At 42.7% G+C, this 144179-nt stretch overlaps 3 protein-coding genes across 6 annotated transcripts; all 3 read right to left on the reverse strand.

Annotated features, from left to right (window-relative positions):
* Positions 1-9194: 9194 nt before the first annotated feature.
* On the reverse strand, positions 9195-35341 carry LOC132407104 (carboxypeptidase B-like). The gene is made up of 11 exons (XM_059993401.1): positions 35218-35341; positions 34302-34377; positions 34088-34212; positions 32350-32452; positions 28702-28803; positions 25115-25219; positions 24911-25021; positions 23079-23169; positions 19732-19931; positions 12739-12823; positions 9195-12164 (listed from the first exon to the last, which is right to left on the reverse strand). The coding sequence occupies exons 1-11, from the start codon at positions 35286-35288 to the stop codon at positions 11977-11979; spliced, it is 1257 nt and encodes a 418-aa protein (XP_059849384.1). The 5' UTR covers positions 35289-35341; the 3' UTR covers positions 9195-11976.
* A 10245-nt stretch (positions 35342-45586) lies between these two features.
* Positions 45587-61786, reverse strand: LOC132407137 (carboxypeptidase B-like). The gene is made up of 9 exons (XM_059993435.1): positions 61687-61786; positions 61442-61544; positions 59339-59440; positions 58606-58710; positions 55871-55981; positions 50551-50641; positions 49208-49416; positions 47862-47940; positions 45587-45774 (listed from the first exon to the last, which is right to left on the reverse strand). The coding sequence occupies exons 2-9, from the start codon at positions 61517-61519 to the stop codon at positions 45587-45589; spliced, it is 963 nt and encodes a 320-aa protein (XP_059849418.1). The 5' UTR covers positions 61520-61544; positions 61687-61786.
* A 13127-nt stretch (positions 61787-74913) lies between these two features.
* Positions 74914-116673, reverse strand: agtr1a (angiotensin II receptor, type 1a). 4 transcript variants are annotated; one of them, XM_059993412.1, is made up of 2 exons: positions 116133-116673; positions 74914-78409 (listed from the first exon to the last, which is right to left on the reverse strand). In XM_059993412.1, exon 2 carries the CDS (start codon positions 78389-78391, stop codon positions 77261-77263), a length of 1131 nt encoding a protein of 376 aa, XP_059849395.1. In that variant the 5' UTR covers positions 78392-78409; positions 116133-116673; the 3' UTR covers positions 74914-77260. The 4 variants fall into 4 exon arrangements, with proteins under 4 accessions (XP_059849395.1, XP_059849410.1, XP_059849388.1 ...); XM_059993427.1 differs by having other exon boundaries at positions 74914-78432; positions 116133-116390; XM_059993405.1 differs by lacking the exon at positions 116133-116673 and adding an exon at positions 98999-99022.
* Between the last annotated feature and the right edge of the window lie 27506 nt (positions 116674-144179).

The raw sequence follows: 144179 nt of genomic DNA on the forward strand, positions 1-144179 counted from the left end.
TTATAATAATCTGAGTCATAGAGATCCTTTGTCTCAGACTGAAGGAACAACAGAACTCACACAGCACAACTTGCCCAGTTGTCCGTCCACTCTGGCCTGATCACTGGGGATGGGGAAGTGCATCCTGCTCCATCTGAACTGGAATTAATACAAGGATGAAGTTGGTCCTTAACCACTAGCGTTGAATGACCATCAGTTATACACATCTCCCAAAGCTTAGTCCATTCAGTCTGTTCAAAATGAATGGACCAATCAGATATTCAGATTGAGTGCTATGACAATTAAGACAATATTCCACTGGACACCCTGTTAAGACAATAACTACAAGGTTTTAGGAACAGAATTAGTCCATTCAACCCATTAACTCTATTCCACTATAATAAATGGCCCTTCATTTCCTTTTATGCAGTCTTTAACTTCGAGTACAGTACTCGATCATCTTTGTGATGTATCTATCCTGCGCCTTCTGAATTGCCCCCAGAAACTTCAGCCATTGCTGGTCTGTTGTCAGTTGGCTACAATCCAGAGCTTGTGTGTAACTCTCATCAAGAACCTTTTACTCTTGCAGTTTCTTTTTATTTATTGATTTTTTAATGCATTTATACAATTACTACATCAAAAGCCCAACAGCAAAATGAAGATTAGTACGGTGAAAGATAAACATACAATAATATAATTCAAAGCAATGTTGAAAAAGAACCCAAAATAAAATAATCTCGCCATGGATCCCAACATGTTGACTTTTTCAATCTGGCTGGCACTTAACTCTCCATCTGAATATCTAAGGAGCCAAAAATCTTTAGAAATAAAAATTGGAGTAGTTGGAAATAAGTATAAAAATTTAAGAATGATATACATTTTAATAACATTAACATGACCTACCAGAGACATAAATAAGGGTGACCATTGTGACAAACTCTGTTTTGTCGAGTTCAAAAGATTAGCAAAATTTTCACGAATAAGATCCTTGAAATTCCTTGTAACTGTAATACTAAGGTAAGTAAATTGATTATTAACTACTTTAAAAGGGAGGTCACGAAATACTAATGCTTGTGCTTCTTTATTAATTGGAAAATGTTCACTCTTGTGTAGATTGAGTTTATAGCCAGAAAGCTGGCTGAATTGAGCAAGAATTAAAAACATTTGGGTTAAGCAAGTGGACGGATTTGATAGAAAAAGTAATAAATCGTTGGCATAAAGAGAAACTTTATGCTCAACAGCACCCCCCTCCAGATCCCTGTCAGTTCAGGACAACTTTGAAATGCAATTGCCAGTGGCTCTATAGCCGAATCAAAAAGGAAGGGACTTAAAGGGCATCCTTGATGGGTGCCACGTTTAAGGCTAAAAGACTTGAATTGCCGAGAGTTAGTCAAAACAGAAGCGGAGGGACATAGGTATAACAATTTAATCCAAGAAATAAAACTTTGACCGAGATCAAATTTTTCTAAAACCGCAAAAAGGTAATTCCACTCTACATGATCAAACGCTTCCTCCTCAGCAAGAGAAATAACACATTCAGGAGTTCCAATTGGAGGTGAATATAAAATATTAAATAAACTGTATATTAAAAAAGGAAAATGATTTTTAATAAAACCGGTTTGGTCATCAGAAATAATAAAAAGGTATAATATTTTCCAATCTGTGGGCCAAAACTTTGCCCAAAATTTTAACATCAATATTTAACAAAGAAATCCATCTATAGGAGGAACACTCTGTTGGATCTTTAATTTTTTTTAGCTAAAAGAATAATACATGCCTCATTAAATGATGGTGGCAATTTACCATGTTTAAACAAATCAGATAGAACTGAAAGTAACTGAGATGAAAGAAGATAAAAGCAGCTCTTACTTTCAAGAAGTTGACGTTCAACTGGTTTGAGTGGAGAGGTCAAATTTAGTTTGATGTTCTACTTGCTTCTGGTACAATTCAGGATTTTTAGTCTGAGCATATAGTTGGTCTAGTACTTTAATCTGACCGATCAAATCTAATCGCTCTAAATGGGTCTTTCTTTTGAGATTCGCTGTATATGAAATTATTTGACCCCTCAGATATGCTTTCATAGCATCCCAGACAATCTGGGATGAAATTTCAGATGACGTATTGGTGTCTAGGAAAAAAGTTATCTGATCCTTCATAAATTTAACAAAGTCAGATTAAAACGGCAATGTTTGTTCATTTGAGGAAGACCGGGAAAATTTAAAGACAAAGCAATTGGAACAATTGTCTATAACATGATTCGAGATCAATATGCTCTGATAATCACAAGAGTGAAGAAATGAAATAAGCTGATTATCAATTAAAAATAATCAATTCTAGTAAAAGTATGGGTGGACATGTGAAAAAAAGGAATAATCTCTCTCAGTAGGATAAAAAAAACACCAACATAGTTAGAAAGGAAAGAATGAATAGCTAAAGCAGATTTAGTAGGTAATCTAGGAACAGAGGACAATCGATCTAAAGCTGGATCAAACCAACAGTTAAAGTCGCCGCCCAGTATAAGAGAATATAAATTCAGATCAGGTAATAAGGAAAAAAAAATGTTCAGAAAAGTTCACATCATCCGAATTGGGAGCATACAAATTAGCTAATACTACCTTAGTGTTATATAATTTGCCAGAAACAGTAATAAAATGACCATTTGTATTAGATATCTTACTGTGGAGCTCGATAGAAACCTCCCCCCACCCCCGGCTTTGGCTGGGAAGGAGGAATGGAAATGCTTGCAGATGCATTCAGTTTCTTAACTGAACCCACAAGGATTCTACGTCTGCCAATCCTATGTCACTAATGATTTGATTTAACTTTTTACCACCCACACCCTCCGCCTACCTGCCTTTCCTTTGGATATAATCTCCTGTCCATCTCCCTAGGTACTAAGTCTCCTCTCACTATCACTCTGCCTTTCTTTACCCTTCCCTGCTGAGCCTCATAGCCGGCCACAGTGCCACTGGCCTGGCTGCTGCTGCTGTGCTCTGATAGGTTATTACCCCCAGCTGTATCTGAAGGGAATGCTGAGTGGAATGGCTGCTGTGGAACCTTGCACTGACTGCTTCCTCCTCTTACTTCTCCTGGTGTCCTTTCATCTACTATTTGAAGCCTACACTGTGAGTGATCATCTCTTGTGTATGAGGTTTTCACCCTCCTGGACGATCCTGAATACATCCAACTCCAGGTATCGTCTTTTAACCTTGTCAGTCAGGAGCTGCAGTTGGATGCACTTCCTGCAGATGTGGTCATCTGGGAAACTGTTAGGTACCTTGAAATCTCACATCTCACAGGAAAAACATTCAACTGTCTTAACTATTATCCTGCCTACACTTGTTATACCTTTTAGTTCTCAAGTTTAAGCTCTAGCTTGTGCCTGTTCTTGCCTAAGCCTGTTGAACCAAAGCCTGACCACGCTAACACTGTCCACTCCAGCAATAACTGCTCTGCTTTCACCTAGCTTCTTTTTAATTTCCCTGCCGAGTGCCTAAGAGATAATTATGATTACAACCCGCCAAGCATTTCTGAAAGGCCCTGAGCTCTTTTTAAACCCCATGCTGGCTCACCAATGAATGATTTAATTGTTAAAATTCAGTTAAACTTTAGTCTTGATTATCAGAGCCACCAACATCAGTCAAACACAGAATCCAGCAAAGACAAGTCAAAGTTGGGGTTTATTGTCACAAATGCAAGTCTGCATGTGTGCCATGAAATAGCTACAAGAATGCTTTTCATTGCAGCATTCACAAGAAAAAGATAAATTAAATATTATACAGTCCACAAATATTAAAAATACACACAATTTTTACAAGAAAGACCATATATGGAATAAAAAAATAAACAAGTCCATTTTAGTGCAAGGTGTTCATAATGTTGATAAACTGTAGTGATTGGGGTTTAGTCAGTTGGTTCGAGCATCGAATGGTTGTAGGAAAGTAGCTGTACTTGAACCTGAAGGAACATAAACAGAATGCTGGAGGATCTCAGCAGGTCAGGCTGCCTCTATGGAGGGAAAAGAACAGTCAACGTTTCAGGCTGAGACCCTTCAGCAGGACTGGAAAGAACGAGGGCACAAACTAGAATAAAAGGGTAGGGAGAGAGAGGAACACAAGCTGGCAAGTTATAGGTGAGTCCAGGTGAGAAGGGGAAGTAAGAGAGGGGAGAAGTGGAAATGATGTGAGAAGCTGAGAGGTATTAGATGGGAGAGGCAAGGGACTGAACAAGAAGGAATCTGATAGGAGAGGACAGGGGGCAATGTAATAAAGGGAAGGATGTGGGGAATCATGGGGAGGATGGTGTGGGTGATGGGCAAGACATGAGGGCAAAAAAGGGGAATGAGTAGGGTTGAAGAAGCCAGAGAAATAAGGGGAAACAGATGGTGTGTGGGTGACAGAGGGGAGTGGTTATTGGAAATCAGAGAAGTCGATGTGGTTATTGTCAAGTGGAGACTATCAAGAATATGAGGTGCTGTTTCTCTAATCTGTGTCTAGCCTCAATTTGGCATTAGAGGGGCCGTGGCCAAACATGTGGGAATGGGAATTGGAGTTAAAATGGCTGAACAGTGGGAGATCTTGCTGTTATGGTGGATAGAGAGAAGGTGCTCAGCAAAGTGGTTCCCTAATCTGTTTCAGGTTTCACCAGGAGAACGGGATGCAAAAACCAGATGTTTGAACTTGGTGGTGTGTGACTTCAGGCTTCTGTACCTGCCAAAGTCATGCCCAGTGGTAACTGTGAGAGGATGGTGTGTGCTAACTGGAGGGCAGCTTTGATGGTAGATGTTGCCTTTCTGAGATAGTGACTTCTGTAGATACTACCGATGGTGGGTAGGAATATGCCTGTGATAGTTTGGGAAGAGTCCACTACACTCCCCACATTCTTCTGTTCACTTGAGATGCTGTACCAAACCATGAAGCTTTCAACAGTACATCTGTAGAGGTTTGTCAGAGCATTCAGTGATAAGATGGACATCATTAATCTCTTATGAAAGCAAAGACACTGGCGTGCTTTTTTATGATTACATCTATGTGCACAGGCCATGCCCACAGGAATGGCCCTCTGCTTAAATGTCCTTTTTGCCTAAATGCCCAAGATGATGCCCAAGTTGGAGTAATACATGAATACGAATGAGGAAGAAAACTTACTGGATCGCCTTATGCTGGGCATCTCTGGAAAACCAGCTTGTAGCCCCTTGCTAACAGCCCCTTGATTCCGGGGTGATAAACCCACCTTTCTCCGGCTTTGTACATCTAGGGTGTATGCAACTTTGGTCCTGCCAAATCCACGAGTTTGGGATGTCTCGCCCACCCCAAACCGGTTTGTGTGAATGCTGTGTGATTTACTACCACTGGTGAGAAATAACAGATCGTACACTGCATACCATTAAAAATATATTTAAGAATGTTAACTCAAGCAAACAGTTATTAAATGAACAAAAGAAACAAAGAACAAAAAGGGCCAGTTATTCTTAAACAGTCAAATGTGCACTTGAGTTGGAGCTCATCTTGAACTCGTCTGTCAGTCACGCGCTGGACCGTCGGTCTGCGTGAAAGCGCACACCACCTTCCGAATATCAGCCAACATCCATCTTGAACAAACGGTATCCCTTGGGAGTATTGGTTCTTCCTTTTTGAAGCCATTCTTTTGCACAAAGCATCTTGTGCAACGAGGATTGCATCCTCAGCCTCTTTCCCCCGCATCTTCTTGCAGCTCCTGCCAACAGAGACCGCTCTGCCTGTATCCTCTACAGCCTCCAACCAAATCTACCACCCTGATTGGCTGACGCCACATTCCTAAGTTGAATAACAAAACTTCTTATCTCAGCTCAACCCAAACAGGCTGAGACTACTCTTACAAACAAAAATCTAAAATGAAATACCGACTGTATAGCAGTGAAAATCTTAAGCAGGGTGTTGCATTATTTAATACATCTCAGTTACGTTAACTCTGGAAAAATGGTACTGTGGATCCAGTAGCAGAGTCATATGGAATTAAATGAGTTAAACTTGAACACAGGAGATTCTGCAGATGAACTCAATAGGTCAGCCAGCATCTGTGGAAGGGAATCAACAGTGACCATGTCAGGATGAGAGTCTTCATCAGGACCTTGATTTAGGTAGTTACATGACAGCAGTCCCGAACAAAAGCATGCTCACAGAGGATGCATGAGAAACAGATTGTTAGATTGAAAAGAAAGGTATTCATGGTTTTATGATTGATTGGCGACCATCATCCTTAACCAAGTGCACAAAATATTTCTGGAACCAACATCAAACATGTCAAAGTATCACAGTGAATTTGTTAGGAAGTACATTTCCATTTATTTATGAGAAATTTGTTATCTTATAACATACTGGGTGAGAGTCTCATTAAGTATGGCATGCTGCTGCGCACAAGTAGACGATCTGAGAATGATCACGTCTAGATAACCATCCTGCTGCGGAAAAATTTGAGGTTGTAAGGATGCTAAAATACTTCCTGAACCATATCCTCAGCAATCTGCACTCCATCTAAATACAACAGCCAAGTGACAACTGAAGTGACTAATAGACAAGAAATGCTAAACTCCTTTAACTTCTCAACTGTCAATATTATTATGGATGTTTCTTTGGATCTGATTCTGTATTGAACCCAAATTACTTTCGGTGAAAGGAGATGAGGAAAACGAAAGTTTCCAAACTTGTGCTATCATGTGTGGGGTCAGTGGTTGCTCAGTCATTAAATACGTTCAAAAGTGATTGATGTTAGGGGGCTCCTCAGGATGGAAAAATTGAAGAAAAGGAGAAGTACCAGTCCTCCTATTGAGGACTCCATTTACAAGTGAGGTTCTATGTGCAGAGGATGTGTGACATTTCAGTTGTGGCATGCTTTCTGGGTGCTGGAAGCTTGCCACACTTAAGGGCTGCCCACCACAATCCTCAATAGTTTGATTTGACACAAATGACACATTTCACTGTAGGTTTCAATGTGCATGAAGCAAATAAAGCTTTTCTCTTTACACTTTAACCAATGTTTTCAATAAGATAGAACTTTACACCTTGCTAATCTCCAAAGATTCAACATACTGTATATAAAAAAAAAACACAGAACTGGCTGTGCAAGAACCATGTTAACTTCTCAGAGAAATATAATTGCAAATTCTCCAAAAGATGGCATGATTCCGATTTTTCTTATTTTAGATGGTAGAAGATTACAGCTCAGTTTAGGCCCTTTGGTCCATAATATTGTGCTAACCATTTAATTTAACTTTAGATCAATCTAATCCTACATAATCCTTCAGTTTTCTTTCATCCATGAACCCAAGAGTTTCTAAAATTCCCCTAATGTATGTAATCAACTACCTTAATTCCTTCATTTAAATTCTCATGAGGAAAACCTGCATTTATTGCACATTCCAATTGCTCCTGAGAATCAGAATTAGACTTACTAACACTGACATTTATCATAAAATGTTGTGTTTTGTAGCAGTTGAAAAGTGCAAGACATTTAAAAATTGCTATAAATTAGAACTAAATAAATAAATAAATAAATAATACAAAAGAGGAAAAATGATGTAGGGTTCATGGACCGTTCAAAAACCTGAGGTGAAAAAGCTATTCCTGAATCACTGAGTGTGCCTTTGGGCTCCTATATCTCTTCCTTAATGGTAATAATGAAAGGAAAGCATATTCCCAGATGGCGAGTGTCCCTAGTGAAGGATAGGGCTTCTCGAGACACCACCTCCTCAGTGGTGGGCAGGGTTGTGCCTGTGATGGAGCTCCCTGAGTCTACATCCCTTATATAACCTCTTGTGATCGTGTGCATTGGAGTCTCCATGCCAGGCAGGATGCAACCTGTCAGAATGCTCGATACTGCACAACTATCAAAAGTGAGCAATATTATTGAAGTGCCGCAGTCCAGAGGTAATGACGTGATTGATCAGCACCCTAGACTATTCTAGAGGGCAATTAAATCATAGCTTCAGTTTTGAAGTTGCACAAAGGACAGACTAGGTAAATATGGCAAACTTCGTCCCCAAACGTTACTGGACCAAATGTTGACAAACAGTTGCAGCAGAGTGTACTATCTACAAGATGCACTGCAATGACACACCAAAGTTCCTGAGGCAGCACCTTCCAGACCCACGACAACTACCATCTAGAACGACGAGAACAGCAGATACCTGGGAACACCACCACTTGGAAATCCACCTCAAGTCACTCACCATCCTGAGTTGGAAACATTATCACTGTTCCTTCATTGTCGCTGGGTCAAAATCATGGATTTCCCTCCCTAACAGCACTGTGGGTGTACCTACACCTCAGGGTCTGTAGCAGTTCAAGAAGACAGCTCATCACCACCTTCTCAAGGGCAACTAGGAATGGGCGGTAAATGCTGGTTGAGCTGGCAATACTCACGTGTGCTTTCACAACAATCTAGTAGTTTTGTGGCCATCGTTACTATCTGCTGTTTTTCCAAATTTCAAACTAATAAATACATTTAACTTCCACAAGGCTGTAGCTGGATTTGAGTTCAAGTCCCTGGATCATTAGCACAGGCCTTTGGATTGATTATTTGCATGGTATTCTGATTGATTTATCTATCTATTTATTTAAATTTATTTTTTAATGAAGTTCATCATCAAAAAACATTTCCATAAGTTGTATTTCGGATACTATACATATATATCATATAGTCATATTTGCCACAAATCTCCACTTAATATTTATCTGATGTATACACTTATAGAAAAGAGAGGAAAGAAAGAACTAGCAAAAGGAGAAAACTATGTACAAGTAGGGAGTGATTTCTTTTTACAACATATTCATTGATTAATTGGTGCATTACAAATGTTTACTAAACTAATTTGTGAGGTCCTGGTGATCTATTGAAGCTGTGACCATTTTCCTATTCGCCAAGTACAATGTACTACTCACTCATCCTGATTTCTCAATAAGTCAAGACAGAAAAGAAAACATCTCTTTACGTGTTTCAGTACCTTTAGAAGTTCACAGCTATCAAAAGTAGATTTGTTTCTTGTATTGCATAAAGTTCAAGGTCAAGTGTCTCAAACAAGAGAAAATCTGCAGATGCTGGAAATCCAAGCAACACACACAAAATGCTGGAGGAACTCAGCAGGCCAGGCAGCATCTATGGAAAAAGTACAGCTGACATTTCTGGCTGAGACTGTTTGATCAAGTGTCTCAATATTTTATTAAATACTGTTGGTTTACAGTGCATAGTTGCTCTTGAGATATAATTAATTGAAAGAGTACCCCAATAAATGAATTAAAAAAAACAAGATAGATTAACAAATTCTGTATACTAGATAAATGCAGGTAGTTTGCTGTAAGAATGGACATAATTTCTTATTGTTAAGTAGATTATTTTATTACAGCACTTAAATGGTCCCACAATATACATGATAACATAATCATTCTTAAAAGAAATACCTTTCCCACAATGAAAGCAAATTGATGCAGTAGGTTTTTTGACACTGATGAAGGGTGTTTACTCCTAGCAGTGTATCAAAGTTTCAAAGTACATTTATTATCAAAGTATGTGCACATTGTACTACCTTGAGATTTGTCTCCTTACAGGCAGCCATGAAACAAAGACACCCAAAAAAAGAACCCATACATATATATAAAGAAGACTATCTAACACTCAATGTGTAGAGAATGAAAACCACATTATTCCCATAAAAAAGAACCCATAAAAAATAAAATAACCCATAAAAAGATCACTGAATACCCAATGTGCAATGTAAAAATATCATCGTGCAAACAGTAATCGCAAGCAAATAGTGTTTCTGAACTGAAGTCCATAAGAGGGACCCATTGTTCAGTGTAGAGTCCAGTAAATGCTGTGGAGCAGTGAACTGAACCAGCCCCCGCCTCGTCTCTGGCCCCTACACCTTGACCTTTTCAATCTGGCCCGGCGCTTAACTCTCTGAAACCTGAGTCCTGGTTGGAGACCTGTTATTGACAAGTGTGTTGTAACCTGTGTACTTGTTACATGGAAGAGGGCTGAAGACTGACTGAAGTATCTTTGGGCATGTAGGATCAGCTTGAGGGTTGGATCTCAAATTGGAAACTCCACCTTCTACAGTGCAAACTTGTTGAATACACAACAGGTTGTAAACCAGTGATAAGTAAGGAAAAAAGTATTTGCTTGGGAATAGAATATGCAGTCATGGAAGTGGATTTTTGTCCCTTTCCTCTATCCATTAGGTGAAGTTAACTGCTGCGTAGAGAATCTGGATGAAGAAATCCAGAACCCAATATCTCCAGGTCCTAATCTACTTCCTATGTATTGTTGACTGTTATCATACATATAATTGAGTATGAAAGAATTGAGACTGTTATCTTTCCCAGAGCAACAACCCTGTGGAAAATGTTAAGTTTGTGTTATTTGAGAATTGACGGTGTACTCTTGGAATTACACAATTTTCTGATAAATTAAGACCATTCAAACCGTCCAACTTTTGTCACATCTCTGAATGAACTGCCAGCTAATCATCTCTCCTGGCTTTCACCAATAAGTCTGCAAATCCTTTCAAAGCTAAGATTAAGTCATATTTGAAAGATAACATAGGGCGTGCTTTCATTGGAACCAAAAATGGCTAATATAAGAGGAGATAGTTTTAAGGCGATTGGAGGAAAGTCTGGGGGGTGGGTGGGTGGGGTGATAACAGAGGTACGTTTTTTTGCACAGAAAGTGGTGGGTGTGTGGACTGCCCTGCCATGGGTGGTAGTAGAGACAGATTCATTAGGAGCATTTAAGAATCTCTTCAACAGGCATACAAATGGTAGAAAAATGGAGGGCTACATAGAAAGGAAGGGCAAGATTAGGTCAGCACAACATCATGGGCTGAAGAGTCTGTACTGTGCTACAGCCTTTTATGGGCTGTATTCTGTGTTCTAATTCCATCACGTGTGGGAAAGAAGATCTTTACCAGATCAGCAAATGGAAGGAAATTCCTACTCAGATATAATATGTTTCAAGCTATTTGACATTAGAGAACAAATTGGAATATATGCATTTGAAGCTCTGATTGACAGTATGCACCCACATATCAAGGAGAATGAAATGACAGGGTATGGCATATTTCTTGTATACAAGCTATAGATATAATCACAGTCAATATGAATTCAATTTTCAAAATTATTGCAGCTTTCTCAGCTATTGTAAATTCACCAATGTTTTTCAGATGTATGGAATCAACATTAGGGCTAAGATACAGAGGATTAAACTCAACATAAGTATGAATGCCAGTGAATCACACATGCGGTGCATGCTTAGTTCCATTTTCTTTATGCTGTGTGGCTTTCTTCCCCTCATGAGCTTGATATAGAAATAGAGAGAAAGATGGGTTTCCTGTGGAAGCAAGGCAGGTCTTTGCACAAATAAGAAGGTAGGGTAGAGGCTGTGAGGCCTATGGAGGCTGGGAATAGGTAGAGGGTAAGGGATACCACCAAGAGGAAAGGCCAATCTTTCATTGATAAGAGAGAAATGAAGGGTAAAGAGCTTAGGAAAACTCAGCACTGAGTTTGGTGACAAAGGGGTTGTAAAATTGATGGGTTTGGGAATGAATGTTCTAACTGGATAATGAAGGACTAGAGAAGTAAAGGAGCAAGGTGGGGGGGGGGGGTTGGGAGCATGAGTAGTGGAGCAAGAAATAGAAATGCAACCTCATGTTGGGAGAATTATCCTACAAACTCCACTCCTCTACGTTATGTCCATCACCTCCTTCTGAATGGAAAGAAGTGGAGAGAAAATCAGAGGGAGGAGAAAGAGAAGAAACAGAAAGAAAAATAACGGAAAGAGAATGAGGAACAATAAGAAATGGGCAACAGGGAAACAGAAGAAATCTCATAAGAGAGAAATTGACCAGAAGATCTCTGAACTCCACTTCATATACAAAAACAAATATACACTGATACATTCCAAGCAATAGAAATGTACATATGCAATACTTCCAAGAATCAAAAATTACTCATTCACCAAGGAAGATTAATATGGATGCCTGAGAACATAAGAGGTGATGTAGTTGATTGCCAACATGGTCTCTTCACAGGTTGGCTTGATCTGGGACTCAGGCAATAAGAAACCATACTGACCCAAGTCGCGGAGTTCAAAGGTAAATGAGTATTTAATTCCAATGTCATAGGCCCAGTCATCCGAACCTCCAGCTGATGGATCTGGAGAGGGATAGAACAGAACTGTAGAATGGTTGTAACAGAGGGAGGCATTTCTGTTCCTTTAGTCTGTACCAGGCCAATATAAAGAGCAAAAGAGCTAGTCCTCTGCCAGCTATCTAAGTTCCTGCAAATTCTTTCCTTTCAGATACTTAACCAGCTGCTGCTCCACAATAGCTTCTAAGATGTTTTATAAAGATCACTTCTGTTTTGTGAGACATGCATTGGGAAATCTGTGAGAGTAGACAGTTTGTTCATGTTGGAACCTGATCCAATATTCCTTAAAATCAAATATTAGAGAGCAAAGCATGATTTTGTCTTCATTGGACATCTTTGACTATCAGATAGAATTACAAACTCCTTCTGCTGCTTCCTCTGTTGGACAAGGGTTGATATGAATGTATGGAGACCTTCCTCATTTCTTTTCCTACTGTCTTATATCTCACTATGATATGGTGATCAGGTTTGCAACTTTTTTCTGGGTAAGTGTTTATTGGATTAATGAAACAAGCATAGCTCCTGTTTCTGAGCAGTAAACAATGGCTTTAGACAGGCATGAACAATTACTGTCACTTACATATCGTGAGTGAACCTGGACCGTAGGTATATCGAGTTCCATAAAGGCTCCTCAAGACCATAACTGCATTCCGGGCAATGAAATTCTAATAAACAATCACAGAACCATAAAGAGTTAGCAGCAAAATCTCATACAGAAAGTTTCACTTTGATCATTAAAGTTGAGGAAAGTTGTATGTAGAACAACATAGTAGCTGTTGATTCAGTCCAACTGGTCCAAGCCAATGTTTGCATCACCTCTCACAATGTTCTCAATTAAATGTACTAGCATTTATTCCTTTCCTTTTCCTCTCTTATGCAAGCTGCCTTAAATGCTATGTGCCTCCTTTGGTAGTCGATTCCACCTCTTTATCCATCACCAAATATGGAAATTTCTCCTAATTTGCTTATTGGATTTACTAACAACCAATTTATATACTCCAAGGAGTATTGTACTGTGGAAATCATATTGAAATGATGGCTGGTATGATGGTTGGATTGGTGCCATGGTAACTGGCCTGATGACTATGAGGGAAGAAGATTTAGATACTGCTACATTTAGAGAGACATAAAAAGGTCCAACCACTAAAAAGCCATGGTCAAGAAAGCTCATCAGCACCTCTACTTCCTCAGGCGGCGGAAGAAATTTGGCTTGTCCCAGTCGACCCTCACCAACTTGTATTAATGCACCATAGAAAGCAAGTTATCCAGATGCATCATTGGTTGGCATGGCAACTGCACTTGTTGAGACCGTCACAAACTGCCACGAGTTGTGGACACAGTTCATCACATCATGAAAACTAGCCCCCCCCCCCCCCCCACCCTTAGACTCTGTTTACGCATCTTGTTGCCTTGGTAAAACAGTCAATGTAATCTAATATCCCACACACTCCAGACATTCTCTCTTCTCATCCGTCCCACCAGGCTGAAGATACAAAAGCCTGAAACCACACACTGCCAGGCTCAGAACAGCTGCTTTCCTGCTGTTATAACACTACTGAATGGTCCCCTTGTAAGATAAGTTGGCTTCTAAACCTCACTATCTACCTCATTTTTCACCCTTGTACCTTATTACCTGCCTGCACTGCACTTTTTCTATAACAGTAACACTTTACTCTGCATTCTGTTACTGATTTTCCTTTGTATGAATTGATGAAATGATCTGTATGGATGGTATGCTAAACAAAGGTTTTCACTGTACCTTGGTACATGTGACAATAGTTAAACAATTCATTAATTTAAACATTACCTTTTGGTTTTCTTACTTACTTATTATGAACAAAGAACAATTATGACATTCAAGGAGAACATTCAGCCCATCAGAACCATGCTAGCACCCAGCAGAGCAAACACATTAATCCTGTTTCCTGTTTCCTTATTCCCATGTAGCCCTGGAACTCTTTCTTCCTTACCTATACTAAGAGGAAGTATACTGTGGCCAATTCACCTAGCAGCATCTCACTGAGTTAGTCATAGCGCACTACAGCTCAGAAACAGGTGCTTCAGCCCATCCAGTTCATGCTGATCTAATCTTCTGCCTAGTCCCATCAACCTACCATCTAGACCATATCCCTCCATACCCCTCCCATCAATGTACCTATCCAAAATTCTTGCAGATGTTGCAATCTAACCCACATCCACCGCTTCCGCTGGCAGCTCTTTCCAGACTCGCACCACTCTCTGAGTGAGGGAAGTCCCCTTCAGGGTGTGTGAGGGATCCAATGTACTGAATTCGAAGCTCACAAGTCTTGGGGAGAATGTGCAAATCCCACACTAATGACAGGACTGAAGGCAAGTCCTTGGGGTGTGAAGCAGAAGCCCTAACTCTGATAGCCCCTTGGACGTGTACATATTTTTACCATGTGCATGAGGATGGAGAGTATATTGACTGGCTGCAGCACAGCCTGGTATGGAAACACTAATACCCTCAAAAAGGAAAATCCAACAAAAAGTAGTGGATACGGCCCAGTCCATCATGGCTAGAGCCCACCTCACCATTGAGCACAAATGCACGAAACACTGTCATAGGAAAGCAGCATCCATCATTAGGAACCCCCACCATCCTGGACATGTTCCCTTCTCACTGCTAATATCAGAAAGAAGTTACAGGTACCTCAAAACTCACACCACTAGGCTCAGGAAGTTATTACCCATCAACCATTAGGCTCTTGAACCAAGGGGGATAACTTCACTCAACTTCACTTGCCCCCCCCAATGAAATGTTCCCACAACCTTTGTTCACATTTACAAGGATTCCTTGTCTCATGTTCTTGATATTTATTGCTTATTTATTTTTTATTATTTCTTTGGTTTTGCATTTGCACAGTTTGTTGCCTGTGGCACACTGGTTGATGCCTAAGTTGGTGTGGGCTATCATTGAGTCTGTTATGGTTATTATTCTATGGATTTATTGAATATGCCTCAAGGCAATGAATTTCAGGGTTGTATGGGGTGACATATATGTCATCATCACTATTATGTGCCAAGTAGTATGATGTGGGTCATCATGGTCTCCTGATCATGATTGTTCTTGACAAATTTTTCTACAGAAATGATTTTCCATTGCCTTTTTCTGGGCAGTGTCTTTACAAGATGGGTGACCCCAGCCATAATTAATACTCTTCAGAGATTGTCTACCTGGCATCAGTGGTCGCATAACCAGGAATTGTGATATGCACCAGCTGTTCATATGACCCTCCACCATCGGCTTCTGTGGCTTCACGTGACCCTGATCGCGTGGGTGGGGGGACTGGTAGTCTAAGCAGGTGCTACACGTTGCCCAAGAGTACATCTCCATCCCACCACTCAGACACATAAGTAGTTTGAAAATAAATGTACTTTAAACTATGAATGTTGGGGGCATGTAATCAATTTAACTGACAACCTGTATTCTAGCTCTCTCAACTAAAAAATTACTCTGAGGTTTAGCAGTGACAGAGTAATTGATGATTTCAGGAGGGTTAGATCTATCCTTCTGAGGATGTGATACACAGAGTGGATGTACTGTGACTTGAAGGATCTTTGATATAGTTCCTTCAGATAAATAGTGCTGGAATTTGGATTGGTTTATTATGGTTACATGTGCCAAGGTACGTGCAAGACAAGTGAAAACTTGCATAATTTTCGTACAGATCAAATCATTACACAGTACATTGAGGTAGATCACGGTAAAACCACAACAATACAGAATAAAACGTTAGCAAGTACAGAATCTGAATCAGAATCAGGTTTATTATCACCCGCATGTGATGTGAAATTTGTTAACTCAGCAGCAGCAGTTCAAATCTAGCAGAGAGAAAAAAAAATCAAACGTAATAATAAATAAACAAATACATCAATAATGTCTCTTGAATAGATTTTTAAAAATGTGCAAAAACAGAAATACTGTATATTAAACAAAAGTGAGGTAATGTCCAAAGCTTCAATGTCCATTTAGGAATCTGGTGGCAGAGGGGAAGAAGCTGTTCCTGAATCGCTAAGTGTGTGCCTTCAGGCTTCTGTACCTCCTACCTGATGGTAACCGTGAGAAAAGGGTGTACCCTGGTCTTTAACAATGGATGCTGCCTTTCTGAGACACCACTCCCTAAAGATGTCCTGCCTACTTTTTAGGCAAGTGGCCAAGATGGAACTGACTAGATTTACAACCTTCTGCAGCTTCCTTCGGTCCTGTGCAGACAGGATACCAGACAGTGATGCAGCCTGTCAGAATTCTCTTGATCACATATACAACAAAACATTGAAACATACAGTGAAATGTGTCATTTGGACCCATGGCTAAAACAGAGCTGCTCGCTAGACTCGCGCTGCTTCCGATGCCAACATAGCATGTCGACGTCTTACTAACTCTAACTCCAACCATGGGTCTTTGGAATGTGTGAGGAAACCCACACGGTTACAGGGAAAATATATAAACTCAGTGGCGGAATTGAATCCAGGTCGCTGACGTTGTAACAGCGTTACGCTAACCACTGTGCTACCGTGTTTCCCATACTAATCAGTTAAATATTTGAGGGAGATAATCTAAATGTTGATTCATTCACTGGTTGTAGGCATCGTTGGTTAGGTCAGGATTTGTTGTCCATCCTGGACTTGGTGAATTCAGAGCCAATCAAGAAGTTTGCAGTTAAGAGTAAACCACCATAAATCTGAATCCCATGGGCCAGAACATATGTGGATGCTACAAACTGGCATTTTTTGTACTATCCCAGTATTTTATTATGTACTCTCTCAGTAACTGTAACACTTTATTCTCCATTTAGTTATTATTTACCCTTTGTACTGCCTCAGTGCATCAAACAAATCTGAATGGATGGCATGCAAAACAATATTTTTCACTGTACCCTGGTCCATGTGACATAATAACCAATTTACTAATATAATTTTTCTTGAATTTCCAGATTTTATTTGATTGCATTTAAATTTCCCAGCTGCTGGGGTGGGATTCAAACTGAGTGGCTCAGATCACTAATCCAGGAGCACAAACCAGGTGCTTTGTCTTTGGTTGCCAGCTTGCTCAATGCAAACAGCATCTGATGATTTCTTGTGTGGTAACAGCAGAGGGGAGCAGAGAGCCTCAGCGCTGGGCTGGACAGGGGCTGGAGATATGGCTAATGTGATGAATTTAGTAAACGTACATGACATGAGGACATGAGGAAAGCAATGCAGCAGCTGGGGAAAGATTCAGATCTGTAATCTGTTGATCAATAAAACATGTTGGACAATAACTCTAGGGAGGGGAGCAAATCAATTTATAGGGAGTAGATGAAAATATGAGGAGGTTATTACTTGTAACACGTAGTTCTGGAGACTCAGCTTATACGGCTTGAAATAGAATCTCCAATAATCTATCCAAGTCAGGTGCTGACACCCAGACACTCGACACTGGCCTGCACTTTGACCTCGGACTTTCCAGCTTCCCTTTGTTGAGTGTGGGGGCCCTGAGTTGGAAACCTACACACCCATTTTGAGCCAGGGCCTGGAAGTTATCAGGATCGGAAGAGGCTGCAGAGGATTGCGGACTGAAACTGCCACATCCTGGGCACAAACTCCACAAAATCGAGGACACTTTCAAAAGGCAGTGCCTCAAGAAGGCGGCATCCATCATTAAGAACTTTCACTATTCAGGACATTCCCTGTTCTAAACGCTACCATCAGAGACAAGGCACAGGAAAACTAGGAACCATACTCAAGGTTTCAAGTACAGCTTTTTCCCTCTGCCATCAGATTTGTGACTGGCTCATGAAGACCACCTTACTATTCAGTTTTTGCAGTATTTGGATGGCTATATTCGTTGGCAGGGTGGAGATATGTATCCACCAAAGGAGGTATAAAGCGCTCCTTCCTTCTGTTAACCTGCAGGTCACCCTTGGGTGAGGTGTAGAACCTACTTAGTCCTCTGACCAGGGTCACATGAAGCCATGGGAGCCTGTGATGGAAGTTCGTATGAGCAGGTGGTCACAAGTCCTGGGTATGCAACCACTAACACCAGGCAGAAAACCTCTGATAACGGCTAGGGTCAGCCGTATTGTAAACGCACTGCACAGAGGAAGGCAATGGCAAGCTACTTCTGTAGAAAACTTTGCCAAGAACCATCATGGTCATGGTAAGTGCTTTTTGTGTATTGCCAGAGGGTGGGGATAGAGGCTGAAACCTCAGGGAAATTTAAGAGACCCTGAGATACTGTAGGCACATGGAAGAAAGAGGAATGGAGGGTTATATGCTGTGTAAGGGGAAAGAGTTAGATTGATCGTGGAGTAGGTTAAAAGGTTGGCATAATGTTGTGGGTCGAAGAGCTGTTACTGTCCTGTTCTGTGTTCTAAAAACAATTCCTCATGAGTACCTGCTATGGCCCTATTGCATCAGCAACAGTGATAACAATGATTCTCAAATGTTTCTGTGGTTCATCCGTGCATCTCACCAGGGATCCTGCACCATTCACATTCTCAGCAACCCCATAGACTGTCCAGAGGCTTTCATTTATTTACACACTGGCAAAACCAGCACATTGTCAACTCCTATCAGTCCCTGATGGTTAAGAGAGATGCATACTGGCCATCTGGAGTCAGACCAGGCAAGGATTTCAGGTGACAGGTTCCTTCTTCCTTCAGATGGGCACGTTTACTTTTCTCTCCTGTCCCGTCAGGTAGAAGATAGATAAATTTGAAAGCATGTACTACCAGGCACAAAGGCAGCTTCTGTCCCATGGTTACCAGACTCTTCATTGGACTTCTTGCACAAAAAAGTAGATTCTTGATTTCATAATACATCTTACATTTTATTGCTTACTTGCACTGCTCTTTTACAGTAGCTTTTACACATTATTCTCCATTGTTTCTTTTACCTTGTTCTAGCTAAGTGCACTAATAATTTGATCTGTACGAACAGTATGCAAGATAGCTTTTCACTGCATGTGACAGTGATAAACTGATACCAATACCAACGCACAGCAGTCAAATGGCTTCCCGATCAAAACTAAACAAGACAAGGGCTTGTCAGCATTTTGGGTCACAGCCCTGCATCTCAACAGTTCTGATGTTGGACTTTGATCCAAAACATCAACAATCCCTATGCTTCCACAGACCCAGCGGATAGTTGCTCAGGGTTTCATCATCTGCTATCTCTTATGTCTCCAACACTGGGCCCTTGTGTAAATTTGAACGTTCGTTCTCCAGTTGCCAGAGTGGGATTGGATGGCTCTGGGTGAGTGGTCTACATTCAATCCATTGCACTTCTAGGCACCTGTCTCATGGCGGAGGCTCTTACCTCATGAACAGTTTCATTGGAGATACATGACTCAAGAAATGATTAACCACAGCTCAAGGTAGCTGCTCCCACCTTGAGTAGAATTAAAATGATCAGCTTGCATCAGAGCTGAAGATGATGCATGCACGTTGTTCCTTCAAGAAAACACACAGAGCCATCCTTCCTATGGTTACCTCATTGTCATATTGTTAACCAACAGCAACGTCGCAGTACTGAGATATCTCACTTAATGATAACTGACACTGGCACCTACCAATTCCTTGTAGTCTGGAGCCAATGAGTACGTGTAGGAATACGGAAAGAGACACATCTGAGAGTACGAGTGCATTGTGATGTAAGCCTTGATCCCTTTGTATTTACGGATGGCATTAGCCACAGCCCTGACTTCCCGCTCAGACTCAACATGGGATCCACAGTAAGTCTCATCACATGGGTTCCTTGAGGCACCAATGGCTGCAGGTAAAAATTGAAGAGGTAGCATTTACATAGCGATTTCCACAACCCAAAGCATTTTACTGCCAGTTCAACATTTTTGAAACAGAGTTATTGTTGCCTTGTGAAATATATGCAATCTGTAGTGGTAGTTAATAGTGTTATTCCTATGATTCTCAGTTAGCTACTCCCACATGGGAGGAGTTCACAAACTGTACAAGCTGGGTTATCAATAATGTTCAGTCGAATATACTCGGTCGAATATCCTGCATGCTGGTGTCCTGGTGTGCTCTATCCAGTTACCTGGAACCAACATACAGGATAAAGGAGATGAAGGAGGGGTGGATCATTCCTGAGCCAGATAGTATTACACTCATTAAAATCTCATTGCTATATGACTCTAATACATTGAAGGCTTGATTAGTGATCAGCATTGCTGTGAGCAACTGAATGGCTTCTTCAAACAATTACAGGGCCTGAGATGGCAGAAACCCAAACCTCCCCGAAGAACTCTGGCAATTAATTCTCACTGTCAAAATCATTTTCTCTTGCCCCATACTGCTCCTGATGAAAGACAAGGTATATTCTTTTTCCTTTTGAATAATTAATTTCATTTAAAAACTCATTTGACTTCTGTGAATGGATTAAGACGTAAATGTTGATTAAAATGAAGTTAATTACGAGTAAAGAACAACACAAACAAAATACTGGAGGAAACTCAGCGGACCGGGCAACATCTATTGAAGGGAATAAACAGTCGACATTTTGGGCCGGGACAATTCATCAGGACACAGATGCTGCCTGACCCATTGAGTTTCTCCAGCATTTTGAGTATGTTGCTCTCGATTTCCAGCATCTGCAGAATCACGTGTGTTAATAATTAAAAACACACCGGAAACTAAGACAAGTAGCAATGGCTGTTGAAAAGGCAACAGGCCAGCTACTGCATAAGTAGCGACTGCTTCGTCAGCAATCGATGCTGAGTCCAGTGGCAGAGTAATAGTTCCATTTTCCCAGCAGCTGATCACCAGACCACTCTATTCTACACCACCACAATGTGACAGATGCAGAGGCTGGAATGCATTGACATGCACATGAGGCTCTCCAAAGCAAGACCTGCTGTGTTTTGCATTTTCCTGTTGTGGGGTCATGAGCATTCACCTGAGGAAGTGGACAGCTCCTCGATCAGAAGAAGTGTCACCTCCAGCACAGCTGGCCTGGATGTGACCCTCCTCCTTCCCTTTCTCCATGGTTTACTCTCCTCTTCTATCAGGCTCCTTCTTCTTCAGCCATTTGCCTTGGCCATGTCACCTTCCAGCTTTTCACCCCTCTGCCACCCACCTTCCTCCCCCTCACCTGACATCCCCTATCACCTGCCAGCTTGTACGCCTTCCCCTCCCCCACCTTCTTATTCAGGTGTTTCTTCCCTTCCTTTCCAGTCCCGATGAAGCGTCTTGGCTAGAAATATAGACTTCTACGTAATTCTTTTCCATTGATTCTGTCTGACCTGCTGAATTCCTCCAACATTTTGTGCGTGTTGCTCTGGACTTCCAGCTTCTGCAGAATCTCTTGTGTTTCTGGATGTTATCCTGGAGCTTAAGGTCAAGCCTGAACTGACACTCAAACTGATAGCCATCATAATGTTGCTCAAGCTCCTGGAATCACTGTCAGTTCTCTGTGATTGTCCTATGACAGGCGTTTCTCCTCCACATGTATTAAAGGGTTCTTGTTATTTGCCACTGGCTCTCTGCTAGCCTACATGATGGACTGACTGGCAAGCTGCTTGCCCCACACCCATTCTCCACCGTCTTGATGCCTATATTATGCTACTGATGCAGGCAATGCATGTCTGAGAGCTTCTTTAGTTAGCTTCCCATTTCGTGCTCTTTGAAACTTTTCACATCTTGTCTTTACAGAACTCATCCACACCCACACAAGTTGTCTGTCAATGCCCCTGTGATACTTATTGAGAGAAAGATGAGTTTTTCTCCAGGTTGATTTTCTTTTTGAAATCTCTCCGTATTGCTCTCTACTCCAGCTGACATCTAATCATATGCTGTGTGTCCTTCTCTCCATCACCCTCTACCACATCCTTTTCCTCTCTCCTCAATTATGACCAAGACTAACCAATGCTGGGCCTCGTCATCATTTTGGATCAAAAGCCTGCTTCTCAACAGTTCCAATGTTGGATTTTGACCCCAAATGTCACCAATACCTTTGCTTCCGCAGACCTTGAGTTGATCCAGCAGATAGTTGCTCAGGACTTCAGCATCTGCTGTCTCTTGTGTCTCCAGGACTTGGTCCTTGTGTAAATTTGAACATTTCCATAATTACTTGCCCTCAATCATTTCCTGTCCTTTTTCTTCTTTTCCACATCCACTCCCACCCCATTTCCTTTTGCCTTTTCTCTATTTCCCTTCCCCCCTTTCCCCTAGAAGAGAAACAGGTTCTTCGATGCAGACGAAGGTGCCTGCATGAGCTAGTCCCTTTTGTCTGTGTTGGTCCATAACAAACCAGTGGTTTGCAACCTGGGGTCCATGGACCCCTCAGTTAATGGCAAGGCTCCATGGCATAAAAAAGGATGGGAGGCTATGCCTTTTCTATGCCCTCCTGAATTTGTACGCTTTCAACCTTCCTCACTCCAGAGAAAAAGCCGCAGATCATCTGGACTTAATCATAACTCAATCCCTCCAACCCCAGTCCCCACCTCTCTCAAATATGATATAGGAGCAGAATGAAGCCATTTGGCCCATCAAGTCTGCTCTGCCATTTCTTCATGGCTGATCCAATTTTCCTCTCAGCCCCAATCTCCTGCCTTCTCCCCATATCCCTTCATGTCCTGACCTATCAAGAATCTAGCAAACTTTGCCTTAAATATACATAAGGCTTGACCTCTACAGCTGCCTGTGGCAAAGAATTCCACAGATTCACCACTCTCTGGCTAAAGAAATTCCTCCTCATCTCCATTCCAAAAGGATGCCCTTCTATTCTGAGGTTGTGTCCAGTGGTCTTAGGAGCAGGCCTTGTGGACGGGAATTGCTTCCTACAGATAATGCGTCTTACAACATGGCTTGCTTAATACTACTGATGAATTAGCTTTCTTTCCTTCTGTTTTAACAAGTGCTCCCACCTTGCTTACAGAGTGTTGGTTTAAAGGCACAAACTCACAGCACCACTTGGCATCGAAGTTTCTGTTGGGATCAGTGCCCACACAGGTAGTGCCAGGATTCCTGGAGCGTGTCTTCCTCCACAATCGATCCTGTGGGAAGCAAACAGCAATAAACAACAGCAACCTGTATTTCAAATTAGCCTCGCAACACGTCCCAAAAGTATTTTCTTGGAACGACAGACAAAGGAAGTTTGACAACGGATCACACAGGGAGAGGATAAAAGTGATAAATGAAATCCCTGTGACCATGTGGGTTTCCTCCAGGTGCTCTGCCTTCCTCCCACATTCCAAAGGTGTATGGTTAAGCTTAGTAAGTTGTGCACGTGCTATGCTGGCAGCGATGCTTGCAGGTTGCCCAGCACAATCTTTGCTGATTTGATTTGACACAAGGGATGCTTCAATGTACGTGTGACAAATAAATCTAATCTTCCCTTTTCCTCATAACTACTTTTTATAAAGTGATCTTCACAAGGATAGAAACATAGGAGGGAGTTTGGTGATTAGGGCAAATTGAAGGTGTGGCTAGATTGGAGAAGCAACAGAAATGATAAGGAGCAACACCTTATATTCCTTCTGGGTAGCTGCCAACCTGATGGCATGAACATCGAGTTTTCCTTCCAGTTAAAAAATCCCCCCCCCCTTCTATTCCCCACTCTGGCCTCTTACTCTTCTCAACTGCCTATCACCTCCCCCTGGTTCCTCTCCTTCTTCCCTTTCTCCTATGGTCTGCTCTCCTCTCCTGTCAGATTCCTTCTTCTCCAGCCCTTTATATTTCCTGTCACCTTCTGGCTATTGTGTTGTCTTCCTCCTTCCTTTTCAGCTCTAGATAAAAGGTCTTGGCCTGATGCTTTGGATTTCCAGCATCTGCAGACTTCCTCGCATTTATGAGATGATCAAATGGCCAGGAAAGGAGGAATATAGATATCTATGAGCTTTGGAGGAATTTTTTAAGACAGGTAGAGTGAGGCTAGAGAGAGGTATGAAAACAAGGATAGTTTTTATTTAATGAAAGAATTGACTGGCCAGCAGCACAGAAGTGTTGGGTGAATTGGACTTGATGTGTTTTGGGACATGGCAGCAGAGACTGGGGTAACCTCGTAATGATGATTAGAACACAGGAGGCCTGCTAAATGGAAATACGTTTGCCATTATTTACATCTGTAGAGACATGCACAAGATACAGGGCTAATCTGGGCAATTTCTGAAGAAAGAAAGTACGGCTTAAAGTATTGGTGAGAGGCTCCTCAGGAGAATGGAAATGCGAGCATAATCAAAGAAGATTTCATTCAGATCAGGCCTGAAATATAAAATAGTTTTACATTTCCAGCTCAGCATAGACCTATTCTACATTTCCTTGATTTTCAGAATAAATGGTTTTTTGTTCTTTTACTTTTTTAGGGTAGTTCAGTGAGCTGCTGCCTCATAATTCCAGTGACCCAGGGTCAACCCAAATCTTGGGCGCTGTCTCCTATGTGGAGCTTGAATGCCGACTCCCTTCCCCTTTCCTCTCTCTCCTCCCTCTCTTCCCCTTCCCTCTCTCTTCTCCCTCCCTTCCATTTCCCTATCTTTCCTTCCTCCCTTCCCTTCTACTTCCTCTCTCTCTCTCCCACTCCCTCCCTCTAGCATTCCTAACAGAGAGTTGTAGATCTTTGGAATTTGGCCCATTGAGTCTGTTCCTCCATTCAATCATGACTGATCCTTTTTCCCCCTCCATCTTTCTATTCTTTGCCTCAAGGAGTTTCAGTGACTATTTCCCCCTTCTCCTAGCAGGATCGCAACACTGTTATATTGTAAATTACTCTGGATCATGAAAAGAGGCTCTGATACCTACCTTGGTCCAAGTGTAAACATAACCATCTACATTGACAACAGGAACAATCAGGAAATCCAATTTATTGAGAAGGGTGTCCATGGTACAATTTCTTCCAAAAGATTGAACAGCCTGTGGAAACGTAAACTTATTAAATGATATGTTCCTCAATCTTGACTAAAAAAAAGAGCTTCATGAAATAAGCTCCAGAATTGGTCCACTGACCTCCATCACAAACCACTGGCAAAAGGCAGGTGAAATCCACTCGCGGGCGTGGATCCCACAGTCCATGAAGATGGCAGGTTTCGCTGTATGTGTTCTTTTGCCGACCTTCAGTGAGAGATTGACAGACATGGTCAATAAAAAGGGGAAATCTTGCATTTACATGGTACCTTTGGACATCTTCTTCAAGTTGTCCAGAGATATTTTATCTTTGAGGGTGAAGTCACTGTTGAAGGGTTGGGCAAAGTTCCCTCTAAAGTGTGCACGCACACACATCTTTTGCTACTCATACACAAAGGTATTTAAACTGCACACCAGAGTTTGTCACCCCGTACCTTGTTGGCACATTTCACGATAGTACACAATTACATTTCCTTTTCCAGTTTCTGATGCATACGGTGTCGACAACATGGAGTTTGTGATGATCTGTCTGCAGATTTTAGAACTGGCTTATTTATACCGTTTTTATTGAAGAAATTATTGGTTCACGATATCAACTTTGAAAGAAGCAATGGGCATGAAATTCAAAAGAACTGTTAGTTCATTTAAAGTGGAATGGCCAGGAACATGCACCTATGAGATATATTTAGGTGCAATACAGAAACTGGTGATACCTGTAAGTATTGTCTTTTTTAACAATGAACAACTAACTGGATTGGTACTTTATTATCCTTATTATGCTTCAGGTTTACTTCCCCTTAAATATTCAGAGCACACATGTTGTTGTCACTGGGCAAAAAACTGCCCAGCACAAGAGTTTTGCACACACTGGTCATTACAAATTGGAGGGAACATTGGCATTGGAAAGATTGTTGTGTACCCTGTACAAGATGCATCATGGTTGTTTGCCAAGGTTACTCTGGCCACAACTTCCAAATCCACAACCTCTCCTTGAAAAGGTAATAAAGAGCAGCAGAGGCACAGGAAGATCTATGTGAGGTGCTACATTTTGGTAGAACTAATCAAAATAGGACATACATGGTAAATGGTAGGGCATTGAGGAATGCAGTAGAACAGAGTGATCTAGGAATAATGGTGCATAGTTCCCTGAAGCTGGAATCTCATGTGGATTGGGTGGTGAAGAAAGCTTTTGGTATGCTGGCCTTTATAAATCAGAGCATTGAGTATAGGAGTTGGGATGTAATGTTAAAATTGTGCTCGATAGAACTCTTTAGAAAAGCATATAATTCAGATAATGGTAGTAGAGTCATTTCAAGCATGTATAAGGGGTTGTCAAATCTTAAAACACATTCAACTTCATACATTAAAACAAAATGGGAGAAGGAAGGAGGGATAAATATATCTGAGGATGAATGGACAACAATATGGAGATATCAATGGAAGTGTACCAGTTCACAGAAATGGAGGGAGTTTGGATTGAAAAACTTGATAAGATATTACACCCTCTCAGAAATCCCATTATGATAGTAACCTCCCTGTTTGCTGGAGAAATTGTGGAAATCAAAATGCAAATCATTATCATATTTTTTGGGACTGCCTTGTTATCAAAAACTATTGGAGGGGGATACACAATGCCCTACAAGACATCTTTAAATGTAAAATACCCTCAGAGAGTAAGACCATATATTTTCGATATATACCTCAAGAATGGTTGAAAAGAGATAAATATTTAATGAATATACTGTTGGTGGCTGGTAAAAAGACTCTTACTAGGAAATGGTTATCACAGGAGAGCCCAACTTTAAATAGATGGATGGAAATTACAAAGGACATTTACAAAATGGAGAAGATAACAGCATCTGTTAATCATAAGCTGGAACAATTTGATTCATACTGGGAAAAATGGTTTAACTACATAATGCCTCATAGGCCTGATTTTATTCTCATAAATCAATGAATCTGTTGTAAAAAAAAGATCACTCCCTCCTTGTACATAATTCTTTCCTTTTGCTTGTTTTTTCTTCCACTCTTTTCTATAAGTGTGTACCTCAGATAAATACTATGTGGAGATTTGTGATATATATGATTATATGATATATATGTACAATGTCTGAAATACATCTTATGGAAATGTTTGTTTGATGATGAACTTCAATAAAAAAACTACAAAAAAAAGTTTAAAAAAATTGTACAAGGCATTGGTGAGGCTAAATTTGGAGTATTGTGTACAGTTCTGGTCACTGAATTATAGGAAAGATGTCAACAAAATAGAGAGAGGACAGAGAAGATTTACTAGAATGTTAACTGGGTTTCAGCACCTAAGTTACTGGGAAAGGTTGAACAAGTTAGGTCTTTATTCTTTGGAGCATAGAAGGTTGAGGGTGGACTTAATAGAGGTATTTAAAATTATGAGGGGGATAGATAAAGTTGATGTGGATAGGCTTTTTCCATTGAGAATAGGCTATGAGTTGAGAATTAGGGGGCAAAAGTTTAGGGGTAACACGAGGGGGGAATTTCTTTACTCAGAGAGTGATAGCTGTGTAGAACGAGCTTCCGGTAGAAGTGGCAGAGGCAGGTTTGATATTGTCAATTAAAGTATAATTGGATAGATATATAGACAGGAAAGGAATGGAGGGTTATGGGCTGAGTACGGGTCGGTGGGATTAGGTTTGAAACAGACTAGAAGGGCCGAGATGGCCTGTTTCCGTGCTGTAATTGTTATATGGTTATATCTCAACCTACAGGTTCCCCTTCATATCACACACCATGATGACTGGAAATACATCATCATCATCTTTCATCATTGGTATCCCCTACTCAACCGTACGGTGGGAGTACTTTCCATCAGAAGGACAGCAGCAGTTCCAGGAGGGGACTGACCACTGCTTCGCGAGGGTAAAAGGGGATGGACAATAACAACTGAGCTTGCCTGCAATGCCCAGACACTGAAAGTGAATTTAAAAAAAAGTAAACCATTTATGCACAGCATGCTTAGGCAATGTTGTTAGAAGAAAAAAATAAACAGTGCTGCAGCAATTCCTTTGCAGCTCTACAAATACTGTCATGGAGACTTCTATGCTCATCGAAAGAAAAATAAAGCCTTCATTTGACATTTTGTACAAAAACTAGTATTTGTATAGTACAGAATACTTCAGTATTTCTATAGATAATGATTAGCTTTAGTTGTCACATGTACATCGAAACATACAATGAAATGAGTTGTTTGTATAGTCCAAGAATGTGCGGGGGGGGGGGGGGGGGTCAGGCTGCTACCAACACCAACATAGCATTCCCAAAACTCATTAACCCAAACTGCAAATCTTTAAAACATGGCTGGAAGCTGACGGACCCAAAGGAAACCCACATTACTCAGGGAGTGCATACAGACTCCTTACAGACAGTGGTGGGGATTGAAACACCATTTTCCAGTCGCTGGTACTGTAAACCATTATGCTAACTGCTTTGCTACCACGCCCCCAATTCCCAGCCTGTGTTTCAGGAGAAGTACACGCATTCAGTTTCCTGACTCAGAATACCACGGCTGACGCTACTGTACTCGAATGCTGCATTAACAAAACTCTCTGACAACCAAGCAATGTCACGCAAAGCTTAAAGGATCTGGCACTTTCTCTAGAGTTGGCTGGAGGGATAAAGAACTCTCATATTAATAATTCAATAAGCAAATTTACCCGGAGGATATAGATATTGCGATACTCATAGCTCTTTCCAATTCTGAACAGAGAAATCAGTCTTGGGTTTTCATTTGTGATTTTCTTCATCCAGGATTCAATCTACAATAGAGAATACAGATGATTGTTCCTGTTCTCAATGTAGGTGGTTATGTCTACAGATGGACCAAAGCAGGCATCAGAGCCTCTTTTCCATGATTCAGAGTAACTTATAATGTGATAGTGTTGTGATCTTGCTAGGAGTAGAAAAAATACATTCATACAGTGTACATACTTTGGTTATAAATGTATCTTGAACTTTGAGAATTAGCTATGAGCTCATCTTTAATGTTAAGACTTTTGAATTTGATAATAAATCTTATCAGTCTTCAGAAATGTTTTAAAAGTTCCTAGACTTTTCAAAATTTGTTATTTTTCATGTTACCATCATCTCAATACAACAGATATGTATATAATATGATTAATTTATGTTTTTTTCTTTTAACTGATAATCTAAAAAAATCTCCTGATGGCTATTCTAAGTATTGTTTTCCAAAATGTATTCTTCAATAGAATTCCACATTAGCAGTAAACGTTAACCATGTATCATTTACTGTACATTCTTAATCAGTTTGCTTCAAGAGTGTCTCCTGAGTCTTTCAAGATGCTTACTGATTCTACATGTCTGGGGATCTAAGGGGTACAGATATGGTTAATCCATGCAGGAGATTCCCCATCAGGGAGGGATAGACACAGACTGGAGGTCAGAGGTTTAAGGTGAACGGTGATGAGTCTGCATATCGACAGCAGGTGGACCAACTGGCGCTCTGGTGCAGTCGGAACTATCTGGAGCTGAACACGCTCAAGACAAAGGAGATGATAGTGGATTTCAGGAGACATCTCCCTGTTATGTCCCCCCTCACAGTCCTCGGCAGCCCTGTGTCCACCGTGGAGAACTTCAGGTTCCTGGGAACCACCATCTCTCAGGATCTGATGTGGGAGCAGAACGTCAGCTCCATCCTGAAGAAGGCCCAGCAGCGGATGTACTTCCTGCGGCTCTTGAGGAAATATGGTCTGCCTCAGGAATTGCTGCTGCAGTTCTACACTGCAGTCATTGAGTCTGTCCTGTGCACCTCCATCACTGTGTGGTTTGGAGCCGCCACCAAGCAGGATAGAACCAGACTACAGCGCACAGTGAGGACTGCCGAGTGCATCATTGGAGCCTCCCTGCCCTTTATTGTGGACCTGTACTCTTCCAGGTTAAAGAAGAGGGCGGGGAACATCATAAAGGACTCCTTCCATCCTGCGCATGGACTGTTTGAACTGCTTCCGTCTGGTAGGCGCTTCAGATCCCTCCAGACTAAGACTAATAGGCACTGGAGAAGTTTTTTCCCTACTGTGGTCACTTTGCTGAACAGTTAACTGCCGGTTAACTGTTACTTGGATTGCACTACTTGTATGTATAATCTATATTTTCATTTATATTTATCATTATTATTGTTATGAGCAGAGAGACAACATCTGCCGGAAGTAAATTCCTTGTATGTGTACAGGTACTTGGCGATTAAAGTCTGATTCTGATTCTGAAATTCTTTCCTCAGTTGGTGGTACAAGTTTAGAACAGGCTGGAAGTGGATGTGGCGGATGTGAGTTCAAGTGTAGCACTTAAGAGAAGTTTGGATGTCTACATAGATGAAAGAGGTATGGAGGGCTATGACCTGGGTGCAGGCAGATGGAACTAAGTAGAATATTGGACTGATATGTAATAGATGTCTGGTTCAGTCCTGTATAACTTTATAAGGACTGGCCCAGTATTTGTCTGCCATTGAGAACTCATTTTGCTCAGGAGTCTTTCCAATCAACATCTTAGCAAGTTACTGGTGCCCACTTTAGTTAGCTCTTAAGTTGATATAGTCTGTACCTGTTTAGAGCCTTGTAAATGGAGACAGTGGATGCCAAAATCTGTCCCGTAAGTTTCCCTGGTCACTGGAAGCTGTCTTTACAGACTCACAAGGATGAGACACAAGGAAGTGCAGACATTGGAATGTGGGGCAACACATTCATAAGCTGCCGTATGAACTCAGTGGCTTGAGCAGCACCCAAACAAGGTAAAGGAATTGCCCATTCTTTATCCCTGACCCTGGGTTTGGACAGAAAACACCAAAAATTCCTTTCCACTTATACATACTTGTCAACTCATCCAGCTGCACCCAGACAATAGCCCTCCATATCCCTCTCATCCAGCAGGTTGTTTGTTGCCCCAAACTCAAAAGCTTACTTCACCATGACCATAGTCCAAATATCTATTAACCTTAACAGAGGAACATATAGAAGATATTGATTGACAAGCACCAAAGGTCCTTAATTCTAATGTCCTGAATGGTCAGTCCTTTATCTTGAGATTCTTCCCTGGTTCTGTACTCTGTAGCAAGAGGAAACAACTACCTGAGGAGCCACAGCCCAAGGTTCAACAACAGCTTCTCCTCCACTGCCATCTGGTATGTGAAAAACCCTAATCCTACATCAGATTATACATTTAGTGGGCACTTTATTAGGTACAACTATTTATTGAATAAAAATGTAAATAATACTGAGAACGCAAGCATGAGGAAATCTGCAGATGCTGGAAATTCAAGCAACACACACACAGAATATTTGTGTGTGTTGCAATAATACTGAGAATATGAGTTGTAGAGTCCTAGAAAGGAGTTCATAGGTAGTGAAAGCAGTTTGGAGCTGAGGTGAGTGAAGTCATCTGTTGGTTCTATGATCACTCATGTCTGTCAGAATAATGGGAAACCCACCCATTGCAACAAAGACAAGCCATAGATTAAATTAGCACAGCAAGCCCCAATTTGATGCACATTGAGAAGAAAAATGACAACAAGAAATATTAACAAATGATGCCATTTCCTGGATCTTCAGGGTTGGAGCCACAAAAATCTACATTCAATGGCCACTCTGTTATGTACACCTGCTTATTAATGCAAATACCTAATCAGCCAATCACATGGAAGCAACTCGAGGCATACAAGCACGCAGGCATGGTCAAGAGGTTCACTTGCTGCTCAGACCAAATGCCAAAATGGCGAAGATCTAAGTGACTTTGACCATGGAAAGATGGCTGGTGCCAGAAGGTGTAGTTTATCTCAGCAGCTGCTGACCTCCTGGGATTTTCACACACAAGGGTCTCTAGAGGTTACAGAGCAAGATATGTGAAACAAATATTACCCAATGAATGGCAGTTCTGTGGAGAAGAATACCTTATTTAATGAATGAGATCAGAGGAAAATGGCTAGATTAGTTCAAGCTTACAGGAAGGTGACAGTGTCTCAAATAACCCCATGTTACAACAGTTATGGGCAGAAGAGCATCTCTGAATGTACAATACTTCAAAATTTGAAGTGGATGGACTAGAGCAGCAGAAGTCCATGAACGTACACAAAGAAGCAACTTTATTATGGTTCAGGAGAGACCTAATAAAATGGCTACTGAATGTATAACTGAGACTTCAGGAATGATTGGCACTTAAAAATATGCTAATAGATGGGTCTGGTTAGTAGCACTGAACGAGAAAAATTATGTGAATCATAATTTACTTTGTGCATCTCTTCAGAATGACTTTACTTTTGTTATAGTTTAGTATTTTTCTCTTCATCATGCATTTACCTCAATCCATTGATGATATTTTTCATAATTGTAGTTGGTAGAATTGTTATCCTTTTGGTCAAACTGGTTTTCCATCAGTGTCTTCATGTCATCAATTAAAACACTGTGTGAAAGAAGATCAGGAGACACTATGTGTGCATCCTGAAGATTAGTGGATAGTGGTTCTCTTATGTTTTGTAACTTAAAAACATTAAACTAATTTAAAGGAAGCCACGGGAGTCTGAAATGCAGGTCTAACTTTCAGTTTACTTTAAACGAGGTACGTACGTATCATATATGCAATTAACATGTTTATGTAAACCGGTAATTAATTATTTAAATGAACAAAAATGCTTAATCAACCTATATATATATATACAGAATACTCAAATATTATTGAAATATTAAATACACAACAGGTTCTACTGGCTTCGCCCCAAATTAACCAAACCAGTGTGAAAGAGGGAGGAATTTCAGGGGCACATCATACCAAGGACAATTGGATTTACCCAGTCATTAATGTTAAATTTAAAGAAAATCATATGAAAGACTAATTCAACTATGCACCACCATTAATGATCACTGATTAATCAGGATTATATATTAACACAAATAAATCAGAATTGATTAGTAATTATTCAGGAGTAGTCACCTAATTAATCATGAATAAAACAGGATATAAAGAGCAATTGATCATCAAGCTCACTCCATACAGCTCATAGAACTAATCTCGGCTTCCTCTTAAGCTCAATGGTACTAAAAGACACCTTTTAAAACTTTAATTGCTCTAAGATACTGAAATACTAACATAGTAACAAATATATTTTGAACCAATTTATGTTTATTTCAAATGCAGATAGTTATGGGGACTTAAATACTCTTGTGAAATTTATCTATTTGCTTACTTGCTTATTGATTGATTGATTGAGTTATTGATACAGCCCTTCCAGCCCATGAGCCTACGCTGCTCAATTGCATCCAGATGACCAATTAACCTACAAACTCATACATCTTTGCAATGTGGGAGGAAACTGAAGCATCCAGAGGAAATCCACATGGTCACAGGGAAAACATACAAACTCTTCACAGACCGTCGGGAATTGAATCCAAGTCATTGGCATTGTTAGAGTGCTATGGTATCTGCTACATTTACTGTGGCCCCCCTAGATATTAATGGAATTTTTAAATTCCGTTTTCAATAGTGTTAGTTAAACTATAACTGGTTTTCATGAGCAAAGACGGTCTTTCTATGGATGAAAACCCAAAATTCTTTTAACACTTTCTACAATTATGTTGGTCAAGGAGAGAAAAAAATCTAGAAGAATCTGAAGGGAAATGTAAAATATAAGAAGTAGGCTATTTAGCCTATTAAAACTGTCTCTCCATTCCATAATATATTTTACCCAAGTGTCAATTTTCTGTACCAAACCCATAGGTCTTGGGTCCCTTTAAACCCAACCATACAGTACCTCTGCACTGATCCTCCACAACACACTGGATGGAGAATTCCACAGATTCATTACCCTATGCATTGAACAGAATTCTTCTCATGTTAATTCCAAATGGCCAACCCCATACTTTGAGACTATGACCCCTGTTTCTAGAGACTTTGCCAAAGAAAACACCATCTTTACATCTACCGTGTCTAACTTGGAGGAAAACAAATTATCTTTGCGATTTAGTGCAATTTCAACCACTATTGGTAACTGCTAGTGAGGTACAGATTGTGCCCAAAGTTGATGCATGATCCGAAACTAACTCATATTTCAGTCCAATCTCCTCCAGCCGAAACTGGGTTTCAGAAACAGAGGCTGCAGGGACCCTCAAATCCACACTCCTGTTAGTGGTTACCAGCTCGAGAGAAGATGGCTGCCAGAAATCCATCTGTGGGCACATCAAGGACATAATTAATCATTCAGTTCCACCAAAAGTTACTGACCACCATCTTGTTAAGCAGCAATGGAACATCATACCTTTAATGCAGGAGCCACATCCCTTAAAAACTGCAGGTGCTGTTCATTCTCTGGTTTCAGACGCAACACTTTATCCCTTTAACAAGAGTTAAATGTAAGCTTTACATCAATACTTCTGTAATACAGTGACTAATATTTATATTAATCCTTTAACCAAGGTAATATTTCATGCTGCCATGGGGCAAAATCAGATTTTATTGATATTGAGCTAAAGGAGTGGAGGTTTTAAAAAGATTGTTCAAAAAGGTATGCACAAGCTGTTCCCTGGTAATGAAGGGATTTCATTTGTGTAGACATCCTTAAATTGAGTTGACCCATAAGTTGGAAAATGCACACATTTCACTTGATATGGCAACTGTACCTCCACAATATTGTAACAAATGACATCAAAAACGCAAAACACACCCAAAATGTTGGAGGAATTCAACAGGCTAGGCAGCACCTACGGAAAAGAGTAAACAGTCGACATTGTGGGCCAAGGCCCTTCTTCAGTCCATTTTGTGTGTATTGCTTTGATTTCCAGCATCTGCAGATTCTCTCTTGTTTGTGATTCAAAAATGAACAGTTACTGAAAGTGGAGAGAGAAAGACAGAAAACTTCTGCTATTTCAATTTCCTAACCATATCCAATCACATTCATATGCTGGGATATCCTTCAGTTGCACTTTCATAACCTGGAGTTGTCTAGGGTTAAGAAATATCTTAAAGGGGGAAAAGAAAGCCAGGAGCTTAGGGAAGCCTTTTAAGGTTTTGAGACCTGGATGGCTGTTGCCAGTTGTGAAGTAGAGGAAAGGATGAAAAGCTAGAAGTGGAAGAATACAGACTGCTAAATACATTGTATGGACAAAAGTGAATGAGACCATGGAAGAAATTGAACAAGAGAAGAAAAGAAGTATGAATTTAGTGTCTCTCCTTACCTGGCATATTGGTTATCAGGAACTCTGCCTATAACAGCTGCAACAAAGCCGAGAAGCAACAGTCCTTTCATTGTGTTCCTTGGACTATAAGGAATGTGTAGTCGGATCAGGTACTTGGCACAGTCTCTGGAGCAAATACACAACCAGTATCTGTGATGTTGCATTCTTAATTGGCACATGAAATACATCATGTCATATCTTTGGCAGCATTCTTCTGAAGAGCTGTTTCCCCTCTGGTTCATTATCTGAAAGGCCTGTCAATCCAAAACTAAATATAGCCATTTACATTCCGTTCCGTAACTAGTATCTTGCTGCTCCCTCAAGTCTATCTTATAGATTACGTGCATCTTGAGATTCCAAGGCATCCTATACCAATTATGAGCATCATAAATAACAGCAAGGTTTCACTCCCAGATGACCTTTTATGCTAGCTTTGACCGACAGAACAAGGAGACACCTTCACAAACCTGCACGGTCCCTGTCAACTCTATGGTTTAAGTTTGAGCTAATGTGCTAACATGAGAGCATCCTTCAGTAGGGTGAACCCACAAAAAGCATCTAACCAAGACAGTGTAGCTGACTGTATTGAAAAACTATGCTATTTAACTGGGTGGAGTATTTAACCATATCACCAAATAACAATTACAGCATGGAAACAGGTCATCTTGGCCCTTCTAGTCCATGCTGAACGCTTACTCTCACCTAGTCCCACCTATTTTCACTCAGCCCATAACTCTCCATTCCTTCCCTGTCCATATACCTGTTGAATTTTTTTAAATGACAATTTACTGACATCTTTAATGTCGCACTTTGTCAAACTGAGGTACCCACCTCCTTTAAACAGGCTTCAAATACACTGGTGTCCAAGAAGAACATGGTAATCTGCCTCAATGACCATCATCCGGGAGCACTTACATTCACTGTGCTGAAATTCTTTGAGAGCTTGGTGATGAAGCATATCTTAGAGAGACTTGGATCTACTCCAATTTGCCTACTGTCACAACAGGTCAACAGTAGATGCCATTGCATTGGCTCTTCACTCAGCTCTGAAACATCTAGACAATGAAGATCCATATGTTAGACTGCTTTTCATTGACTACAGCTCAGTGTTCAGCACTAAACAATAAGCTCATAGACCTAGTCCTCAGTGAAAACGGATCCTTGAGTTCCTCACTTTGCAGATGCCAGTCAGTACGGATTGGCAACAACATCTCTTCTACAATCACCATCATACAGCTGCACCACAAGGTTGCATGCTTAGACACCTGCTCTACCTGCTTTATACCTATGATTGTGTGTCAAAGTACAGCTCCAATTCCATATTTAAATTTGCAAATGACACCACTGTTGTTGTCCAAATCAAAGGTAGTGACGATTTGGCATATCGGGGGAATGAAATTCAGATTAAAAGGTGCCATAACAAGAGCCTTTCACTCATCATTAGCAAAACCACAGAGTTGACTGTTGACTACAGGAAGAAGAAGCTGGAGATCCATGAGCATGTCCTCATTAGAGATGGAAAGGGTCAATAGCTTTAAATTCCTTGGTATTACCATATCAGAGGATCAGCACTTACCAGCCATCACATAGCAGACATGGAAATGCCTCGACTTTTTTTTTATATAAGTTTGCTAGATTCAGCATGTCATTAAAACTCTGACAAACATCCATAGATACACAGCGGAGAGAATCCTGACTGCTTGGAGAGCATCATGGTCTGGTATGGAAATACCAGTGCCCAGGAACTAGAAGTCTACAGAAAGTAGTGAATACAGCCCAGTACATTGCAGGCAAAGCTCTCCCTAACATTGAGCATATTTACAAAAATACTACCAGAAAAAGCAGCATCCATCATTAGGACCCTGCTCTCTTCACATTACTACCATTAAGAGGAGTGGAGATACATCTCTATCAAAGGAAGAATCAGGAACTTCTCTCCACTAGTCTTCAGGTCACCCTTGGGAAGGCATAGCATTTGCTTAGACACCAGCCAGGGATCCGTGAAGCCATAGGAACAGGTGGTGGACGGTCGTATGAGCTGCATATCAAAATTGCTGGTTATGTGAGCACTCATGCCAAACAAACAATCTCTGAAGTGTATTGATAATGGCTGGGGTCACCCATCTTATAAAGACACCATCGAGTAGAAGGCAATGACAAGCCACTTTTGTAGAAAAATTTGCCTAGAACAATCATGGTCATGGATAGAACATGATCACCTTCACCATAAATCATGGCACATAATAATGATGATATTGACCATTGAAGCCTTAGATGCCACATCGGCAGTTTCAGGAACAGTTATTACCCTACAATCATCAGGCTCCTGAACTAGCTTGGATAACTTCACTGACCTCAATGCAGAGTTGACTCCATAACTTACAAACTCACATTCAAGGACTCTACAGTTCATTTTATAAATAGTATTTATTTACTTTTTAAATTTTTCAGTTTGTTTTCTTTTGCATATTAATTTTTTGTCAGTCTCTGTTATTTATAGCTTTCATAAATTCAATGATATTTCTTTACTTTCTTGTAAGTGCCTGCAAGAAAATAAGTTTCAGGATAGCAGATGGTAATATATGTATTTTGATAACAAATTTACTTTGAACTTTGTACCCATTTTTTGCAGCAATTAATGATTCTTCTAATTTGCCAGTAAATTTGATTGTAAGCTCCATTGAACCCCGCCATAGCTTCAAGTGAGATGAGAATGGATTAAGGAGGACCTGAGAGTCAAAAGTTTTACCCAGACATTGGTGGGTACAGGGATGACCTGCCAGAGTAGGTAGTCGAGGCATGTGCAATTTGTTTGTTTGTTATGTGATGTGGTCGTTCAGTGACCATGACTTTTCTTGGCAAATTTTTCTACAGAATTGGTTTGCCATTGCCTCCTCCTGGTCAGTGTCTTTACAAGACAGTTGACCACAGCCATTACCAATACTCTTCAGAGATAGTCCGCCTGGATTCAGTGGTCACATAACCAGTAAGCACCAGCTGCTCATACAACCATCCACCAGCTGCTCCGATGGCTTCATGTGACCCTATCAGTGGATGAAGCAGGTACTACACCTTCCTTGGGAGAGTCATAATTACAACACTTAAAAGTTGTTTAAAAGGTTCTTGGGTGGCAAAGGCTTAGAGGGATATGGGCCTAACACAGTCAAATGGGATTAGCTCAGCAAGGCACATTCGTCAGCATGGATTAATTGGAACAAAGGGTCTATTGCCTTGTTGTATAACTCCATGACAACGATGTGGAGGAAGTTACTCTCACAAGATTGAAGAAGTATCTAGACTCAAGGCACAGTAGATTATGGCCAAATACTGGTAAATGGTTTAGCATACTGTAAATCGGTACTTCGTGATTAGCAAGGATATGAAGGAAAACAGAATGGACAAATATTAAGAAAGTTGTAAAGAGAGATGACACTCTCCCTTAGATCTTATTTAACATCTCATTGGAACCTTTTCTGCCTCTTATTTTTACCCTTAAAGAGTGGAAGAAGAGTACAATAGAAGAAAACCCAATTAGATACATGCCACTAGCTTTTGACAACGACGTGTCCATCCTGAGAGACTGCTCTGACAGACTGGTCAGAAACATTAATATGCTAACAGCTTTCTGTAAAGCAGCTGCACTGGAAGTCAATGTCAAAAAGAGCAAGGGATTTCTCCTTCTTTGTTAAAGTAAGACTTGCGTGTACAACCTGATTAAGAGCATACATTTTTTAAGGAGGTTATCAAATAACCACCATGTGACAAGAAAAATAATTTGGGCTGACCTTTGGTGCAGGATCTCTGCTGGAAACTGGAGATCAAAATTAGAGGTGTGGTTTGTGAAACTTGGAAGAGTTAAGCTCAAACCAATTCAGAAAGTCAAACCCCTGAGAGTTTGCCACCAAGAGAATACTTCAAACGTTGTGCTATACATTTCTATAGCTTTATGACTGTATATTTGGCAATCAAAACTGGCACACAGCCAAGCTGTTAAGCTGGAAGTGTCAGGAGGAAGGCGCCCTTTACAACATAAAGGATGGTGATTGGACTTTGGCAAACTTCCATGTGAAAACATATGCTATGGGAAGATAAATTCGACACTGTTCCTGTAAATTCTGTTAAAATGCCAAATTTATATTGTTCTATGGGTCAAGTCAAATGCTTATATTTCAATTATCTACAGAAAATTGAAGATGAAGATTTGATACTTGCTGATAATAATTTGTTGATTAAAGTTAATTAAAATCTGACAGTGATGACTTAACAACAATCTCTTACTCAATGTCAGCAAGATCAAGGAGCTGAATATTGACTTCAGGAGGAGGAAACCAGAGGTTAATGAGACAGTTCTCATCAGAGGATCAGAAGTGGAGAGCATCAGCAACTTTGAATACCTCAGTGTTATTATTTTGGAAGACCTGCCCTTGTCCCACCATTTAAGTGCAATTTACAAGAAAGCACGACAGCGCCTCTACTTCCATAGGAGTTTGTGAAGACTTGGCATGACATCTAAACTTTCAACCAACTTTTATAGATGTGTAGTGGAGAGTATATTGACTATGGATGCATTAAGGGCATTGGTATGGATGCACCAATACCCTTGAATGGAAAATCTTATTAAAATTTTTGGGTATGGTCCAGTCCATCATGGTAAAGCCCTCCCTACCATTCAGCACATTTACATGAAATGTTATCGCAGGAAGGCAGCATCCATTGTCAGGGGCCCACACCACATAGGACATGGTCTCTTCTCACTGCTACCATCAGGAAGAAGGTACAGGAATCTCAGGACTCACACCATCAGTTTCAGACTCAGTTTTTACCCCTCAGCCAACAAGCTCCCAAACCAGAGGGATAACTTCACTTGCCCCATCACTGAAATATTCCCACAATCTATGAACTCACTTTCAAAAACTGTTTATCTCAGATTCTCAATATTTATTGCTTATTTATTTATTATTATTTATTTTCTTTTGTGTTTGCACAGTTTGTTGTCTTTTGCACACTGGTCAAACACCCAAGCTGGTGTTGTTTTTCACTGATTCTGTTATGGTTACTATTCTATTATAGGATTTATTGTGTATGCCCGCAAGAAAATTAATCTCAAGGTTGTGCTTGGTGACATATACATACCTTGATAATAAAATTTCTTTGAACTTTAAATTATTGTCCAGAACTCCTGCTGTTCTTTGAAACAATCCATGAAATTCTTTACATCTACCACATTGAGTTCCTTAAAACTATTAAGACAAGCAAGGATTACAAAATTGCTAGAACTTGAACTTCGGATCTCCCAATCTGTGTCAAGATCCTTGGACTTTACTTTCCTTCTCCTATGAGGCAGAATGTACATACCAGCAGGCTCACGGGCAACTTCTACCCTGCTGCTATAAGACTGTTGAATCGACCTGTTGTATGGTAAGGTTGATCTTACCATACAATCATGCCTTACAATCACTTGACCTTACAATCAACCTCATCATGCCCTTGCACTTTATTGTCTACCTACACTGCACCTAGTCTGTAACTGTAACCCTGTATTCTGCACTCTATAATTGTTTTTTCCTTGCCTACTTTGATGCACAGAGGTGTAATGTGTAATATGTCAATGTCAGGCAAAACAAAATTTTTCACTATATCTCACAAAAATAAACTAAATTTATACCAATTGATCCAGCTGCATTGTACTTTCTCTGTAACTGCAACACCTTAAGTCCTGAAGAAGGGTCTTGGTCCAAAGCATTGACTATCTCTTCATTTCCATGGACGCTGTCTGACTTGCTGAGTTCCTCCAGCATTTTGTGTGTGTTGCTTTAGAATTCCAGCATCAGCAGACTTTCTCATGTTCACTGTATTCTTTATTCTGTTTTATTTACCTTGATGTAATTATGTATGATGAAAGTTGTAGTATTCTCTGAGTCAAACAGTCAGGAGACTAAAGGATTTGCATTCAGAGACAAGACCAGACATTACATGTGAGGTAATACAAACCTTATATAGATTGAAAATGATGGGACTCTGTATATGTTTTATGTGGATTCCAGCATATAATGGTATTAAAGGGAAGTGGATAAATTAGCAAAGGAGGCAACTAGACTAGCAGAATGGACATTCAAATAAATTATCGTATAGAGAAATGAAAAACATTATTAAAAGTGAAATCAACAAAATGTGAAGAAAACAATGGGATAAAGAGAGAACAGGAAGACATCTTTATAATATCCAGAAAGAAGTGGGATGACTAATGAGTGCAGGAGGAAGGAAGTGATAATATTGAGAACGAGGTTTGGGACAACAGGATTAAATAGTGCATTGTTTTTAATGAAGAAGCACAATAGTGGGAAGTGTGAATATTGTAATTAACAAGAAAAGGTTGTGTATGCACTGGTGAGGTTTCATGTTATCATGGAATAAAATACAATTTTACATTAACAATATTTTGCAGAAAGTATCAAGGGATTATTGATTTAAATATGTAGTGCAGTTCATTAAGAATACAAATCTTTTTATAGAATTTGATGTTAATATGAATATATAGGATTTGGATATCCTGACCCACACTCCAATTCAGAAGGTGGCAGCAATACATCTTAAAGATGTTTGCCAACCACCAGGAAACCTAAGAGTTATGGAAGGTATTATCTTTCTGGATGGCATGCAAAACAAAAGTTTTTCCAACATGGAAATAACAAAACAAGCAACAGTAAAGGGTGTAAAGACTTTTGTAAGAAGAACAAGAGCAGGACATCTGGATCTTCCCATTCTGTGCAACTTTCCTGCACAGTCCCTATTTTGCTTGTCTCCTTTACGATCTGTGATTTATTGTCCTTAGGTTTGAATAAGCAGTCAAAATATTCACCATGTCCTGAATGACTTGCATTCACCCTGCCTAGCAAGTTAAGAGTTTTATGCATTTAAATGAGATCACATCTCATTCCTCTAAACTCTGGGGGATATAGATTTATTCTAGTCAATCTCTCCTCATTTTGGCAAATGCACCTTTTCAGCCCCTTTGCACTTGGTCCATAGAGGAGATTAGGTAATCTCTTGTGAGCCTTGCAATTCCGAATAATACCACATTTTGAGAAAGGAGAAATCCCCATGGAAGAAATATCAACCCAAGATCATTTGAAGAAAAAACTAAAGGAAGTTCTATTCTGACATTGAATCCAAACTCCAGGAAACTTTTATTAGAAAGACTTACATTCACATATCACTTTTTATAAGCTCAGAAGGTCTCAAAAACTTTATAAAACTCTTCAGTAAGGTGCTCTTTGCCACCTTCTCCAAGACAGCTAGAGTAGGTAAATCTATAATCACTTAAAATTAAAATTTATTTTTTAATAAATTAAAAAATACAATGATGCTGCTCTGTTCTTCCGCAATATTGCATGGTACTAAAGTGCTATAGACAGAGAAAAACTTTATAAAACAGAAGGAAGCTAACCTCCCAAAATTCCGTTAAGATATAGGAGCAGATTTAGGTAATTAAACGCATCATTCAGTCATGATTGATATCTTAACCCCATTCCCCACTTCCCTGTAACTATTAATCTCCTTACCTACCAATCAAGAGCCGAACAATTTCTGTTTTAAGTACTCCCGATGACTTGGCCTCCACAGCAACAAATTCCACAGATTCAACATCCTCTAGCTGAAATAATTCCTCCTTGTCTAAGTTTAAAAGGGATGACTCTTTATTTTGAGATTGCATCCTCGGATCCTAGAGTCTCTAGTAATGGAAATGCCCACTCTTCATCCCCTCTGTCTTGTCCTTTCAGTATCCAGTAGAGTTCCAGTTCTTGGTCTGTGGCCCTATGCTTCCCAACCCTTCATCTCTGCTTCCAGACACACTTTAAATGCCATGGATGTTCTGTATCCACCACTCTTCCAGGCAGTGTGCTCCAGACCTTACCATGAGAAAGATATTACCTCAACACCCCTATAAACCTTCCACCAAATTACTTTAAGCCCCTCAAGGGAAGATTTAAGTCAAATAGAGATGTGAATTGACAGGGCGCTAAGGACTGTTGATAAAGGTTCAAAGGTATATTTAATATCCAAGTATGTATACAATATACAAACTGAAATTCATTCTCCTCACAAAATGTTGGGATTCAACTACATACTTCCTTTAAGAATAGCATCAGAGGTAGACAGACTGCTGAAGAATGTATTTTGGATGCTTGCTTTCATAGGCTGGGGCACAGAGTCAAGTTGGAATAGTATATAGCACCATTATAAATCAGTATCAGGTCACTACTGTGCACAGTTATGTCCTACTATAGGAAGGGTGTGATTGCATGGTAGGTGTTTAGAGGAGATTGCAGCAGTTGGTAAAATTCCATTTTCCCAGAACATGCCGATGCAATTCTACACTGCCATCATAGAGAGCTTCCTTGCATCAGTCATTACTGTCTGGTTCAGTGCAGTGCCCTCTCACAATACACAAAAACAAAAGTAAACTGTCAGGTCAGCAGAACAAGAAATTAGGTACTATCAGTGCAGGAGTTGTATGTCTCCGTATCAAAGAAGCGGGTAGGAAAAAATATTGTGGACCCTACCCACCCTGCAAACTGTCTCTTCCAAAAACTCCTTTCTGGAAAACTCTATAGACCTAGTAAACACAATCTTCTTGCCATCTTAAAAGTGTCTTGCTCCAGATAGTTAATCTGTTCAACCATTTTAGGTAGTACCCCAAACCCCTCTATCTATTATCTCAGTCACTGCACTAAATTGTAAAAACTTTAAACCACTTTTTATAATGATGTTAGCATTGCAAATACAAGCTGGTATTCAATCTATTTTTGTTCATTTTACTCCATATACATACTTCAAACTTTAATTTTTTTATTCTTTGTAACTGTGGAATGCTGTTTTTTTCTTGTATGTTGCCTCAATACACCTCAGCAAATTCCTAATACATGTAAAAGTTCATGGCGAATAAAGTTGATCCTTGATTCAATAAGATGGTACCTAGAATGGAGGCATGTAGTTTGGAGGGAGATTAGACAGGTTGTGTTTGTTTTCTCTGGAGAGAATGAGGCTGGATTATGTCTTGATCATTCCCACCATCATGCCCACAACTCTGATTGATAGGTTACAGAACCTGGGCCTCTGCAATTGGATCTTCGAATTCCTAACTGGAAGACCACAGTCTGTGCAGATTGGTGATAACATCTCCTCCTCGCTGATGAGCAAAACTGTTGCATCTTAGGTGTGTGTGCTTAGCCCACTGCTCTACTCTCTCTATACCCATGACTGTGTGGCTAGGCATAGCTCAAATACCATCTATAAATTTGCTGATGATGCAACCGTTGTTGGTGGAATTTCAGGTGGTGATGAGAGGGTGTACAGGAGCGAGATATGCCAACTAGTGGAGTGGTGTCGCAGCAACAACCTGGCACTCAATGGCAGTAACATGAAAGAGCTGATTATGGACTTCAGGAAGGGTGAGATGAAGGAACACATACCAATCCTTATAGAGGGATCAGAAGTGGAGACAATGAGTAGTTTCAAGTTCCTGTGTGTCAAGATCTGTGAGGACCTAACCTAGTCCCAATATACCGATGCAGTTATAAAGAAGGCAATTCAGCGACTATACTTCATTAGGAGTTTGAAAAGATTTGTTTTGTCAATAAATACACTCAAAAACTTCTATAGATGTACCATGGAGAGCATTCTGACAGGCTGCATCACTGTCTGGCATTGGGGGGGGGGGGGGTGGGGGCGGGGGTTGCTAGTGCACAGGACTGAAAGAAGCTGCAGTGGGTTGTAAATTTAATCAGCTCCATCTTGGGTACTAGCCTACTAAGTACCCAGGACACCTTTAGGGAGCGGTGTCTCAGAAAGGCAGCGTCCAGTATTAAGGACCCCCAGCACTCAGGGCATGTCATTTTCTCACTGTTACCATCAGGTAGGAGATACAGAAGCCTGAAGGCACACACTCAGCAATTCAGGAACAGCTTCTTCCCCTCTGCCATCCGATTCCTAAATGGATATTAAACCCATGAATACGACGCCACTTTTTAAAAATATATATCATTTTTGTTTTTGCATGATTTTAATCTATTCATTATACACATGCTGTAATTTATTCATTAATTATTTATTTACTTTTACTTTTTCTCTTCTATATTATGTATTACATTGAACTGCTGCTGCTGCTAAATTAACAAATTTCATGACACATGCCATTCTTCAGAGCTACAATCCAGGCAACATCTAAACCAATTTCCTCCGCACCCTATCTAATGTTTCTCCTATAAAGTGATGACCAGAACTGTTGACAATAACATTGACCTACTGTAGCTTGTAGTAAGAATAATAGATGAATTAGTTGTAACATGCATTTATTTTAATTAGCCTTTCAATACAAGTGGTTGCTGACATAGTTAGCAATGTACTTAATGGCTAACATTGTTTCTTCACAGGTAGGTTTGATTTGAGATTCAGGTAACAGGAAACCATGTGCACCAGTGTCACGGAGTTCAAAGGTGAAGGAGTACTTTATGCCCAGATCATAGGCCCAGTCATCTGAACCACCAGCTGCAGGATCTGTAAACATAGATAATATTAAAATATTATCACTGCATTGCATTGGGTTCGAACATAGGACATAGAACACTACAGCACAGAGCATGTCCCTCAGCCCACAATGTTGTGCCAAACCTTTAATTTATTCTGAGGCAGTTGTTCCCAGCCTGGGACTCATCAACTTCTCAGATAATGGTAGAGGCCCATGGCATAAAAAAGATTGTGAAGCCCTGCCCTAAGGTCAACCTAACCCTTCCCTTTCATGTAACTCTCCAGTTTATTATTTCATCTATGTGCTAAGAGTCTCTTGAATGTCCCTCATCTACCTGTCTCAACCACAACCCAGACAGCATGTTCCACGCACCCATCACTCTGTAAATAAACTAACCTCTGACATCCTTCCTATAATTTCCTCCATCACCTTAAAATTATGTGCCCTCACATTAACCATTTCCATCCTGGGATTAAGTCTTTCGTTGTCCATTTGATCTATTTCTCTTATCATCTTGTACACCTCTATCAAGTCACCTCTTGACCTCCTTTGCTCCAAAGAGAAAAGCACTATTTCATTCAACCTCTCCTCATAAGACATGCTATGCATTCCAGGCAGCATCACCTGTACCCTTCCTTCTTCGAAAGAGGTGAGCAGAATTGAACACAATAATCCAGTTGTACTCGAAACAGTTTAACCGAGCTGCAACATTCTCGGTCATAAACAGTTACTTCTCCCAAGCCATCAGGCTGATCAACGCCTCCACCCATTAACACCTCCCCACCACTACAGATGCCTCACTAAGCATCACTTTGTACATACAACCAATCATTGTAAGCAACAATCGTTAATGAGCATGGAGTATATTTACTTATTTATTGAGATACAGTGCCACGCCATCCAGCAATGCCCCAAATTATTCCTAGTCTAATCACAGGACAATTCACAATGACCAATTAGCCTACCAACCAGTACATCTTTGGACTATGGGAGGAAACCAGAGCACCTGGAGGAAACCTTCAATGAGAATGTGCGAACTTCTTACAGGCAGCATTGGGAATTGAATCTGGGTCAACTGTACTGTAAAATGATGTGCTAACCAATACACTACTGTGCCACCTGAGCCCTATAAACTGTACAGTACTGGAACAGGCCCTTTTCTGTACATGATGCCAAATTAAACTTGTGCATGATCCATGTCTCTCCATTCCCTGTGTAGAATATAAAAGCAAGGATGTAATGTTGAGACTTTATGAAGCACTGGGGAGTCCTCACTTGGAGTATTCTGAGCAGTTTTGGGTCCCTTATCTTAGAAAGGATGTGGCTGACACTGAACAGGCTCAAAGGAGGTTCACAAAAATGATTCCAGGATTGAGTGGCTCATCATTTAAAGAGTGTTTGATGCATCTGGGCCTGTATTCACTGGAATTCCAAAGAATGAGTTTGAACTCATTCAAACCTAGTTAAATAGTGAAAAGTCTCGATAGAGTGGATGTAGAGAGGATGTTTCCTATGGTGGGAGGGTTTAAGGCCAGACACACACAGCCTCGGAATAGAAACATAGCAAACCAAAGAGGGGCATCCTTTTAGAACGGAGATGAAGGGTATTTCTTTAGCCAGAGACCGGTGAATCTGTTGAATTCTTTGCCACAGGCAGCTGTGGTGGCCAAGTCTTTATGTACGTTTAAGGCAGAGGTTGAAAGATTATTGATTGGTCAGGGCAGCAAGGGATTCTGGGAGAAGATAGGAGATTGGGGCTGAGAAAAAAATTGGAATGGTCGTGATGAAATGGTGGAGCAGACTGGATGGGCCAAATGGCCTAATTCTGCTCCTGTATCCTTTGGCCTTATGGTATTCATGTGACTGTCTAAAAGCCTCTTGAATGCCACTGTTGTATCTGTTTCCACTACCACCCCTGCTAACCTGTTTCTCTATGGTAAAACATAAATCTTGCAGTGCACATCCCTCTCGTCACCATGTAATGTCCTTCAGTATTCAACATTTCACCCCTGGGAAAAGACTCTAGTTTTGTGCCCCACCAAGTTTCTCATTACTTTATAAACATCTACAAACTTCCAAAGTTTTATCAACTATTGGATGAAATTGAAAAGCTTACAAATGGTGGTTGCTCCAGGGCCATAGGTGTACACTGTATTGTAGAGGCTCCTCAGGCGGGTGGTTGCCTCTTTGGCCATCTCATTCTGGAGTACAAAACAGCAATAAGAGGTGATTATTTCTTGTCAGTTATGAAGTAAAAAGACACAGACATTAAGGGACTTACTTCGTCCGCCAGAGAGGGTAATGATAAAGTGTTCTCATACTGGAGGATATTCTTGGCATTGCCTCAGCTTACAAGGAACCATTGCTTGTGTAGTGTCTTACAGAGGTTGTACCCTTGAGAAGGACCCTTCCGTTTGTGTTTCGCCTGCATGACAATACGAAGAGCCTGGCCCTTTACTAAGGAATTAGTGTTGATCTGTGTTCCAATGTGGGAAGGGGACTGATGCCTGCCAGGGCAAAACTGTGACCAGTGGAACTTGCCATCAGGCAAGTTATAGACAAATCTACAAAATGATACTTTTACATGTGGATGCAGCTGATCATATCGAACAATCCAGCCTCCTCATCATTCCTCTTTGAGTGTACAGCGGTGGAAAGGCTGAGCAAATTCAAATGCCACGTCTCAGAGGATCCGTTATGGGCCCAACATATAGATGCAATGATGAAGAAGGCATGGTAGCTGCTGTACTTCATGAGGAGGTTTGGTATGTCACCAAATACTCTGGCAATTTTTTATGTATATAGTCTGGAGAGCATCTTGACTGGATGCACCACAGTTTGATATGTAGACCTCAATGCACAAGGTCAAAAAAGCTGCAGAGTGTTGTACCCTTCTTTGCAGGTACAAACCTCTCTACATTGAGGAGATCTTCCAAAGGTGGTGCCTCGAGAAGGTGGTATCCATCACCGAGGACCCTCACTATCTGGAAAATTTTCTCTTCTCACTATTACCATCAAGTAGGAGTTGCAGGAGAGTGAGGATCCACATTCAATTTTATGGACAACTTCTTCCTGTCTGCCATCAGATTTTCGAATGATCCATGAATGCTAACTCATATTTTCCCTTTATTTGTTTATTTAAATTACTTACTTATTTAGTGTAAATAATTGTGATTCTTACGTGTTGCACTGCAGTGCTGCCACAACACAACTCACTGTCTGACTATCACTTTTTCCTCAGTGCTATTGAATGGCAGCATGAGATGTGCGGACATCTGGTTTCAAAGTGATGAGGAAGTGACTGCTTTTTGGTAACTGGGTAGGGCTGGGCAGAAGGAGGGGATCAAGGATCACCTTCCACATTCAGAATTTGTTGCTCCCTGTTTACTAAATATCTCGCAGAGAGTTTAGATTTGTGGCAAACGTTGTCGCACACTGTCAGCGATGTGTATGTGCCGGGGCACTTACCAGTTCATAGTGATTTGCAGCTAGGTCATAGGTGTAAGAGTATGGGAAGAGACACATCTGAGAGTACGAGTGGATGGTCAGGTAAGCCTTGATGTTCTGCTTGTGGTGGCGGATGAAGTCTGCAACAGCCTTGACCGACTTCTCAGATTCTACATAAGGGCCACAGTACGTCTCTGAACAGGGGTTCTTTGAGGCACCAATAGCTGTCGGACACAATGCGACAATAGTAAGGTGTGTGTGTGTGTGTGTGTGTGTGTGTGTGTGTGTGTGTGTGTGTGTGTGTGTGAGAGAGAGAGTGTGTGTGTGTGTTTGTGTGTGTGTGTTTGTGTGTGTGTGTTTGTGTGTGTGTGTGTGTTTGTGTATGTGTGTTTGTGTGTGTGTGTGTGTGTGTTTGTGTGTGTGTGTGTGTGTGTGTGTGTGTGTCTGGAGGTGTATATGTGTGCGTGTCTGAGCATATCTATGTGTAGGCAGGTGTGTGTTCACATCTGTTCATGTATGTGTGTGTCTGTACAAGTGGGTATGTTTGGCTGTGTGCCTGTGGGTATAGATGCGCATGTTTGTGTGTCAATGTTCGTGGGCATATCTGTGTGTATTGTGATTTGTTTATGAGTATTGTTTGTGTGTGTGTGTGTGTGTGTGTGTGTGTGTGTGTGTGTGACCTGTGTGTGTGTGTGTGTGTGTGTGTGTGTGTGACCTGTGCTGTAGTGCTCAATGGTTTCCACAAAATCTGTTGCAGAAGGTCCATGTGAACCTTCTCACAGACCTATTGTTATTCAGTTATTCATTGCCATTCACTGCTGAAGAATCAAAATAAGCAGCATTATTCCATTAATATATGTTCTCAAAATGAGCATTCCCCTCTATTCCATACCTACAGTCCTGGTCTTCTCAAGTTTTATTGTCCCTGATTAAAATCACTCCACAAGTATCAACTTCAGTGTGTGTGCTCAGAATTCTGGAAATCCTTAGTAAACACTAAAACCTTTCCATTTCTCCTTTCTTAAAGCTTTCTTCAAGACTTAGTCTCTTACACAAACTGAATGGTTGCTTCAATCTATCTCTGTGTGGTTGATGACTCTTGAGATCTTTTACTGCCTTAAAGGTGCTAAACAAATTCTTCATATTGTCGGAGAATGTATTTATGGACAATAAGGCATGTGTTTACTCAGGATGAAACTCAACACCCATACATCCGATTTTAAATTTCTTGTAAAGAAAGGGGAAGGAAATTTATCTTTTGGATATACTGTATGTCTGAGAAAACCCCTCAACCCTGCATCCCTTCACACCCAACCCTTCTCCTCAAACAACAAGATAGCAGCTTGCAAATTACTTACTGCACCATCCAGCGTTCCAGTTTCTGTTGGGGTCAACTCCTCGGCACCTGCTACCAGCAATACTTGATCGGGTTTTTCTCCATAAGCGATTCTTTAGATAGCAAATAGCTAGAAGTTAGGAATGAGGCTTTCCACCATCATTCATGACAATTGCTGAAGAGGAATTTGCAGGTTAGTGATTCTCTATCCCTGATCCGGCATGGATGGCCTCTTCTGTGCCACTTGATTCCAATGGGACTTCCCCAGGATCTATCTTAACCATGGAGAAGGATAGGTCTGGTCCTCAGGTTGTGATTCTAAACTGGAGAAAGGCCAATATTGACGACATCAGAAAGGGTGTGGCAAGAATGGATTGTTTACAGGTTGTTTCTGGGCTAAGAGATGATTAGTAACTGGGAAGCCTTTAAAAGTAAAATATTGCGCAATTCTGGTCCCCTACCTGCAGGAAGTATATCAATAAGATTAGAAGAGTGCAGAGAAGATTTGCGAGGATGCTGCTGGGACTTGAGGACCTGATTTTTTGGGAAAGATTGAATAAGTTTGGACTTATCAAGTGGGGGAATGAAGGGAGATTTGATAGTGGTTTACAGAATTATGAGGGGTTTACTGTGGATGGGGAAAATGCAAGCAGGCGTTTTGTGGTCTGTGAGATTAGAATGATGGGTCATTGTTTAGCGGTGAAGGGTGAAATGCTTTGGGGAAATGAAGGGAAACTTCTTCACTCAGAGGGTGGTGAGAGTGTGGAATGAGCTGACAGCAGAAATGGTGGATGAGGGTTCAATTTTAACATTTAAATTTGGATAAATATATGGATGGGAGAGGCATAAAGTGCTATGGACCAAGTTTAGGTTGAATGAGACTAGGCAGAATAACCCTGAGGAAGGGTCCTGGCCTGAGACATCGACTATCTATTCATTTCCATGGATGCCACCTGACCTGCTGAGTTCCTCTGCCCTTTTCTGTGTGTTGCTTTGGATTTCCAGCATCTGTAGGTTTTCTCCTGTTTGGGCAAAATAATAGTTTGGCATGGACTGGATGGGCTGAAGGGTCTTCCACTGTGCTGTAGTGCTCTATCACATGATGACTGGCATATACACAGCTAACAGATGATGTGAAACTTTGCTTGATAGTTTTCATCAGACAGGGAAGAACATAGTTGGTTTGCAAAGGCCAGTGGTAGCTCTGACGTAAAGAGATAGTTCCCTCATGTGCTGCCTGAAGAATCCTGTAAAACACACTGTATTTATTTAAATGTGTCTGTGTTTGTGTGGGTGGATGTGTTTGCACTGGTATCTAGCTAAGTGCTGCTTATTGCGTGTGAATGTATGTGCGCTTATATAACGTTCAAGAGTCAGTTCAGAATCAGAGTCCGATTTTATATCACAGGCATATGTCAGCAAATTTGTATTCTTTGCGGCATTGCAAAGCATATTAATAGGAATAAACTGTGAATTGCAGTAAGTATTTATATATTAAATAGTTAAATTAAGTAAGTAGTGCAAAATTAGAAATAAAATGGTGGTGAGGCAGTGTTCATGGATTTGCAGTCTATTCAGAGATCGGACGGCAGACGGAAGAATCTGGTTCTGTGTTGTTGAGTGTGTGCCTTCAGGCTTCTGTACCTCCTTCCCAATGGTAGCAATGACAAAGGGCCTGTTCTGGATATGATGTACGTGTTTGTGTGTGTATGTGTATGTGTGAGTGTGCTTTTTTCGGTGAACGTGTGTATGTGCTTGTTTGTATGTACATCTTTCCCTACTTAATTGTGCGTGCGTGTATGTACCGGCCTCTAGATAAATGTGTACGTGTGTCCATCTGGCTTTGTGTGTGTGCTTCTGTATGTGTGTGTTGTCTGTGAATTTGGGCATCTGTGCATATGCGTTTTTTTTAGAACATCAAACATAGAGCAGTACAGCAGAGGAACAAGGTTTTCGGCCCACTATATCTGTGCCCACCATAATGCCAGGTTAAACTACTCCCACTTGATTACACACGATCGATAGCCATTTCTTTCCTGCCTGTTCCCATGACTGCCTAAATGCTTCCTAGACAATGCTATCATATCTGCTTCCACCACTTCCCTGTCAGTCTGTTAGTCTTCCTACCCTCTGTGAGAAAAACTTCTTAAGATATAATTTTACTACTTTCTGTGTAAAAAACAATGTAAGATTTCAGATTAGCTTTATTCTTTATGTGTACAGGGAAACATTGAAAAATACGGTGAAATGTGTCACTTGCATCAATAACTAATGCAGTTCGAGGATGTGTTGGAAGGAACCCAAGTGTCAGGGTCATGAAGTGTGTGAAGTTACCACTAATAGGGAGAAGGTTCTTGGGAAACTGGAAGGTCTGAAGTTAAATGAATCAACTGGATCAAATGGTGTATGATCTAGGTTGCTGAAGAGATTGTGGAGGCATTAGTAATGATTTTTAAGAATCAGTAGATTCTGGATTGGTTCTGGAAGACTGGAAAGTTGCTAATGTCACTTCACTCTTCACAAAGGGAAGTGGTTGGGAAGATGTTGGGAGTCAATTAGTGAGGATGAGGTCTCAGGTTACTTGGAGGCACATGATAAAGTTGGCATGGTTTCCTCAAGAGAAAATCTTTCCTGACATATCTGTTGAATTTCTTTGAAGAAGTAACAACTAGGATAGACAAAGGAATCGGTTAATGATGTGTACTTGGATTTTCAGAAGGTCTTTGACAAGGTGCCCCACATGAGGCTGCTTAACAAACTATGAGCCCATGGTATTACAGGAAAGGTTCTAGCATGGATAAGGCAGTGGCTGAATGGCAGGAGGCAAAGAGTGGAAATAAAGGCTGTTTTATGTGGTAGGCTGCTGGTTTCTAGTGCTGTCCACAGGGTCTGTGTTGGGACCAATTCTTTTTGCATTATATGTCAATGATTTGGATGACAGAATTGATCACTTCCTTGCAAAACTTGCAAACAATACGAAGATAGGTGGAGTGGCACACAGTTTTGAGTAAGTAGGGAGGCCACAGAAGAACATAACAATAATAATAATAATAATAATAATAATAATAATAATAATAATAATAATAATAATAAGAAGAAGAAGAAGAAGAAGAAGAAGTACTTTATTGATCCTGAGTGGCAAATTATTTTACTATAGCAGCATCATTTAAAATCACACTTAGCAATAATAATAAATGTAATAATAATATTAACTAATAATAAAGTATAGACCATAATATACACAGCAATAATTCACCAATGTGCCATTCTGTGTAATAATGTACAAAACAGAAAAACAGAATCTATTGTACAATGATGTGTGTTCTCTTATTGCACAAAGATGAACTGTTGTATATGCTTATTGCATTTAGTAGGAAAGATTTTCTAAAATGATGCTTGTGACAGCAGATCTGAATGAACCTTTGAAAGGGTGTTCTGCTGCTTATTCAGTTGGTCATGGAGAGGATGTGCCAGGTTGTCCATAACGGATAACGGTTTAGTGACCTCCTCTCCAGTAACTCAATTGAGTCCGAGTTGTAGCCAAGGATGGGTCCACCCTTTCTGATAAGTTTATTTATTCTTTTTACATCACCAGCACTGATGCTGTTTAGACATATTAGGAAAATGGGCAAAGAAACAGCTAATGGACACTTCTAACAGTGTCGAGAAGTGTATGGTCATGCACTTTGGTAAAAGAAATGAAAGGGTTGATGATTTTCTAAATGGAGAGAAAATACAAAAAAATCTGAGGTGCAAAGGGACTTTGGAATCCTTGTTCACGATTCCCCAGATGTGAATTTGCAGGTTAAGTCTGTGGTGAGGAAGCCAAATGTTATAATTAGAATTCATTACTAGAGGACTAGAATTAAAAGCAAAGATGTAATGTTGAAACATTATAGAAGACTGGTGAGTCCTCACTTGGAGTATTGTGAGCATTTTTTGGGCCCCTGGAGAAGATTCAAAGGAGGTTCATGAAAATTGCTCCATGATTGAGCGACTTGTCATATGAAGCGTGTTTGATGCTCTGGGCCTGTATTCACTGGAATTCAGGAGAATGAAGGGTGACCTCATTGAAACCTGTCAATTGGTGAAAGGCCTTGATAGAGTAAATGTGGAGAGGATGTTTCATTTTGGTGGGAGAGTCTGAGACCAGAGGGACAGCCTCAGAATAGAGGAGTGATCTTTTAGAATGGAAATGAGAGGGTATTTCTTTAGCCAGAGAGTGGTGAATCTGTGGAATTTGTTGCCACAGGCCACTGTGGAGGTCAAGTCTGTATGTATATTTAAGGCAGAGGTTGACAGATTCTTGAATGGTCAGGACATGGAAGGGACATGGGGTGGATAGCAGGAGACTGAGGCTAAGAGGAAAAATGGATCAGCCATGATGAAATGGCACACCAAATATCCTAATGTTGCTCCTGTATCTTATGGTCTTATTCTTTTAAGTGTAGCCGTGCATCTGGCACCAACATGGCATGCCTGCAACTTAATAATACTAGCCAGTACATTTTCGGAATGTAGGAGAAAATCAGAGCACCCATTGGAAACCCACACGGGCACAGAGTGAACATACAAATTCCTTACAGCCCACGGCAGAATTGAACCTGAGTCATTGGCACTGCAAAGTGTTACGCTAACCACTACGCTACTGTCCTGCCCTGATTCCATGCACCTTAAGTTCCCTTTAAATGTTAGCCTTCTCATGTCAAACCTTTGGTCTCTGAGATTTAACATTTCCACTTTGGGAAAAAGACTCTATCTATCTTAACGATGCCTCGCATAAAAAAAAACTTTTATCTGAAACTTTCTCGAGTTGAGTGCGAGTGTGTTTGTGTGTATGTCTGTATATGTTTGTTAACCTAACAGCTTTGGGGCCTCACTTCCACTCACACTGCTCACTCAGGAGGCCATATTAATCACATGCATAGGCCCAAACTCCCGTAGCAGATACTCTCTTCCAAGCCCTGCCATGACAAAAGATAGAGGAAATTGTGACTAAATTATACAGTAGCCCCATATACCATATCAGGGGAATTCTTGGCCCATGACTATTCAATATGGAGAGGAAACAGTTGGGATAAGACAGAGATCCTCAAGTCCGGAGCATTCAGAACCCCAGCACCAACATCAGAAGAAGTGCACCATCCTATAATCAGCCCACCCACTCCCCAGCCTGCAGTCCTCACCAGTCACCTCAGAACCCCAAGTGATGGCTGAGAAAGGACTGCCATTGACCACAGAGCCATGACATCCATGCTCCAACATATCCGACTAGCAGGGTAGGGTAGGTGAAGCCAACTATATAAAGCATCTTGTAACTTTAACATTGTTACTGTACTTACAGTGGACCAAGTGTAGGAATAACCGTCAACATTAATCACTGGGACGATGAAGATGTCCATGGTGTCCAGGATGTGGGTGATGGTGGGATCTGATCCATAAGTGTTGATTGTCTAGAGAAGATGGACATGTCCATCATCCATCAAGCACACTGAGCAGAGTGTTAATACTAAAATGCCTAATCTTGATAAATAAAATCTTTATTCTAGAAGCTCAATATCTTTTGCAAGAAATAATTGACTTTTAGTAAGATGGAAGTTTTGCCTTTTACAAATAAGAGCAATTCTGCAGTTTAAAAAAGGTGTTGATTTTAAGATGATACAAAACAATTATTCCAATTAATAGATAAACATACATACATAAATTGCAGTTCTAAAGTTTGTGCTATCCCATGCAATGTATGGGCACTAACTGTGCAAGGTCTGAGCAAGTAATTTCTTTCCTTGATAGATGATGTTTCCGATAGTGGGAGAATCAAGGACCAAAGGACACAGCCTCAGAACAGAGGGACATCGTTTTGGTATGGAGATGTGAAGGAATTTCTTTAGCCAAAGAGTGGTGAATCTGTGGAATTATTTGCCACAGGCAGCTGTGGAGGCAAAGTCTTTATGTAGATTTAAGATAGAGGTTGATAGGTAATTGGTCAGGTCAGGAAGGGATGCGGAGTGATGGCAGGAGATTGGGGCTGAGAGGAAAAATGGATCAGTCATGATGTAATGGTGGAGCAGAGTCAATGGGCCAAGTGGCCTAATTCTGCTCCTATATCTTATGGTCTTATGAGTATATTCATATTGGCAGCCAGTATTTATTAACCATCCACAATTGCCCTTGAAAAGATGGTGGTGAGCAATCTTCCTGAACTGCTTCAGTCCTTTTTTTGAAATTACTCCTATGATGTATCCAGGATTTAGACCCACTGCCAATGAAGAAATGACATTATATTTCCAATTTATGGGGGTGCATGACCTGCGAGGAAACGTGTAGGTTTTCCCATGTGTCTGCTGTTCATGTCCCCGAGGCTAAGCTGGCACTGGTGAATCTCAGTGACTTCTGGCTGGTGGCTAACAAGGTCGGAGTGTCGGGGACCAAAGCGAGGGATGGGCCGGTTCAGCTCGCTGCGTTGATCTCAGGGCCTATGGGCAGGCTGTCTTTCTGGGGTTCAGTTCAGAATGCTATTTGCTAGTTGCTTGCATTGTTTGCTTTCTTTCTCTCTCTGCACATTGGATGTCTGATGTTCTTTTTTGATAGGTTTCTCTAGGAGTACCTTTGTTTTGTGGCTGCCTGTTAGGAGACGAATCTCAAGGATGCATAATGAAAACATACTTTGATAATAAATGTACTTTGAACTTTTGAGCTTCAAGGTGACAGAGGTCACATGTTTGAGAAGGGCTGTTGGAGTGGCCTGGGGGAAGAACTGCGGTCTATTTTGTAGATTGTTCACACTGCAGTCACTTGTGGTGGAGGGAGTAATTATTTTAGGCTGGTGGATGGAGGGTCTGCTTTGTCCTGCATGATGCTGGAGTTTAAGAGAGGTTTGGATTGGTACATGGATGGGAGGGTCTTGTGGGTGGTTATGGTCTAGGTCCGGGTAGATGGGACAAGGCAGAAGATCAGTTTGGCATGGAAAAGACAGGCCAAAGAACCTCTTTCAACTCTGTGGTAATTTATGACTCAACGCATCCAAATAAGTGGAGAGTGTTCAGACACACTCCTATTACTTGTATATGGTGGAAGGCCTTGAGGCATCAGTCTTTCAGAGCAGAGTTGTGAATTTGTGGAATTCATTACTATCGGCAGCTGTGGAGGCCAAGTCTTTATGCACAGTATTTTTAAGGCAGAGGTTGATAGCTTCTTGATTGGTCAGGGCATGAAGGGAAATGGGAGAAGGCAGGAGTTCAAGACTGAGAGGGAAAATAGACCAGCCATGATAAAATGGAGGACACGACTCGGTGGACCAAATGGCCCAATTCTGCTCCTATATCTTATGGTCATATGTTCATAGGACTCCCAGCTCTGGCCTGCCCTTGTAGACACTGTATTTCCATAGTTTTTTGCATTGAGTGTCTTGTGAACACCAGGATATAAATGATTTGAGAATTGGCAATGGTAATGTCTCTGAATGTCAAGAGTAGATGATTAGGTTCATTCTTGTTGAAGACGATCACCTTGTGGCACAAAGGAGATTGGCAATTACCAGACTACCTGCGTGTAGTGCTGGTCGGGCTGCATGAGGGTGTGAGCTACTTCGTTTGATGTGGAATTGTGGATGGAATTGATCTGTATCCAGATTTTGGGGGATGAGGCTCACCGACGTTTCAGTGCAGGGTCTGAGTAGGAACTCACTCACCCTACCATGTACGGTCTGAATACGGACTCACTGATTTCCCACCCCAGTGCAGGGTTTGAGTAGAGACTCACCGATCCCATGGTGTAAGGTTGCACGTCTGAGCTCTGATATTATGTGGCCTGATCCATATGTTTGTTTTGCTCATAACCTGATTAAGGAGCTGTGGAATAAATTGCACTGAAAGGACAAGCCCTTCAACAAACATATCAAACTGAATCCTGTTGTCTGGTGACAGCTCTAGTGGTTTGGTTAGCTGTGTTACTCTGAGGTACTGATGCATTAATACTACATTGTCATAAGCTAGCAGACTAATAGTTGTCCTATAAATCTAAATCATATAATGTTTAACGATCTGTATTAGAATTTGTACCTTTAAATTTCGATACTAACCTCCTTCACAAACCACTGGCAAAATGCTGGAGAAATCCACTCTCGAGCATGTATTCCACAATCCATAAAGATCGCTGGTTTAGTTTGACCTGTTTTCTTGCTGATCTTTTGCAAGGAATGAAATAGACAGTTATTTCTTTTCGCACTACAGAAATGTATCACCCAAGGAGCTGGGTGGCAAGAATGTCCCTTTCCTCACTCTACTATTTCTGTCTTTATGGTTTTATTAAATTTCATATTGCTTTGTAGTGCTGCTGCAAAGACAATAAATTTCATGACATATGCCATTGATATTAAACCTTATTCTGATTCTGATGATATTTCAGGTTTTCTGGATCAGATTAAATACCCTGGTTAACTTCTCCAGATGAAACATATGAATTCACTGGTATTTTTTTTTCTCTACATTTATAAAGTATATATTTCTCAGCCGATGTGAACAAACGAGTCTCATCAGCCTAACCAGCTGGGGTAAAGATAGCTAACCAATAGGGATAAAGGAGGTGCCAAAAAACAACCAATGGAGACAAAGAAGAATCAGAAAGCTAACCAGTGGGAATAAAGCAAGCTAACCAATGGGGACAAAGGAAGCTCCAAAAGACAACCAAAGAGAACAAGGAATGATTAGAGACAACAAATATTTTCCCCCCACCTTTGGGATTAGATTTTATCTCTGTAGCCCCTGCATAGACCATCCTCCCCAGAAAAAGTTCATTGAACTAATTCCATCTACCTTTATGACATAGATCGGTCGTCCTTCATAGCTAGTTCCAATTTCTTCAAGAGCCATCAGGTTCGTATTTCTGGCAACGGTGCCTGCAATCCATTCATTGATCTATTTCAGAGTAAATTACAACTTCTAAAAATTTGAAATCAACATTTGGCTCTTAATCGCAAAACACAAAGCCCAGCATCCCAAGTGCCCTTTGAGAATGTTTCTAAAGGGTTAACTGTCACTCAGTGGTAACAATCTGCTCTCTGGAGGTTGGGGAGTCAAGTTCTATGCCAGTGATTTGAACACAGATGTGCGTTAGCTCTCCCCATCGTGTAGATGGGAGAGAATAGGAATCTGCCTTTTCTAGTTTCCCAACACAATACCTTTATCCATCACTAATTCAATTAGGTACATGGAGCTTAGAAAATTAGAGGGCTATGTGCTAGGGAAATTCTAGGCAGTTTCTAGAGTAGGTTACATGGTCAGCACACATTGTGGGCCAGAAGGTCTGTAACGCGCTGTAAATTTCTATGTTCCATGTTCAATCCCAAGGTTTAATATCATTAATCTAAATTGGGGCTTCACATTTATAATGCAGAAGTGCAGTGATGATCATGCAGACAGAAATTGTTTGCTTTAAGGCATTCCACTGGGCTGTAATTTCCAATAAAATCAGATTAGTCTTGGGTGGATTGGAACTTAAATTCAGATCTTCCCTTTCTCTGTTTTGTTGGATTAGCTGTAACCACCCTCTGCTGGAGCAATTCTCTTGCCTACTCCCCTTATGGCTGTAGTATGGTAGCATAGTAGTTACGGTAACGCATTTGCAGAGGCAGCTGTGTGATTGGGGTTCAGTTCCCGGTGCTGTCTAAAAGGAGTTTGTACATTCTCCCCACGAGCGTGGGCGCCTCCGCCCTCATTCCAAAGCCACACAGTTGGGGTGGGCGGGTTGTGGATGTGCTATGTTGGTGCCAGAAGCACGGTAGCACTTGCGGGATGCGCAGCAAGATCTGATGTGCTGATTTGCTTTGAGGCATTTCACTGTATGTTTTGAGGTACAGGTGACAAATAAGGCTTTGCGCACTATTGGCATGCTTTGCCTTTACACTTTGCTTCCTCTGTCGCACACAGTCGCACACTCTGGTGTTTGCTTCGCTTTCTTTTATAGGTTACTCCATTGAGGTATTGCTGCTAGTGATTTATCTGTTTGTAATTCAAGAGCCCTTTGTTTCTCTATTTTAAATAAGATTAAATATGAGACCATTTTATTTTGCCTACCAAAATCGCACATCTATACTAGGACATTCCCTGTTGAACACTATGCTAATCATCATTGTATGTTTGTTTTGTGGATTTGCTCCTTTTTCTATATCAGTGGGGAATCTGCTTCCTGATGTTAAGCTGACAGCTCTATGGTTCCATGTACTTTTTCTCAAATATGCTATATGTATTACACCCAAGACACAAAACCTGGAATCTGGAGCAAAAAAAAAACAAATTGCTGGAGGAATTCAGGAGGTCAGGCAGCATTTGTGGAGGTTAAAGAACAGTTGGCATGTCAGACTGGTCTAGAGTCTGGCCCAAGATGTTGAGAATTCTTTCCTCCTGTTGCTGCTGCAATAAGCTGCAATTGGCTATACTTCATTAGCAGTTCGAGAAGAATTTGTATGTCACCAAACACTCGGACAAATGTTTACAGATATACCGTGAAGAGTATTCCAACTTGTTGCATCACCATCCAGTATGGTGGGGGGGGGGGGGGGGGGAGGGCAGGACAGAGCCACTACATAGGATCAGAAAAAGCTGCCGAAGATTGCAAACTCAGTCAGCTCCATCATGGGAACTAGCATCCCCGGCATCGAGGACATCTTCAAAAGACGATGCCTCAGAAAGGCAGCACTAAGGACCCCATCACCCACGGCATGCCCTCTTCATACTGGGAGGTAAACATACACTCAATGTTTTAGGAACAGTTTCTTTCACATGACATACGTCAATGATATGAAAACTGATTCTGATTCTAACCAGCTGAGGTGTCCTAGCTGTTCTTGTTTTACTGTGTACAACACCGTTTATCCAGCTCTTTGGTACCCCAACGTTTTCTAGTGAACCAGTACGCACCGTATCCAAGTCATTGTACTTCATGTAACTGTGTTTAGTAGCTGAACGCTCCTTGTTATCAAGTTGCTGCTCGATCATTACTTGAACGTCATCAATTAAAACTCTGGAATTGGGTGGTGGGAAAGGTGAGTGGAGTGGTTCAGGGAGGAGAAAGAAAATTAAGTTGTTATAATTGTGACTGGCTTCAGCAGAAGGACTTTGACATACCTCATGAACAGAAACATTGGATGGACAAGAGAACATACTCATGTTTTAATCCACTCTTCTTCAGAAGCTTTTGAACCACTGGAACATCCCCAGCGCTCACCCGGAAATCCACAGTAGTCTCAGCGTACACTTGGTCGAAGGAATCTGGTTTCCATAAGTCAATCTGCAAAGAGTGTGAGAAATGGAGAGTCTGAGGTCTCTTGATCACTTTGTGTGAAGGAGCTCTTACGGAGAAGTTTAGAATTTGTCCTACCGTTGTGAGGTCAGCCAGGCTCCTCACAATATCCACTTCCCTTTCACTCCGTGGTTTCAGGCGAAACACCTTCTCGCTTTGCAAAAGAGGCAGAGGATGAGCGATGAACAAGTGCCATGGAGTTAGGAGCAGTTTTGTCCTCTCTAATCACTTGGTCCCCACATTCACTAGTCTTGGGCCATGAATATTCCTGGCATCTACTGTCTTCTGCAGTAGTGATTCAATTCTCTCTAAATAAAAAAAGTTCTCAAGTCCTTTCTTGATTTGTTGACTCCTTACCCAAGAACAACTCCACCCTGAGGAAATGGCCTCTCAATGTCTACCCTGTTCATAACACTCAGAACCTTAAATGTCCCAAACTTAAACTTCTTCCTGAGATTATGAGCCAATCATGCTCAAGCTCTCACTATAGGACAATGTCCACATACCAGGTGATCCAGTGCTCTGACTCTTTCTCTAGTTTTGGTGACCCAGGTTGCACACTGGTGTGGTCTTGACAAAGCCCCATGTAACTACAGCCATGATTTCCTGCTGTCTAATGATAACTACAAGAGATTCTGGAAGAGGCAGATGTATTTCAATACAAGAGGTATTGTAGGAAAAGAGAATGATAGTGCTGAAGATGAGGTAGCAGGCTTACAGAGGTAATGTGTAGTGAGGAGAGGGTGTTGATAGGGCAAGATTGCAGTCAACAGGACGAGCTACAATGTAAAAGTCGGTCAAAATCAGAAAGGGTGAATACAGGACGAAAGGTGTTAAATTTGAATGCGCACAGTATATGGAATAAGGGAGATGAATTTTTGGCTCAGTTACAGATTGGCAGGTATGACGTTGTAGGCATCACTAAGTCATGGCTGAAAGAAGATTATAGCTGGGAGCTTAGTGTCCAAGGATACACATTGTATCGAAAGGACAGGCAAGAAGCCAGAGGGGGTGGCATTGGTCTGTTGGTAAAAAAAAATAAATTAGATCATTAGAAAGAGGTGACAAAGGGTCAGAAGGTGTTGAACCATTGTGGATAGACCTAATGAACTGGAAGGGGAGAAAGACCCTGATGGGAGTTGTGTACAGACCGCCAAACAGTCGTAAACATGTGATCTACAAATTACAAAGGGAGATTAAAAAATGCATGCCGAAAGGGCAAAACCACAATTGTCGTGAAGGATTTCAATATGCAGGTAGATTGGGAAAACCAGGTTGGTGTTGGATTCCAGGAGGAGATAATTCTAGAGCGTCTATGAGATATCTTTCTAGAACACCTTTGTTGTTGTGTCCACAAGTGAGATAGCTATTCTGGATTGGGTGTTGTGCAATGAACCAGAATTGATTACGAAGCTTAAGGTAACAGAACCCTTCGGGGCAAGTGAGGGCATATTATAGAGCAAAAATTAGTGGGAGGTTAGAGGGTTGGGAAACTTTTAAAAACCAACAGAAGGCAACTAAAAATGACATTCAGAAGGTAAAGATGGAATACAAAGGTAAGCTAGCCAATAATATTAAAAAGGATACCAGAAGTTTTTTCAGATACATAAAGTGTAAAAGAGAGTTGAAAGTGGATATCAGACCACTGGAAAATGATGCAGGAGAGGTAGTAATGGAGAACAATGAGATGTCAGACGAACTGAATAAGTATTTTGCATCAGCCTTCACTGTTGAAGAAACTAGTGGTATAGTGGAAGTTCCAGGTGTCGGGGTCATGAAGTGAGTGAAGTTACCATTACCAGAAAGAAGTTTCTTAGGAAACAGAAAGGTCTGAAGGTAGATAACTCACATGGACCAGATAGTGTACACCCCAAAGTTCATAAAAAGGTGGCTGAAGAGATTGTGGAAGATCACTAGATTCTGGAATGGTTCTGGAAGATTGGAAAATTGCAATGTCATTCCACACTTCAAGAAGGGAGAGAGGCAGAAGAAAGGAAATTATAGGCCAGTTAGTTTGTCCTCAATGGTTGGGAAGATGTTGGAGATGATTATTAAGGATGAGGTCTCAGGGTACTTGGAGGCACATGATAAAATAGGCCATAGAGAGCATGACTTCCTCAAGGGAAAATCTTGCCTGACTAATCCATTGCAATTCTTTGAAGAAATAACAAGCAGGATAGACAAGGAAGTATCATATGATGTTCTGTACTTGGATTTTCAGAAGGCCTTTAAAACGTGCCACACATGAGGCTGCTTAACAAGCGAGAATGCAGATATTACAGGAAAGATTCTAGCATGTACAAAACAGTGGCTGATTGGCAGGAGGCAGCGTGGGAATAAAGGGAGCGTTTCTGGTTGGCTGCCAGTGACTACTGTTGTTCTACAGGAGTCTGTGTTGGGACTGATACATTTTACATTATATGTCAGTGATTTGGATGATGTAATTGAAGACTTTGTTGCAAAGTTTGCAGACGATATGATGAAAGGTGGAGGGGCAGCTAGTTTTGAGGAAGTAGAGAGGCTACAGAAAGACTTTGACAGATTAGAGGAATGGGCATAGAAGTGGCAAATGGAATATAGTGTTGGAAAGTGTACGGTCATGCACTTCAGTAGAAGAAATGAAAGGTTTGACTATTTTCTAAATGGAGAGAAAATACAAAAAAATACTGAACTGCAAAGGGACTTGTGAGTCCTTGTGCAGGAATCCCTGAAGGTTAGTTCGCAGGTCTGTGGTGAGAAAGGCAAATGTGGTGCTAGCATTTATTTCAAGAGGACTAAAATATAAAAGCAAGGAGGTAATGTTGACACTTTATAAAGCTCTAATGAAGCCTCACTTGGAGTATTATGAGCAGTTTTGGGCCCCTTATTTCAGATAGGATGTGCTGAAACTGGAGAGGGTTCAAAGGAGGTTCCCAAAGATGCTTCTGTGATTCAATGCCTTGTCATATGACAAGTGTATGATGGCTAAGGGCCTGTATTCATTAGAATTCAGAAGAATGAGGGGTGGTCTCATTGAAACCTATGAAATTGATAGAGTGGATGTGAAGAGGTTGTTTCCTCTAGTGGGAGAGTCTAAGACCAGAGGACACAGCCTCAGAATAGAAGGGCATCCTTTTGGAATGGAGATGAGGAGGAATTTCTTTAGCCAGAGAGTGGTGAATCTGTGGAATACTTTGCCACAGGCAACTGCTAAGGCCAAGTCTTTATGTATAAAGACTGGCTGTACCCCTTGACAATAAATACTCATGTTTGAGTACTGTTGGGGGGGACAGCCTTCCTGGCAGAAGTGACAGTGGCCGGGCCTCCAGCACAGAGGATGGACCTGTAGCTCAGAAGGGTAGGGATAGAAGAAAGAGGACCATAGTAATAGGGGACTCGATAGTCAGGGGTTCAGACAGGCGGTTCTGTGGATGTGATCCGGACTCCCTGATAGTAATTTGCCTCCCTGGTGCCAGGGTTAGGGACGTTTCTGATCACGTCCAAGATATCCTGAAGTGGGAGGGTGAGGATCCAGAGGTCGTGGTACATGTAGGTACCAATGACATAGGTAGGAAAGGGGAAGAGGTCCTGAAACGAGAGTATAGGGAGTTAGGATGGCAGTTAAGAAGAAGGACCGCAAAGGTAGTAATCTCGGGATTACTGCCTGTGCCACGCGACTGTGAGAGTAGGAATAGAATTAGGTGGAGGATGAATGCATGGCTGTGGGATTGGAGCAGGGGGCAGGGATTCAAGTTTCTGGATCATTGTGACCTCTTCTGGGGCAGGCGTGACCTGTTCAAGAAGGACGGGTTACACTTGAATCCTGGGGGGACCAATATCCTAGCGGGGAGGTTTGATAGGGCTACAGGGCAGACTTTGAACTAGTAAGATGGGGGGGGCGGCGGGAATCAATTTGAGGAAACTGTGGGAGAGGAGGTTAGTTCACCAGTAGAGCAAGTAAATAGACAGTGTGTGAGGGAGGAAAGGCAGGTGATGGAGAAGGGATGCGCTCAGCCCGAAGATGTAGAGGAGAAGAAAGAAAAGGATAATAAATTTGAATGCATTGTTAGGGATGAAAAGAGAGGAGGGGGTGGAGAGTATCTTAAATGTATCTATTTTAATGCTAGGAGCATTGTAAGAAAGGTGGATGAGCTTAAAGCGTGGATTGATACCTGGAATTATGATGTTGTAGCTATTAGTGAAACATGTTTGCAGGACGGGTGTGATTGGCAACTAAATATTCCTGGATTTAGTTGCTTCAGGTGTGATAGAGTAGGAGGGGCCAGAGGAGGAGGTGTTGCATTGCTTGTCCGAGAAAATCTTATGGAGGTGCTTTGGAAGGATAGATTAGAGAGCTCCTCTAGGGAGGCTATTTGGGTGGAATTGAGGAATGGGAAAGGTGTAGTAACACTGATAGGAGTGTATTATAGGCTACCTAATGGGGAGCGTGAGTTGGAAGAGCAAATGTGTAAGGAGATAGCAGATATTTGTAGTAAACACAAGGTGGTGATTATGGGAGATTTTAATTTTCCACACGTAGACTGGGAAGCTCATTCTGTAGAAGGGCTGGATGGTTTAGAGTTTGTGAAATGTGTGCAGGATAGTTTTTTGCAACAATACATAGAAGTACCAACTAGAGATGGGGCAGTGTTGGATCTCCTGTTAGGGAATGCAATAGGTCAGCTGACAGATGTATGTGTTGGGGAGCACTTCGGGTCCAGTGATCACAATAGCATTAGCTTCAATATAATTATGAAGAAGGACAGGACAGGACCTAGAGTTGAGATTTTTGATTGGAGAAAGGCTAACTTTGAGGAGATGCGAAGGGATTTAGAGAGAGTGGATTGGGTCAAGTTGTTTTATGGGAAGGATGTAATAGAGAAATGGAGGTCATTTAAGGGTGAAATTATGAGGGTACAGAATCTTTATGTTCCTGTTAGGTTGAAAGGAAAGGTTAAAGGTTTGAAAGCACCATGGTTTTCAAGGGATATTAGAAATTTGGTTCGGAAAAAGAGGGATGTCTACAATAGATATAGGCAGCATGGAGTAAAGGAATTGCTCGAGGAATATAAAGAATGTAAAAGGAATCTTAAGAAAGAGATTAGAAAAGCTAAAAGAAGATACGAGGTTGGTTTGGCAAATAAGGTGAAAGTAAATCCGAAAGGTTTCTACAGTTATATTAAACGCAAGAGGATAGTGAGGGATAAAATTGGGCCCTTAGAGAATCAGAGTGGTCAGCTATGTGTGGAGCCGAGGGAGATGGGAGAGATTTTGAACGATTTCTTCTCTTCGGTATTCACTAAGGAGAAGGATATTGAATTGTGTAAGGTGTGGGAAACAAGTAAGGAAGTTATGGAACCTATGACAATTAAAGAGGTGGAAGTACTGGCGCTTTTAAGAAATTTAAAAGTGGATAAATCTCCGGGTCCTGACAAGATATTCCCCAGGACCTTGAGGGAAGTTTGTGTAGAAATAGCAGGAGCTCTGACGGAGATCTTTAAGATGTCATTAGAAACGGGGATTGTGCCGGAGGATTGGCGTATTGCTCATGTGGTTCCATTGTTTAAAAAGGATTCTAGAAGTAAGCCTAGCAATTATAGACCTGTCAGTTTGACATCAGTGGTGGGTAAATTAATGGAAAGTATTCTTAGAGATAGTATTAATAATTATCTGGATAGACAGGATCGGATTAGGAGTAGCCAGCATGGATTTGTGTGTGGAAGGTCATGTTTGACAAACCTTATTGGATTTTTTGAAGAAGTTACGAGGAATGTTGACGAGGGTAAGGCAGTGGATGTAGTCTATATAGACTTCAGCAAAGCCTTTGACAAAGTTCCACATGGAAGGTTAGTTAAGAAGGTTCAGTCGTTAGGTATTAATGCTGGAGTAATAAAATGGATTCAACAGTGGCTAGATGGGAGATGCCAGAGAGTAGTGATGGATAATTGTTTATCGGGATGGAGGCCGGTGACTAGCGGGGTGCCTCAGGGATCTGTGTTGGGCCCAATGTTGTTTGTAATATACATAAATGATCTGGATGATGGGGTGGTAAATTGGATTAGTAAGTATGCCGATGATAGTAAGGTAGGAGGTGTTGTGGATAATGAGGTGGGTTTTCAAAGCTTGCAGGGAGATTTATGCCGGTTAGAAGAATGGGCTGAACATTGGCAGATGGAGTTTAATGTTGAGAAGTATGAGGTTCTACATTTTGGCAGGAATAATCCAAATAGAACATACAGGGTAAATGGTAGGGCATTGAGGAATGCAGAGGAACAGAGAGATCTGGGAATAACAATAGACAATAGACAATAGGTGCAGAAGTAGACCATTCGGCCCCTCGAGTCTACACCGCCATTCTGAGATCATGACTGATCATTCACTATCAATACCCAGTCCCTGCCTTGTCCCCATATCCCTTGATTCCCCTATCCATCAGATATCTATCCAGCTCCTTCTTGAAAGCATCCAGAGAATTGGCCTCCACCGTCTTCCGAGGCAGTGCATTCCACACCTCCACAACTCTCTGGGAGAAGAAGCTCTTCCTCAACTCTGTTTTAAATAACTGACCTCTTATTCTCAATCCATGCCCTCTGGTACTGGACTCTCCCAACATCTGGAACATATTTCCTGCCTCAATCCTATCAAATCCTTTAATTATATTAAACGTTTCAATCAGATCCCCTCTCAATCTCCTCAATTCCAGTGTGTACAAGCCCAATCTCTCCAATCTCTCTGCGTAAGACAGCCCTGCCATCCCAGGAATCAACCTAGTGAATCTACGCTGCACTTCCTCAATTGCCAGAATGTCCTTCCTTAAACCTGGAGACCAAAACTGTACACAATATTCCAGGTGTGGTCTCACCAGGGCCCTGTACAAATTCAAAAGAACATCCTTGCTCTTGTATTCAATTCCCCTTGTAACAAAGGCCAACATTCCATTTGCCCTCTTCACTGCCTGTTGCACTTGCTCATTCACCTTCATTGACTGGTGAACTAGGACTCCTAGGTCTCTTTGCATTTCTCCCTTACCTAACTCGACACCGTTCAGACAATACTCTGCCCTCTTGTTCCTGCTTCCAAAGTGGATAACTTCACATTTATTCACATTGAATGACATCTGCCAAGTATCTGCCCACTCACTCAGCCTATCCAAGTCTCCCTGTATTCTCCTAACGTCCTCTTCGCATGTCACACTGCCACCCAGTTTAGTATCGTCAGCAAACTTGCTGATATAGTTTTCAATGCCCTCATCTAAATCATTGACATAAATCGTAAAGAGCTGTGGTCCCAATACAGAGCCCTGTGGTACCCCACTAGTCACCTCCAGCCAGTCTGAGAAACACCCATTCACTGCTACCCTTTGCTTTCTATCTGCCAACCAGTTTTCTATCCATGTTGAAACCCTGCCCCCAATGCCATGAGCTCTGATTTTACTCACCAATCTCCTATGTGGCACCTTATTGAATGCCTTCTGAAAATCTAGGTACACAACATCTACTGGCTTACCCTCGTCTAACATCCTTGTTACACCCTCAAAAAACTCCAACAGATTAGTCAAGCATGATTTGCCCTTGGTAAATCCATGCTGGCTCGGCCTAATCCTATTTCTGCCATCTAGATGTGCCACTATTTCGTCCTTAATAATGGACTCAAGCATCTTCCCCACGACTGACGTTAGGCTAACAGGGCGATAGTTCTCCGTTTTCTCCTTCCCTCCCTTCTTGAAAAGTGGGACAACATTAGCCACTCTCCAATCTTCAGGAACTGATCCTGAATCTAAGGAACTTTGGAAAATGATTACCAATGCATCCGCAATTTCCTGAGCCACCTCTTTTAGAACCCTCGGATGCACACCATCTGGACCCGGGGATTTATTAGCCTTCAGTCCTACCAGTCTACTCATCACAGTTTCTTTCCTAATGTCAATCTCTCTCAATTCCTCTGATATCTTATGACCCTGGCCCATCCATACATCTGGGAGATTGCTTGTGTCCTCCCTGGTGAAGACAGATCTAAAGTATGCATTAAATTCTGTTGCCATTTCCCTGTTTCCCATAACAATTTCTCCCAATTCATTCTTCAAGGGGCCAACATTGTTCTTAACTATCTTCTTTCTCTTCACATAGCTAAAAAAGCTTTTGCTATCCCCTTTTATATTCCTGGCTAGACTGAGCTCATACCTGATTTTTTCTCTCCGTATTGCTTTTTTAGTTAAGATCTGCTGTTCCTTAAAACTTTCCCAATCATCTGTATTCCCACTCATCTTAGCCCTGTCATACTTCTTTTTCATTAATGCTATACAATCTCTGACTTCCTTTGTCAACCACTGTGGCCCCTTCCCCCTCTTTGAATCCTTCCTTCTCATTGGAATGAAAACAGTACATAGAAAACATGCAATAACAGTGCATAGTTCCCTGAAGGTGGAGTCTCATGTAGATAGGGTGGTGAAGAAGGCTTTTGGAATGCTGGCCTTTATAAATTAAAGCATTGAGTACAGAAGTTGGAATGTAATGTTAAAATTGTACAAGGCATTGGTAAGGCCAAATTTAGAATATTGTGTGCAGTTCTGGTCACCGAATTATAGGAAAGATATCAATAAATTAGAGACAGTGCAGAGACGATTTACTAGGATGTTACCTGGGTTTCAGCACTTAAGTTACAGAGAAAGGTTGAACAAGTTAGGTCTCTGTTCATTGGAGCGTAGAAGGTTGGGGGGGGGGGAGATTTGATCGAGTTATTTAAAATTTTGAGAGGGATAGATAGAGTTGACGTGAATAGGCTGTTTCCATTGAGAGTAGGGGAGATTCAAACAAGAGGACATGATTTGAGAGTTAGGGGGCAGAAGTTTAAGGAAAATACGAGGGGGTATTTCTTTACTCAGAGAGTGATAGCAGTGTGGAATGAGCTTCCTGTAGAAGTAGTAGAGTTCAGTTCAGTTGTGTCATTTAAGGCAAAATTGGATAGGTATATGGACAGGAAAGGAGTGGAGGATTATGGGCTGAGTGCGGGTAGGTGGGACTAGGTGAGATTAAGAGTTCGGCACGGACTAGGAGGGCCGAGATGGCCTGTTTCCATGCTGTGATTGTTATATGGTTATATGGTTATATATTTAAGGTGGAGGTTGATAGATTCTTGGTTGGTCAGTGGATGAAGGGATGCAGGAAAAAGGCAGAAAAATGAGCCAGAGAGGAAAATTGGATCAGCTATGATGAAATGGTAGATCAGATTGGATGGGCCAAATGGCCTAATTCTTCTCCTCAAGCTTATGGCTTATGGTCTTATATTTGGAGCATTTAAGAAACTCTTAAATAGTCACATAGATGTTAGAAAAATGGAGGATTATGTAGAAGGGAATGGTTAGGTTGATCTTAGAGCAAGTTAAAAAACTGGCACAATAAGGGCTTGTACTGTGCTGTAATATTCAATGTTCTATTCTGCATATGCTAGAAATCCACACACAAACTGCTGGAGAAAAGCAGCAGGTCAGGTAGCATCCATGGAGAGGAATAAACAGTCAGTGCTTTTTAGCTGAGACCTTTCTGAGTTCTTCCCCCTTCCTTTCCAGTTTTGAAGAAGGGTCTTAACTGTTGATTGCTCTCTATAGACGCTGCCTGATCTGTTGAGTTTCTCCAGAATTTGTACGTGCTGCTGCACTCTAACCCTCTTTCAGTAGAGGGTAGCAATGGGAATGTTCTCAGCTAAGGTTTTGAACCCTTTAGACTTGTGTAACGAGGCAATGTATGAGAGAGGCGACTTACCCATCGAACCTTTGTATACCGGGACCAGCCAGGACGGCTGTAACCAGCCCAAGGAGACAAAGAAGCTTCATCCTTCTGACAAGCCAATTCAATGAAGATACCTTTTTATATGCCGGGATTGCACTGTTGCACTCAACTGCTTTCGGTCCTTCCTCTTTATTTGCTGACACAGTGGAAATTATGACTTACATGACCTTGAGAATTAATATCTCTAATCTTCATAATGAGATCGAAAATGGCACTACTACCAATAATATTTTATCAGCTTCTGACTGGGTGGCTATTTCACACAAACAAGGTCAAAATCAAACATGTTGTTTTTGTTCCAAGGAGATATAATGAAAAATTCTTATTTCAAGAAACTACATACAAAACACACACACTCGTGACTTGTGGCTGTGGAGTCACTTTTAGGGACTCTACGGTTTAATGTATTGTGTCCTATTTGTTTGCTTTTCACTGTTTGCATAATTTCTTCTTTTATCATCTATCTGATGGTCTTGTTGTGTGGAGGTTTCCTTTAAATGGGTTTCATGGTGTTTCTTTGTTTTGTGGCTGTCTGCAAGAAGGCGATTCCCAAGGCCGTATACTGAATATGCACAATGATGAATGTAATTTGAACTTTGAAAACACACACACACACGCACACACATACACGCATGGGCTGCAACATTTCAATAGAAATACAAACATTTTTAAAAAACTGCAGATGATGGAGATCATAAAGAGGGACAGGACATGCTGAAAAAACTCTTCAAATCAGGCTGCATCTGGAGAGAAATGGAGTTAAGGGTTCAGGTCAAAGACCATTCATAAAAGTATGAAGGACACAAACGAAGCTTAGAAAACTGCAGAGGGGGTGAATCTAACAGTATAAAATCTGGGTAATTGTGGAGGTAAGCTGTAAATTTTACCCTGGTTAGTGTTTTTCCACGCAGAGGGGTGGGGAGTATATGGAAAAAGTTTCCAGAGTAAGTGGTATGTGTAGGTACGATTATGACCTTTAAAAGGCAATTGTATATGTATGTAGAGGGACAGGGGCCAACTACAGGCAGATGAGATTAGCTGAGGTAGCCAACTTGGCTAGCATGGAAGATTTGGGCCCAAAGTCCTGTTTATATTGGTTTATGTCTCAATGATTCTTGTCATTTATTGAAGTTCTGAGAAGTTGGAGGACATCAATCCCAGCTAGAGAACACAATCATCCCTGAAATGTATTGTAGATCATGTGGCTCAGCTAATTTCCACAAACAGGAACGAGATAATGTGCAGATCAACAAACGATCAGCTGGAGAAGCTCAGCAGGCCAAACAGCATCTGTGGGAGGGAAGGAACTGCTGCCTTTTGGATCCAAACCTTGCATCAGGTCTATGCCAACAATTCCAAGCTCCAGCAAATGCTACTCAACCCACCGAGTTCCTACAGTAACTTGTTTGTTGCCCCTGATTCCAGCATCTGCAGTCTCTAGTGTGAGGGGCAAAACTATGGATTGGAATGCAAGGTTTAAGTCAGCCATTTCTTTTCAAAGTACAGTCTGTACGGCACTGAATGCTTCATCTGAAATATGGCAACTTCAACGTTACAGTGTTTCCTGTATAACTCTATAGAGAGTTATACAGCATGGACACAGGTCCTTTAGCCCAACTCATTCATGCTGATCAAACTGTCTGGTTGAACTAGTCCCATTTACCCCGTATCCCACTAACACATTCCCATCTCTGTATCTGTCCAAACTTTGCAACTGTACTGTTCTCCTCCTCTTCTTCGATCCATACCCCTCTAACCCATTCCTATCCCTGTACCTGTCTAAACTTTGCAACCGTACCTGCCTGCACAACTTCTGTTGTGTTTTTAATATTTCAGTAATATTTGTGTAATCTTCTAAATATATCATTTGATTAAGCATTCCTGTTCATTTAAATAATTCATTATGGGTTATTTGTAAAAAGATGTGATTTCATAATTCACCATGCTACCACATGATGTGTGTGAGCCTCACTTAAAGTAAACTCACATTTCAGACTCCCATGTCTTCCATTGAATTAGTTTAATGTTTCAAAGTTACGAAACATGACAATTTCCTCGATCGATGTCCCTCTGACCCATTCCTATCCATCCACCTGTCTAAACGTTGTAACTGCACCGTTCTCCTCCTCTTCTTCGATCGATGTCCCTCTGGCCCATTCCTATCCATGTACCTGTCTAAACATTGTAACTGTACTGTTCTCCTCCTCTTCTTCGATCCATACCCCTCTAACCCATTCCTATCCCTGTACCTGTCTAAACTTTGCAACCGTACCTGCCTGCACAACTTCTGTTGTGTTTTTAATATTTCAGTAATATTTGTGTAATCTTCTAAATATATCATTTGATTAAGCATTCCTGTTCATTTAAATAATTCATTATGGGTTATTTGTAAAAAGATGTGATTTCATAATTCACCATGCTACCACATGATGTGTGTGAGCCTCACTTAAAGTAAACTCACATTTCAGACTCCCATGTCTTCCATTGAATTAGTTTAATGTTTCAAAGTTACGAAACATGACAATTTCCTCGATCGATGTCCCTCTGGCCCATTCCTAGCCATGTACCTGTCTAAACGTTGTAACTGTACCGTTCTCCTCCTCTTCTTTGATCGATGTCCCTCTGACCCATTCCTATCCGTGTACCTGTCTAAATGTTGTAACTGTACCGTTCTCCTCCTCTTCTTCGATCGATGTCCTTCTGACCCATTCCTATCCGTGTACCTGTCTAAACATTGTAACTGTACCCGCCCACACTGCTTCCGCCAGCAGATCGTCTGCGTGCCCACCACACTCTGAGTGAAAAAATTGCCCCTGAGATCCCTCTTCAGTCTTTCCCCTCTCACGTTTAACCTGTGCCCTCTACTTTTAGATTCCCCTAGCCCAGGAGAAAGATTGGAGCCACTGACCTTAACTCTGCCCCTCATGGTTTTATGAACCACTTTTAGGTTACCCTCAGCCACTCATGCTCCAGGGTAAAAGAATCCCCGGCCAATCCATGTAGAGAAGTATCAGCCCAGCTCTATGTGCTTGAATGGAATTGAGTGCATGATCTTCTACATAGCTGACACACAGAAAGGTGCTCTCTGGGTTTCCTGCTCTGATATCTACATTGACAATGTTAGATGATATGTTCATTCATCTCATTTCTGGCTGCAGGAGCTCTCTCTGCACTTGAATGCTACCGCGATGTCAGGTTTTCCCTTCAGGGAGGATTTCACTGTCTCAAGTGTGCTGTGTCATTGAATAAGTTATGACATTTGGTGGATACATGCAAGGTCTTTCCACCAATGTGTAGCACATTACTCAAAAATGGAGGCATCCCACTGTCATAGCACATTGAAATAGCTTTATTCAATATAAATGGTGATAATTGAAGGAATATTTTATTTACGAGCTGTGTGCTTACAAAAGGCAATACCAAATCGAACCAGACATGAGAAATGATCAAATACTCCAACACTGTACAATGCCAATAGCTGAAAGCTTACAAAATGGCAGGCAGTGCTGTAGTTTCATGGGGTGAAGATCATAAAATTACATGCTGTAAGTCTTCCTTTAAAGTTTTCTGGGAGGAATTCCCAAACACAGAGTCTTCAGAGTAAACACGTCAACATGTTCTAACAATGTGAAGGGCATCCAGCTGCAAGGGAAGAGAGTGGGAATATAGCATTGAGCTGGATGATCAGTAGTAAATGGCAAAGCGGGACTGAGTAGGCAAATGGACCACGTTTGACCCTGTTTTTTTTTTCCCCTTATAAATACAGTGATTGACAGTATCACACGCAAATCTTGTTTTCTTTATCACTTATTCACAGTCATTGGTCATGCAAGTGTTATACGTGGAAAGTCAGTCCTCTTCATAGGGTGGAAATATCAAACACCAGCAGGCACAGCTTTAAAGAGATTCTTTGAGTGCCATGGGATACTAGGTTTGAATTGCACAAACATGTATCTTTTGAGCATGCAGGCTCAGGGAAGTGGGCTGAATGGTCTCTTATAATGCATATTAGCCAAGCTCAGTCATCAGTTTTGAAAATGCACTTACAAGTAAAGCCATCCGAACCATTGAGTACGCTACATGAAGTGTTGTCCCTCATTTGCTCCGGTTTTCTCCCACGTTCCATGGATAGGTAAGTTGGCAGGTTAGTTGGCCGTTGTAAATTGACCTCATACTGAGTGTGTTGTTGGAAAATGAGGGAGAGCTGATGGGTATATATCAGAGAATAGATTGCATGCTTTGAGGGCTGGTACGAAATTAATGGGCTTACTGGTTTCCATCTTATGCAGTGTAGTGTTCTACCAGTTCACCTGAGAATCAAACTGCAATGTCAATATATTGTTAAAGGTGTAGTGTAAGTATACATTAATTGTCACTGGTTGTGATGAGCTTCAAAGCAAACTAAAGGAACATCAAAACCCAAGTCATAATCTCATACCCAGCTTTCTCTCTATGTGCTCTTCTAGTTGGAAAATGGTGATGAAGCTCTATACCTTTCCTCACCAAGTTTTGGTCTGTGATAGCAACATACTTTGGAGAAATCAGAGGACAGGACACTTGTAATCCCATTTCACCATCTGCTCAGTGATGCAGTCTCAAGTCCTATGAATGATCATTAGGATGAAGCGCAGACCAGGTTGGTTCTTCCTATGTGGTTGCCGGGAATTCAGGAGCAGAAACTGTCCTTTCTGTTGAAATGGTGCTGTGAGAAGAATAGATTGGATGAAGCATTGTCCCAGGTTGGAGACTGTGATGGTTCTGCTGATTAGCACCAAGGAATCAATATTGGAATCCTGCCATCATATTGGTTGGGTGAACCCTGCTTCATTCCATGAACTTGAGTCTCAGTAAAGAGGAGCTGGTGGAGGTCTGACAGAATTATCATTCATCTAGATAGATAGGACAATTTATATATTTCAGAGCTGAGGGCATTTGGAACCCAATTGCCCTTGAGAAGTTGGTAGCAAATTCCTGCTTGAACTTCTGACAAACGTTCTGCCACAGTCCTCTTTCAAAGGGAGTCCCAGAACTTAGAACCGGTGATGATAAAGGAAAAGGAGCATGTTTCCAAGACTGAACACAAAAATACAACTGCAGATGCTGTGGATCAAAGAATACGTACACAACGCTGGAAGAACTCAGCAGGTCAGGCAGCATCCGTGAGAAAAGAGTAGCCAGCGTTTTGGGCCGAGACCCTTCATCAGGAATGGGGATTTCCAAGTCTGTGTGTGACTTGGAAGGAAACTAGCAGGAGTTGAGCATTTCACGTGACTGATGATTTCTCCCTTGCCGTGATAGAGGTCAGGTTCTGAGAGGTGCTGTTTCAAAGAGAACAAACATCCATTTTCCCGTCATAAAACCTCATTTGAAAATATGGTCTAATCCATTCTGGTGGACTTGAACCTGCAACAGCTCTGAACTCAGGAATTTCATATCATCTTGCTTTGTGGGCTACATACATTCCTGCTTCTCCTTGCTCAAGCTGCTGAAGTTCAAATTGAAGAGGCTCCTGTTTTCACTTGCCGAAGTTTTATATACAAGTGTGAATCTAGGGACAGAACCACAGTTTTCTATTGCAAAGCACTGTGCTGCTTTGCAATCAGTCCAAGCTCACCGGAGATCTGTGATGAAATTTAAACATGCGTGGGAATGCTGGCAAACTAGAAAGCTAGCTTACACTGCACTCGAGATGTCCATTTGCTTTGTCAGTGATTCGATGGTTCGGTACGATAATGAGCTCAGTTTCGTTGACAGACTCGGGTGCGGCTTGATCTCGGGAGGTATGCACCTCAGGAACAGGAAGAGCTTCTCTCTGAAGTTGTGGCCAACAAAGCCATAGAGGATGGGGTTGAGGCAACTGTTGAAGTAAGCCATGCAGATGGTGAAGGGGATCGAGGTGTCGACAATTTCAGGGATGCGGCAGTTCTTGATGATCTCCAAGCGGGAGAGCACGTCCAAGAATGTGAAGACTTGGAATGGAAGCCAGCACAAAACGAATGACACGACAACGGCAATGATGAGCTTAAACGCTTCATTGCTTGCTGGCTTGTTTCGTCTAATCTGGTACGTCTGCACCAAGCTCTTGATGATTAGGGAATAGCAAATCAGGATGATGAAGAGTGGGATTAGAAACCCCAGAAGGGTCTTCAGTAGTGCCATGCCAAATATCCACTGCTTCTTGTGGTCCTTCGGGTAATCGAAAGCGCAAATAGTTCGATTCCAACTGTCGTAGTGGGACGTGCTGCGGAAGAATGTGGCGGGCAGGCTGGCAAAGCCAGCAAGGAACCAGACCCCGATGCAGGCGACCCAAGCGTGGACCAGGGTGCGCCTGGTCCTCGCCTTCATGGGGTGCACAATGGCGAGGTAGCGGTCCATGCTCAGGCAGGTGATGAGGAAGATGCTGGCATTCATGTTCAGCAGCACGACAGTGGCGCTGGTCTTGCACAGGAAGTTTCCGAAAGTCCAGTGGTACCTCATAGCTGTGTAGGCTGCCCAGAAGGGCAAGGTGATCACAAAGATCAGGTCAGCCAGGGCAAGGTTCAGCAGGAAAATATTGGCAACTGTCGTCAATTTCAGGTAGCAATAGATAACTATCATCACCATGCTGTTTCCCAGTACTCCCACAACAAAGATGATGGTGTATATGATGGGGATCATAAGGAAGATATAGTCATGCCTTCCCCCTATGGTGCAGCTGGTAGAATTGGTCTCCACTGAGATATTCCCCAGTGAATCCTTGGACGTGCTTTCTCCCATTTCCTCCTCAGAGATCAAGTTGTGAAGAACACTGGTACTCTCCATCATCCGCACACCACTCAGGATCTGCAGACAGAGAAAAAATAAGTCTTTAAGAAATTGGAAAACTACATGGACTGTTTCCCTAAAGGCAGTGACAGATGGTGAGGGAGAAGACCTGACATGATAAGCATAGAACAGTACAGATAGGAAGAGGCCTGTTGGCCCACAACATTGTACTGAACTATGCAAGTTAGTAATCAAGTGTACAGCCCAATTAATTCCTTCTGACTATGGAATGATCTTATTAAATACAGATCAGGCTCAAGGGGTGACATAGTGGTGTAGTTAGTAGAGCTACTGTCTCACATCTCTAGCTACCTGGGTTTAATCTCAGCCTCTGGAGTTCTCCTGTGTGGAACATGCATCTTATATCTATGATTGCATGGGCTTTAACCTGGTGCTCTGGCTTCATCCTGAGAGAAGCAAGCTGGTGGGTTAATTGGCCATTGTAAATTACCCATGGTATGCAGACAGGGAGAAGAATCTAGACCAAGATGCTGGGAGTATAGGGAGACTGAGTTGCAGAGTGAGATTGTCTTGTAAGGACATACGAAGAAAGATAGCCTTCACCAGCTACATTTTTTCCCTTTTTAATCATCACTTAAACAGGTCCCTCAGCCTGCCACGTTTATGCCCCCATAGTGATTATCGACACTACACTGTAGATTATATGATAAGAGGCAATATTGACAGAGTGGACAGCCAGCACCTTTTTCCAGTGAGCAAATGGCTAATATGAGAGGGCATACATAATTTTAGGTGGATTCTTAACATAGAGAATAGCGGGTGTATGGAACACCCTGCCATGAGTGGTGGGAGGGGCAAATATATGAGGGACATTTAAGAAACTCTTGGATAGGCACATGGATGAAAGAAAGGTGGAGGGCTATGCAGGAGGGAAAGGCGAAACTGATCTTGGAGAAGGTTTAGAAAGTCGGCACAACACTATGGGCTGAAGGGCCTGCACTGTGATGGACTGTTCTATGTTAACCCTACTTGCCCTCACCCTGCCTGGTCCACTTGCAGTCACCCTGCTTCCGCCTGCGGACAATTACTGTTGTGTACTCCTGGATTCGTTGTCCCCTCAGTCTGTGCATCCCAGCTCCAGGTTCACCCTACACAGTGCACTGGTCCCTCAAACGTTCAGGTCCACTCTATCACCACACTCTCAGGTCCTCTCTAACACCACACTCTCAGGTCCTCTCTATCACCACACTCTCAGGTCCTCTCTATCACCACACTCTCAGGTCCTCTCTATCACCACACTCTCAGGTCCTCTCTAACACCACACTCTCAGGTCCTCTCTAACACCACACTCTCAGGTCCTCTCTATCACCACACTCTCAGGTCCTCTCTATCACCACACTCTCAGGTCCTCTCTATCACCACACTCTCAGGTCCTCTCTATCACCACACTCTCAGGTCCTCTCTATCACCACACTCTCAGGTCCTCTCTAACACCACACTCTCAGGTCCTCTCTATCACCACACTCTCAGGTCCACTCTATCACCACACTCTCAGGTCCTCTCTAACACCACACTCTCAGGTCCTCTCTATCACCACACTCTCAGGTCCTCTCTAACACCACACTCTCAGGTCCTCTCTAACACCACACTCTCAGGTCCTCTCTATCACCACACTCTCAGGTCCTCTCTATCACCACACTCTCTATCACCACACTCTCAGGTCCTCTCTATCACCACACTCTCAGGTCCTCTCTAACACCACACTCTCAGGTCCTCTCTAACACCACACTCTCAGGTCCTCTCTATCACCACACTCTCAGGTCCTCTCTATCACCACACTCTCAGGTCCGCTCTATCACCACACTCTCAGGTCCTCTCTATCACCACACTCTCAGGTCCTCTCTAACACCACACTCTCAGGTCCTCTCTATCACCACACTCTCAGGTCCTCTCTATCACCACACTCTCAGGTCCGCTCTATCACCACACTCTCAGGTCCTCTCTATCACCACACTCTCAGGTCCTCTCTATCACCACACTCTCAGGTCCTCTCTAACACCACACTCTCAGGTCCTCTCTATCACCACACTCTCAGGTCCTCTCTATCACCACACTCTCAGGTCCTCTCTATCACCACACTCTCAGGTCCTCTCTAACACCACACTCTCAGGTCCTCTCTAACACCACACTCTCAGGTCCTCTCTATCACCACACTCTCAGGTCCGCTCTAACACCACACTCTCAGGTCCTCTCTATCACCACACTCTCAGGTCCTCTCTAACACCACACTCTCAGGTCCTCTCTATCACCACACTCTCAGGTCCTCTCTAACACCACACTCTCAGGTCCTCTCTATCACCACACTCTCAGGTCCGCTCTATCACCACACTCTCAGGTCCGCTCTATCACCACACTCTCAGGTCCTCTCTAACACCACACTCTCAGGTCCTCTCTATCACCACACTCTCAGGTCCGCTCTAACACCACACTCTCAGGTCCTCTCTATCACCACACTCTCAGGTCCTCTCTAACACCACACTCTCAGGTCCTCTCTATCACCACACTCTCAGGTCCTCTCTATCACCACACTCTCAGGTCCGCTCTATCACCACACTCTCAGGTCCTCTCTATCACCACACTCTCAGGTCCTCTCTAACACCACACTCTCAGGTCCGCTCTATCACCACACTCTCAGGTCCTCTCTATCACCACACTCTCAGGTCCGCTCTATCACCACACTCTCAGGTCCTCTCTATCACCACACTCTCAGGTCCTCTCTATCACCACACTCTCAGGTCCTCTCTAACACCACACTCTCAGGTCCGCTCTAACACCACACTCTCAGGTCCTCTCTATCACCACACTCTCAGGTCCGCTCTAACACCACACTCTCAGGTCCTCTCTATCACCACACTCTCAGGTCCGCTCTAACACCACACTCTCAGGTCCTCTCTATCACCACACTCTCAGGTCTGCTCTAACGTCACCCTTCCAGATCTGATTCGTATCCATCTTGCGCCCAATTTGTTAGGGCCACTCCAGATCATCCTGGCCCCTCTGCCCTTCTCCCCACTGCCTGCTACCCTCTTGCCCCACGACATTCCCTCTAACTTGGCCGGTGGGCTGGCTCGTCAGCTTGCATCACTTCATATTGCTCGGCCGTCTTCCAGTCACTGCTGTGCCTGCCTTCGGTAAGTTGTGCAATTGCTCCATCCATTCCTGCTTCATCCTATCTGGTCTGTTACGCCATCACTGTCCACATCTCCATTGCCTGCACCCTTTGAAGTCTGCCTGAGCTGCACCTCAAGGGCTAAGGTTCTGACTGTCCATACACTTCAGTGGAAAATAGGGTTGGCCAGGATGTGAAGCCTCTATCCAAACAGGTCCTGACAATTTCACCCAAGGGTAGAACGAAACCTCCGTATTTCTACACGGCTCCAATGAGAAGGATCACATGTGGCGGCCTTGCCATTCATCCAGAAAAGGAATAACCTGCGGAAACCCTAGATGAAACGCCGCCATCGAAACTGGAGAATAAAATGAATTGGTGGGATACCAGGTAACGTAAAGGTAGAGTTGACCTTGAAGAGTAGGCTGACAGATGGATTAGGTTGTTGAGAAAGCGCAGGAGCCAAAGTGCCACACCTGCCCATTCACCTCCTCCTTCACCTCCATTCAGGGCCCCAAACAGTCCTTCCAGGTGAAGCAACACTTCACCTGCGACTCTGCAGTGGGCTGTCTGTTGTGTTTGGTGCTCCCGATGCAGCCTCCTCTACACTGGTGAGACCCGTCGTAAATTGGGGGACGACTTCACTGAGCACCATCTGCTCCATCCGCCAAAAGCAGAGTTTCCTAGTGGTTCAACTTTTTAATTCCCATTCCCATTCCAGTTCCGGCATGTCCGTCCATGGCCTCCTCTTGTGCCGAGATGAGGCCACCCTCAGGGTGGAGGAACAAACATATTCTGTCTGGGTAGCCTCCAGCCTGATGGTATGAATATTGATTTTTCCTTCCAGTTAAAAAAATTCCCTTCCCCTCCTCTCCTTTCCAGTTCCCCTATCTGGCCTCTTACCTCTTCTCACCTGCCTATCACCTCCCCCTGGGTCCCTTGTTCCCTTTCTCATATGGTCCACTCTCCTCTCCTATCATGTTCCTTCCTCTCCAGTTCACCAATCACCTTCCAGCTACCCTACTTACCTTGCCCCGCCTTTTTATTCTGCCATCTTTCCCCTTCCTCTTCAGCCTTGGGCTCACCCCGAAACGTGGACTGTTCACTCTTTTCCACAGATGCTGCCTGACCTGTTGAGTTCCTCAAGCATTTTGTGCGTGTGTGCCGTTTTGGATTTCCAGAATCAGCAGGATTTCTCAAGTTTATGACATAAGCTACTTGCCTTCTTTTGAACCAGAACAGAGGTCATGCTGAAGTGTTGTACACCCTACCTTGGTCACAGCTAGAGGATTGTGTGCAGTCCTGGTCACTGCAATACAAGGAGGACATGAAATAAACCAGACTGGTCTTTCAAGAAGGTGACCTGGGCCTGTGTTCCTTCACTCACAAGCCGTGAATGTCTCTGCGTGTCTTTACCTGTCCCTGAACTTAAGAGTCAACCACCTCATCCAGGCATAGTAAGAACATCTTATGTCCGAGTCACTATTTAACAAAAAATGACTTTACAGCCGCTCCAGATGCTATTTGAACATTTAGTCTAGAGTTCAATGATTCAGGATGCTGGCTGCTAGTCCAGTAATTTAACACTGTGCAACTCTAGCCCTAAATTGCTCACTTTAGTTTAGTTCAGGTCAGCAACAACGTCTCCTCCACAACCACCATCAGCACTGGTGCTCCACAGGGCTGCATGCTGTGCTTAGTTCCCTGTCCTGCCTGCCTTCTACCTATGACTGCGAGGCTAAATACAGCTCCGATTACGTGTTTAAATTTGCTGACCACACCACTGTCGAGGCCGAATCAAAGGTGGTGATAAATCAGCTTTTAGGAGGAGGATTGAAAACCTGTTTGAGTGGTGCCACCACAACAACCTCTCGCTCAATGTCATCAAGACTAAAGAGCTGATTATTGGCTACAGGAGGAAAGAAGCCAGTGGTCCATGAGCCAGTAGAGTCAGAATCAGGTTTAATATCGCTGACATGTGTTGAGGAAAAGAAGCTGTTCCTGAATTGCTGAGTGTGTGACTTCAGGCTTCTGTACCCACTTGCTAATAGTAACCTGTGCAGTAGCCACTCCACCAACCCCATACGAGATAGTAATGCAGCCAGTCAGAATGCTTTCAACATTTTAGCTGTAAAAAGTTCTCGAGTGTTTTAGGTGACAAACCAAATCTCCTCAAACTCCTAATGGAATATAACTGTTGTCTTGCCTTCTTTATAGCTTCATCAATATGTTGGGACCAGGTTTGATCCTCAGGGGTATTGACACCCAGGAATTTGAAACTGCGCTCTCTCCCTCTCTCTCCACTTCTGATCCCTCTATGAGGATTGGTTTGTGTTTCTTCAATTTACCTTTTCTGAAGTTCAGAATCAGCTCAGGAGATCAGAGGTGAAGAGAGTCAGCAACTCTAAATTCCTCGGCATTATCACTTCAGAGGATATATCTGGGTCCATCGAGTAAGTGGCATTACAAAGAAGGCATGGCAGAGCCTCTACTTTCCTGGGGGCTTACGCAGATTCGGCGCATTATCTAAAACTTTGACAAACTTCTCTTGACGTGTGGTGGAGAATATACTGTCTGGTTGCATCATACCTAGTATGGGAACACTAATGCCCGTGAGCAGAGAATCCCACAAAAAGTACACCCCAGTCCATCACAGGTAAAGCCCTCCCCAACACTGAGCACATCTACACAAAACACTGTCGCAGGAAAAAACCACCCGTCATCAGGGACTGCCACCACCCAGGCCACGCTCTCTTCTTACTGCTGCCATCGCAAAGGAGGCCTCAAGTCCCACCCCACCAGGTTTCAGAACAGTTACCGCCCTTCAATCATAAGACCTAAGATATAGGAGCAGAAGTAGGCCATTCAGCCCATCGAGTCTGCTCTGCCATTCAATCATGGGCTGATGCAATTCTTTCAGTCATCCCCACTCCCCTGCTTTCTCCTGATACCCTTTGATCCCTGGCTAATCAAGAACTTATCTATCTCTGCCTTAAATGCACCCAATGACTTGGCCTCCACAGCTGCTCGTGGCAACAAATTCCACAGATTTATCATCCTCTGACTGAAGTAATTTCTCCACATCTCTGTTCTAAATGGACAATCATCAGGCTCTTGAACCAAAGAGGATAACTTCTCTCACCTCATCACTGAACTGGTTTCATAACCTATAGACTCACTTTTCATTACTCTACAACTCATGTTCTCGATATCCATTGTTTATTTATTAGTATTTTTCTCTTCTTCTGATTTGCATTTGCACAGCTTGTTGCCTTTTGCACTTTGGTTGCTTATCCATCCTTGCCATGTGTGGCTTTTCATTGATTCTGTTGTGCTTCTTTGTATTTAGTGTGAATGCCAGCAAGAAATGGATCTCTGGGTAGTATATGGTGACATATACATACTTCGATAATAAATTTACTTTGAACTTTGATCTTCTGATTATTAATTCTCTGATTTAACATAGGGGTATTTCAGACTTTGTGTCACATTAAAGAAATCAATGCAAACTGTTTTCATTCTGAAAAATCTAATGCTGGTGAAGTCTGCACCAGTTCTTGATATGTCTGGGGGATAAACCTTCACCCCGAGCAGATACTAGCAGCAGATTGTGAATGGTGAAGGCCTCGGACGCATGTTGTTTGCTGAAATTAATATGTGAAATACTGAGTGACGAACAGTTCAGGGTTCAGACCCACAGCTGTGCAGCTAAGAAACAACACCTTCTAACTTTGAACCATGCTACGTTGCAGGGTTGCTCCAACAGAATGCAAGGTTGAATTGTTGGAACAAATACACCCATCAATCTGGCCTCAGGATTGATGAATTGGGCCAAGGGCGTACAATTAATGGCAGGGTAGTGCTTGGGCTACCTTGGGAATTTTTTTTCAAGCCTGATGTCATAATTTATTGATCACTCTTGTGCCATGTGGAGAACATAAATTCCTTCCCACTAGTGACCCATTAAAACAAACCACAGAATGTCATATCTCCATTAGTCAAAGCAAAACATAAAGCTGAAATGAAAATAAGTGATATTTTCCTTTTATCCACAAGGGATATTTGATTTGCAGCACAGTTAAATTCACCATTCATTGTTTTGTTTTAAAGAATTTCTTTATGTAAAGGAACATCAGAAACCAACCCCGCACAAGTGCCTGTCAACTGATCATCAGAATGCAATCCATTTTCCTGATGTCTCCATTCTTCTGTTCCGATCTCTCTCTGCAGAGGGCATATCTACTGGCATTAGGTGAATACAATAGCACTGATTGCAAGATTATGAATTTGAAAGGTTGAACTCATCAGCAAACAACAGCCCAAAGTTTCCTGAACAAGGCCTGATTGTCTCCTAGTTATCATGAGAAAGTGTGGCGTCAGAAATGGACTGAATGCGTCCAAAAGGTTGAAATGTCTGAGCGGTGGTGCTGTTACAATCCCCAATAATGAGTCACTAAAATGACAGGATTTAACTGCTCACTGACTCTGAGAAGTACCTTTTACCTCCAAGATTATATATAACTGGAGCACAATGATGTTCTTTAGCCTGGCCACTCTGGGACTGGGTCACTCCCTGTCTTTACACATTTTTGCATTAGACAGTACAGCGGGTCCTTACACACTCTGAGTCTGGATGGTACTTTAAGTCATGCACTGTGACAAGCTGTACAGTGGTGTCAGGAACGGGGGCAGGATTGGACCCAAATGCAGGATGCAGACACTGAAGTACTAGGGGTAGGACAGGATGGGGATGCCATGGCATGTGAGGGGTAAGGCAGGTGGGGCTGGATCCCAGAGGTCAGACGAGGCGGGAGGATCCCAGAGTTCGGGGCAGGTGGGGCTGGATCCCAGTGTTCAGGCAGGGCAGGAGGATTCCTCATGGAGGGCTGCATGGATCCCGGGCAGGGCCACCTCCCAGGCGGAAAACACGGAGGCCTGGGCCAGTCATAGACACCTGGGCAGGTGCAGGGCACAACCCTGAGGGAGCAATAGGTGGAAAGGGCAGAACCCCCGCTGGGCAGCGGCAGTCTGGTCAGACCTGCCCGACGGAGGCAATGGGTAGGAAAAGGCAGATGGGTGGAAAGGGTAGAACCCCCGCCGGGCAGCGGCCGTCTGGCAGGACTGGAGGCAAGGGACGAGAGGCAAGGGATCAGAAGGAAGCTGGGTCCAGGGTGAGCAGCAGGACTACCGTGATACACCAGTAAATTGGGAAAGGCAACCGACAGCATGGCAGCGTGAGCAAGGTGAATAAGGTGGAACAGCAGGACCATCGCACAGGAGAGAAGCAGGGGAACAAGACCAACCAGATAGAGCATATACAGAACAGGCCGGCAACCAGGGCAGAACAGGATTCCGAGCAGGGTGGCAACCAGGGCAGAACAGGATACAGATAGGATTCAGATCCAGCAGTCCAGGTACGGAGCAGGATTCAGAGCCAGCGGACCAGGTATGGAGCAGGATTCAGGGCCAGTGGTCCAGGTACAGAGCAGGTTAAACCAGCTTCGGAGCAGGATGACCCCAAAACTTGGCTCAGTCCCCGAGCCCCTTATAAGCACTTGCCCCCTAATAGGCAACAGGTGTACCTCCTTTAGCCAAGATGATCCAATGGCTCTGTGTGACAGGAGGGCTGCCTGCAAGGCCCGGAGCCTGGAGTTCACGGACCGGAGCAAGACCAGGAAGGCGGACTCCGGACCGGACCCCAACAAGTGGGCATACAGAACATTTGCTTTAACAGGTTGTGGTACCGTGTCCCAGCATCAACCGCTCACCTTTTCAACCAACAGGCTTCTGAACTAGCATGGATAATTTCACAACCTATGAAATAACTTTCAACGACTCTACAATACATGTTCTCAATATTATTTATTTATTTAGCTAGCTAGCTATTTGTGTATTTATTTATTAATTACTTATCTATCTACAGTACCATGTAAAAGTCTTAGGGTGTGTGTGTGTGTGTGTGTGTGTGTGTATGTATATGTGAGAGAGATGATTGATAAGTCCATGGCCTAAGGTAGAAGGAGTCGATTTTAGAAAACCTAGCACATTTAATTTTCAACATAGTCCTCTCCTACACTTACACACTTAGTCCAGCAGTCCTGAAGCATATGGATCTTGGACCTTCACAGCAGGGGTGATTGATAAGTTCGTGGCCTTAGTAGGAGATGAGTTATACAGCTCTTGTTAAATGCACATGCAGTTCAACTCTGAGTGATTATACAGAAAGTTTGAAGTGGATAACTCATCTCCTACTACCCAAGGCCACGAACTTATCAATCACCCCTGATGACTTATTAACTTCAAACTTGCTGCATAATCACTTGAAGAGTTGACCTGCACGTGCATGTAATGAGAGCTGGAAAACTCATCTCCTTCTACCCTAGGCCACAAACTTATCAATCACCCCTCGTATATAGCTAGGGTGCATAAGCTAATAAGACATTTGTACAGTGTAGTATATGCCAACATGGAACGGGGCGGTGGGTGCAGACTCTCCCAGCCCTGAGACACCAGATGAGGTGATCTGATTCCAAACAATTGGTTTATTGTTCATTACAGAATGTCTCTCTGGTGCTTCCAGTTCCCTCCCTTCTCCCTTCCCCTTTTCAAAATCATGAATCCACTCTCCCTGCCCCCTTCCCACTCTCAGTCTGCAATGGAGACCCATATCAGAATCAGGTTTATTATCACTCACATATGTCATGAAATTTGCTTTTTCTTTCTTTGCGGCAGCAGTACAGTGCAATATGTAAAATCACTACAGTATTGTGCAAAACTCTAGCTATATATAGATATGCCTAAGACTGTTGCAGTATACTGTATTTAGTTATTATTTTATTTGCACTGTTTGTCTTCTGTTGCACATTGGTTGCTTTCCAGTCTTGCTTTTCATTGATTCTATTGTATTTCTTTATTCTACTGTAAATGCCCGCAAGATAATGAATCTTAGGGTAGTATATGCTGACACATACATACTTTGACAATAAATTTACTTTGAAATTTGAACTTTGAGAGTCAGGAATTAGTAAAACCCTGGTTAGGGCCCATCATGAGTGCTGCATTTACTTGCTCCCCTAAAAGGAAGGCTGTGGAAGTTCTGGAGGAGCTGCAGAAGATGTTTGCCTGGATGCTGTGTCGATGTGAGGGAATGAGCAATGTGGAGAGGTTGGGTAAACAGGGGCTGCCGGAGTCTGAGGGGAGACCTGTTCGAGGAATAAATAGGCTGGCATCCTTTCCTCAGGGCTGAGATGTCTAGCACCAGAGAGCATGCATTTAAGGTGAGTGGGGAAAAGTTGAAAAAAGAGGTGGGAGCCAGGTTCTTTGAACACAGTGAGTAATGGAAGACTGGAAAGCAGAGCCAGAGCCAGGTACAGTAGAAGGGCTGTGAGGCTGAAGATGAACGTGTGGGGAATAGAGTGATGTGGCCTACGTGTTGGCAGCAGGGATTACTTTCATCAGGTACAGGCAGTCCACGGGTTACGTATGAGTCCTGTTCCTGAGTCCATCTTTAAGTCCGATTTGTACATAAGTCGGAACAAGTACATCCGGTATTATTTAGCATCAGTTCATCAAACGTTTGTCTTAGTATATAGTATATATTTTACCTTTCTATGCATATAAAACACTTAAGAAATGTATGTATTCCAATAATTAAAACACTGTGTTGTGTAGTAATAATTGTAGCTTTCATCGGGTCAGGGCGTTTCATTATTCTCACTTTATCTGTTATCCTTTAAAATTGTTCTGATCGTTGACTGACTGTAGCCTAATGCTTTTCCAATGACCGATGGCGTTTCACCTCTTTCCGAACGCTTTATTATTTCCACTTTATTTGCAATCGCGATCACTTCCTGTCAACGGAACAGAAACACTGCGGGCGGCGGGTCCCGGGGTTCGCCGGGTCCAAAGGACCACCTCACTAAGACTGGCTAAATGGGACAAGTGGGGTCCGTGCTGGGTTTGGGCATTTGATCCTCCACAATATTCTGTGTGGGAATTTAAACTGGAGGTGGCTGGGTTTAGTTGTGGGCTCGACATCAACCCGACATGGATGGTACGGGAGTCAATGGATCGACATCAACCCGGCACGGGAGCGGACTGTCACTGGATCAAACCGCCATTCTTGAGCCCGGCACTGATCTCACTGTGCCACCATCCGACCGGAACGGGGCGGGGTGGGGGGGGGGGGGGTAGGTGGTGTCAGGGTGAAACTTACTAAGAAAAATTTAAGCCAAATACAAAGTTGAACACTCAACACAGTGTCAACGGTAACGATTTAAAATGGCGGACAGCGTTCTCCATCTTTGGTTCATAAGTACGAGTTGTCTGTAATTCAGACGTTTGTAACTTGGGGACTGCCTGTATCATCAAGTTAATTAGTTCAAAACAACTTCGTGGGGTGAAGAAGAGAACATCTGCAGATGCTGGAGATCCAAGCACCACTCATAAAGTGCTGGAGGAATTCAGCAGGTCAGGCAGCATCTATGGAAAAAAAGTACACTTCTCACCCTTGCACTGTGTGGACCAGTAAATCACACTCTGTCCTTGCACACTCTGGGTCAGGGAGGTAGGGTCACACTCTGGGTCTGGGTGGTCCAGTCACACTCTGGGACAGGGAGGTAGGGTCACACTCTGGGGCTGGGTGGTCCGGTCACACTCTGGGACAGGGTGGTCCAGTCACACTCTGGGTCAGGGAGGTAGGGTCACACTCTGGAGCTGGGTGGTCCAGTCACACTCTGGGACAGGGAGGTAGGGTCACACTCTGGGACAGGGTGGTCCGGTCACACTCTGGGACAGGGAGGTACGGTCACACTCTGGAGCTGGGTGGTCCAGTCACACTCTGGGACAGGGAGGTAAGGTCACACTCTGGAGCTGGGTGGTCCAGTCACACTCTGGGACAGGGAGGTAGGGTCACACTCTGGAGCTGTGTGGTCCAGTCACACTCTGGGACAGGGAGGTAGGGTCACACTCTGGGGCTGGGTGGTCCAATCACACTCTGGGACAGGGAGGTACGGTCACACTCTGGGGCTGGGTGGTAGGGTCACACTCTGGGGCTGGGTGGTCCAGTCACACTCTGGGACAGGGAGGTAGGGTCACACTCTGGAGTGGGAGGTCCAGTCACACTCTGGGACAGGGAGGTAGGGTCACACTTTGGAGCTGGGTGGTCCAGTCACACTCTGGGACAGGGAGGTCCGGTCACACTCTGGGACAGGGAGGTAGGGTCACACTCTGGAGCTGGGTGGTCCAGTCACACTCTGGGACAGGGAGGTCCGGTCACACTCTGGGACAGGGAGGTAGGGTCACACTCTGGGGCTGGGTGGTCCGGTCACACTCTGGGACAGGGAGGTAGGAACACTCTGGGACAGAGAGGTACGGTCACACTCTGGGACAGGGTGGTCCGGTCACACTCTGGGACAGGGAGGTAGGGTCACACTCTGGGGCTGGGTGGTCCAGTCACACTCTGGGACAGGGAGGTAGGGTCACACTCTGGAGCTGGGTGGTCCAGTCACACTCTGGGACAGGGAGGTCCGGTCACACTCTGGGACAGGGAGGTAGGGTCACACTCTGGGGCTGGGTGGTCCAGTCACACTCTGGGTCAGGGAGGTAGGGTCACACTCTGGAGCTGGGTGGTCCAGTCACACTCTGGGACAGGGAGGTAAGGTCACACTCTGGAGCTGGGTGGTCCAGTCACACTTTGGGACAGGGAGGTAGGGTCACACTCTGGAGCTGGGTGGTCCAGTCACACTCTGGGACAGGGAGGTAGGGTCACACTCTGGGGCTGGGTGGTCCGGTCACACTCTGGGACAGGGAGGTAGGGTCACACTCTGGGGCTGGGTGGTCCAGTCACACTCTGGGACAGGGAGGTAGGGTCACACTCTGGGACAGGTAGGTCCGGTCACACTCTGGGACAGGGAGGTAGGGTCACACTCTGGGGCTGGGTGGTCCAGTCACACTCTGGGGCTGGGTGGTCCAGTCACACTCTGGGACAGGGAGGTAGGGTCACACTCTGGGGCTGGGTGGTCCAATCACACTCTGGGACAGGGAGGTCCGGTCACACTCTGGGTCAGGGAGGTAGGGTCACACTCTGGAGCTGGGTGGTCCAGTCACACTCTGGGACAGGGAGGTAGGGTCACACTCTGGGACAGGGAGGTCCGGTCACACTCTGGGACAGGGAGGTAGGGTCACACTCTGGGGCTGGGTGGTCCAGTCACACTCTGGGACAGGGAGGTAGGGTCACACTCTGGGGCTGGGTGGTCCAGTCACACTCTGGGACAGGGAGGTACGGTCACACTCTGGAGCTGGGTGGTCCAGTTACACTCTGGGACAGGGAGGTAGGGTTACACTCTGGGACAGGGAGGTAGGGTCACACTCTGGGACAGGGAGGTAGGGTCACACTCTGGGGCTGGGTGGTCCAATCACACTCTGGGACAGGGAGGTAGGGTCACACTCTGGGACAGGGTGGTCCAGTCACACTCTGGGACAGGGAGGTAGGGTCACACTCTGGGACAGGGAGGTCCAGTCACACTCTGGGACAGGGAGGTAGGGTCACACTCTGGGACAGGGGGGTAGGGTCACCGAGGCCTTTTTGCCCAGCACACCATCCGAATCTTCTTTCCCTTTCTGTGTTTCTGGTGGCTCTGTCATTTTCTTTTTCTAATAGAGACATCATTTTCCTCAAAGTACGTTTGGATGCATTGACTCCTACAGGAAAAAAGAATTGTGGGTTTTGGAAAAGTTGAGAACAAGTAATGCTGTGCCCTGCTGACTATTTTGAGATGTTCTTTATTAATTTCAGATCTCCAGCATCTGTACCCCTTTGATTTTCAGTTTTAAACTTTATAAAGCAAGATGCTTGCTGATAGATTTTGCATTTTCACAAAACGATCTCACCCTTACTAGCCTGACTGAAAATACATTTCATATGAAAATGTTACACACCGTCATTGAACTTTTAGTCATTTCTCAGTGGTAGATTTGAAGTGGCCGATGAACACGGGACATCATTTCCCAACAGTCCCTTGACCTCTTGTGAATGTGATGGATGATGCCACTTGCAAAGACTCTACAGCCTTTAATGTGTTTTCCGTCTGTCTGAGGCATCTCACTCAGAGATCATTCTGCCATTTGCTGTATCTGGGAAGTTCAATGTGTCAGGAATGTGAAGGCTTTCCACAAATGTGCCACTTCACTGGGGATGAGTAAAGGGAAGCTGCTTGTTCAGTGTTCAAAGGTGATGTGTTCTCAAGGGCTCCTGATACATCATTCAAGCTGAAGTGCGAAAATCTCGATGGAAAGCAGCTGAGCACATCTCATGCTCAAAGCAATTTGTAGTTATTTAGGATGAAAGTAAGGTGTGGGAAAAAAATAATGTTTTAACTTAATAGTTCACTTATAAATGGCTCCCAATATTCCAAGGCAGCCTGATAAACTAATCACATGTGTTTCCTAACAAATAATAATAGATTCTCTGAAAAAGGTCTTTAGCAAAATAAAAGTTTGATGTGATGTACTGAATACTCCTGTTCCTTTTGCTTCCGACAATCCTGTACACCACGATGAAGCCACTATGGGTGTTACAGTATGTTTAACTAGTAGTTATTACAATTGTTATCAGTTTTAACAGGAGGAGGCAACCTAACTATCAAATTCCTGCTATCTATACTGCACGGATATTTCTGGCCTTTTGTCTTACATGAAGCGGAAACTAAAAGACATTGAGTTGGATCTTCCAGTGTGTATTTAGTGTAAATTGTAATGACAATATGAACATTCAGCAAATGAATCTTGACTTGACAGTCTCCCATGCCACTCGGCCTACTGAGTGCGGCACTGCAGAATGGAATAAACCCTGTCATGTGCATTCTTCCCGTTGTGCATGCTACAGATTAGTTACAGAGACCAGTATGGGAACTGCCTTTTTTCATATTGTTGGTGAGAAATTGCTTCAGAACTGCTGGTCCTTTTAAAGTACAGAGCCTATTGTAGGAACTACGGCAGCAAATAAGTGATTAACTCTCTGCAGCTGTCATATTGAGAGCATCTGTGTACATACATCTACTGATGCTTCTGGACACATCATCAGTGACGTTCCAGGAATCATCGGGTGTTTCGGGTCTTTCAACATCACACACCCTTCTCCAGGTGACCCAGCTGGGGCTGATCAGACCCCAGCTTGTGTCCAGATGGCTAGCTACACATGACTCCATGGCTCCCCTCTTTGGAGCCACAGCCATCTTGAGGCCCTCTCTGCCGCATCGGTGGTACTGCGGATGGCTCTCCTCTTCCTCTCTCCCTCGATGCCCAAATTGCTGAAGGCTCTGGCTAAGGAACGGGCTGTGAATCCCCTACAACCAACCTCTACTGGGAGACACCTCGCTCTCCATCCAGCCTGCTGGCAGTCGCTGACCGGTCCTGCGTACTTGGAGAGTTTCCTTTCAAAGGCCTCTTCCAAGCGATCTTCCCATGGGACTGTCAGCTCCAGCCTCACTTCTTGCTTGGGAGACTCAGACACATAGACAATGTCTGGTCGCAGGGTGGTGGCTGTGATATGGTTGGGGAACTTCAGCTGCCTTTCGAGGTCCACCAACAGAATCAAAAATGGATTAACAGAAGTAGGAATCTGCCCAACTAAAACCACGGCTGAACGTAAAGCTCAGGTCCCGCTTTCAGCATCCAATTCCTAATTTATTGTTATTGGCCTTGGATATTCCCTGTGATAGAGGCTACACAACTCTCTGAGTCAGGAAATGCCGAAGATTCACAATACTCTGCATAACAAAATTTCTATTTGTCTCGGTCCCAAGTGTTTGACCCTGCTTTCTGAGCTGATACTCAGCATTTATAAGAGTATTCAATCGGAAGATGCAGAACCTATGCTGCTAAGATTATACATTTGATATTTCGGTCCAAGACTTGCTTCATCAGGAGTACCTTGGCCCAAAACGTCACCTGTTTATACACACACAAAGTACTGCAGGAACGCAGCAGGCCAGGCAGCATCCATGGAAATAAAGAACTGTCGACATTTTGGGCTGAAACCTTTTGGCAGGACTGGAGAGAAAAAGCTGAGAAGTAGGTTTTAACGGTGGGGGTAGGGGAGAGAGAAACACACCAGGCAATAGGTGAAACTTGGAAGGTGAAGCAACAAGCTAGGAAGTTGATTGGTGAAAGAGACAGAAGGCCATGGAAGAAAGAAGAAAGGGGCGGGGAGGAGCACCAGAGGGAGGCAATGGGCGAGAGAGGGACAGGGAGATGGGAAATGGTGAAGGAGGGTTGGAGGCATTACTGGAAGCTCGAGAAGGACTTGGACAGATCAGAACATAAGACCAATAATAGACAATAGACAATAGGTGCAGGAGTAGGCCATTCAGTCCTTCTAGCCAGCACCGCCATTCACTGTGACCATGGCTGATCATACACAATCAGTATCCCGTTCCTGCCCTCTCCCCATATCCCTTGACCCCACTATCTATAAGAGCTCTATCTAACTCTCTCTTGAATGCATCCAGAGACTTGGCCTCCACTGCCTTCTGGGGCAGAGCATTTCACATATCCACCACTCTCTGGGTGAAAAAGTTTTTCTGCATCTCAGTTCTAAATGGCCTACCCCTTATTCTTATACTGTGGCCTCTAGTTCTGGACTCACCCATCAGCGGGAACATGCTTCCTGCCTCCAGCATGTCCAATCCCTTAATAATCTTATATGTCTCAATCAGATCCCCTCTCATCCTTCTAAATTCCAGTGTATACAAGCCCATTCGCTCCAATCTTTCAACATATGACAGTCTCAGCATTCCGGGAATTAACCTTGTGAACCTATGCTGCACTCCCTCAATAGCAAGAATGTCCTTCCTCAAACTTGGAGACCAAAACTGCACACAATACTCCAGGTGGGGTCTCACCAGGGCCCTGTACAGCTGCAGAAGGACCTCTTTACTCCTATACTCAATTCCTCTTGTTATAAAGGCTAGCATACCATTAGCTTTCTTCACTGCCTGCTGAAGCTGCATGCTTGCTTTCATTGACTGATGTACAAGAAGACCTAGATCTCATTGGACTTCCCCTTTTCCTAACTTGACTCCACTTAGAGCAGAATTAGGCTAATCATCTCAAGTCCGCTCCGCCATTCCATCATAGCTGATTTACAATCCCTCTCAACTCTATTCGCCTGCTTCTTGGAGCAGAAATGGAAAGCGGTATTTTAAAGCTTTCTGTGTTCAGAGTTTGAGAGTTGACAATTTCCCCTCAATACCCAAGGAACTGGACTGAAGGGCACAGCCTCAGAATACAAGGGCATCCCTTTAGAATAGAGATGAGGAATTTCTTTAGCCAGCAGGCGGTGAATGTGTGGAATTATTTAAAGAGGAGATTGATAAGGTCTTGATTAGTAAAGGTGTCAAAGGTTAAAGGGAGAAGGCAAGAAAAAGGGATTGAGATGTACAATAAATCAGCCATGTTTGAATAAAGATGTAGCCGAATGGGCTAACTTTGCTCCTGTGTCTTATGGTCTTATTGGGAATGAAACATGGACAATTCCTTTACCCTGCACGGATGCAGCCCAACCCTCTGAGTTCCTCCAGCTGCTTCCTCCACCACATTCCAGCAAGTGCACTTGTGTCTCATTCTTGAGAGTTCGTAAGGACAGCCCCTTTTTTACCGTCTTGATGTATTTAATGACGATGAACTAGTGACTAGCAGGGGTTCCCTACCTGGGGTCCATGGACCCCTCAGTTAATGCCAGGGGTCCATGGCATAAAGATGTTGGGGACCCCTGGACTAGAGGATGAGCCAGATATTAGCATCTCTAGGTCATATGGGTTATGGTCTTATAAAATGTTAACTGTTTCTCTGCCTACAGATATGGCATGACCTGCTGTGTTCTTCCAACCTCTTCAGCTTTTATATCTACAATTAATTTAATTGGGTGACTGATGCAGCAGTAACATCAGCCATGTTAAGGTAAATTTTGGATGTCAGTTAGTGTGTGAAACTGATCACTGGCATAATTTCCAATTATGCATGAAATAGAAATGAAAATTGAGTGCCTACTGTATGTGTTTAGTTTTTAAGCTGTTGGGTTTGCTACAAGGTAAGACCAGGTGCTCGTATACTTGTCTCTGAAATATAAGTCTATCCCCCCGAAATATGAGCATCGAAATACAGGATGATAATGAAGAAGCTGTTAGATCTCAGGACTCCTCGAACTGAAGCCCAGTCTGGCTTTGCAAAGGGCATAATAGACACTATATGGCGTTGTACAGAAGATCACGAGTTCTGTTCCGACTTCCTGTCACCAGCAAACAGATTATCTACTGCTCATTGCTGTTTGTGGTACATGTCATGACTGTGTTGGCTATTACATCATTCATATCAGAACGGTGAGTTCAATGAGTTGACTTCAAAGCTTCTGTGGGGTTGTGGAAGGAGCTATATGAATGCGACTTTTCTTAAGTTATAAGCATGATTTTCCTGCAGAGTGTGTTTATAGAGTCAAAGAGTTATACAGCATAGAAACAGGCACTTCAGCCCAACTGGACAATGCTAAACAAAGTTAATCTCTTTTGCCAGGGTTTGACCCTTATACATCTAAACCTTTCCTATCCATGTATCTGTCCGACTGTTTTATAAAAGTTATCATTGTACCTGCCTCACCCACCTCCTCTGGCAGCTCATTTCACATACCTACCACTCTTGGTGTAAATAAAATTTTGTTCTTATTAAGTCTTTCCTCTCTCACTTTAAACCAATGCACCCTAGTTCTTGATTCCCCAGCCCTGGGAAAAGACTGAGCCCACTCAACTTATCTATGATTTTGTGATTTTTATACATCTTTTTATGATCTTGTGATTTTTATACATCTCTATAAGAGCACGTCTGAGTTTCCTACACTTCAAAGTATAAAGTCGTAACCTGAACAACTGTTCCCTATAACTTAGCCCCAAGTCCTGGCAACAGGATGAGGTCGTAGGCTGAATCAAAGGTGGTGATGAATCAGCATATAGGAGGGAGAATGAAAATCTGCTGAGTGATGCCACAACAAGAAGCTCTCTCTCGATGTCAGTATGACCAAAGAGTTCAGGAGGAGCAAGTGGGAGACGCATGAGATGGTCCTCGCTGGGGGTTCAGCAACTTTGAATTCCTCGGTGTTATCATTTCAGAGGACCGGTAAGTGCAATTATTGAAAAAATCACGGCAGCACCTCTACTTCCTCGGGAGTTTGTGAAGATTTGGCATGACATCTAAAATTTTGGCAAGCTTCCATAGACGTGTGTTGGAAAGTATACTGACTGGCTACAGCACAGCCTGGTATGGAAAAACCAATGCCCTTGAACAGAAAATCCTATAAAAGAGTAGTGGAATAGGCCCAATGCACGCCGGGTAAAGTGATCCCCACCATAGAGCACGTCTACGCAGAGTGATGACACAGGAAAGCAGCCGCCATCATCAAGGACTCTGACCACATCTCGCAGCCGCCATCAGGAAGAAAGTACAGGAGCCTCAGGACTCACACCACCATGTTCGGGAACCCCTCAACCATCAGGCTCCTGAACCAAAGGGGATAACTTCACTCAACTTCACTTGCCTCATCACTGAAGTTTTCCTGCAACCTATGGACTCAATTTCACCTCATGCTCTCAATATTTATTGCTTATTTATTTATCCTTACTACTTATTTATTTTCTTTCTTTTGGTATTTGCACAGTTTGCTGTTCTATGCATACTGGTTGTCCTCCCTGTTGGTGCAGTCTTGCATTGATTCCATTTTGGTTATTAGATTTATTGACTGCACCACAAGAAAATGAACATCAGGGTTGCAAACAGTGACATTTATGCACTTTGATAACAAAATACATTTACTTTGAACATTGAACACCCTTGTGAATCTTTTCTGCAGTCTATTATTTAAATTAAAGGAAGAAAAAAACTTGAGATACTATCTCTATTTATATTATTTCTTTTTCATCAGTAAAAACAAAGTTTTAGAACCTAATGGAGGAATATTTGTACTGGGTTGCAACCAGTCCCTTAAATGGAGTTTTGTTTAACACCCTTTTACTCCAGTAGAACAGTTAATTCTTGATATTGCAGAATGCAGGGTTATTGTCAACAGTAAACATAAAGAAAGATACTGCAGATCAGTTTTGTCACATATACATCGAAACACAGTGAAATGTATTGTTTTGCATCAACAACCACCACAGTCTGGATATGTGCTGAGGGCGTCTGCAACTGTCATGGGCTGCCAACGTTGCACTTTCAAACTAACCCGTATTATTGTGGAATATGGGAGGAAACCGGAGCACCTGGAGGAAATCGACCCAGTCACAGAGAGAACGTAAAATCTCCTAACAGACAGGGGTGGGAGTTGAACCGTCAGCACTGATCATTGGCACTGTAATTGGGTAATGCTATAACCACTACAACCCTGCCACACAATTCAAATTCAGATCAATTGTAAAATCCACGAAGGTACAAACTTTGTGCATGGCTCACTAAAACAGATGAGCCTTTCCAACCCTAACCCTTGCCGTATATACACTGCCTGAGTTCATTTGGAAGCTGCTGACGAAGTTGATAGGTTTCCACTCTCCCGGACTGTACTGAACTTCATGTTCCTGCAGTACACCGGATCCGTCACCAGGTGTCAGGCGGCTCCCAGCGCTGTGACTGAAAATCAAACTGAGCCCACTGGCTGGAAACCTGAAATAAAAGCAGGAGCGGCTGGGAAATCAGAATTGGCCCGATGGAGGGTCTTCGACCTGAAACATTGACTGTTCCTTTTTCCGTAGGTGTTGCCTGGCCTGCTGAGATTTCCCAGCGTTTCCATTCCAATAACAACCACCAGCCAGCAGAAACTGATGAGCAGCCGAAATTGACTTTCATTCAAGCACCAGGTAACGGCAGAGAGAAAATAAAAATCCTGTACGTCTTTTCTTCACAGTTGTGAAGGAGGCCTGAAGAGCAGGGGTAGTTTTGTGAGTGCAGGTATTAAGGGAAATAGGTAGGATCGGGGAATGAAGAGGATCAGGGAAGGGATGGGGAGAGGTTAGGGGAGGGGGATAGAGAGAATTACTGAGTGACTCAGATCAAGCCGATTACCACAGAGCTCGGAGTCAAAGATCCGACTGAATGCCAGCATGATTTGGTCACGGATACCTGCAGTGCCCTTCAAACCACTGCGACTATGCTGGCCATCTGTACTAACCCCATTTTATCCTCCCCATATTTTTATCAACCTCCCCCCAGACTCTTCCACTCCGCACGCTAGGGCTAGTTTACAGTAATCGATTAACTTTCCAATCCGCACGTCTTCGGCATGTGGGAAGAGACCAGAGCATCTGAAGGAAATGCGTGGGTTTCACGGGGAGAACGTGTGGGCAGGGTGTAAAAGCAAGGATGTAATGTTGAGGTTTCATAAGGCCAGGCCTCACTTGGGGCAGTGTGAGCAGTTTCTGGGCTCTTATCTCAGAAAGGAGGCGCTGACATTGGGGAAGGTTCAGAGGACATTCACCAAAATGATTGTGGTAATGAAAGGTTTGCCATATGAGGTACAAATGATGGTTCTGGGGCTGTACTCCCTGGAATTCAGAGGAATGAGGGGGGAATCTCAGTGAAGCCTATCAAATGTTGAAAGGCCTTGATAGAGTGGATGTTGAGAAGATGTTTCCTATATTTGGGGGAGTCCAGGATCAGAGAGGACAGCCTCAGAATAGAGGGACAACCATTTAGAACAGAAATGAGGAGGAATTTCTTTAGCTAGAGAGTGGAGAAACTGTGGATTTCATGGCTGTGGAGGCTAAGTTATTGAGTGTATTTAAGGCAGAGATTGATAGATTTTTGTCAGTCAGGGCATGAAGGGTTAGTGGCAGAAGGTGGGAGATTGAGGCTGAGAGGGAAATGGATCAGCCATGACAAAATGGTGGAACAGGCTCGATGGGCCAAATGGCCTAATTCTGCTCCTATATCTTATGGTGTTATGGGTTGAACCTGAATATCTGGCACTGTGAGGCAGGAGCTCTACTGATCTCATCAGTCATCATGAACGACGAACTATGAACTCAAATTATTAACTATTCGGCTTCAATGGTGAAGAGTGAAGGCAGGTGAGTTAAACTGAGGGCCCATTCATCACTAACACTGTATGTAGCCTGTATAATCCCAGGATCCTTGATCATGATGTAAACCTTGTTCGAGAACAACCAGACAACCTGACTTTCCCAACAATAACAATGAATGCTAGAAACACACAGCGTGTCTGACAGCATCTGTGGAAAAGAAGACATTTCAGGTCAAAGACCTTTTTTGTTTTCCCTGTCTGGGAAAGAGAGAACATAAATTAGTTTGAAATTCCCAAGTGACTGGTGGGGGGGAAGAATAGGACAAAAGAAATCTGTCTGACAAGGTGAGGCAAGGGTTGCTTTAGGGGTAATAGATTACTGAATGGCTGTGGAAGCCAGGGGGTCTGCGACCGTAAGACCATAAGACAAAGGAACAGAATTTGGCCATTTGGCCCATTGTGTCTACTGTGCCATTCCATCAAGGCTGATTTATTACCCGCCTCAGTACCATTCTCCTGCCTTCTCCCCATAACCTTTAACACCCTGACTAATCAAGAACCTATCAACCTCTGCTTTAAATACACCCAACGACTTGGCCTCCACAGCTGTCCGGCAATGAATTCCACAGATTCACCACCCTCTGGCTAAAGAAATACCTCCTCATCTCTGTTCTAAGTAGATGCCCCACAATTGCGAGGTTGCGCCCTCTGGTCCTAAACTCCTCCACTATAGGAAACGTCCTCTTCAGATTTATCTATCACATGCTCAATGAAACACACAGTGAAGGGTGTGACCCAGCACTCCCAATGAATGCCCACCTCCAGCTTCGCTTTCTTATTGTTTTACGTAATGGAGCTCAAAGCAAGCTTGAGCAACAACATGGCATTTTCCAGTTGGAAGTGACACACACTTCCAGATCAGATTCTGGTTCTGCTATTTAAATTTACGTATACTTGGAACACTATATTCTGCGTTCTGTATTGCTTTTCCCTTGTACAGTATTATTTTGATGCACCTGTGTGATGAAATGATCTATATGTTGTCACGATGCGTGCTGGCAATATCAGAACCCAAGTGCAGAGGAAAGACAGACTCTAACGTAGAGATGGCAGCCAGATTTTATCCATAGTAATTCCAAAAGAACATCTGTGGCTCGGCTGAGCAACACCGCGAGAAGCAACATTCTCAAATGTAGGACCTTGTGATTAGCGCTAATGGGGCATCCGCTTAAATAATACAAGTAACACAAAATCCTTCAGCCTAGCAAAATAAGCTTAACAAGCTTAAACAGAAAGCATCAGGGGACCACACTACAAGGAGTGAGTTGCTCGAGAAGAACACAATGAACTCTAAACACTTAACAACTCTCATTGAACAACAATTAACCATTTCAGGTGCTGTAACAGCCCAAGAGCCCAACGCTCTCTGTCACCCTACGCAGGCCTGAAGAACATCACAAAACAAAGCTTTTCTTTTAACCTCAGTGCATGTGGCAATACTAAACCAATTTAACCATTTATATTTTGGTTGTCACATTTGCTCCACTAAATCATTCCTTTTGTTGTTTACACCTGTCTTTCACCTTTTCATACTCTTTCGTTTTCTTCATAAGTGCAAGAAATTTAAAAAATGCTGGAAATCCTGAATAACACACACACAATGCAGGAAGAACTGAGCAGGTCAGACAGCGTCTATGGGAAAGGAATTAAAGTGTTGACATTTTGGCCTGAGACCCTTCATCAGGACTTTTTTCTTCTCCTTCTGTAATTCCTATGACCTCTCTTTAACTCTCTGCCTATCAAAGTTTGATGGATGGTTCTCATTGTTAACTCTGGGTCTCTCACCACAGATGCTGTCCAACCAGCCGAGTATTTCCTTCAGTTTAAAAACATTTTCTTTTTCTGTTTCTTCAGGATTTGGTTTCGTTTTCTCCAAAGTAAATGGCTCCAACAACTGCTGTTCAATCCTCACCTCCAGTGTTCTCTGCGCGGAGTTTTAACTCTCGCTGAGACTGCTTGCGTTTCTTTCGGATACTCCACTTTCCTTCCACACCTCAATGATCTGCATGTTCGTGGGTGAACTGAACGCTGCAGGTGGTAGAATTTGGGGGGAGTTAAAGATCAAAGGCCAGCTTGCAACGTGACATGTGGCAATCTAATCTTTGTGACATGTCCATTGAAATGCTTCGTTTGAGCCAACGACCAACACAGTCCAAGGAGTGTGCTGGGACCAGCCTGCTTCCGGCACCAACACAGGCCTGTCCACAGCTCACTAACGCTAACCCTAACACTGAGAAAACCGGAATACCTGTAGGAAACCCACGTGGTCACAGTAAGAACACTCAAACTCCCCAGAGACAGCAGCTGGAATTGAACCCCGATCGCTAACCACGAGGCTACTGTGCCGTGAATTGATGGGAATGCAGGAAGGACCAAGTGGGGTCAGTGTAAAGTGGGTGTGGGATGATACGGAATTGATCTATGATCCCCTGAGTCATTTCACAGTGTCGTAATCTTTCTGATAAGTTGCCACAGGCACCCGATGCCTGGTGATTAGGAGAAGAACAGCAACGTTTTGCAAAATTTAATTGCATGAAAATAACGTTTTCCAGATTATTGTTTCTTCTCTTAGGAATAAACAAGCACAAAGTGATTGGCAATTTTAAAAACATGGGCATGCTTTAATTTCAATGTTCTTGACTTTTTTTGGCGCATAACTGTTATTATATTAATGAGTTGTATTGTTTTTGGACGTGCTGCTGCTTTTGACGCTAATCCATTCGAGTTCACACAACCTGCAATTGGTCTTCATACCAGCGACTGTCTTCTGGCCAAATGGTGTTTCCAGGGTAACCAGGCTCATACATGATACAAAAGCTTCTTCAACAAATATGTTAAGTGCGGAGTAGACCGCATAACCCTAGGTTTGGTTGGCGGTGTTAGTCTGGGGGAAGACACTCTCCAGCTCGTCAAACTTGTGCAATCTCGTTGTGTGGATACTGCATGATGTTTTCCACTGTTACAAAGCAGTATCGTGAAATAACAAACAGTACGCCATATGCAATTAAACGATTTAGCTTTATAATTCTTAATTTGACTAGAGGTTTAGTAAAGAAGATAAAAAGAAAAGGGCCCATTTTAATGAAGCCGTCTAATGTGCATGTTGGAGCTCACGGTTTTCCTGGCAGTTTGTTCTCCATTGATTTCCCCTGGGAGTCGTTGATTCAGGAGTCCATGTCCACTCAGTCCTGCAGTCTACAACCTATCCGTTCTGGCACCTTCTCTCTCCATCTTCTGCCGAACAAAAGCCCGCAAATTCCTCACTCTTGGGCACACAAGAAAGAAGAACCTTGCCTCCTTGGACACCACACATTCCAAAGCCCTCGTTATCTCCGGACATAACCCGAACACGCTGCAGCTACAGAGAAACCACTACATCAGCAGTGAAACATTTCCCATATATTATTATATTAATGAGTTGTATTGGTTTTGGACACACTATTGATTTTGACGCTAATGCGTTTGAGTTCATGCAACTTGCAATTGTGTTTCCAGGGTAACCAGGCTCATACATGACAACAAAAGCATCATTAACAAATATGTTAAGTGCAGGAGTAGACCATGAAGCTCTTCAGGCTGCCGCTGCCATTCATCATGATCATAGTTAATTTTCTACCTCAATTGTCTGCCATTATCCCCATATCCCTTCATTTCCTTAACATCTGGAAATCTATCTAATCCTGGAGAAACTCAGCAGGCCAGGCAGCCTCTATAGAGCGGAATAACAAGTCGATGTTTCAGGCCGAGACCCTCCATCAGGATCTAATGAAGGGTCTTGGCCCAAAGTGCAGTCTCTTTATTCCTCTCTGTTGTGTACGTAAATATTAAATAAAGGCACTCACACGGGAGATGGCTTTTAACTGGTGTATTTACATTGCGGCGAGGGAGACAGAGGGAACAATGCGCAAATGTAGACAACAGTGCACACGCAGACAACAGATCAGTACATAGTGCTAAGGGGAGGGGAGTCATTGCTCTAAAAAAAATAGATCCATGTATTACACATCTTCCCTCTTTAGATTAATGCAACATAAAACTGCATATGTACAGAACATCCAATTTCCCTTTCATTAACCCATATCCAAATAAACGTGCTTTCACAGTAGCAGTCTATCACTAACTTCACAATTCTAAAGATCCAGTCTTTTGGGTATTACACCGTCTCCTTCAGGTTAGTGCCTCCGGACCTATGGAGTGGCATTGGTATTGGTAAGTGTCTTGTCGATGATAACATTCTCCTTGCGCCTCCAGATCTGTGGAGTAGCACCGGGTTTGGTAGGTATCTTGTTGAAGACAACGTTGTTGGTTTCTGATGTCAAGATGTTGTCAGTGACGTCATCTCTGAGAAGTAAGTCCGGTGGCTGTAACGTGTCATGGTGGATGCAGTCGACGCAGATGTGTTCTTTGGTTGAACATCCAGTATCTGGTCCACATGACACCTCCTTGTCTCATCTCCAGCATCCACTGTGTACATCAGTGGTCCAGTACTTGGTGCTATCCTACTCGGTGTCCACTTGTCTTCTTTGTAATCATATGCTAGGATTTCCTGCCTGGTCTAAAAGCTCCTTGCTGCTTCACTTGGCAACTGGCTGAACTGCTTATTCTATATTTTCCTACGTGGATCTGGTTTCAGGAGGTCTATGCGAGATCTGAGATAATGCATGGACAGAGTTCCGATACACAAAGAGCAAGTTGTCCATCTTGTGCTGTAGAGAAATATGCTCCTTCTCCATTGCTTTAATGGATTTGTTGAATGCTCGGATAAACCTTTCAGCTATCCCAATCGTTGTTTGGGCGGTGAGGAGCTGACTTGAAATGTCCAATGCCGTTTTTCTTTGTAAACAGTTGGAGTTATTTTGACATGTATTGTGGTCTGTTGTCACTCGCAATTTGTTCAGGTAAGCCATTTCTGGTGAAGATAGTCCTCAGAGCAGAGACGGTCTTTGCTGAGGTGGTCGACTTCATTGGTATAACCTCATCCACAGCAATCAGGAACATGGAGTCCATGAATGGGCCAGCAAACTCACTATGTACTCTTCCAGTGTGTAGGTGGCCACTTCCAAAGGTGCAATGGCGCCTGTGGGGGTGCATCTTCCCGAACAGCTTTTTGCCAAGTCTTTGCTCTGTTTACCTATTCCCTTTACAAACACCTTCTCAGCCTCTGGCTTGTGCTACTGTTTGGGCTGCAGTTGCCCGTTGATGCCACATTGAGACCTTTGTCTGAGTGGCAGTCTAGTAGAATTTTTCTCAGGCATTTACATCTGAAAAGTGCTGGCCCTCCACTTTTCAAAACATAAAGCTCTGACTGTTGTGTTTGGCCTCCATACGCCATATTTACTTTCCGTTGCCTCTGGGAGACACTTTTTTGCCTGTGTAAGTCTTTAGCATCGCTGAAGTCTTCTCTAATGGTATCTTAGAAAACAGTTTGTTGTAGTCAGCCTCTGGAATTATGGACAAAGCTGATCCTGTATCCAGCTCCATTTTTGGTTTTACACTGAATACATCTGTTGTGATCCAGATGATGTTGCGATCTGCTGTGATCTGCTTCAGTTATACTGTGTAGCTCTAGGCATGACAGTTCACCTCTGTCAGACTCTGTGTTGTCTGATTCTGTTTTACATTCGGTAACTTTATGCATTGCTTAGTTTTGTGTTTGGGACTTTTCACTCGATTGTGCTTTTTGTCTGCCTTGCTCACTCTCTCCATGTGACCTTGTCTGTGACACTTCCTGCAGGTTTTTTCTTTGAACCAACAGTCATTTGCATGATGGGAAGACTTGCCACATTGGCTTTTGGTTTTTTGTGCTGTTCAGGGACATTTTGTGCATTTCAAATTATAATAGCTTTTTTTCTGCTGCATCCTTTACTGCAGAATCTAGCGGAATGCCCATTCTAAAATTAGCCATCTTTCTGCCAGTAGCCTCGTTTGAATACTTTGACTATGCAAGCCACATACAAGCCTGTTCCTTAATGCATCAGAAAGCCCATCTCTAAAGTTACAGTATTGGGAAAGTTTGCACAGCTCTGCAGTGTATTTAGAAAAACTTGTATCTTTTGACTGGTTCTTTTTGTAAAATCTAAATCTCTTAGCTATTGCCAACAGTTTAGGGCTCAAGTGATTTTGTAAAATTGTAACAGTTTCATCAAATGTCTTGCTTGCTGGCTTTTCAGGGGTTACTAGGTTGCTGAAGAGACTGTACATTCTTGGGTCCATTAAGCTAAGAAGTGTAAGGGCTTTCTTTTGCTCCTCCACATTGTTTGCATTACAATACAGTTAATCCGTCTCAATATATTCAGCCTTTATTAACACTATCAATTTTGTCAACTTTCCCGACTGAAGCCATTGCCACGTTATTCTCGCTTAAATTCAGCATGCCTTTCACTATTCCTGTGCGGTGCTCATGCCTTTGTTACTGTCTGTGACGACCTTCTCTGTACTAACTCTCGCTGTTTAGTCCCATAATAGGGCGGTAACTATCGGTGCAATTAACAATACTTTCTGACATTCAGGATCGTACTTGTAGCTAGCTTGTTGTGTCTGTGTACAACTACATATTAAATAATTGTGTTTATCGCTATCTGTGATATGAATAAACTCAGGACTCCCAAGCCGAAAGTTCCAAAGATTCACCACCAAGTGAAGTAAGTAATTCTCATCTCAGGTCTACATGGGCTTCTTTCCATTTTGAGACTTGGTTCTACAGTTCTCATCCAGGAGAGCTATTCTCCCCGCATCCAGGGTCGCATGCCATGTCAGAATTTTGAAAGTTTCAATGAGGTCCCTCTTTGTCTATGAAGGTTTTTGTATAAGAAGCACACTGTCCACACTGTAGAGCGTCAGCGCCTAGGACAGCCCCGCCACATTGTGAACACTGACCAGAATCTCCCAGAGCAATTTGCTGCAACGAGGCCTGGGTCCTGGTGCACGATTCAGACAATTTAAACACCGGCCTGGCAAGAGTGGGGGCTCCTCTGTTCCGCAATGCTAAGGTTATCAGACTGGCCCTGGCTGCTGTGCTTCATGCCTGCGGACTTGGTGGAAATTTGCCTCGCTAATAGCAGACATCCCACCCTGGAAAAACTCATTTCAGGGAGGTAGTACCACCGCCCCTTGCAACCCCATATCCCCCCCCACCCCCGGTTGACCTCCAAGGGTGTATGTAATACTTCGTTTAGTGATTTTGTCTAATCTGTAAACCAAGTTGGGTATATGCAGAAAATGCGACATTAAAATATGTGCTTATATCATATTATCATGGAGACGTTTTTTTATTCTGTTACAACTTTAAACAGGGAGTCTCCAGGGAGTTCAGCCTCATCACGTAGGACATCAATAGAGTAGCTCCTTAGCAGCTAGCCAGCTAGTTTAAATAACTTTAGCTATGCTAATAAACGAATGACACCTGTTAAACTCGCCTCAACATGCCTTTTACAGTCATTTAACCCACCATGGGCAATAGAAAAGTCACTGTTGCAAACAGAACAGTGAGCAACACTGTCATTATTTTTGACCCCTATTAGGCAGGGGTACAGTTTAGTGTAGTCTGGGGTGAAGTACGTTTTATATTTTCTTTCTTTGGAACACTCTGCCATGGTGCAGCAGGACACTAAAACTGAACTGACGGACAACGAAAGAGAGAGAGAGGTCGACTATAGAGCCCGCCACAGAGAAAACTGACAGGTCTACTTAGCACGATGAGAGACCAATCAGGATGCTCCCTCTTGCTCTTCCTCTCCCTCTCCCTCTCCATCTCCCTCTCCCACTCAAAAAAAAATCGATTTCTGGGATATTGTATATAATTTGCGGGCATCAGGGAGCCGCTATCAATAGAGGGAGACTCCCGGATCTTCCAGGAGAGGTGGGATGTCTGCAATATGAGGAACTGAATACCAAGGCTTTGGGTCTACTATGGGCTGCTCCGGGGATGTGGGTCTAAGGACTCAGCTGGGTTCAGAATGCTGTTGTTACTAGCTTCTACTGTTCGTATTTGTTTATTTTCTCTCTTTCTCTGTGCGCATTGGGGGTTAGTCTTTAATATTTTTAATTGGGTTCTTTCAGGTTCCTTGCTTTATGACCGCCTGTGAGGAAACAGCTCTCAAGGTTGTGTCACTGATACATTCTTTGATATTAAATGCACTTTGAATACGTTGTTGTAACTGAGGCTGAAATTGCGAGGGTTGGCACAGCAGATTGTATGGTTAGTGAGAAGCGCTCAGAATTATCAACAACACAGAGTGAAATCAATCAGTCCACTTGGTCTGTCCCGGAGTACTTTCACTCTCAAAGTTCAAAGTAAAGTTTATTATCAGAGTATATGTATGTCACCACATACAAACTTGCAATTCATTTTTCTACGGGCATACTCAGGAACTCCCTGGAATAGTCGCTATAACAGGATCGATAAAAGGTCAACCAGAAAACTGCAAATGCAAATGTAAATAAAGGCAACATAAAGAGTCCTAAAAATAAACTCATTGGTTGTGGGAACGTCTGGAAGGATGGGCAAGTGTGTGTCGTTATCTCCTGGGCTGTTCCAGCTTTTGAACAGATCTATTGTTGAGTCAAATTCACTGTCCCTTACTTTCAGATGGCAAGGAGCTGCCTGACTCTAAACAATCACAGAGTTGTAGAGACTGGGCAGAGCCAGGCCCATTTGGCCCTATGTGTCTGTGCTGGCCATCAACCATTTACACTAACTCCCCCTTTTTTTTTGTTCTCTCTACATTTTCATTGACTCTACCCAAATCCTGCCACTCACTTACACACCAGAGGCAATTTACAATGGCCAATCAGCCTTGCAACCATCTCCTTAACTTGTTTTTGGTATAGAGCAAAGAACAGTCCACCCCAGGAACAATTCCTTTGGCTCACTGTGTCTGTGCTGTACATAATGCTCAGTTAAACTGCACATCTGGCTGCAAGTGATCTAGTTCCCTCTGTTCCCTGCCTGGCCATACAGTATGTCTGTCCAAATGCCCCTTAGATGTTGCTGTTGTATCTTTCCCACCAGTTCCCCTGGCAGTGCATTTGAGGCAGTGTTAAAATAATTCTTTCTTTCTTATTATTCTTTCAACTTTCCCCTTTTTTTCTTAACCCATAATTTGCATATCCCAGGAATAAGACTGCCTATCCACCATATCTATGCCCTTCATAACTTTATATACTTTGATTAGGTTGTCCTCATCATTCCTGAAAGATCAATCCAAGTTTTGCAGCTTCTCCTTATACATAATATGGGTTGTTCTGCTGCAATGGGAAATCCTGTTTTATAGAAAGTCACCTTCTAGCAGAAAAAGCGGGCGTGGCCCTTAAGGCACACATTTTCCTGACTACAGCTCTGTAATGACCGATGACACAAAAGATTCTGAAGATGCTGGGAATGTTGAGCTAGACACCCAAAATCCCTTCATCAGGACTCAAGCCAGTCATCCGTGGAATGATCTTGTTACATCCCTTTTGTACTAGTCCTGATGAGGGGCGTCGGCCCTGATCATTGACTGTTATTACCGTCCATGGCTGCTGCCGGAGCTGTAGAGTTCCTCCAGATTGCAGATAATAAACAAAGCAGCCTGCAGAATGCAAATAGCGTTCCCTAATCTGTCAATCACATAATAACTAATTCTGACCTGGAACTACTCACGTTATAACAGAGCTGTCTGTACTCTGCAATCCAGGCTGTTCCACCCCAGACGTTCTCTTTTCTCCCAACACCAATGGGTGTGAAGAGCTTAAACCTGAAAGCACGTACCATCTGGCTCAAGGATAACTTCTGCCTTGCCGTTAAAAGACTGTTGAAGTGACCTCTTGTAGAGTCCACCATGTCATGGCTCACACCTTATTGTCTATCTGCACTACAGATCTGCACTACTCTGTAACCGTATTCAAAGGTTCTCTTCTGATCGATGATGATGATGATGATGGTGACTCAGGCCTGAGAGACTAGCGTAGGGCATTTTCATGCCTTACGAGGCGCGGAACGAAAGACCGTGTGGCGCGCCACTCCTCACACAGACATTTCGCAGTATTTTTCTTTTTATTTTATTGAGGTCGAGTTGCGAACTCAACATTCAACCCGGCACGGATGGGAAGTGTACTCGTGAATGGCCCGACTGGATTCAAACCCGGGAACCTCCGTTCCGGAGTCCAGCGCTGATGTCACTGCGCCACCAGCTGACCTATTATTATCAAAGTATGCTTACAGCTCTGAGATTCGTCTTCTCCAGATGGCTACAAAACAAAGAAAACCATGGAGGTCAATCAAAGAAAAACATCAACCTCTCCCGAGCACAATAAAACTTACAAATTGCAATGACCCCCCACTCAGAAAAACGAATCGTGTGAGCCACAAGAACCTCAAACCTCAACTTCCACCCTCCCGCACACAAAAAAATGTATAAATTGCACCCACTGCATGCAGAGAGACTGTTCCCATTGGTGGAGGCAGAAAAAGCATAAAGTACAAAATAAATTTATTATCGAAGTAGATGTATTTTATCATATACAGCTGTGAGATCTGTTTTCTTTTCCTCGTAAATCATAGAACCATAATAGAATCAATGAAAGGCTGCACCCAACAGGATGGACAAGCAACCAACGTGCAAAAGACAACAAACTGTGTAAATCAAAAGACAAAAAGTATAATAATAATAATGAATTCTTACTATAGCAATGTAGTTATAGGGTGATAATATAGTATAGGGTAGCAGTATAATAATAGTAATAAGTAAATAAGATAAATATTGAGGACATGAGATGAAGAATCCGTGAAAGTGAGTCCATAAATTATGGGAACAGTTCAGTGATGACGCATGTGAAGTTATCCCACTGGTTCAAGAGCCTGATGCTTGAAGAGAATAACTCTTCCTGAACCTGGTGGTGTGAGTGCTGAGGCTTCTGTGCCTTCTTCCTGATGACGTCAGTGAGAAGAGAGCATGGTGGGTGTCCCTGATGATGCTTTCCTGCTCATCTCTCCATGTAGATGTGCTCAGTGGTGGGGAAGCTTTACCCATGACGGACTGGGCCATATCCACTACTTTTTGTAGTAGTTTTCATTCAAGAGCATTGGTGTTTCCATACCAGGCCGTGATGCAACTAGCCAATATACTCTCCACCACAGATCTATAGAAGTTTGCCAACATCTTTACAAGGAAGTAGAGGAGCTGTAGTGCTTTGTCCAGGGCAGTTTTTCTGAAATGAATAGACCTTAGGAATTTAATATTTCTGACCCTTTCAGGACCAAGGGGCTGATTATTGACTTTAAGAGGAGGAAACCAGAGGTCTTGGGTGACATTGACTGGGAGGTGGTTGCTATGGCACCAGCTTTTCAATCTCTCTCCTGTGTGCTGATTTGTCACCACCTTTGATTTGGCCAACAGCAATAGCATCATCAACAAACTTAAATATGGCATTGGAGCTGTGCTTAGCTGCACAGTCATAAGTGTAAAGTGAGTAGAGAAGGGGGCTAAGCATGCAGCCTTGTTTTTGGAGATTATGGAGGAGATGTAGTTGCCAATCCAAGCTGACTGGGGTCTGCAAGTGAGGAAATCAAGGATCCAATTGTACAAAGGGGTATTGAGGCCAAGGTCTTGAAGTTTCTTGATTAATTTTGAGGGAATGATGGTATTGAATGCTGAGCTGTAGTAGATAAGGAGCATTCAGATGTATCTATCTTTGCTGTCCAGATGTTCCAGGGTTGAGTGAAGAGTCAATGAGATGGCATCAGCCTTGGATCTGTTGGAGCGTATCCAAGTTGCTTATTATATTTCATCAACAACCTCTCAAAACACTTCATCACAGTGGAACAAAGTGCTTCTAGACGATAATCACTGAGGCAGGTGAACCACATTCTTCCTGGCACTTAAGAATGAAATTGGCTGGGTAAGGAACCCAGAGTGATATGAAGAGATGATTTTATGTACAGGTGTAAAGTGAAGATAGATTAAATCATGGTGTTAAAATGGCTGCTGGGTAAGTACCTTAAAGGAACTTTTGGGGCCCCAGGGAGAGGGTGGCAGACTAGAACTATCTCTCTCATTGAGCTAAAGTGGCTGAATAGCCTCCATCAAAATCTGAGTCTTCATGTGATTCAGGGATTTTGTGGCATGGGCACAAGATCAAGGCTGCCATGTTACTGCAATAGTGAGGGAAATTGCTGCTCTGCTCTAGGTGGAAAATTAAACAGAGACTCTGTCTTTTCTGAGCTAAATCTCAAAGATCCCACAAGGATATTTCATAGGATTGTTCTCATGCATCCTTGCTGATATTCATCAACCAGAATAACAATAAAATGATTAATATTAATCTTGGCTTTATTCATCACATGTACATCGAAACGTACAGTGAAAAGCATTGCTTTGCGTCAATGACCAACACAGGCTGAGGTGAGCTGCTGCAAACGCCAGCATGCCTCCAGCACCAAGATAGCATGCCACAATTTATTAACCATAACCTGTACCCCTTTGAAATGTGGGAGGAAACCAGAGCACCTGGAGAAAAGCCACACAGTCACGGGGACAATATACCAACTCCTTACAGACCGCGGTGGGAATTGAACCCCCATCTTACAGATGCCCCATAAAGCATTATGCTAACCCACTATATTAATATGACACTCTGAAAGACTTACTTGGGAAATATCTTGTTGTTTGTGATGGTGAATTTTAGATTAGCACTCTAAGCGATAATACTTTGGTAATACTTACACAATGGAGGCTGTCAATTTGGCAATCTAAGTGTCCTTCTTAAGTGAGAGGCATTTTTGTTCTTTGAAAGTTATTACTGTATTAATCTAATATATGTCTAATAGTGTTTTTAAATAGTCACTATTTCAAAGTTGAAAGTAAAGTACACATATGTCACCATATCGTACCCTGAGATTAATTTTCTTGCAAGCATTAACAGGAAAATAAAGAAATACAATAGAACTGATGAAAACTGTACATAACAAAGACTGACAAGTATCTAATGTGCAAAAAAACACAAATTGTACCAAAAATAAATTTTAAAAAAGTAAATAATACTGAGAACATGAGTTGTAGAGTCCTTGAAGGTGAGTCTGTAGACTGTGGAGTTTACTGAAGGTTTTTTAGCAGACTTTTTTTGTTAGATTTTTACAAGACTTATTCTTACAGGATTTTCCTTTCACATATGTCAATGATATTTTTCTGTAAACAGTCAAAAAGCATTAAATGTATTCACAAAGCCTTAAACCTTAAGGGAAATATAGCACTTGTTCTGGTAGAGGACATGGAAGAAAATCACCCCAAGGAGTATGACGTGCTTGTGCTAAAGCCCACTGACTCTCAAACCATTGACGTAAGTTAGTTTAAAATCCTGGGTACACTTCCTCTATAAAGATGTCATGCTGTTCTTGTTCTTGTCCTTTGATGACCTTGCCAAGTTTGGGAACCCTATACAGTCGATGTTTTACAATCAGCTCTGGTGAAGGGAAGTTAGCCTTTTTGAGAATTTCTACAATTTCTGACATGCCATTTTTACCTGTGTCCAATTCACATCCTGAGATTCTTATTTCAAGAATGCCTGTACAACTGTCTAGACACAGTGTGAAAAGTGAAAACTCACCGTTTGTGCTTTTCCGTGCTTCTGATTATAATTACAGTATACTACTGAGTTATGCACACAACAGATTTATCAGCTGTGGTTTAGCCAGGGTGCTATCTTGACTCTGGGACAGGAAATTTAATTTCTCATTCATTCCTTCTGCAGTGGTAAAACCTAAGCTGACGCTCCAGAGCAGTACGAAAATTACCGTCTACTACATGGCTAGAGAGATGCTATCTTTTAACGGAAGTCTGACCCAGGTGGGTGGAGAATTATTCTCAGCATCTTGCCTCTATCTATTCCTAGAGCATTTTTTGACGGCTCAGAGCCCGCACTCGCTCATGTTTAGAAGAATGAGGGGTGATCTCATTGAAACCTAAATATTGAAAGGCCTAGTTAGAGTGGACGTGAGGAGGACGTTTCCTTTCTATGAGAGACAAGGACCTCTCTGGGAGAGTTTAGAATCAGAGGGCACAGCCTCAGAATAGAGGGGTGTCCCTTTAGAATTGAGATGGGGAAGAATTTCTTTAGTCAGAGGATTGTGAATCTGGAACTCAATGCCTCAAATGGCCGTGGAGACCAAGTCTTTGGATATATTTATAGCGGTGGGCGAAGGTTCTTAATTAGTCAGGGTGTCAAAAGTTATGGGGGGGGGAAGCAGGAGAATGGGTTTGAGAGGGAAAATAAATCAGCCACGATCAAATGGCAGAGCAGATACAATCGGCTGAGCAGTGTAATTCTGTTCCTATATCTTATGGTCTAAGTTCTCTCAAATGAGTGATACAGTTTGCTGGTTTATGGAAGGCACCACACTGCAACCCTTTGTGGCTTTAGTACAGTGAGGAAGATATTCTAGAAATGTACCTTAATTTTCTTTAGTGATTGTACTTATTTTATCTTTGGCATTTTAACTATTAATCTATTCTTCATTGTACACACTCCAGTAATAATAATTAAAGATAAGTACAAAAATATAACTTTAATAAATAAAACTTAGAGATCCTCAAACAGGTGTGACAGTAATTCATTCATATTCAGCCAATCTGTACACACAATAGATCAATGAAGGTTAAGCCTGAACAAAAGTAACTTAGTAAAGCCATGAGGCAATTCAGCATGGAAACAGGCCATTTGGTACAACTTGCTCATGCTAACCAGTTAGTCCCACTTCCCTTACCAAATCATGAGCCTGTAGCTGTACTAGTGCCTTTTAAATGTTGTAATTGTGACTGCTTCACTCAGTTTCTCAGGCAGCTCATTCCCATTAGACCATAAGACATAGGAGGAGAATTAGGCCATTCAGCCCATTGAGTCTGCTCCACCATTCCATCATGGCTGATCCTGGATCCCACTCAACTGTATCAACCTGCCTTCTTGCCATATCCTTTGATGCCCTGACCAATCAGAAAACTATCAACTTCCGCTTTAAATATATCCACGGATTTACTACTCTCTGGCTAAAAAAATTCCTCTTAACCTCTTCATGTATCTTCTGCATAAAGAATTTGCTCCTTAGATTGCCTGTAAGTCTTTCTCCTCCCATTTAAATCTATGTCCTACAGCTTTTGATTCTATTTCCCTGGGCAAAGGACTGTGTGCATCCACCCTACCTCTGCCACTCAAGCTCATAACTTTACACAACTCTATATGGTCAACATTGCAACACCCTGGTTCAGAGAAACGTTGTCTTGTTTCTATATATTATGTGGTTATATATGTTATATACAATTATATACTTAAATGACTCTAAATTTGACTTGACTTGAGCAGAGAGGGCACAGATTTCCACCAAAATCAAATGTAGCAGAAAAATATGAAAAGGAACCAGGAAAAAAGGGATAATGTTACTGACACTCACTCTGGCAGCTTCTCTATAAGGTCAATGGGTAAATAAAACCAAGGGTCCTTCAAATGAAGAACAATGACCTGCTTACCTGTTGTTCGGCCAGTGCTGGGGTTCTCAGTCTGACTGGGTGCCAACTCTTTTGCCTGAGCAGGGTGTAGGCATTTCTGTGGGCAGGTGCCCTGAAGAATGGCAGGTTTTCTGCTCAGTCTGACATCCACTTGGGGAGATTTGGATGCTCTCAGATGCTGGTCAGGATGAGCTTCTCCTTGCTGAACTACGAGCGACAGAATTTGAAACTGCCTCTTGGAAGCTGTGAGAGATTTACAGCCCAATTTCCTGAGGGACGTTTATTGCTGTCTGTTTTTTTTCTATTTGCTGTAAAGCTTTGAGCTCTAGTGATCTGCACTGTGACTCTTGTTCCTTGTTTGCTTATAATCATCTTCTGCGTCACTAATTAAGTTCTAGTTGGTCACGGAAATAAGCACAAACCAGGGTCTTATGCACTCTAGAAATAATCTACCTTAACTATTTAGTTACCGATTGTTTTCAACTGCACCCAGTTTCTATGTTTATTTTGCATAATAATGTAATGGCAATTACATATTGAAGTAATCTTATTAATTTGATAAATCTTGAATATTTTATAATTAATATTATTCATTTTTTACTTTCTTGTAATAAGACCACTTCCATATAGTTGCACCTTTTAACCTGGTGAAATTGAGTTTAAGTTGAAGTTTATTGTCATTCAGGCACACACATTTATACAGCTAAACAAAACAACATACACTGGGACCAAGGTACAAAACACAGTACATATTTCACATACAGTACAAAAAATAATATTAGAAGATAAAATGTAATCCAATAGATGTACAAGTTGGCATAAAATACATATACAACATAGTTAAATACATATCAGTGTAATGCTACTGGTGCTGAGGGAGAGATGACTTGAGAAAGGTCCTCAAAGATATGAATGTTAGTCTTCAGTTCACTTTTGGGATCTGTGCGTCATTGGCAAGATCAACGTTTATAGCCCATTCCCAATGGCCTGTCAGGTGGTGGAGGTGAGTCAACTTCTTGAACTTTCTGCATTCATTCTTGTGAAGATGCTCCCACAGTGTTTTTGGTGGGGTATTTAGACCAGGCGACAATGAAGTTTGTCCAGGTCAGGGTGAAGTGTGACATGAAGGTGAACCTGCAAGTGGTGATGTTCCCATGTGCCTACAGTCCTCGTTCTCCTTGGTAATATAAGACAAAGGGTTGAACAATGTTGTCAAAACAACCTGCATGGCATTTTGCTGTTGGTACACATTTCATTCACTGTGCTCCTATGGTAGAGGGAATGAGTGCTAAGGGGGTTTAATGTGATGCCAATTCATTGGGTTTCTTTGTCCTGGATAATGTAGATCTCCTTGAAAAGTGTTCATGCCTCAATCAGATTCAGATTCATTTATTTAGCAAATGTACATCAAAATATACAGTGGTTATTTGGTTATCATTTGGTTAACAACCAACACAACCTAGTGTTTGATGGCTCTGGGCCTGTACCCACTGTATTCAAGCCTGCTCCACTAGTTACTAACATGGCTGATCTTCCACTTCAAAGAGATTTTACTGCACTACCATGACATTCCCTTGTTCCCTTCATGCCTAGAACTTTGCCAGTCTCTGACTGAATGAGCAGAAGGACTGAGCTTGCATAGCTCTGCAAGGTGGAGTATTCCTAAGGTGAACGAAGAAATTTCTGCTCATCTCCTGACAAAACAGCCTAACTCATATTCTCAGACTATGTCCTTTGATCCTGAACTCCTCATCCAGGGAAACATTCTCCCTGTGTCGAGCATGTTAATCTTATTTATTTATTTTTATTTATTGAGATACAGCGTGACTGTGGGAGGAAAGCAGAGCACGTGGAGAAAACTCACTTGGTCACAGGAGGACATACAGACTCCTCACAGATGGCAATGGAATTGAACTCTGAACTCTGAACTCTGAACCTTGTGCTGTAATAATGTTGCACTAACCACTTCTCTACCATGGCACCCAATGAGATGTCGTCTCATTCCTCTGAACTCCAAAGAAAGCAACCCAGTCTCCTCAGTCTCTCCTCATGTGGCAAATCTGTCATCCCTGTACCAGTCCAGTGAACCGTTGTTGCATTTCCACTGGGATTAGTACACCCTTTCTCAAGTAAGGCAACTAAAACTGTTCCTGGTGTGGTCTCACCAAATCTCTCTACAATTGTAATAAATCTTCCCTCATCCTTTAATCAAATGCTCTTGCACTAAACAGTAAGACATTATTTTCCTTCTTCTTTTACCTATTCTCATTTGTCTAACACCTGGGTCTCCTCCTCCTTCCTTTTCGCCCATGGTCCAATTCCCTCTTTTATTAGATTCCTTCCCCTTCAGTCCTTAACTTTGTCTACCGACCTGTCTTCACCTATCACCTTCTAGCTATTGTTCTTCTCCCTGTCCCACCTTTTTATTGCGGCATCCCCCCCACCCTTTCCAGTTCAGGAGAAGGGTCACGGCTCAAAACGTCAACTACTTATTCATTTTCATAGATGCTGCCTGACCTGCTGAGTTCTTCCAGCATTTTGTGTGTGTTCATTTGGATTTCCCAGCATCTGCAGAATTTCTCATCTGTATCATTTTCCCTCCTACATCCAGATGTCGGCTTTCAATGATATCACGCAAGTACATCTTTGGACACTGGCCCAAACTCTCACCATGTTCCGATTATTCTGCTTTACTGCTTTAATGTGCACTGAAATGGATGATCTCATCTTTTATCTACACACTGTTTAATCTGCCATGTTCTTACTTAGTCATTCCTTTTATCTCCGGAAGTATCACTTCACAACCTCCTCTGTATTCACAATCCTACCCAGTGTGAAACTGATATCAAACTTGGAAATGTGACATCAGCCTAATCATTAAATTGTGAATAGCTGGAGACAAAACACCAATCCCAGTTAATCATATCCTGCCAATGTGAGAAGGAATTATTATTCCCACTGTTTGCTTAAAATATTTGCATTGCACCAATGCAATCAGAGCAAAATGGTCAGTCAAACTTAGACAGGGAGTAGTTTCTGTAGTGAGGAGACAATTCCCAAAATCAACATCACACTTGGGTATGTGATGAAAATCTGTGCCCTTCCAACCCTCCTCAGTCCATAAGAAAGGTCTTGACCTAAAACATTGGCTATACGTTTCTCTCCCCAGTTGCTGAGAACCTCCAGCAGCACTGACTTTGCTCCCCCAGAGGACATCTGATTTTGCTTTTTAGTTGCAGGTCCCCCCCCCCCGCCAACCCTCCCTCTGAATATCCTCTGCTTTACTTCATCCTACTGCCCACCCCGCATCTACCCAAACCACCAGCCACACGGCATCCAGCCCCGCCCTTCATCTTCTCAAATCCTCTTTGCTCTCAAGTCCACACATTTGCTCCATCCCTTTTGAACATCTCAGCAAGCAATTTAAGTTGCTAATGTCACTGCAAAATTCGTGCAATACGTTTCAGTTACCAGCTGTGTCTGTGACGACAGGCAGTGTTACCTCAGTCCTGGCCACCTCTGTTCGGTACAGATCTCCTGTATGGTCTTTGTGGAGTTTGAATGGTTTCCCTTTGGAACATTACAGCACAATACAGGCCCTGTGGCTCACAATGTTATGTAGACTTTTTGATCTACTTGAAGATCAATCCAACCCTTCCTTCCTACATAGCCCACCACTTTTTTTTATCATTCATGTGCCTATCTTAGAGTGTCACAAATGCCCTTAAGTATCTAATTCTTCCACCAACCCAGGATGTTTAATGCACTATCACTCTCTATGTTAACAAAAAACTTAGCTTGGTTTCACAGGGTGCTTCAGTTTCCCCCTATCTCTCTAAACCATGCTGGCTTTAGGTTAAATGGCCATTGTAAATGTCCTCAGATGGGAGGAGAGGGAAATGGTGGGGTGGACTAATGTTGAGGGTACAACAGGAAAATAAGATTAGTGAAGGTCGTTGATTGATGATGGAGAGATGAAGCACCTGTTTCAGATACATGAGAGGCATTGAGAAATCTCTTAGATTTGGGCATGCACGATAGTCCTGGAGAGCGATGTAGGAGAGAAGGATTGGATTGATCTTCAAGTAGGTTTAAAGGTTGGCCCAACATTGTGGGCCAAAGGGCCTGTACTGTTCTGTAAAGTTCTATGTTCTATGATCGTTTATTGTTTATTGAAATACAATGCCCTTGGTTTAAGTAATATTAAGGCCTTGCTGAAGCAGAGCAATGCTGGATTGCAACAATTTTCAGAGAGCTCTTTCATGAGCATAACCCTCTCTGCCATCGAGGACATTGTCAAGAAGCAGCTTCTCAGGAACTAAAGGTGGTCACCATCCAGGACACACCCTCTTTATGTTACCAACATTGAGGAGAAGTTGTTGGAGCCTGAAGACCCACAGTCAACAATTCAGGAGTGGCTTCTTCCCCTGCACCATCAGATCTCTGAAAGGTCCATGAATCCATGAACACCACCTCATTATTCCTGTTTCTTTACACTATTGACTTATAATTTTATACTTTTTTGTGATGTTATTTGCAGTTTTTTTGCAGCCACAGAACAGTAAATTACATGTTGTACAAGTCTCTGATAATGAATTTGATTTTGATTCCAATTCAGCACAATTTCAAATCACAACCCATGCATGGCTATGCTTTATTTATTCAAGGGGGACATACTTCAAGCCCAAAGGAAACTTTCAACCAGTTACGATTTGATTATTGTAGATCCAGAACTTTTTGCCAATATAATATTGACTTTAATGGTACTTGTCATCATTAAAGTATAAATCTCCCAGTAACTGGCAGTGAGGAAGAGTTGTCATGTAAATTGCCATGAACTGCTGTTATTACTCTTGCAAAATAGCAGCTCATCCTTAACCTCCCTGTTCTTTTAGAGGATGTGGCAAAATTGCACATTAAGATTGAATTATCCTCAATTTTGAAAGTCAAAGCTGATGCATAACAATCTTAATATCTATTAATGTTGCCATAATTGTTAAAGTTACGTCAATCAACATCTTCAGCCCGGAAAGGATTATGTCTAGGGCCAAACCATGGGTCAAGATTAAATCATTTAAATAAAATCCACTTATCCCTGAGGGAGAGAAACTTTTTGCTAAACTTTCACATGAGTTAGTATTTTTGTTTTTTATATCTTTTATTCTTAAATCTATGTTTATTTTATGTTTATGCCTGGTTTAAGACTGTTTAAAAATCTAGCTGTTGGAGGAATTCAGTGGGTTAGGCAGCATTCATTGAGGGAAATGGAAATGTTGACTATTTCCCTCCATGTATGCTGCTTGAACCATTGAGTTGCTGCAACAGCATCTTTTTCTGCTCAAGATTCAAATATATCATGTCTTATGAATTTGATTTGAAATCCATCTCTTGCATTTCCATTAAGACTATTTAATCCTCTTTCTTTTTGTTTCTGTTCTACTGTCAGATGGTGAGCATTGGTTTGAAAACTCATCAGGATGTGCTAAGCTGTCTCACCTCAGCTCCATTGCATGGGAGAATCCCACTCCATGTCTTCATTACCTCTGGACCTTCCCAGAACAATTAATTCCTGGCCACACTCCCTCTGACACTGTGGTGTCAAGAGAACAACCTCTCCCTTAATGTCGCAAAAACAAAGGAGCTGGTTGTGGATTAAAGGAGGAATGGAGATGGGCTAACCCCTATTGACATCAATGGATCTGGGGTTGAGAGGGTAAACAGCTTCAAGCTCCTTGGCATCCACATCACCGAGGACCTCACGTGGTCTGTGCACACCAGCTGTGTGGTGAAAAAGGCATAACAGCGCTTCTTTCACCTCAGACAGTTGAGGAAGTTTGGTATGGGCCTCCAGATGCTTATAACTTTCTACAGGGGCACAAATGAGATCAACCTGAATGGCTGTATCACCGCCTGGTATGGGAACTGTACCTCCCTTAATCGCAGGATTCTGCAGAGTGTGGTGCTGACAGCCCAACGTATCTGTAGTCGTAGACTTCGCATGATTCAGGACATTTATAAGGACAGGTATGTAGAAAGGACCTGTAGCATCACTGGGGACCCAAGCCATCCCAACCACAATCTATTCCAGCTGCTAACATCCGGGAAATGGTACCGCAGCATAAAAGCCAGGACCAACAGGTTCCGGGACAGCTTCTTCCACCAGGCCATCAGACTGATGAACTCACTCTGATTTGAGTTGTCTCTATATTACATTGACTGTTCTATTTATTATAAATTACTATGAATTACAATGATTGCACATTGCGCATTTAGGTAGAGACGTAACGTAAAGATTTTTGCTCCTCATGTATGTGAAGGATGTAAGAAATAAAGTCAATTCAATTCAATGGTGAATCCGTAGAATTCATTGCCACAGATATCTGTGGAGGCTGAGTCTTTCAGTATATTTAAAGTGGAGGTTAATTTGGAGTTACATCTGAACAATACCTTTGGGGCCTTCAATCCATGCTGCCAAGCAACCACTGATTTAATCCTGGCTTAATTACAGGACAATTTACAATGACTGATCAACCTACTTACTGGTGTCTTTGAACAGCGGGAGGAGACCAGTGCACCTGGAGGAAATCCAGGTGCAGACGGGAAAGAATGTTCAAACTTGCTTACAGAGGATTCCGGAATTGAACTCTGAACTCCAGCGCCTCCAGCTGTAATAGTGTCGCACTAACCACCAACTATGGCATCCCAATCTTGATTAGTAAAGGTCTCAAAGGTTATGGGGAAGAGGCAGGAGATTGGAGATGAGAGGGATAATAGATCAGCATGATTTATATTGTCTTCTGAGGTTGTTCATTGTGATGGAGAATGATTCATTTCAACTTGGTGTTGGTTCTGCAATACCTTATTAGCCCAACATGAAACTACAGACTCTTCCACAGATGCAGCAAAACGGTGGGCAAAGAGGTGGGGAACTGTTGATTACCACACAAAATATTGGAGGAGCTCAGTGGACTAGGCAGCAACTATGGAGGCAAATGGATAGTCAATGTTTCAAGTCAAGGTACTTTGGACAGAAGGGTAAAGGGGAGGCAGCGAGTATGACAAGGTGGAGGGAAGAGGTGGGGCAAGAACTGACAGGCTTCTCTGTATTCTAACCCACCATGCCTTTGAGTCCAGATGAAGGGTCTCGACTTGAAACATTGATGGTCCATTTCCCTCCATATGTTAGTCCTGGACTAGCTGAGCTCCTCCAGCTCCCTTGTTCCAGAGAACTTATGACATTAGCTGCTCATTCCTCTGATTAGACGGGGCTTAGGAGCATTCCCAATGGCATCCCAAATGCTCATCCTCCACCTTGAGCTGGAATATGGGAGTAATGTCGACGGGAGCTTGATGGTCGACGTAGACTGAATGGCTGAGAGGCCTGTATTACTCTATGCGTAGATGCGAATAAGTATATTGCATTTCTTCAAGTTCAGAATAGAGATTCTGGAGTCTCACATCAGGGAAACGTACCTCACCGAGTGATATAGAATGGCTGCATGAAAGCTTCACCAGACTGGTTCCAGAGATGGCTGATTGGCTGAATGGTTCAAATGGTTCTGTTTATTATCAGAGAACGTATACAATACACAACCTGAACTACTTTGCAGGCATTCCCAAAGAACAGAAGAATCTGGAAAGAATGAATGACAGAAAAACATTAGAACCCCAGAGCCCCCTCTCCCCCTCCCCGTGTAAGCCAGAGAAAAGCAACAATGTGTTAACATCCCCGCTCCCCCCACCCGTTTCAGCAAAAAAGCATCATCGCCCACCAACACCAATAGCAAAGCACCCAAAGAGAGACCATGATGGGCAGTCAACAAAAAATATTGTTTACCGGACAGTTCAACATTTCTCACCAACAAGGGACAGACAGAAGTCACCCATTTCACAATGAAAGGGCTGACTAACAGTCATTATTACAATATCACAGTCTGCTACGCCGCTTTTTATTCCAAGCTTTTATGGCTTGAGAATTGGCAGCGAACTCTCCCTACCAACGAGAGAGAGAGAATGCGATTGCTCAATTACAGAGACCTCTGCCCTAGCGAAATCCTGATGTTCCTTCTCCTGCAAAAACCTCAGGCAGCGACACTGGCCTGGAATCGGTTCTCCACAGGGACGTGCAGGGCTGCATCCCAGAGGAGCCATCTTCCAAGCCGTGCCTGTGGAGTGTTGGAAAACAGCCAGAGAGTTCCAGGAGCAGGGACTTATCTGCCATAAAAATAAACAGTTTGAGTGCCAGTGCAGATCACGACCTTGATAGAACCCCTGCCACGTTGAAAAGGAGAAAAAGAGACATTAAAGAGAGGAATGAGGTGAAAGTGAGTATTCTTTAGAGCTGAGATGAATATTTAAATTAAAAAGACATTTTGATTGGTACATGGATTGGAATGGTTTAGAGCAGGGTTTCCCAATTTAGTGACCACGGATCACTTGCTTAATGGTATTAGTCTGTGGTATAAAAAAGGTTGGGAACCTCTGGTTTGGAGGGATGTGGGTCAAATGTGAGCAACTGGGAGTAAGAAATAGGCAAAAGAAAATCTGCAGATGCTGGAACTTCAAGCAACGCACTCAAAGTGCTGGAGAAACACAGCAAGCCAGGCAGCGTCTACGGAAAAGAGTACAGTCGATGTTTTGGGCTGAGACCCTTCATCAGGACAGGAGAAAAAAGATGAGGAGTCGGAGTTAGAAGGTGGGAGGAGGGGAGGAAGAATCAGCCCACGGCTTCCTCTATTGTCGCGATGAGGCCACACTCAGGTTGGAGGAGCAACACCTTATATTCCATCTGGGTAGCCTCCATTGATTTCTCTCACATCTGGCAATGCCCTCCACCCCCAATTCACCATTCCCCATCACCTTTTCCCTCTCTCCCCTTATCTCCTTACCTTCCCATCACCTCCCTCTGGTGCTCTTCTCCTTTTTCTTTTCTTCATGGCCTTCTGTCCTCTTCCGTCAGGTTCCCCCTTCTCCAGGCATGTAACTCCTTCACAAAGCAACTTCCCAGCTCCTTACTTCACTCCTCCCCCTTTTACCTATCAGCTTGTGTTTCTCCCTCCCCTCCCCCCTCCTTCTAAGTTTGACTCCTCATCCTTTTTTCTCCATTTCTGATGAAAGGTCCAAAACATCAACGATACTCTTCCATAAATGCTCCCTGGCCTGCTGAGTTTCTCCAGCATTTTGTGTGTGTAACTGAAATAGGCAAACTGGACCACATGGACAATTTAAACTGAAGGGTTTGTCCCCATGCTGTTTGACTGTCCAATTCTAAGACTCTATGTTATCTCATTGGAACTGACAGAGACATAGGAAGATTCAACAGGCTAGAGTGGATGTTCTTGTTGAGAGTCCCAGTCCCAGATTAAGGGGTTAAACCATTTAGGACAGAAGTGTACTTCTATACAGTAGATGTGTAGTGGAGAATATATTAATGGGTATCTTCAATGTACAGGAAGGTGTTGTTTAGGCTCCATTTGAATGACTGTAAGGACCCCTCCCTTTATAAGCTATCTAGTCGATCGCTGGCCTGACTGCCGAAGAGGCCCAGCCCATTCACTCCCTGTTCTGGCAGGGTGACTGCCTTTAGATGTCATGTGCAATCTCCCTCAGTTTGCCATGCCATTGAAGCTGTGGAACCTGCTGTCTCTGCTTTAACTTTCATCCCTCCCCATCAATTTTCCCCAATGTATTTTCTGTTCTATGCTATTCAACTACCTTTCACAACCAGCCTTCATTACAGAGTACCGTTATCAATCGCCACCTTAACATGATATTCACTGGTTTCTGTCACACTCTTGGTGTCTTCTTCATGTTTGCTATGGGTGTGTTTCCATCATCTGTGGACATGTCTGGTGTGGCCGGCTGGTGTTCATCTCTTATGCTCTCTGTAATTACAAGGCCACTGGGTACACTTTATCCCCTGATCTGCCTGTGGGAGCAACACAAAGGTGAATTGTATGGTTTATATCAACACATGTCTTTCCCGTCTCAGCTATAGCTTCGGCTAAGCCATTCCTGATTGTTTGGTTCTAAAATACCTGAACTCTGAGGGTGGTAGGGTGCATGGGACCGTTGTCGAAACCCTAACGGTCGGCACATTTCCTCCATCACTTTCCCTGTGAAATGTGCTCCCTGATCCGAGTCCACCTGGTCTGGGATTCCCCACCTTGGTAGGATTTCATGAGGGAGAATCCATGCGGCGTGCTAGCAGCGCAGTCCTTTGCCGAGAAAGCCTCTACCCCCCCAGGTGAAGTGATCCAGAGTAGACAGTAGCTTCTCCCCCTGCTTTTCAGCAGGGGCCCCCTGAAGTCCATCTGGATGTTCTCCCAGTGTCCCCTCCAGAGTGGATGATTTGCCAGCTGTAGCTTTCTACCCTTGCCAGGGTTATGCTGGGCACAAATAATACAATGGCGGCAGAATTTCTCAACATCCCCGTCCATCCTTGGCCACCACAAGTGCTGCCAGCGTATCGTGATCCTGCTCTGCCTTCCCTGATGCAGCACCCCATGATATAACTTCAGTAGTATCTGCCTAATACATAGTGGGGCCACCACGACTCCTTCCTCCCCATTTGTCCAGCTTCCATCTGGTCCCTCCTTTGCTCCCTGTCACCTCCATCTCCTCCTCTGCCTCCACCTCATCATATAATTTAATTAAACTGGCCTCAGTCGTTTCTTCCTGCATACTTGCAATTTCAATTGCCCCTTGTTCATCTGCTACCTTCTTCGTACTGATATCTGCCCACTCATTTCATTTCTGCTCCTTACCATCTGTGTGGGCAGACTCACTGCTTCCAGCAGTTCTTGTATCAGGTGCCCGTACTGAATACCTGCCCCTGTTGAGGTTACAAATTGATACTGTGCCCATGCCACCAGATAACCACTCACCACCCTGAAGGCAGGTCGGCTGTCTGTGTTTATAAATACTCATTTGCGTTTACTGCAGCGCAGTTGCCTCTATCAGGGTCACCAGTTCCGCCACCTGAACTGAGCAACCCCTGGCAGTGCACCTGAAGCTAATTCTTCACCTGTTTCCTTCACCATGGCCCACTCAGTCCTGTCTATGTACCTTTGGAACCCATCTATAAAAATGTCCTCCGCTTCCTCCGGAAGAGAACACCTTCACACCGATATCTTCTTCCAGTTTTATTTCCATTTGGCACTTGTGCACCTCCCCCTCTGTTAGGAAGGTGCTTGTGGGCTTCATTCCGGTGTCCCTAGGCATCATTAATGACTTGTGCACAGTTGTCAGTGTGTCTGTGCTGGTTATGTTGTGTTCTCTGTGGTTGTACACATTCACTGCCCCTGGCTTGTCCATATGATTTCTCCCTTTCCTGAATCTTTAACAGGCCTTGCTTCCCTAAGGATATCAGTTCTAAGGATAGTAACCTCATTATTTGGACGGACCCAGAAATACACTGGAAGCTGTCCCTGGTGAGTTTGAGTATTTGTGATGCCCTTCTTTCTGCTTTCACTGTTTTTCCTCCTGTACCCATAATATAAAGAGCCTGTCGGGTTGTTGGCAAGGGTATGTCAGTTATCAGTATTGATGCCCCTGTGTCATCTAACATATTGCATTGCTGGCCCCCTAACATTGCTGTTGTGTACATCCCCAGGTCACCACTGCTGGAAGTGGTGGTCCATCTTCACCATCTGTTGACAGTCAGATTGGTTAGACTGGGCACTGATGGGGTGAGAGATTGCTGTGACTTTCACTTGTTTCTCTTTCCTCTTTTTTGGACACTGTCTCCAATCCATATCAACTCCTTCACCCTCCCATATCTCTGCCAGCAGTCCCGTGCTTCACGCCCTGGTTTCCGGCACACAACACAAGCCCTCTGTGATGTCACAGCAACTGCATCCACCATAGCCACTTTATGATTTCTCTTGTACTTTCTTTGGTCTACCTCACTGACCTGTGAAACTATCGCAGAGTAGGTCCGCTATCCCTAAATCTAAAACTTTCTGGTGGGCTGAATTCAGGCCTTCCTTCTTCAATCTCGGGAAGACTGGGTCATCCCTCCCTTTTGTGGAAGATTTCACTGGCCCAGCATGGGCTCGATATTTTATGTGTTATACCTCAAAGGACAATTCCATATTTGCAATGTTTTCTTTGAAACTATGCACAAACTTCACCCCTCCTGTTTCGCACCCACACGTCAGACATCTAAATTAACTTCAATCAACATTGTCTGGTCTGTGCTTCATGGCGTTTAGGAACCTATTGTTAATTTAAATTAAATCTACAATTTACATTCAGATTTGAAGATTGGTGGCTGGAGTCGTTTGCTGCGTGTAAATGTGCCAAACCCAAAAATCACTCTAACACTGGTGTGGAATCAGAAATGTCCTTGAATGGTGAATCCAGCAAAAAGTAATGGGTATGGTCCAGTTATCACAGATAAATCCCTCCCCACCACTGAGCACACCTACATGAAGCACTGTTGCAGGAAAGCACCATCCATCATCAGGGACCCTCAGCATCCAATACGTGCTCTCTTTTCACTTCTGCCCACCAGGAAGAAGGTTCAGGAACAGTTATTACCCCTCAACCATTAGACTCTTGAACCAACGGGGATAACTTCACTCAACTTCACTTGCCCCATCATTGAATGGTTCCCACAACTTATGCATTTACTTTCAAGGTCTCTGCATCCCATCTTTGCAATAATTATTGCTTGTTTATTTGTTATTATTATTTCTTCCTTTTTGTATTTGCAGTTTGTTGTCTTTTGCACACTGACCGAATGCTCAAGTTGGTGTGATCTTTCACTGATTCTATTATAGTTTTTTTCTATTATGGATTTACTGAGTATGCCTGCAAGAAAAAAAATCTCAGGGTTGTATGTGATGACATATATATATATATATACTTAGATAATATATTTACTTTAAACTTTTGAGGTTTGAAGAGAAATTTCCCCATTTAGCTGGTGGAGCAAGTTTGAAATTTTCTGTTCCAGAGGATGGTGGAGATTTTGTCATTGAGTTCATTTAAAACAGATATTAATAGATTGTTTGTGTATTAAAGAAGTCAAGGGATGATACTGGAAAATTATTCATAGTTATACAGCACAGAAACAGGCCCTTCAACCTGACTCATCCATGCTGGCCAAGGTGCCTATCTACTTAATCCCTTTTGTCTGTGTTTGGCCCATTTCCTCCTCAAGCTTTCCTATCCATGTACTTGTCTGAATTTTCTTGAACATTATCTGCCTCGACCGCCTCCTCTGGCCCATTGACCCACCACACTGTGTAGAAAAGTTGTCACACAGTTCCCCTTGTAATCTTACCTCTCGTGCTTTTATAAACATATATAAGACCATAAAATCATGAGGAGCAAAGATAAGATGAGACTAAGATGAGCCAAATGGCCTAATTCTGCTCCTATAGTGAAAAAAGAGCATGGCCTGGGTGGCGCCAGTTCCTGATTGCTTTCCCGCAATATTCCTATTTCCATCTCTCACCTTATTTCCTTACCTGTCCATCAGCTCCCTGTGATGTTCCTCCCCTTTCCTTATCTTCCATGGTCTTCTAGCTTCTCCTGTCAGATTCCCCTGTTTCAGCCCTTTATTTCCTTCACCTATCAGCTTCACAGTTCTTTGCTTCACTCCTCCCCATCTCCCAGTTTCATCTATTACCTACCACCTCATACTTCTTCCTCCCCTTCCCTCCACCTCCTTGCTCTAACTTCTCATCTTTTCTTTTCAGCTCTGATGAGGGGTTTTGACATGAAACATTGGCTGTTTTCTCTTTTCCATAGATGCTGCCTGGCCTGCTGGGTTCTTCCAGTATTTTGTGTGTGTTGCATAAATCAAAATACACTTGGCTGGAATCTGTGAGGAATTGCAACAGGTCAATGCAGAGCTGAGCAAAAGCAAACCAAACCTATGTTTGTCACTGTCCCAACCGTTAATTCCATATTTTCTCCTACTTCCCTTTGATTGTGCCACAGTTCTGACTGTTAGTTCCCCATTTTCTCCTAATTTCCTTTGAATGTGGCACATCTGGTTTTCAAGACTTGCAGTAAAAGAACCCTGGCTTTGCACCCACTAGTTGCCGGATCGTTAGTTTTGCCAGTATGGTAATCAATGTTTCCTGGCCGCTTAGGATTGTGTGTTCTAAGTTTTGCTCCAGGACCGAGATTTACCTGCACAACTCAGTCTGTCCGAGTCAAGATAAGTTTTCTAAGTTCAACTCCAGTACCGAGGTTTACCTGTGAAACTCTGTCTCTCCGTGCTAAGAAAAGTTCTGTCTGTCACTTCCCTTTCTACACTTCATGTCAAGATAAGTTCTGCCTGCCTCCTGCTTTCCTGCACTCTCTCCTGTTTGCCGTTCAACGCTCGTGCCCACGTCTGCATCCTTACTCAATCTCTGTGCCTGTGTCCTGCATTTGGGTTCGCCTCGATCGTTGCAACAAAGTTACTGGGACCATACTGCCTTGTCCTAATTGCACTCCAACGTTAGATTCCTTGTTCACAGAGGGGAGTGAGTGTGTTGCAATAACTCCACATGTACTGTGGGGAATCTACTTACTGACCCTATGCTGGGATAAACAAGGCTATTTTTCATTCCAATGAGCGGGCGCAGTCACGAAGCACAAAGATAAGGGGCTGCTTGCCGTGTTCTTAACTAATTGAGGTTAGATCAATCTGTCAGTAACTTGGCAGATCTGAGGCCACACTGTAGCAGAAACTTTTACTCAGCAGAGCATCGGCTGCGGGACCCGTGGGCTGCATCTGCTTGGAATCCATGGATTTCCAACGGGAGGGCGGAAACTTTGGCAGTTCTAGGAGAAACATTTTAATCTGATTGAATTTAATGTTTCAACCTTAAGTTTGCCTGTGTATTTCAATGTTTTTCAATAATTTTAAAGTAAAAAAAAAATACAATTATGAATGTCAAGCCACAGGTTTTTTAACTGCTGAGTCAGGAGCGTGAAGGTGTTCGAACATGGTCAACACTTCTTATGACTTCAGGTGGCCACTTTTGTCAGGAGATACAGATTGCAAAGATTAGCTTTATTTGTCACACGTACATTGAAGCATGAAAAGATACAGTGAAATGCATTTTTTGTGGTAAATGAAATCTGCAAAGATTGAGCTGGGCAACCGGTATGCGTTACCACGCTTCTGGTGCCAGTATGCCTACAACTCACTAACCCTAACCATATGTCTTTTGAGTATGAGAAAAAAAACGGAACTCCAGGATGAAACCCACATGGTTACGGTGTGTACATATGAATTCCTTTCAGGTAGAGGCAGCAATTGAACTCTGGTGATCTCTGGTGCTATGAACCTGCCCTCTACATTATTGTGCCACCCTGGAGAGATGGAGAGCACTATGGACCAGAGGATAGTCATGTCCAGGCCACAGACCACCAAACCATACCCACGACAGTAGCAGTGCAAGAAGGCAGCTCAACATCACCTCTTCGAGGGCAATTGAAGACAGAATGCTAAATGCTGGTTCAGCTTGCAAAGACAATGTTCCTTGAATGAATATTATAAAAAACAGTGTCTGGGATGTTCTGCATTAATGATTGCATGTAACAAAGTGTAATTGTTTTAGACTCTTTAATTGCATTTTTCTTCATTTTTAAAGTATTTTCAGTGTTTTGTTGATTCTTAAAAATATTTGATTTTGAATGTCTTGTAGAATGTGCCAGATTTTGGATAAGAGTAAGAGAGGTAGAAAGAGGGAGAAGGAAGGGGAGCAAGGGAGAGAGAGGAGGAGAGGAAGAGAGAGAGAAAGAGAGGGGGGGGAGAGAGAGATAGGAAAAGGAAAGAATGTGTGAGAGGAGGGAAGGGAGAGAGAGAAAGAAAGAGGGAGATGGAGAGAGAGGGAGGGGAGGGAGATAAAGGCAGGGGAAGAGAGAGAAAGAGGGAGGGGAAGAGGGAGAGGGCGAGAGAGGTAGTGAGAGAGAGGGTGACAGAGATAGGAAGAGAGGGAGAGAGGGAAAGGAGAGAGAGAAAGAGGAAGAGGGATGGTGAGAGAGGGAGTGGGACTAGAAAGAGAGAGAGAGTGAGAGAAATAGAGAGTTTATTTGTGTGTGTATGTGTGTGAGAGAGAGAGAGAGACAGAGAGGTTGATACCAGCTCATGATTTATTGAATTTCATGTTTATTTTGCCTGAACAACTTCATTCCTTCCTGCTCTGTTTTGGCTCTTGCTTCATAATTTCACAATTTCATGGGGTCCAAGGTCATTGAAACTTTGCATCTATCTTTTTGCTGTTTTATCTAATCTAAATATTTCTGTCTGTAACCCCATTTATCTTGGAGCAAAAGTTATCAGAAGACTTATTCCAATGAATGATGTCCTTGATCCCTGTCTGTGATGCAAGTGTCAAGGTGAGATGAGGGAGAGCTGCATTTCTCTGACTGAAATTAATGTGATGAACTTGATGCATTATGTTTAGATAAATATTTCGTCACCCAAGTACTGATAAAAGGTGAAAGCAGCAATTTTTCTCTCCTGTCCTGGCATCGCCAGGCCACAGGCTACTCAGACTTCAGGCCTGCTTGTCGATTTTATAAGATTGTAGCTGCAATGGTTGTAATATCAACTTTGCACTCTTATCCACCCTTGGAAATCTTCCACCCCTTCTTATTAAGTATCTGTCTACACTGGCCCTAAAATGGTCAACATGAACAAGTCGGCTGAAGAGCCTGTTCCCATGCTCTGTAAGTCCATGATTTTGTGATTCTGCCTTTCCTGTTCCCCGAGGAAGACAGCTCCAAGGACTTACAAACATCTGAGAGAGAAATATTCCCCTCATATCTGTCTTAGATTCTCGCTCACATTAAAGGCTGATTTATACTTGTGCGTATGGGCTATGCCGCAGACTGCACCGTAACCCTGATTTTCACTTCTGCGTCACTCTACGCTGTAATGAGCATGCATTGATGTGCGCCAACACGCTAGTTGGCGGTAGGGTTTCTATGCCACTGTGTTGAATTTCTTTGTGAGAGACATGGATGAGGAAATGCATTTCAAACATTTTGGCATGTCGGCAGGTAAATTTGATGATTTGGTTCATCTATTTCACATCGGTGTACAGACATGGCGGAGGAGAAGCAACCGGAAATGCGTAGGAGGAAATGCAATGCTACCAAGCGGACCAATGACAGTTATTGCGGTCTATGTCGCCGTGACGCATGAGTAACTTTTCTGGAGAGGTTGACATCACCCTACAGTGTAGGTATGGCATAGGTACAACATAGGGTACGCATTACCTATGGCGTTGATATGACGCTCAAGTATAAATCAGCTTTAAGAGATATCCACCGCAGTTTCAGTCTGTCAACTCTTCTCATGCTTTTAAGCCGAGCAGATATAGTGCTCACATGTCAAATGTCACCTCATTAAAAAAAAACTTGTCCATACCTACATACCTAAGTGAATCTTCTCACAGTCATTGAGTCATACAGCACACAAAGAGACCCTTTAGCCCAAATAGTGCTTTTGTAACAGGAGTGTCAACTAGCATAAAGTCATCTTTGCTTGTTACAAAACATAGCCTTCAGACAATTTTTTTTTGCTTTCATCTTAGCTCACCTGAAAACTCCAGTGCTGATTCCTGGATGTGTTCTTGTGTCAGCTTACTCAGAGAACTAGAAACCACTGCGCCCTAAAGAAGATATTAGGCTGAATGGGAAAACACTATTGAAGGAATTCCAAATAGTCTACTAGAGAAGAAAGTTGAATGCACTGATACGAGGATGAAAGTTGGGAGCTTGTTCAGGTGCGGAATGCAAGGAGGCTGAAGGGTGGGTTTGAGTAAAGTTGTATAACTTAAGACATTTTCAGAGACTGATATAAGGTGGTGGTGCATCCAAAATACTGGGGGATAAGTCGAAGTCAGGAGCACTGCCAAAATTGAAGGAAATGACAAAAAGGACCCAAAGATCCAGGAATGGACCATAGTGTTTTACAGCCAAGAAAATATGGTGACATTTCCAGTGTTAGGGAAGCATAAAAGGCGGATGAGTCACGAAGTGTACTGGCAATATTGGAAGCCAAATACGGAGGAAAGGAAGACGCTCATGCAGAGGCGGCAATGAGAGTTTTTTCATAATAATTTCAACAGAACATCAGTGGCTCACCACGAGTTGTAACATTCTCAAAACTAGAACTGTCACTAATCGGGCAAGTAACGTGGAATCCCTGAGACTATCAAAATACACTTAATAATCTTAAGCAGAAAGCACCAGGAGACTGCATTATGAAGAATGAGTCACTCGAGTAAAAAACACAAGGAACTCAAAATGATTAACAACTCTCATTAAACCACAATTAGCCAAGCAACACGCACAAAATGCTAGAGGAACTCAGCAGGCCAGGCAGCAACACTGAGGTTTCTCGGTACTCTGAAAACGTCAGAGCCCAGTGTTCTCTGGCCTGAAGAGCTCATTAGAAAATGTGATTTCAAGACTTCTTTTTCAATTAATTGAGAAAACAAGGGCATTGTTGACATGCATTTTGCAGTCCTACCTGTTCATGTGGAACTACCCACTTGAAACATGGCAGTTCCTCTGGAGGAGTTGCTGTTGGTTTTGGTGTTCCAGGACTTAGATCCTGTGCCTTTGTGGGAACTGTGATGAAGTCCAAGTTAGAATGAGAAAGAAGAGGAGATCATAAATGATAGGGAATCAGTGACAGGCACATGGATAATAGAAAAATTAAGGCTTTTGTGTGAGGGAGGGGTGGGGGAAAAGGATCAGATAGATTTTAGAGTAGGTTTAAAGACTGTGGGCTGAAACACCTGTACTCTGCTGTTCTAGGTTCTATGTTAGACCAACACTAAGCAATGCTTGCTTCTGACAAGAGGGAGATATGCCATTCTGCATCCCAAGGATCATCAATGGTTGGCAACTTAACTGATCCAGCCACAGAAATAGCTGCAAGAACAGACGGAAGGATGGTTCACCTATGGCAAGACAGTAGTGGAATACTCCACCATGCAAAACATAGAAACATAGAAACCCTACAGCTCAATACAGGCCCTTCGGCCCACAATGCCGTGCTGAACATGTACTTACTTTAGAAATTACCTAGGGTTACCAATAACCCTCTATTTTTCTAAGCTCCATGTGCCTATCCAAGAGTCTCTTAAAATACCCTATCGTATCTGCCTCCTCCACCGTCACTAGCAGCCCATTCCACACACTCACCACTCTCTGAGTAAAAACCTTACCCCTGACATCTGCTCTGTACCTACTCCACAGCACCTTAAACCTGTGTCCTCTTGTGGCAACCATTTCTGCCCTGGGAAAAAAAACCTCTGACTATCGACATGATCAATGCCTCTCAACATCTTATACACATCTATTAGGTCATCTCTCATCCTCCATCGCTCCAAGGAGAAAAGGCTGAGTTCACTCAACCTATTCTCATGAGGCATGCTCCCCAATCCAGGCAACATCCCTGTAAATCTCCTTCACACACTTTCTACAGTTTTCACATCCTTCCTGTAGTGAGGTGACCAGAACTGAGCACAGTACTCCAAGTGAGGTCTGACCAGGGACCTATAGAGCAGTAACATTACCTATCAGCCTCTTCCATGGTTGATAAAAGCCAATACACCTTATGACTTCTTAACTACACAGTCAACCTGCGTAGCAGCTTTGAGAGTCCTATAGACTCTGACCCCAAGATCCCTCTGATCCTCCGCACTGCCAAGAGTCCTACCATTGATGCTATATTCTGCCATCATGTTTGACCTACCAAAATGAACCACCTCACACTTATCTGGGTTGAGCTTCATCTGCCACTTCTCAGCCCAGTGTTGCATCCTATTATGTCCCACTGTAACCTCTGACACCCCTCCCCACTATCCAGAGCACCCCCAATCTTTGTGTCTTCAGCAAATTTACTAACCCATCCCTCCACTTCCTCATCCAGGTCATATACAAAAATCACAAAGAGTAGGGGTCCCAGAACAGATCTCTGAGGAACACCGCTGATCACCAACCTCCATGCAGAATATGAGCCATCTACAATCACACTTTGCATTCTGTGGGCAAGCCAATTCTGGATCCACAAAGCGTGTCCCCTTGGATCCTATGCCTCCTTACTTTCTCAATAAGCCTTACATGGGGTACCTTATCAAATGTCTTGCTGAATTTCCACATTTACTATATCTACTGTTCTACCTTCATCAATGTGTTTAGTCACATCCTCAAAAAATTCTATCAGGCTTGTAAGGCACAATCTGCCTTTGACAAAGCCATGCTGACTAGTCCTAATCATATTATACCTCTCCAAATGTTCATAAATCCTGCCTCTCAGGATCTTCTCCAAACAGTACTCAAACAAGAGTATTTATTGTTAAGGGGGACAGCCACAGGGGTACCCGCTAGTATCTGATGCTTGTCCTTCCCTAGCCTGACTGTTGCCCACTTATCTGTCTCCCAAGGTCTTGGTGTGACTACTTGCCTCTTAATCCTCTATGTCAACACCTCACTAACGCTGATCAGACAAATGTCATCGAGCTACATCTCCAGCTCCCTAACTTGGTCATTAATGAGCTGCAGCTCGACACACCTGGCCAGGTGTGGCCATCCGGGAGGCTGGGAATCTCCCGGACATCCCACATTCGACGCCTAGTACAGAACATCGGCATCACAGATACACTTCCTATTCCTATTCTTCACAAGTAACTTACTTCAGCTCGACCCATTATCGCTGAAGCCCCTTTGAGCCAAAGCGCTCCTACTCTGACTCCCTCTACCCTGATGCCCGCTCCTCCGGTGCCTGTTCTATAAAGCTGTCTTCTTTTAAAATTATCCCTGCCAGTCTAACTTGCTGACATCCACGCGCCTGCACTGTTGTGCCTTGAACAAACCGCTGAAGGAAAAATGCTCTCTTTTAAAATTCTTCCCACCAGTCTAGCTCATTGACATCCACATGCCTGCACAGGTGTGCCAGACACCCATAAACCTTGGCATTATCCGGGGTACCGCACTCACCATCCAGGCCAAAGCAGCCTGCTTGTAAGGCTTGTCTTCACCAATGCATTCACTGTCCCTACCACCATGTCTGCAGTGTGCACCATTTACAAAGTGCACTTAAGTCACTCAGCACCCCCAAACCTGAATTCGCTGTCACCAAGAAAGACAAAGGCAACAGGCTGTGTACAGAATACTGCAGACTCCTCCCATTAATGCAAGGTGGTTTCATGGAAGGAGATTTTCAATACTCGTCCATGTTGGGTTTACATTCTGGAAGTTTCTACCCAAACACAGTGTGGGATAAGGTTCAAGTTTATTTATCACATCTATACCAAAACGTACAGTGGATGTGTCATTTGCCTTAACAACTAATACACCCATGAGTGAGCTGGGGGCAGCCTACAAGTGTCACCACACATTCCAGCGCCAACGTAGCATACCAACAATGCTAGGCAGAATAGCTCAGAACACAAGCAACAAAGCAACAACAGCAGGGGAAGCCCCTTTCTCTCTGTCTCTCTCTCTCTCTCTCTCTCTCTCTCTCTCTCACACACACACACACACACACACACACACACACACACACACACACACACACACACACACACACACACACACACACACACACACACACACACACTCCTTTAACCCTGTGACAAGGTGAGCAGTGTTTCCAGAAAGAGCTCATTTTGATTTTAACAAGAGCAATTAAGGACAGACATTGACACTGAACTTTCCAGCAATGCCTCCATCTTATAAATAAAGTTGTCATACTCCTTTGAATGAAAATCTACCCACACATTGACACTCTGTACTTGCCTCATTAATCACCTATTCTCAGTCATTTACATCTCCATTTTACTAACGTTTCAAGTTGGCTTGATCAAGTTGATGTTCAATCATATTTTTCTCAGTAAACAAATGTCACAAATTTCATTTCCTATTAAATTCCCCTTCATGTCAAAGCAAAACTCCGGGTTAAAACAGGCAGCCTACGCAATCCAGGTAATGTTTTTGAGATCTGTAGTGGACATCTGTGATAATCCAGAGCTAAAAAAGATCAATTACACATAGTTGATTCACTTGATTAGAACTCTACTGACTTTGGAACTTATTAGTTGACAAAGTAAACCAGCAAAGACATAGTTTTTGTGATGTTCCTGTGATATTTTTGTATTGATTTTTCTCCTGAATGCACCATGTCTGTAGTGATATATTTCACAGCAGTATGGGGAGGACAGGGCTAACATCAAACTTCACTGTTGCTGAGTAAATAAGTTACTGTTGAGCAATAATTTGAAGCAAGTCTATATTTCAGTTCCAATCATTTTCTTGGCCAATATATTTAATTACAAAGATGGGTTCAATATGTTCTTTGTTTATTTCCCAGCGTGAGTTTAACCAGATTGGGCATTGTGCCCTTTCTGGCTTATATTCAAGGTCTCCCTCTAAAGATCTATTTACTGCATTACTGGTTTTCACTCATTTTACCCATTGATGTTCGATTTGCTGATTGTATACCACTACTTCAGGGTTCTCTATATAGGCACCCATCTGAGACTTCGTTAGATTTTCATATCCATTCTTGGGTACAGAAGCAGAACGTTTGACTCAAGTTCAAGTTCAAGATCAATTTATTGTTTTTAACTGTACACAGGTTGGCCACCAAATGCAGCAACATTCCTCTGGACCGAGGCGAACAACTTACTTACTGCCCATTATGCCACTGGTGTTTAGAGCAGTAATGAAAGTCCTTCGTATCTGGTAGTGCTCAGTACTTCCTTCATCATGTTAGTAGCTTTCTCCTGGTTTGCATTATTGTCAGTCATGCAAGCCCCATATAGAGATTCAGGACTATCATCACACTCAGATATAGAAGGACTGTTCCCTGCTGTTTCTGTAACAATTTTGTTTTACCAGGCAGGGTCGTTAGCCTTGATTGGAACCCCAAAAACTGTAGGACCTGTGGGCCATTATTAATCTGGCCTCTACCCTTTGACCTTTTTGGCACGCTTGACCCTATCAACAGCCAAAGCACAAGGCCCTGACTCCAACCAGCATAGCTCTCTGGGTCACTGAGGCACGCAAGCCTCCAAACCCTAAGACAAGTTTGTGGTCCTCTTGGAGGTAGGTGAACAACACAGTACATACTATATAACTACACACACAACACATCAAATATTATCACAAAAAATTAACAAATAATAAGATGCATTTACTAGCATTTTGTGTGTGTTGCTCATCATTTCCAGCATCTACAGAAATTCTTGTGTTTATTGTGAGTTTTCTCTAGTGCTCTAATTTTATCTAGTATTTTATCCCTAGCTCAAAAATAGATTATATGGTTATTATTGTTCAAAGATAGAGTATCTTGTAGCCTCTAACCTGATGGCCTGAATATTGGTTTCTTTAAATTGCAGTAATTTCATCCCCTCCCTCTCTTCTTTTTTACCATTTCCCATTCTCATTTCCCTCTCACCTTTCTTCTCCTCACATGCCCATCACCTTCCTCTGGTTCCCCCTCCTCCTTCCTTTTCTTCCATGGTCCACTGTCTTCTTCCATCAGATTCCTTCTTCACCAGCCCTCTACCTCTTCCACCTATCACTTCCCAGCTCCTTACTTCATCTCCCCCTCTCCCTTCCTGTCCACCTTCCTCTCTTCTGGCTTCACCTCTTACCTGCCAGCCTCGTTCCCGTCTTATTCTAGCTCACCCCACCACCGCCCATCTTCTTTCAAATGCTAACGAAGTATCTCATCCTAAAAGGATGACTGTTTATTCCAGCTTTACAGCAATGATTGGATTTCAGTCAGTTTGTAGGGTGATGGGTTATTCTGAAAAATGTCTTATGTCAGTCTTGTGACTAAATCATAATGCTTTTATATGCAGTGAAAGGCCTTTGCTAGATCATTGCCACCATTTTCAATCAACCTATAACAACCCGAACCTGCCTCTATTCAAGGTATCCACCTTGAAGCTTGAGTTGTTTTGATGGCTGGTGTGTGTGTGTAATGTAATGTGTGGATGCAATGGGCTTTGGTGCCTTTCTTCTCTTTATCTTCACAAGTCGAATAAACAGAACGTTTTAAAAATCCTTAAAATATCTGTTGAGTGTAAAAATTGTAATTCTCTTGATTGAAGCCAAGGAACCAAGGCAACAGCCACCCGATGAGCACTTAACTCGATCTAATTAAAATGATCACCACGACTATCCAAGGGCAAAAATCGCATTTCAGAAAAATGTCTCTTGCTCTTTGTTTTATGTGTGAAGATATTTGGCCTTTGAGAGCTTTGGGAAGTTTAATCCTTCTGAAGAGTTGTACTAAATGTTTCAGATGTAACATTACAACAATTATTTAGAGGGTATTAACATCCAGTGTAATCATTCCATTTATTTACTTTTTGAATTCATTTATTGAGGTACAGCACAGAATAGGCCCTTCTGGTCCTTCAAGCCCAGCAACACCCAACTTAACCCTAGCCTAACTACAGGACAGTTTAAATGACCAATTAACCTAGGAACTGTGAGAGGAAAGTGAGGTACCTGGAGGAAACCCATGTGATAATGGGGAAAATATAGAAACTCCTTAAAGACTGTGGAGTCAAAGACCCATCTTCTGAAGGTTATCAAGCAGATTATGGACCACAATGAAAGGTCACTAACCTGAACCTTAACTCGCTCTTTCTCCACAGATGTTATTTGGTCAGCTAGGTTTTTCTTGCTTTCTGCTATTATTTCAGATTTTCAGTATCCAAAGTACTTTGGTTTAGTGATTTTTGTATTGCTCGGTCCATAGGCATTAGCTAAATGATTGTGGTTTATGCTTCCCGTTCACACACATTCCGTGAACAAGGTTGACAAGGTTCCTTTAACATATGCATCTGCCTGTCATTTTGCATAACCACTCCTTACTGCCAGCTCCTGATCCCTTGCTGTTGCATGCCAGAGAGCTTGTGGATGAAGAGCGCTGATCTGGCCAGAAACAAAGAGGTCGGTCCTGCATATTTGGTGGCTAATGAGACTTGTATTCCAACCATGTTAACCAGTACAAAATTGGATTTAAAATTCTAAGCTTTTGGATTTTGCTCTGATTACATTTGGGGGGGGGGGGGGAAGTAGCACCAAGGTACTTTCAAAGATAATTTTAGAGCAAGAAATAATAAATTTTATTTACAATTATTCAGGGAATGAAGCAGACATGCTTGCATGAAACTATACCTGGATAACTTTCAGATAAGGTCTGATAAGTGTGGAGTAACATTCACACACAAATTCCAGATAATGGCCATCTCCAATAAGAGAAAGGTTAAGCCAACAAGTTTCCCTGAAGTCTTCCTGATCCAAAATGACAAAGTAGAACATGGTAAGTGCAGCAAAATACCACTTTATGTGTTCATGCTGCAAAACAGGTAAAAAAATATTGTTTCAGGCTGCTAAGTTTTGATCCCCAGCTTAGCTGGCTGTCAAACTCATGGAAAACCAGAATGTTCTTAATGTCCATAGCTATCAAGAACATTTAGAAACTAATAATAATCTATGAAATGTGTTTTAAACTTTTATTAATTTTTGATAACAAATTAAAACACCTAAAACAAATAAATTAAATACAATATATAAACTAACTAATAACCTTGATGCATTTCTGGAAAATTGCCACAAGTTTACATTTCCTGCCACAAGATTACATTTCCTGCCGGAACTCTCAAGTGCAGTGAAGAAGTTCTGGCAAGGACCAGGCAGTAGTTACTGTGGGAATCCAGATCTCAGTGATATGTACACTGAGAAAGATTACAATTTGGTACCGAACTGCTTGCAATTTCCAGTGAATTCTGGCTCAGGAGTCCTCTCTCAACACTTGAATGTGCATTTGAAGTAGGGAAGGAAATGAGGCAATGGGGTAGTCGGCTTCAGTTCAATGAACCAGATTGCTTTCTTCTGTGTTGCGCGTGACACCAATAAGAGCTGAGAGCAGCAACATCGTCTCATGCTCTGCAGACCTCAGAGGGGTTCTGATCTTCACCATTTATTGCCTCACTTCTACTAAAGCACAAGATTCCTTTTTTCATACTCTTAATATGGATTTTACAACCCTCACACAATTACTCTATTTTACTGATACAATATGCATTAATTTATGATGATAACAACAGATGTGATGAACGCTTCCAAAATTGCTTTTACAGGACCCATTTTATTAGTTGGCTAGATTTCTTGAATGGGTCATCTGGTTGATAAAAACCTGAGGGCAGTCTAAGAAACAGGGCGGCAGGGTGGGGATGTGTCTGTCCCAAAGGTTGTGTAAAGTCACCCCTTCACTCCACTCGCCTGCAGGTCACCCTTAGGCAAGGTGTAGCGTCTGCTTAGCCCCCTGGTCAGAGTCATGTGAAGCCATGGGAGGAGGTGGTGGGATGGTCATATGAGCGGCTGGTGCATATCACAAGACCCGGTTATGTGACCACTGATGCCAGACAGACAATCTCTGGACAGTACTGATAATGGCTGGGTCACCCGTCTTGTGAAGGCAATGGCAAATCATTTTTATCAAAAAATTTGCCAAGCACAATCATAGTCAAGGAAAAACCATGATCTTCTACATTATATAACATATAATGCATGAACTATGTAGAGAAAAGAAATACCTGAATAATTGGGCATTTCTGACAGATTTGACCTGTATTTCATAGCTTTTCATACCTCTCTCTCTCTCTATCTCTAACTCGCTGTATCTGTATCTCTTTCTCTCTCTCTCTCTCTCCTTATGTGTCTGTCTCTATCCATGTTGCTGACTCTCCTTCTCTTTTCCTTCACTTCACTTTCTCTCCCTTTTAAAACATGCCACATACAATTTAATTTTAAATATCTTTGCAAATGGATACAAGTGAATGTAGGAAGCTGAATGAGGAGTTGGCCATTCTGACTATCAGTTTTCCTCTGCTCAATAAGCTCAGATCTGATCTTGCAGTATCACATTACTGCACCAATTACATATTACATACGTTTGCTTCCCTTAGTATCAATGTCTATTAATCTCTGAATAAAATATTGAGAGAGAACTCACTGTTTGTCCTTGTAAAAACTGTATTCACTTTAGAAGGGAGATGGGGGCTTGGTTAAAAGTCTCAGCAAAGGGAACACTGCTAGTGTACAAGATTAATTCTGAGCAAAACACACAAAATGCTGGAGGAACTCAGCAATTAGCATTTATGGAGGGAAATAAATGGCTGACATTTTGGAATGAACGTCAAAGTTGATTATTCTGTGCTATCTAGGCCTGTACTGTCTGGAGTTCAGAAGAATGAGGGGGAAGGATCTTATTGAAACTTGTCGAATATTGAATGGTCAAGATAGAGTGGACTGGACGAGGATGTTTCCATTAGTGAGGTAGCCTAGAAAGAGAGACCATAGCTTCAGAATAGAGGGATGTCTCTTTAGAGCAGAGATGAGGAGGAACTTCATTAGCTAGAAGGTGGTGAATTTGTGGAATTCATTGCCATGTCATTGGGTAAAGTGGAACTTGTAGGGAGAAGTCAGGAGAATGAGGTTGAGAGAGAAAATAAATCAGCCATGATCAAATAGCAGAGCAGACCTGATGGGCTGAATGGTCTTATGGATGGGACACTTCATTAGGGCTGGAAAGGAATTGGACAGAGACCAGAAGGACTTCCTAGTCCTGATGAACAGTCTCAGACTGTTTATTCCCTCCATAGATGCTGCCTAACTTGCTGAGCTCCTCTAACATTGTGTGTGTGTGTGTGTGTTGCTCAAGATTTCAAGCACCCAAAGAATCTCTTGTGTCTAGGATTAACTCAGCCTAGATCTTTAGACAAACACCTGAAACCCCATCTTAGGTGTTAATAAAGAAACATAGCCTGACTATTGAATTTGGTTTATCACTCGATACAGCGTCCTCCTTTGGCTTCCATTATTTCATAGCTGTTCTATGAACACGGGATACATTGCACAGTGAAAAACTTGTAGAGCAGTGTGATGGAAAGAGAGCTGTACTCATTGTAATGACTAGGAGATAAAACCCAATTTCACACCATGAGTGTTAGTTTCAAATGAAAGCCTCTCTATCGTTGAATAGGTTTAATTTTCACTTATTTTATTAACTTG

The sequence above is a fragment of the Hypanus sabinus genome, chromosome 2 (assembly GCF_030144855.1).
Source record: "Hypanus sabinus isolate sHypSab1 chromosome 2, sHypSab1.hap1, whole genome shotgun sequence".
Taxonomy (NCBI): Eukaryota; Metazoa; Chordata; class Chondrichthyes; order Myliobatiformes; family Dasyatidae; genus Hypanus; species Hypanus sabinus.

Coding starts and splice junctions, on each gene's coding strand:
- LOC132407104 (XM_059993401.1), bottom strand. CDS start 35,288: ATGAAAGGACTGTTGCTTCTCGGCTTTGTTGCAGCTGTTATAGGCAGA. Junction 34,213..34,301: donor ATGTGGCTCCTGCATTAAAG/GTATGATGTTCC, acceptor ATGTGCCCACAG/ATGGATTTCTGGCAGCCATC. Junction 25,220..28,701: donor GCAATATCTATATCCTCCGG/GTAAATTTGCTT, acceptor CTCTCACTGAAG/GTCGGCAAAAGAACACATAC.
- LOC132407137 (XM_059993435.1), bottom strand. CDS start 61,519: ATGATCGAGCAGCAACTTGATAACAAGGAGCGTTCAGCTACTAAACAC. Junction 59,441..61,441: donor AGTACAATGACTTGGATACG/GTGCGTACTGGT, acceptor ACTCTGAAATAG/ATCAATGAATGGATTGCAGG. Junction 49,417..50,550: donor CTGGAACGCTGGATGGTGCA/GTAAGTAATTTG, acceptor TGTGTCCGACAG/CTATTGGTGCCTCAAAGAAC.